We start from the raw sequence: 116,322 nt of genomic DNA on the forward strand, positions 1-116,322 counted from the left end.
CGAAAGGGTCGGTCTCTGGTCCGCTCCTCTGGTGCATTGAACCTTACTAGGATGGGGTTATGGTCCGAGTGCATTCTAGTTTGGACTTCTACAAAGGCTTCAGGGAAAGACAACCGCCACTCACTATCAGCTAAAGCCCGATCCAACTTCTTAGAAATACGAAGGATACCTCTTTCTTTCCGGTGCCACGTAAAGAGGCCCCCTTTGGCTTCAAGGTCTAACAAATCACAATTGTCCAACACGGAGGCAAACCGAAGCGCTCGCCCAGGGAGGAATGCACCCCCTCTAACCTCAGAAGGGTAAAGAATTTCGTTAAAATCACCAACCGCAAGCCAAGGTTTGGTAATCTGAGTACGAAGAATAGAGAGGTGGTCCCAGAGAGAATCCCTATTCACCACTGTTGGGCTCGCATAGACAGCCGAGCAAGTCCAAGCATAGACTCCTACTGCAATATCAAACGTTACAGCTTAAGAGAAAGAGTCAATGAGAGTAACTATAGCCTTGGAACTTTGGTGAATAAGGACCCAAATTCCCCCACTATGACCCACAGCTTCCTCTAGGCAAAAAAGATTGAAACCCTGCCCTCTCCAAAACCTGTCAGTACGCTAAAAATGGCAATGAGTCTCTACCAAGATAATGACATCAGGTCTTCTAACACGAAAAATCCTTCAGAGCTAATTGTGCATTGACATTAATAGCTCCTCTAACATTCCACATGAAAATATTAAAATCTTCAAATCCTATCATTAAAAAATGATATGAATAGGGGACCCACATGCTATGGTTAATTACCCAGGGCATGCACATGTGCACCAATTTTACGTAGTGAATCATTGACATTTAAGTCATCATTAATCATACTTGATTGCTCCCTTAGCAACACCTCTTGAGTGGAAGAATCCTGAATGGCTAAATGTTGAGAATCATCTGGGCCCACCATTCTGGACCTTTTTTATTTTTTAATTGCTTGGACTTTTCCAGCTGCATGGCTGGAGCTACCAGCAACGAAATTGAAGGCATTAGGGGGCCCCACCTTCTTTTTAAAATTAGAGACAGCAACAACATCACTAGAATTTCGTGCTCCATGAGGCGGTTTTGATTTGCCAATCATTACTCCTTGGAATCTGCATGATTCGCCCCCCCCCTTTACGTTCCAGAGTTCTAGGAGACAGTTTTTTCTTTTTCTTAACCACAGTCAACCATTCTCCATGAATTTCGAACCCGGCATCAAGAATCAGACTTGGGATCTCCTTGTTCGCAGCGGCTGCATTAATGTTATCCTTAATTGACGGAATGTTCTCTCCTTGGGCCATGGCAACGTCTTGGGTTGGGCCCTCCATGACTTGTTCCTGACCTGGTTCACCATCCGCCGGCGTCACGACCTCCGCCACCGGGGTTTCTTTCGCCGTAGCCTCGCCTGCTCCTGTCCCTGCGTCTGGAGCCTTTTCCGCCACCGGCGTTGGTGCCGTACATTCTCTACTCCGATGGCCATAACATCCACATTTAGAGCAGATCACATGGAGTCCCTCGTACTCAATCTGGTACCAGTAGCCTTCAATGCAGACCTTACCCACCACTGGCAGTGATAGATCAATCTCCACACAAATTCTGGCAAACCTTCCTCTATCCGCATTCAACGTGTTCATATCCACCTTTATAGGTCTCCCAATCACACGGGCCACAGAGAGGAGATAGCTTTCATCATAGAAAACTACATTCAAGCCTGGGATGCGCACCCAAGCTAGCGTGTTGGTAACACGGGCCACAGGTGAAACGAACTCCCTGCTCCAAGTTGAAACGGCCAAATAGTGGTCAAAAATCATCCACGGGCCACCGTTGATGACCTTCTCTCGATCTTCCTTCATGTCAAATTTCACCATATAGAACCCGTTGTCGACATCTAGGAGGTCAAAGTCACCAGAGAGCCTCCAAGTGTTTGCAAGTTTCACCTTCATGGTTCTATATCCAAGCTTCTTCCCCAAAAGGCAAACAATCAAAGATTCCGCCATGGAGCACACATCTCCTCAATCACTTCCTTATCAGTCGTGACTTGAGGGAGGAGACGATTGCCATTCACAAGATTAACCTTCATTTTCCCTTGATCCACAAGATCCTTGAACACCTTAGGAGCTGGTGCAGTCGCTCCCCCCATTAGCTTGTCACGAAAAGTCATCCTCTTGGTTGCCCGCCGTCTCCGCCGTCAGGTGGCACGTTCTCGCCGTCAATGTCCATCGTATACTTGAAACCCTAGCAGACGATGTTTATGGATTTGTCCCCAAGGTTGTTAATACAACATGCTATTCTCCATTTCTTTTTAGATTTCTGATATGAAGATGCCCCTTTCCTATCCTAAGACACTTTAAAATGATAATTTAAATAGCGTTTTTTTTGTTACAGCGAAAAAATAATTTAAATAGCGTTTGAACTTATAACTCATTATTTTTAATTCTTTTTTTTTTGAAATGATTATTTTTAATTCTGATTTGTTCCTTCTATTTTGAATGAATTTTTCAATCGTCCCCTTTGTTTAGAAAATTATTGTTTTTTCCATAATATTAATTATTTCAAATTTCACTAAAAAAACATATATTGACTTAGAACTAAATATATGAGTATAGGGATAAAACAAACATAGCCTTAGTCGTGGCTGACAAAAGGCAGCATCTTGTCACAACTGAGATTTTCTATCAAAATGATTTGACTTTGTTTACTAGAGATAATACTTGTGTGGCATGTTTCATTACAATCAGGTTGGGGAAATTTTGATTAATTTGTTGAACTAAAAATTCGGTTCATAATATGGTTGAATATAGATGCTCCATACCTGCCTGATTAATAATTGCCATCATTAATAAGTAGAATGACACGACTAATATATTATATGGTTTAGCTAACAATAGTTATTTAGCTGTAGCTTGATGGAGATTGAGGAGTGCTATATGATACGACCATGGAAAGGAACAAGGAAGAATAAGCATTTTCAATTTGTATCCTATATACTAGTAAACTCTTTTGTATTTCTGTTGGACGGCAACATTAAACTACTACAAAGAACCATTCAAGATATCAAAGAATTGAACCCATAAGGGTTGTTGTAGCCTATAGGTGAAAAAAAAAGACAATTAACTACATTTTACCTACCTATAAAAAAAAAAACTACATTTTACCTTATTCATGATTTATGTTTGGATATGTTATTGTTAGCACTAATACAAACTGACGTACATTAGCACTCAACACCCATTTCATTTAAGATGAAATGAATAGGATTTTTTTTTATAGACATAAAAATTCATTCTTATTACACATAACTGAACAAACATTTAATGTGAAGTAAATAAACGTCTCCTTGAAGATGGTAATTCCACTATCATATTTAATATTTTATTGTATGCATGCCAAAATAAGGGCATGTTTTATAAATATTTTGCAAAATAAATATTTATTTAAAAAGAACATCTTCAATATATTTTTAAAAAACTATTCTTAAAAATAATTTTTATTTTCAGTTTTTAAAATTATGTTTAGAGGGAGTATTTTTCAAGTACTAATGCAAGTATTTGAGAGAGATTATTTTTATAAGTTGTTCAAATTAGCTTACGAGTTATGAATAAGAGCTTACATATAACTTTTTTTCAACTTATTTCATCAAGTTTCTCAAATTAACGTATAAATATGCGCTTATCATAAAGCATTTATTATAAGAGTTTTAAATAAGTTGTTTTCCCAGAAGTACCCTAAAATTATCTTTAACTCCGGACAAACTTTATTATAATAAACTTCTCTTCAATTCTAGCACCCAGAAGATTCATTCCAGAATTGATTTAGCCTTCAAAATCAATTACAAAAGAATTCACAAACATGTGTTAGATCGGTTCACATATCCACCAACAAATTACATCTAAATGTTCGTTCATGAGAAATGGAAATTGCAGCAGAGCTGATTGCAATTCGCAGGGAAAATATCATCGCATTTAGGGACATATTATAAACTACTCACAATACTTGCAGAAATAATATTTTCTTCATCTCCGAAACAATTGTTTATCGGTTCATACAAATACAAGGAATCATCTGCATCTCTAAGCCCTTCTTACAGGTCTAAATATTACAAGAAAGCTAGATACATTATTCAGAATCTAGTTACAAACAAAGTAGTTTTAAATTAAACCAAAAAAAGAATCCATTTAATAGTATAGTGAAAAAAGAATCATGGGGGCTATTGCCATGATGACAACAAGCAGACCCCCTCCCCTCCCTTTTTTTTTGAGGACCCCAATGGAAGACAGCACAAATAAGGCTCTTCCAATATCTTACTACCCCACTAGACTTCTATTACCTCCATGTGCTTCGTTCAGATATGATCACCATACATCACGCAAATACCTACCATTCAATTGTAGGTTCTTAACCATACCCTCAGCCTTGGAACTATCGAGAGAACCCTGAAATTTATAAGCACGTGAACTTGGTTAGCTAAAGACCATATTCCAAAATTCAACAGAACAGCTAGCAACACATGGAAGTGTAGTGTTTAAAAATCCTTCTGCAATTTATTCAAAAACCAGAATGAATTCTAGGGAGAAATTTCTATGAGTAGCTTTTGAGTTTCAGAATTGATTCTGATACAAGCATTATAGTAAAGAAAATTCATGGCATGGTGAATATGATGAAATGCACCACATAAAGTAATGACAGAGACTTCAAATAGAAAAAACACTTATTTTTTGCATAAGACACAACACTATCTACAATAAATAGACAGGACGTCCCAATACACAAGGAAGCAATGATATCCTCTTTGGCATTATGTGTAAAGTGTTAACAACCACATATCTCAAATAAAAAATCGCTGTGTTCAGCCAATGATACAAGGAAGCAAAGTAAAAAATGCATAAGTGCATTTGGCTTGACATTCACCCATATATCATCAACCCAAGGTAATTTAAGCTTTTTATTTTAAAAATAAATGTATACCTGCTCTTGCAAAATTGTGTGCAGAGTGCGGTTCACATCCCTAGCCATGCCCTTGGCATCCCACACACATAAATGTAAGCTCCCTGAGATATCATGTTCCAAATATCCGAAGCCTGGCCACATAAATAAAGTGTTAAGTATGAGAAGGTGTAATTGTGAATTGGTAATTAAATGCATCTTAGAAAGTGTGGGTACCTTCTCCACCATCTTATGCTGCACGTATTCCTTGGTAGGTCTCTCCCGTGAGAAGGCAACAATGAGCTCAGAAAGCGCGACCACCGTTAACAAAGTGGTTCAACTCGTCTTCATAGATGTAGTCCTTAAAAAAAATGAGCAAAAAAATGTTGGTAACCCGAACTAACTTTTAAGCCTCCACTCATACACACACCTAAAACAAAGCCTTTTAAAAAGACACAAATCTACAAGGAAGATAGATAACTTACCATTGACGATTCCTGCATCCGAAGAATAAAACGGAGGGGCCAAGTTCAGCTCCATCCTCTTTCAGAGCTAATCTTTCCTGAAGAGCATATTAAAACATTTATAAATAATTGACACGGGAAGTTGGAGAAGAAAGAATTGGGAGATTAAATATCAAATTTATTGATTTGAACCTGCAAGAAACCCCTGAAAGGAGCCAATCCTGTGCCAGGACCTATCATGATTATAGGTACTTTAGTATCAGCAGGGAGCTTAAAATTGGACCGTCTAACAAATATTGGAGCCCAACTGCAGTCCTGACTTTTCTCCAATGGCACAGAATTCTGTACATGAAAAAAAAGGTAAGTTATGTTTCAATGCGGAGGAATAAATAGCTGCCTCTAGTCACTGAAAAAACTCACAAAATAACCAAGTAGTGTCATCAAATGTGGCCAGAAATTATTGAAAGTAACAATAATATTCAACCAGCATGAATTTTCTTTAACAAATTCAAGTTAATACATGTAATTAAAGCCAATCTTCTTAACAAAAATTATACTGTCTATAATAGCTTACCTTCATCCATGTTGAACACACTCCCTTATGAATCCTACCAGTGGGCATTTTATCATTCACTAATGCACAGGTAACGTGAATTCTGGATGGAGCCATCCTGTGAATTTTAGCAAACAGCCAAACTGTTAGTTCTACATACCCACAAAACCGCGTGTCTACCTACAGTGAAGCAAAGAGTACCAAACAGAACTAACCTAGGAGATGATGAGATCGAATAAAATCTTGGCTGCAGGCGAGGAGCAATTGCTGCGAAAAATACACCAATTGGAGGTTTGGCTGATGGAAATTCAGCCATGACCTCAAGGAGACTTCTTTGACTGGCAATCACCCACTCTGAATATTCATCCTGTACAGGCAGACAAAAGTAGCATACAAATGAGAAACATGGGATCAAAAGTTAACATGAAAAATATTAATACCTTTCCAGCAGGTGAAGCAAGATGTCGTAGGCGGTCGGCTTCAGATGGATTAGATGCATGAGCAGCTAAGGCAAGCAAAACAGACTGGCAAAGATGTTCAAAGAATTATTAATTGTTAACATAAAGTGAATCCATTAAGAAGATAAAGAGATAAAGTTTGAAATTTTGGATGCATCAATCAAACTAAAATGAAGCACCTTTTTGGGTGAACTCAGAACATCTGCATATCGGGCAATTGCTGTTCCTAAAGTACATGGTGGGAAAGTAGGGGGCAACGAGCTTCCACTAAGTGGATTCCCATCTTCATCATCAGTATGGAGGGAGAAATAGGTATCTGGTGACAAACCTAGTAATCTTACTGCCTCTTCCACAGTTTCAGATAAATTCTCACAGTAAACACCAACATGGTCCCCCGTTCATATCTGTGAAACAAAACAGCCATATGAAAAAAGAAAAGTGTCAGTACAATATATCAACAATTGTGCTAATACAATTATATTTCCACCAGCAGATACTTACGCAACTCCAGTGCCTGAAATGTCAAATTCTAAATGTGTGCAAGAACGATCTGACACACGAGTATGAAGCTCCCTTCGCACAGCCACATTTGACCTGCACGGTTAGTAAGCATGCATGTCAATTACAGTATGATATAACCCAGTTGCAACTAATAGCATAGCATGTTTGGTTTCACAATTTGCACAGAATCCAAGGCATGTTTACTTATAAGCTAAAATTTTGGCTTCTAAACATATTAGATTCTAGAGCATTTCACCATGGAACCAAATGTGCTATAAATATTCAACTCTGATGTACCTGACTGGATGTTGAGCATCCACAATAGCATGGCCATTAACATTATGCCACTTCTTTTCATCGACAGATGCATCTAATGGATCATTAATAACAACACGATACTCCAACACAGCAGCCGTATAGGGTGTAGACACAGTTGTATCACTATCACCTCTAAGCAATTCATCCAATGCTGGCAACAATTCTTCTTTCCTGTGATAACAGTCAAAGGGAAGGAGAAACAGGTGGATATCAGCATAAAATTTGAGTCCCGCTCCAATAGATTCAAAACAACTTAAACAACTCAGTACCATGCAGTAAAGTCATCTTCTATGCATTTATCAGCATCTCCTAGACCTACTTTGACAAGACGCTTCGCACCTGAAATTGCAGAAGACAGGTCAGATTCGAGTGATGGTGAAATCTATCAATGTGACAATGTGGGAAAGAATAAGTAGTAAAATAAAATTTAAGAATAACTATAATCAGCTTCATGGTATATACAAACTATGTTGCCAACAAAAACTATGTGAACCACGGTTAAATGACAACCGGCAGAAATCAAATTGATTAAAAAGAACACACACATATAAGGCCACTCATACAGAATACTTTAGTTATGACAAAATCTGGAGAACCAAGATGACTTTATAGAAGGTTAGACCCTCGACATTTTAAATGCTGAGTAGAAGACCTTAATTGTTTCATGATAACAATTTTTACGCAGTATAAAGATTTTAGGATTTGAGCCTTGTCACGTGAGAGTCATTTGAAGAGAGATCAACACAATAATTGTGTTAGAAATTGCAGAACCTATACAAAGATTCAAATCATGCATAAACCATTTGTGTGTGAATCTCTCTATAAAACATAACCAGTCATGTGACAACCCCATCGAGGGATCCAGACCAAGAGAATTGAATCAATATTTAACTAGAAGGATAATGTGATCCCAGGGGAGGAGTTTCCAATGCATTTACAGTAAATTGACTAGTAAGAGTTTCAACCCATAGGAAAAAGCATGGAAGTTTCAATCAGTATCCAGCATTAAACACAGTGGTGACAAAAATAACAGGAATGTACGTAAGTGAAAAATACATGTTGGTAACAAATTGTGTAGTTATAGATGGTTTTCTATTCTTCAAAATGCTGATCGGCACCAATGCAATTGAAGCCTGCCAATTCACACACAGCACACAAATTCATGAAGGACACAAAGTGATATAAAGACAAATTACCATAATCAGCAAGCTTTTCATCCATTTCCTTGGCGAACTGCGTCAATTAAAATCGGCATGAGATACAGCACAGGAAGAAGAAACTCCATGATTGGATTCAAAGCTTAAAAAAAGCCAGAAATAAATGTAGGAATCAAATGCAAACCCTGTTAAAATGCTCATATGTCCTGTTCCCCAGACCAAAAACAGCATAGTCAAGATTTCGAAGCCATCCTTTTTCTTTCCCATTTCCCTGAAATCAAAGTCAATGATTCAATATGTATAACACTACTCTGAAATGAATAATGTCAATGCAACAAGGGGCTAATTTCAAAAGTTACCTCCATAAACCATTTGTAAAATCTCGCCGCATTATCAGTTGGCTCACCATCACCATATCTACAATACACTCACCCCACAATTTAGAATTAAATCCTCAGAAAACAGCACACAAAGAAGAAGGGCATGAAAACCAGAAAAACAAAACCTACGAAGCTAAGAAGAAGAGTGTCAGTGTCTCCTTCTTGAACTTTTCGTCATGCTCATAGTCGTCATAAGCATAATCATCCTGGTCAGTAAACCCCCAAAAGCTTAAGCATGAAATCCACACACCAAACGAAAAAAAAAAAAGCAAAAAAGGAGAAAGCAAACACTACCAAATCGATAATTTTGAACTTGGCCTTCTCGTATCGCACTTTTGCCTCTGCCACAAGCGCCTGTTGACAAAGCAAAATTCCAGTGATCAAGCAATACAGATAACTGGGCTGATAACTGTGCTGATAACTGTGCTTCAATGTGTACACAATTTACCTTGGCGAATCCTTCAGCATTACCAGTCTGAGTGCCGAAGAAGAGGGTGACCTTTTTGGTGCCGTCGTCAACCTCAGCCTCGTCGACGACGCGCTTGGGAGGCTCGATGGACTTAGCATTGTTACCGGTGGACCTGCGCCAGATGAGAACGACGACGCAGCCGATGAGGACGGCGATGGAGGTGGTGAGGACCATGACGAACTCATTCTCGAGGATGATGGAGCCGGCGCCGGAGGTGGAGGAGATGTTGGAAGGGTCGAGTGTGCCTTTGATCATGGCGGACATCATATCCAGCGGTGAAATCTTCATGGAGCTTGATTCTTCCATGGAAGTTGAAGAAGAAAGAGTCTCTTTGACGAGAATGTTAGGTGTGTGAAGTAGTTGGGAGTTGAGAGAGGAAAAGAGAGAGACTCTTGAAGATGGAAATGAGAAGAGAATGGAGTTATATAATTGTTGCCTTGCGAGGGAAACAATGTGTCAGTTTGGTTTTCAATTAGAAAGTCCGTTTGAAGTAATAGAATTCAAGATCACGATTTTCAATACACATTTAGCCAACAGAATGCACTTGTTGAGTTGAGTGAATATGCTTGCTTTCACATTCCCCGAACTGAAAACTAAACAGGCTCAATGCTGGTTTCCAAACAATGCTGGTTTTTTATCATCTGTTAATTGTGTTTTTTGTTTCATATTGCAGGATATATGAACTTGCAGGTACATTTGTGAATTAACTCATTGGTGTTTTTTTTTTTCCTGTATGATAGGGACAACTGCTTGGTAAAATTATTTTTTAACTGAAATATTACTGGCCAAGGTGAGTCAAATCTTTACTTTCATCCTTGTCTCTTATTTGTGTCATGTTCCGATCCAGATAAAAAATTTCAAGGCAGTAACACACCGGTGGTGTTTTTTTCATATTTCTGAACATTGCAGAATGTCTAACCAGAAATACAGTTACACTTGAAACTTAAAAGCAATATATGCATCTCTTCTTTTGTGCCTGTTGTGCTTTTATTTTCTTAATTAGATTTAAGGCTGTTTCATTTGGTCACTCTGACAGTATAACCACCTTTCATAATGTCATTTTTTGAATACCATTGTTAAATTTTATTCCATATATATTTCTAGATGCAACAATGTCCTGTACCTTCGTGGAGTACCAGAGGATGAAGAAATTGAAGATGCTCCAGAAGACTAGAATGATAAAAGCTGCTTTGTTATGACATAACTAAAACTCCAAATTTTTCTGTCATTGTATCTTCACTTAAATGCAGCTTTGCATTTTGTAGTTATGTTTAGAGATATGGATCCATGATGCACTCGCAAACAGTGCGCCTATCTTTAGATTGTTCACATTTCTTGGGGTGATTTTAGGGAAATCTGACGCTGCTTGATGCTCTTCATATTTCGGATAGGATTAGATATGAGTAGGTTGGGGCATGGTACGCTTACAATTAAAAAAGTTATTAGTTTTGTGTGCCTGGTTCTGCTTGTGTTACAAGCTGTAGCGTTGTCCTCAATGTGCTTTGGCTTGGTGTGCTAATCTAAACATGCAATTGGCATGGTTCATGGTAGGTGTTACTGTGAAATCAGCTCCAATTGTTACTCTTACAATTGTTCATACCTTTGCAGCAAAAGCAGAAAATTGTTACTCTTGGAATGTATGCACACCCACATCCAACATATGACCAAACATGCACCTTGACACTTTGTGAAATGAGTGATTATTTTATGATCATGTTATGGCTATAAAAGACAAGTGATTATTTTGTGCCCTTAAAAGAAAAATACCCACATAAACATTCTATTTCTTATTTTAATTCTATCTATATTCTGTCTATCAAAACGACTGGGAAAACATGATTATACTAGGTTTTGCAATTATATGATTCCCTAATAGGTCGATTTTGTCATCTAGTCTAAGTATGTGAGATTTACTGCCGATAACTGGCAAAGGCCGAAAATATTTCTTCTCTGATGCCAAGGTGCAGGAAACTCTCCTGCAAGAGAGTTTAAAATTTGCTTAAAGAACAATTTGGATTAAAGATTGGTGGATTGGTGCTTAAACTAGCACCTCCTATTTCTGCTCGTTAACTCTTTCCTTGAAGGCTTGTTGTAATGTTGATTGTGGTTTTGCATTTTAAGTTGAATGATTTCTCGGAGGCCATACTTAGCCTTAAAGGCTTGAAACTGAGTATTGCATTTTGGCACATTCCGGGACAACCCTTTACATCCTCTGTGGCAACCAAAGTAGCATGGCTCTGTCATATAATCACGTGTTGTATAACAACACATGCTCAATAATTCTCTACCGGGTCACACATGTTCTAGACCACAAGAAACCTATCTATGGTGAAACATCCTTTGTTATACAAACAGAAAAACAATAATTATATCTTAACACCTCAAAAAATCCTCATTTTTGAGGTGAAAAGAGGTGGAGGAAGAGAAAGATATGAAGAAAGGAGAGAGAAAGTAAAGATGTGATAGGTGATTAGATTGATAGAGAAAAAATAAATAATAGAAAATAAATGTGGAAAATAAGTGAAGAGGTGTATATATATCATAACTGACCACTTCATTTTTGTCGCAGAAACATTTAGTGGCATGGGGACCAAAGTGGTGTTCCAAAGTTTGGTGGCCTCATACATCAATCACACAATCTAGCAACTTCTAAAGCACATGTCATTATTTTTTGACAACCAAAAAAAAAAAATATATATATAAACTAATAGAAGGAATAAATCATCAGAACATTCATATCATGCTAGACAAAACAAATCATACTCAAAACCAAAGAAACATGGGCAACAAGCAACGCTTGGGAGTGAAGTCTCGTTAAAACCTTACTACAAAAAACTCAGTGAGAAAAAATTCTAATAAAAGAAAAAGAGTACCCCACCCCAAAACACTCAAGTGATTCAGAACAATTTAAACCCAGCAGCCAAATATGTGGTGCGGAGGCTTTAGAGAGAATCGACAGTTGTAAATTTAAAAAAGGTCTATCAATTTAAAAATATTTTTTTTACAATTTCCTTTCTAATTTTATTCTATTTTACACTTAATTTTTTTATTTTCAAAATAAAATGTTCACAATTTTGTTTGGTTAACACTTGGAAACTTCACAAATTGAATCAATTAAATCATTTTAGATATTTTTCCACTCAAAGCTCACCAATCAAAATATTAATATTCAACTTAAATAAAAAATCATAAATTTTCCCTCTTTAAACATTATACAAAATCCTTTGTTTTTTGTCAAAATTTCCCTAAAATTTTCACTTTAAAACTGTAAAAATTGTTTTACATCTTAAATTCATCGTGAACACCCAAATTATTTGAATAGAAAATGGAAATGGAGATTTGAAAATTTAAAATATGTGAAAAATGACACAAAAAGAAAATTTGATTAGTTGGAAAAATTAAAGAAACTAAAATTCCACAGTCTAAATTCGGGATCGAAATTGTAATTGAAGTGATTTCAAAAAAAAATTGTAATTGAAGTTAAAGACAAGTGGGAAAAAAAAGTCTCAGGCATGGATTATTTTTACTTTTAAGTTCTTTTAATACAATTCAATTTCCTTATCCTAAGACACTTTTTTTTGGTACATCGGAAAATTAAAGGACAGGAAGAAGAACTACAAGGCTAACAAGTCCCTAGCCAAGATGGGACAAAGCTCGTGAGGAGGAACCTCAAGATAGGTATAAGAGCATTGAAGACGACTACCCAACCCGGCAAGACAATCCGCAGCGTCATTTGCATCTCGAGAGATATGCCTGAGCTCCACATCCCAATCACGATCCAAGAGCAGCTTTAATTCTAGCAAGTTGGAGGCCTGAACATGGAATTGATAAGTGTTATTAGCTAAAGCCTGGACAATATCAAGGCAGTCCACTTCACAATCAACACATCTCAAATTTGCATCCCATAACATATTCAATCCCAGCTTCAGAGCCTCAATTTCTGCCAGAAGAGGGTTTGCACTAGTCGCACCCGCATAAAACCCGCACACCCAATAACCAGAAGCATCCCTCACGAGGCCCCCCATTCCCGATCTCGTGCCAACATGATCGAATGCTCCATCTGTATTCAGCTTAAGCCTACCAGCAGGGGGAACGCTCCACCGCGCCACAGCCACACTCCCTGTTAAACTCAACAGGTCAGATGACAAATAGGTAATGTGCTCATGGTGATCATGGAGGATCCGCTGAACTGTGCTCATCGCGCTCCAGCTATTGTCACCCAAAAGAGCATTGTTACGCCACCTCCAAATCCCCCAGATTGCTGTGGCGAAAAGGGACGCATGTGTACCGCGCGCTTGACACAAGAACCAAGATAAAATATCCCCAGAAAGAAAACCAGGCCAAGAGAGAGCATCAAGCCTGGACCAAACCTCCCTAGCGAACCTGCAATCTCTCAAACAATGAATACTATCTTCAACATGATGGTTGCAGCGGGTACAAGCTGGGGAAGACACCAAGTGGCAGCGAAACCTGAAATTATTCACTTGGATAACATCGTGCATGAGGAGCCACACAAACACTCTAATTTTCTCCGGGGCCTCAATTTTCCAAATGAACTTCCAAGGCACCAATGGGGGAACCGAAGGCTGAGCAGCCTCCGAGATGAGCCAAGAATAAGCGCTGGCAGCCGTATAAACCCCATTCCGATCATGCTTCCAGGTCCAACAGTCGACCAGCCTAGCATCAAGGCTCGGAACAATAGCATGGAAGGACTGCTGCAGGTCTGGCGGTATGATAGTATAGAGGCCAGAAAAATTCCAACTACCATCTCGAATAACATCACGAAGAGACAAGGATGTGTCAGTTATATGAACAAAGGGGAGCCTGGTGGCAAGCGAACCTTGCCCACTCCAATTATGGTACCAGATTGAGGTTGTTCCATTGCCCAGTTTGAACCGGAAACCCTCCTTGAGGACATCGCGAGCACGCGGGATGCCTTTCCAGAGGCTTGACGTCGACGACGAAGCAACAACATCAAGGATAGATTTCGAGCCCAGGTACTTATGGGAGAGAACACGCGCCCAAAGTTTCTCAGGATCTTGCAGCAAGGTCCACACAAGCTTCCCCAAGAGGGAAGTATTTGCGAAAGAGGTGTCTCGCACACCGATACCACCATCTTGACGAGGCTGGGTGACAACCTCTCATTTAACCCGATGCCATCCGCGATTACCAGAAGCAGACCAGATAAAATTTCGAGCTGCTCTATCAATAGAGTGAACGATCTTCCGAGGGAGCCACACCACCTGCATGTAATAGGTAGGAAGAGCAGTAAGGACCGATCTCGCCAAGCAAATACGACCTGCTGTGTTCAGAAGCCGACACTTCCATCCCGCTAAACGGCGAGAGACCTGATCAAGAATAAAATTAAAATCACCATGGGACACTCTCCCACTCACCATGGGAAATCCCAAGTATTTTCCCAAGCTTCTAACCACACGAATGAGGCAGGCAAGAGCTATCTCATGGCGAGTCGCAGCGGGCACACCTTTAGAACAAAGAGCTTTGGATTTTGCCGCACTGACAATAAGGCCAGGAGCTGAACCAAAATCAGCCAAGATACTCGCAACCACCTCCACTTGGGATGATTTCGCCTTGCAGAAGAGGAGGACATCATCTGCAAAAAGAATATGAGAAAGAGGAGGGCCCCCTCTAGACATAGTAATCGGATGCCAAAGCCCCGCACTCACAGCATTCTGAATACGCACAGAAAGCTTCTCCATACACATAACAAAGAGGTAAGGGGACATAGGGTCACCCTGCCGGAGGCCACGAACCGGGTTGAACCAAGGAAGCTTGGAGCCATTCCACAGAAGATCAAGCTTTGAGGAGGTCACACAATTCATAATCAAGTGGCAAGTAACTTCAGGAAAGCCAAAGTCCTTAATAGTACCTTCCAAAAACTCCCAAGATAGCTTATCATAGGCTTTTTCTAAGTCTATCTTAAAAGCCATGGAACCCTTCTTAGCCATGGAGTGAGCAAGGTAGTGAATAACTTCCTGGGCCAAAATAGCATTGTCGGTTGTACCCCTACCCGGGATGAAACTAGACTGAAGCGGCCCAATGATTTGATCCAGATAAGGACGAATGCGAGACACCAACACCTTGGTAATGATCTTGTACACCACATTACAAAGGCTTATAGGCCTTAAATCCTTCATCTGAGTCGGCACATCCACCTTGGGGATAAGAACGATCAAGGTCTCAGCGAGAGCAGGGTCAATAGAGCCAGTCACAAAGGCATCCCTCACAACCCTCCAAATATCCTCCCCAACAATGTCCCAATATTTTTTGAAGAACACTGGTTGGAAGCCATCGGGGCCTGGGGCCTTGAAGGATTTCATGGACATAAGGGCCCTCTTGACCTCTGCCTTGGAAACCGGCTCCAAAAGATCCTTTGTGCAATCGTGCGGGATTGTTGGGAGATTCTCAACCTGAAAATGAGCATTAGATATATCAGGAGCAGTGCAAAACAAATTTTTGAAAAAAATTTCGGCCTCACTCCTTAGTGTCCCTTCATCAGAGCTCCAAGAACCATCTCCCAATTGCAACCTATGGATTTTATTGCGCTTCCGACGGATAATGGTTTGAGTGTGGAAGAAAGCTGTGTTGCGATCACCAAACCTGACCCATTGTTCCCGGGATTTTTGGAACCATAGAAGCTCCTCATTCCTAAGGATACCCCTGTATTCCAATTGCAGCTGCTCCTCAAGTTGAACCATACTGGAAGTCACCCTAGTGTCAAGATCACGTTGGACACCACGAAGTCTTCCTTCCACGTGCCTTTTCCGTTGAAACACATTACCAAAAGTATGCTTATTGAAGGACATGGAATCAGTCTGCACCCGATGGATTTTCTCATGAAGGTTACCTCCTGATCCACGCCACGCATTAGAAACCACACTCCTATACTCATCATGATTCGACCAAGCAGCAAGATAACGAAAGGGTCGGTCTCTGGTCCGCTCCTCTGGTGCATTGAACCTTACTAGGATGGGGTTATGGTCCGAGTGCATTCTAGTTTGGACTTCTACAAAGGCTTCAGGGAAAGACAACCGCCACTCACTATCAGCTAAAGCCCGATCCAACTTCTTAGAAATACGAAGGATACCTCTTTCTTTCCGGTGCCACGTAAAGAGGCCCCCTTTGGCTTCAAGGTCTAACAAATCACAATTGTCCAACACGGAGGCAAACCGAAGCGCTCGCCCAGGGAGGAATGCACCCCCTCTAACCTCAGAAGGGTAAAGAATTTCGTTAAAATCACCAACCGCAAGCCAAGGTTTGGTAATCTGAGTACGAAGAATAGAGAGGTGGTCCCAGAGAGAATCCCTATTCACCACTGTTGGGCTCGCATAGACAGCCGAGCAAGTCCAAGCATAGACTCCTACTGCAATATCAAACGTTACAGCTTAAGAGAAAGAGTCAATGAGAGTAACTATAGCCTTGGAACTTTGGTGAATAAGGACCCAAATTCCCCCACTATGACCCACAGCTTCCTCTAGGCAAAAAAGATTGAAACCCTGCCCTCTCCAAAACCTGTCAGTACGCTAAAAATGGCAATGAGTCTCTACCAAGATAATGACATCAGGTCTTCTAACACGAATAAAATCCTTCAGAGCTAATTGTGCATTGACATTAATAGCTCCTCTAACATTCCACATGAAAATATTAAAATCTTCAAATCCTATCATTAAAAAATGATATGAATAGGGGACCCACATGCTATGGTTAATTACCCAGGGCATGCACATGTGCACCAATTTTACGTAGTGAATCATTGACATTTAAGTCATCATTAATCATACTTGATTGCTCCCTTAGCAACACCTCTTGAGTGGAAGAATCCTGAATGGCTAAATGTTGAGAATCATCTGGGCCCACCATTCTGGACCTTTTATTATTTTTAATTGCTTGGACTTTTCCAGCTGCATGGCTGGAGCTACCAGCAACGAAATTGAAGGCATTAGGGGGCCCCACCTTCTTTTTAAAATTAGAGACAGCAACAACATCACTAGAATTTCGTGCTCCATGAGGCGGTTTTGATTTGCCAATCATTACTCCCTTGGAATCTGCATGATTCGCCCCCCCCCTTTACGTTCCAGAGTTCTAGGAGACAGTTTTTTCTTTTTCTTAACCACAGTCAACCATTCTCCATGAATTTCGAACCCGGCATCAAGAATCAGACTTGGGATCTCCTTGTTCGCAGCGGCTGCATTAATGTTATCCTTAATTGACGGAATGTTCTCTCCTTGGGCCATGGCAACGTCTTGGGTTGGGCCCTCCATGACTTGTTCCTGACCTGGTTCACCATCCGCCGGCGTCACGACCTCCGCCACCGGGGTTTCTTTCGCCGTAGCCTCGCCTGCTCCTGTCCCTGCGTCTGGAGCCTTTTCCGCCACCGGCGTTGGTGCCGTACATTCTCTACTCCGATGGCCATAACATCCACATTTAGAGCAGATCACATGGAGTCCCTCGTACTCAATCTGGTACCAGTAGCCTTCAATGCAGACCTTACCCACCACTGGCAGTGATAGATCAATCTCCACACAAATTCTGGCAAACCTTCCTCTATCCGCATTCAACGTGTTCATATCCACCTTTATAGGTCTCCCAATCACACGGGCCACAGAGAGGAGATAGCTTTCATCATAGAAAACTACATTCAAGCCTGGGATGCGCACCCAAGCTAGCGTGTTGGTAACACGGGCCACAGGTGAAACGAACTCCCTGCTCCAAGTTGAAACGGCCAAATAGTGGTCAAAAATCATCCACGGGCCACCGTTGATGACCTTCTCTCGATCTTCCTTCATGTCAAATTTCACCATATAGAACCCGTTGTCGACATCTAGGAGGTCAAAGTCACCAGAGAGCCTCCAAGTGTTTGCAAGTTTCACCTTCATGGTTCTATATCCAAGCTTCTTCCCCAAAAGGCAAACAATCAAAGATTCCCGCCATGGAGCACACATCTCCTCAATCACTTCCTTATCAGTCGTGACTTGAGGGAGGAGACGATTGCCATTCACAAGATTAACCTTCATTTTCCCTTGATCCACAAGATCCTTGAACACCTTAGGAGCTGGTGCAGTCGCTCCCCCCATTAGCTTGTCACGAAAAGTCATCCTCTTGGTTGCCCCGCCGTCTCCGCCGTCAGGTGGCACGTTCTCGCCGTCAATGTCCATCGTATACTTGAAACCCTAGCAGACGATGTTTATGGATTTGTCCCCAAGGTTGTTAATACAACATGCTATTCTCCATTTCTTTTTAGATTTCTGATATGAAGATGCCCCTTTCCTATCCTAAGACACTTTAAAATGATAATTTAAATAGCGTTTTTTTTGTTACAGCGAAAAAATAATTTAAATAGCGTTTGAACTTATAACTCATTATTTTTAATTCTTTTTTTTTTGAAATGATTATTTTTAATTCTGATTTGTTCCTTCTATTTTGAATGAATTTTTCAATCGTCCCTTTGTTTAGAAAGTATTATTGTTTTTTCCATAATATTAATTATTTCAAATTTCACTAAAAAAACATATATTGACTTAGAACTAAATATATGAGTATAGGGATAAAACAAACATAGCCTTAGTCGTGGCTGACAAAAGGCAGCATCTTGTCACAACTGAGATTTTCTATCAAAATGATTTGACTTTGTTTACTAGAGATAATACTTGTGTGGCATGTTTCATTACAATCAGGTTGGGGAAATTTTGATTAATTTGTTGAACTAAAAATTCGGTTCATAATATGGTTGAATATAGATGCTCCATACCTGCCTGATTAATAATTGCCATCATTAATAAGTAGAATGACACGACTAATATATTATATGGTTTAGCTAACAATAGTTATTTAGCTGTAGCTTGATGGAGATTGAGGAGTGCTATATGATACGACCATGGAAAGGAACAAGGAAGAATAAGCATTTTCAATTTGTATCCTAATATACTAGTAAACTCTTTTGTATTTCTGTTGGACGGCAACATTAAACTACTACAAAGAACCATTCAAGATATCAAAGAATTGAACCCATAAGGGTTGTTGTAGCCTATAGGTGAAAAAAAAAGACAATTAACTACATTTTACCTACCTATAAAAAAAAAACTACATTTTACCTTATTCATGATTTATGTTTGGATATGTTATTGTTAGCACTAATACAAACTGACGTACATTAGCACTCAACACCCATTTCATTTAAGATGAAATGAATAGGATTTTTTTTTATAGACATAAAAATTCATTCTTATTACACATAACTGAACAAACATTTAATGTGAAGTAAATAAACGTCTCCTTGAAGATGGTAATTCCACTATCATATTTAATATTTTATTGTATGCATGCCAAAATAAGGGCATGTTTTATAAATATTTTGCAAAATAAATATTTATTTAAAAAGAACATCTTCAATATATTTTTAAAAAACTATTCTTAAAAATAATTTTTATTTTCAGTTTTTAAAATTATGTTTAGAGGGAGTATTTTTCAAGTACTAATGCAAGTATTTGAGAGAGATTATTTTTATAAGTTGTTCAAATTAGCTTACGAGTTATGAATAAGAGCTTACATATAACTTTTTTTCAACTTATTTCATCAAGTTTCTCAAATTAACGTATAAATATGCGCTTATCATAAAGCATTTATTATAAGAGTTTAAATAAGTTGTTTTCCCAGAAGTACCCTAAAATTATCTTTAACTCCGGACAAACTTTATTATAATAAACTTCTCTTCAATTCTAGCACCCAGAAGATTCATTCCAGAATTGATTTAGCCTTCAAAATCAATTACAAAAGAATTCACAAACATGTGTTAGATCGGTTCACATATCCACCAACAAATTTACATCTAAATGTTCGTTCATATGAGAAATGGAAATTGCAGCAGAGCTGATTGCAATTCGCAGGGAAAATATCATCGCATTTAGGGACATATTATAAACTACTCACAATACTTGCAGAAATAATATTTTCTTCATCTCCGAACAATTGTTTATCGGTTCATACAAATACAAGGAATCATCTGCATCTCTAAGCCCTTCTTACAGGTCTAAATATTACAAGAAAGCTAGATACATTATTCAGAATCTAGTTACAAACAAAGTAGTTTTAAATTAAACCATAAAAAAAGAATCCATTTAATAGTATAGTGAAAAAAGAATCATGGGGGCTATTGCCATGATGACAACAAGCAGACCCCCTCCCCTCCCTTTTTTTTTGAGGACCCCAATGGAAGACAGCACAAATAAGGCTCTTCCAATATCTTACTACCCCACTAGACTTCTATTACCTCCATGTGCTTCGTTCAGATATGATCACCATACATCACGCAAATACCTACCATTCAATTGTAGGTTCTTAACCATACCCTCAGCCTTGGAACTATCGAGAGAACCCTGAAATTTATAAGCACGTGAACTTGGTTAGCTAAAGACCATATTCCAAAATTCAACAGAACAGCTAGCAACACATGGAAGTGTAGTGTTTAAAAATCCTTCTGCAATTTATTCAAAAACCAGAATGAATTCTAGGGAGAAATTTCTATGAGTAGCTTTTGAGTTTCAGAATTGATTCTGATACAAGCATTATAGTAAAGAAAATTCATGGCATGGTGAATATGATGAAATGCACCACATAAAGTAATGACAGAGACTTCAAATAGAAAAAACACTTATTTTTTGCATAAGACACAACACTATCTACAATAAATAGACAGGACGTCCCTATACACAAGGAAGCAATGATATCCTCTTTGGCATTATGTGTGAAGTGTTAACAACCACATATCTCAAATAAAAAATCGCTGTGTTCAGCCAATGATACAATGAAGCAAAGTAAAAAATGCATAAGTGCATTTGGCTTGACGTTCACCCATATATCATCAACCCAAGGTAATTCAAGCTTTATATTTTAATGAAATGTATACCTGCTCTTGCAAAATTGTGTGCAGAGTACGGTGCACATCCCTAGCCATGCCCTTGGCATCCCCACACACATAAATGTAAGCTCCCTGAGATATCATGTTCCAAATATCCGAAGCCTGGCCACATAAATAAAGTGTTTAGTATGAGAAGCTGTAAATTGTGAATTGGTAATTAAATGCATCTTGAGAAAGTGTAGGTACCTTCTCCATCATTTTATGTTGCACATATTCCTTGGTAGGTCCCTCCCGTGAGAAGGCAACAATGAGCTCAGAAAGCGCACCACTGTTGACAAAGTGGTTCAACTCATCTTCATAGATGTAGTCCTTGATAAAAATAATCAAAAAAATGTTGGTAACCCGAACTAACTTTTAAGCCTCCACTCTCACACACGCCTAGAACAGAGCCATTTTAAAAAGTCACAAATCTACACGGAAGATAGATAACTTACCATTTGACGATTCCTGCATCCGAAGAATAAAACGGAGGGGCCAAGTTCAGCTCCATCCTCTTTCAGAGCTAATCTTTCCTGAAGAGCATATTAAAACATTTATAAACAATTGACACAGGAAGTTGGATTGGAAGAAAGAATTGGGAGATTAAATATCAAGTTTATTGTTTTAAACCTGCAAGAAACCCCTGAAAGGAGCCAATCCTGTGCCAGGACCTATCATGATTATAGGCACTTTATTATCAGCAGGGAGTTTAAAATTGGACTGTCTAACAAATATTGGAGCCCAACTGCAGTCCTGACTTTTCTCCAATGGCACAGAATTCTGTACATCAAAACAAAAGGTAAGTTATGTTTCGATACGGAGGAATAAATAGCTGCCTCTATTCACTGAAAAAAACTCACAAAATAACCAAGTAGTGTCATCAAATGTGGCCAGAAATTATTGATAGTAACAATAATATTCAACCAGCATGGATTTTCTTTAACAAATTCAAGTTAATACTTGTAATTAAAGCCAATCTTTTTAACAAAAATTATACTGTCTATAATAGCTTACCTTCATCCATGTTGAACACACTCCCCTATGAATCCTACCAGTGGGCATTTTATCATTCACTAATGCACAGGTAACGTGAATTCTGGATGGAGCCATCCTGTGAATTTTAACAAACAGCCAAACTGTAAGTTCTACATGCCCACAAAATACCATGTCTACCTACAGTGAAGCAAGAGTACCAAACAGAACTAACCTAGGAGATGATGAGATCGAATAAAATCTTGGCTGCAGGCGAGGAGCAATTGCTGCGAAAAAGACACCAATTGGAGGTTTGGCTGATGGAAATTCAGCCATGACCTCAAGGAGACTTCTTTGACTGGCAATCACCCACTCTGAATATTCATCCTGTACAGGCAGACCAAAGTAGCATACAAATGAGAAACATGGGATCAAAAGTTAATTTAAATACCCATGGTATAGAACATGAAAAATATTACAACCTTTCCAGCAGGTGAAGCAAGATGTCGTAGGCGGTCGGCTTCAGATGGATTAGATGCATGAGCAGCTAAGGCAAGCAAAACAGACTGGCAAAGTTGTTCAAAGAATTATTAATTGTTAATGAATCCATTAAGAAGATTAAGGGATAAAGTTTGAAATTAAGGATGCATCAATCAAACTAAAATGACGCACCTTTTTGGGTGAACTCAAGACATCTGCATATCGGGCAATTGCTGTTCTTAAAGTACATGGTGGGAAAGTAGGTGGCAAGGAGCTTCCACTAAGTGGTTTCCCATCTTCATCATCAGTATGGACGGAGAAATAGGTATCTGGTGACAAACCTAGTAACCTTACTGCTTCTTCCACAGTTTCAGATAAATTCTCACAGTAAACACCAACATGGTCCCCTGTTTCATATCTGTGAAACAAAACAGCCATATGAAAAAAGAAAAGTGTCAGTACAATATATCAACAATTGTGCTTATACAATTATATATCCACCAGCAGATACTTACGCAACTCCAGTGCCTGAAATGTCAAATTCTAAATGTGTGCAAGAACGATCTGACACAGGAGTATGAAGCTCCTTTCGCACAGCCACATTTGACCTGCACGATTAGTAAGCATGCATGTCAATTACAGTATGGTATAACCCAGTTGCATCTAATTGCATGTTTGGTTTCACACTTTGCACAGAATCCAAGGCATGTTTACTTAGAAGCTAAGATTTTGGCTTCTAAACATATTAGATTCTAGAGCATTTCACCGTGGAACCAAATGTGCTATAAATATTCAACTCTGATGTACCTGACTGGATGTTGAGCATCCACAATAGCATGGCCATTAACATTATGCCACTTCTTTTCATCGACAGATGCATCTAATGGATCATGAATAACAACACGATACTCCAACACAGCAGCCGTATAGGGTGTAGACACAGTTGTATCATCATCACCTCTAAGCAATTCATCCAATGCTGGCCACAATTCTTCTTTCCTGTGATAACAGTCAAAGGGAAGGAGAAACAGCTTGGAATATCAGCATAAAATTTGAGTCCCGCTCCAATAGGTTCAAAACAACTTAAGCAACTCATTACCATGCAGTAAAGTCATCTTCTATGCATTGATCATCATCTCCTAGACCTACTTTGACAAGACGCTTCCCACCTGAAAATGCAGAAGACAGGTCAGATTCGAGTGATGGTGAGAATCTATCAATGTGGGAAAGAATAAGTAGTAAAATAAAATTTAACTATAATCAAGCTTCATGCTATACAAACTATGTTGCCAACAAGAATTATGTGAACCACGGTTAAATGACAACCGGCAGAAATCAAATTGATTAAAAAGAACACACACATGTAATGCCACTCATTCAGAATACTTTAGTTATGACAAAATCTGGAGAACCAAGACGACTTCATAGAAGGTAAGACCCTAGACATTTTAAATGCTGAGTAGTAGACCTTTCATTGTTTCATGATAACAATATTTACGCAATATAAAGATTTTGGGATTTGAACCTTGTCACGTGAGAGTCATTTGAAGAGAGATAAACACAAGAATTGTGTTAGAAATTGCAGAACCTATACAAAGATTCAAATCATGCATAAACCATTTGTGTGTGAATCTCTCTATAAAACATAACCAGTCATGTGACAACCCCATCGTGGGAACCAGACCAAGAGAATTGAATCAATATTTAACTAGAAGGATAATGTGATCGCCGGGGAGGAGTTTCCAATGCATTTACAGTAAATTGACTAGTAAGAGTTTCAACCCATAGGAAAAAGCATGGAAGTTTCAATCAGTATCCAGCATTATATACAGTAGTGACGAAAATAACAGGAATGCACGTAAGTGGAAAAATACGTGTTGGTAACAAATTGTGTAATTATAGATGGTTTTCTATTCTTCAAAATGCTGATTGCCTGCGTGTCAAAACAATTATGTATGTTGGCACCAATGAAATTGAAGCCTGCCAATTCACACACGGCACACAATTTCCTGAAGGATAAAAAGTGATGATAAAGACAAATTACCAAAATCAGCAAGCTTATCATCCACTTCAATGGCGACCTGTGTCAATTAAAATCAGTATGAGATACAGCAAAGAAAGAAGCAACTCCATGACAAGATTCAAAGCTCAGAAAAAGCCACAAAAATATAGGAATTCAAATGCAAACCTTATTAAAATGCTCATACTGCCTGTTCCCCAGACCAAAAACAGCATACTCAAGATTTCGAAGCCATCCTTCTTCTTTCTCATCTCCCTGAAATCAAATTCATGCAATTCAATATGTAAAACACTACAATTATTTCACTCTGAATAATGTCAATGCAACCAGGGCTATTTTCAAAACTTACCTCCAGAAACCATTTGTAAAATCTCGCCGCATTATCAGTTGGCTCACCATCACCATATCTACAATACAATCACCCCACAATTCAGAATAAAATCCTCATAAAACAGCACACAGAAGCACACAAAGATGAAGGCAAAAAAAAAATGCAGAAAACAAAACCTACGTAGCTAAGAAGAAAAGTGCCAGTGTCTCTTTCTTGAGCTTTTCCTCATACTCATCATCGTCCTGGGCATAATCATCCTGCTCAGCAAAACCCCAAAAGCGTAAGCATGAAAATTCACACACCAAATGGAAAATGCAAAAAAGGAGAAAGCAAACAGTACCATATCAACAATTTTGAACTTGGCTTTTTCGTATCGCACTTTTGCCTCTTCCGCAATCGCCTATTGACAAAGCAAAATTCCAGTGATCAAGCAATACATATAACTCTGCTTCAATTTGTACACAATTTCAATTCCAATTCCAATTTACCTTGGCGAATCCTTCAGCAGTACCAGTCTGAGTACCGAAGAAGATGGTGACCTTTCTGGTACCGTCGTCAACCTCAGCCTCGTCGCTAAGCTTCTCGACGACGCGCTTGGGAGGCTCGATGGACTTAGCCTTGTTACCGGTGGATCTGCGCCAAATGAAAACGACGACGCATCCGATGAGGACGGCGATGGAGGTGGTAAGCACCATGACGAACTCACGATTCTCGAGGAAGACGGAGCCGGCGCCGGAGGTGGAGGAGACGTTGGAAGGGTCGAGTGTGCCCTTGATCATGGCGGACATCAGATCCAGAGGCGAAATCTTCATGGAGCTTGATTCTTCCATGGAAATTGATCGATTGAAGAACGAAGAATGAAGAATGAAGAATGAAGAAGAAGAAAGAGTCTCTCTCACAAGAATTGTTAGGTGTGAGAAGTAGTTGGGAGCTGAGAGAAACAGAGAGAGACTCTTGAAGAAGGAAATGAGAAGAGAATGGGGTTTTTATTGTTGCGTTGCGAGGGAAACAATGCTGGTTTCTTCACTCAATGAATGAAGAACCAACGCCTACCAACCCAGACCGGTCAAATCCACCTACTACTCCCACCTCCCTTCTTAACCATGGTTAATATTTTGCGCTTCTCGTCACTCGTTCAGGAAAAAGTTACGTACTCTTATCTCTTTCAATAAATTTCTGTTTATCTTATCGGAATCCAAATTTATGCTCTTATCCTTACGACTCCAACCTGCTTATCATCATTGTTTATCACTAATCCAACACATTATTGGTAAAATTATTTATTTATTTATTTATTTTAATAAGTGCTTTTCATCTATTTATTTTATTATTATTACACGTTATTTTGGTATTATTATGACCTTTTCAACACTTTTTGTTTCAATATTTTAGTTGAAATTTGGTCTACCAATCGAAAACGAGCGCAGCTGAACATCCTTCATCCTAGCTAGATAGTAGATACTTGAGTCCAAGCTACTTGTGGTCTTTTCTTTTTCCATTTTCACAGGGGAATCAACAATTTCAGAATTTACAGAGGAGGGATTTCAGCCAATTGAAAGATAGATATCATGATCTTTTATTTCAGCCACTAAAAATTGTGGAGTAATTTATCATGTTTGTTGTATTATAAAACAATATTTTGACGGAGTTTTAAATTTATTTTTTCTATATTTGATATATATTGTAAACTAGTTTATTTTATTATATTTTATCTTTTTATTTACATTTTCTTTTAATTATTTATACGTATCTCTTTTTTTTTGACAGAATTTATACGTATCTCTTGTTTCCATTTCATTATTACAAATTTATCATTTTAAATTATTTATACATGCAATACTATAGATATAACGTATTTAATATATAAGTTCAAAAAAAACGTATTTAATATATACACACATATACTTAATAGAAAACAATACATTTACCTAACATGTGTCGCTAGTAGTGGTAAAAAAAAGGATAATCATTTGTTGACACCTCAAAAATGAGGTGGAATGAGGTGGAGGAGGAGAGAGATAGGAAGAAATGAAAAAAGTAAGAGAGAGAAAGTATAAGATGTGATAAGTGATAAGATGAGAGAAATAGAGATAAAAATAGGTGAAAATGAAGTGTATAAAAAAGGAGGTGTGTATATATCATTGTTGTAAAAAAAATTGATGTTTGACCTTTGATCTTGACCACACTCTTACACCAACAAAAATCAATAAATTCTCTTTTTTTTAAGTCCATTACATTCTCTGTCATGCATCTCTAGGGTTACTAAAAGGTACACCCTCCGGTCACTATTATAAATGAAAAACAACATTTTAGATTCATTGAATAAATGGTGTATCAAGTCATTATAATAGACTAGATACATCATTTATTGAATGCATTTAAAAACTTGTTTTTTCTTATAATAGTGACCGGATGGTGTATTTAAGGAATCAAGCCTATAAAATAAATTTTGTTTCAAAAAAAGGCTATATTATAAAAACAATAATTCTTTAAAAAACCCATTAAATGAAATCAACTAGGTGAGTTGAAAAATGTCACAATATAATGATATATAGTCATGCATCAAAATTTAAATTGATATTTTAAAAAGATAGCATGAAATTATGTGATTATATAATATTATATAGTTTTATTAATTATTTACAATCTTATCAGTTTTTTACGCACTATTAGAAAGAATGATGGGCTAATTAATATTTTATATTTTTTCATATCATAAAATTTTCTATATCATCATTTTTCATAGTTATATTAATAAATAATCAATACTAGTGTTTTTTACCCGCGCGTTGCATGGGGAATACAACTATTATATTTGATAGGTCAATTAATACCTTGATCATTAAAAATATAATAAACAATTGATGAAATAGAAGAGTATGAAATGATGAGCAAAGTGGACAAAAAGTCTTAAATTAAAACCCTTGTTGCATAGATTGAACTTCGTACAATTGAATAACTAATAAAAAAATTGGTTAACCAAATCTCAAATTAAGCAAAACATATTAGGGGATGTGGTTTAATGATGGCTAATAAACAATAGCTGATTTAATCTACAATGAAAAAAAGAAAAAAGATTCTTTATGTACGTGATTATGCGAGTTCATTTTTTACACAATAAAATAAACTAAGTTTGACCCATATCAACATGAAGTCGTTTCACATTCTTCATGAGCCTAAAGACAATAACACAAATTATAGATATGAAGAATCACCAATAAAGCATTCAGAACACATTTTAATCTTAGAAAAAAAAGAATATACCGCGAAATTTGTTATTGTATTTGATACATTAATTAATACTTAATGAACGTACTTTCTTGTTAAAATATATTTCTTCCCGTAGGAGAATTTAACTCCTATAATAATTTGTACAAAAAAATTAAAGTGGACTATATTATTATGTAGTAAAAAATTAACATCAAACTATATTATATTATGTTTTTCTTGTAACAAAAAAAAATTCCGATGAAATCTTATTAACATTTATTTTTATGTAGAAGTATTTTCATGTAAAATATTCTTCCTATATATAAAAGCTTTTAGGCTCTTTCTAATACATTTAGATCCAGCTTCTCCTTACTCTCAGGATGCCTGAAAGTCTTTTCTCAAGTCTATCTGGTGGGTAATATCGATGAAGATGATGACACCCACCATACCTTGCTTGCTTCAAGGTCGATCTCTTGTATCCTTCTCCTGCCGAAGACTTTAAGAGTAAACCTTGCCATTACAACTTTCATCGATCGAGTTTCAGTTGCTTTTTCTGTTGATCCAGATGAGAAAGCTTACTAAGGCAACCTCTGCTTTTGTCTATCTCCCAATATAAGAAGCATGTTGCTTTGCTCTTATAGTAATACTAATGGGCGTACTTTAGAACAAATTTCTAGCGAAGGTCTTGACGGTTTGGAACTGAAAGGTTTGGTTCATTAATAATATCTAGTAGTTTCATCATGCTATTCTGCTTTTGAGCTTGTTGTACTTACCGGAGCATTTCTGCGATAAAAAAATTCAGAATAGTAAAGCATTCGTAGTATGCTCCCTTTACTTGCTCTAGTGCTCAAGTGATAGCTGAGTGCATAATGTTTGCATCTGAATTATATATAAAAGACTCTTAAAAACAACTACTTAATTCTCCATTACAAAGAATATACATTACATCAGAACCTAATTATTATTTGTCAGTGACATAAGTGTCGAAAATAATAGTAATGGAAATTTCGAATGGTGTGGATAAGGGTTAAAAGTCCAATCTCATAAGAAAGAAAAATATCCATTTACATCAAAATCTCTCTCAGATTTCTCTACCTCACTATCACCACCGTTTTTCTTATAAAAAATCCACAAACACACTCACAAATTCCACACAGTACCTAACATCATATGCAAATTTTGTTTTCACTGCAACCAGAGTATGTTCTCTGGCATAAAAAAACACTTCATAAAGTAAGAAGGTATCACATTTTGAATTTAAATCATTAAAATATTTATTTCTAATTAAAAAATCAAATGAAACTTGCTTCCAAATCAGCAGCAATCCTAGATTCTATTTCTTATTGTTGTCCAACTTTAACATGAATTAATATGAACTCATGCTAATTCAAATGAAACTTGCTTCCAAATCAGCAGCTTCCAGCCGTATCTGCATTCTAAGTAATAGAAAATCAAGAACTCATGAAGTGAGATTGATAGACATGTTAGAGTAGGATAGACTAAAGACCACCAAACATAATAGCAATATGTGCAACATCAATCTAGCTATGATAGTGCAAAGATAGCAATCAAATTTGCAGACAGATATGAAAGCCAAAGAATGAATTGAAGCCACTTTTTGGCTATGGCCTTCCAGTGGTTTCCATAACCAATCAGATCTATTTGTAAGGAGAAACTAATCACATGCTACTAAAGAAGATGAATGGAAGAAAACCCCTCTAGAAATTTTAGACCCATTATATTTGTTGAACGGCTAAAACAACTCTTTGCCTTATGTAGCACTGTTGTTGAAAGTACAATAACCAAATCAAAAACATATGCTGATACTAAATCGTAATGTGACAATTACACACTCATGCAAGCAAGACTTCAATTCCAATCACACTAAAGTTTGATTAATTGAACCATAGTAGAACAATGATTAATTATAAAATCTAATATTGTCTTCGAAAAGTGATTTTTAATATATGTAATGATGATAGATAGATGTAGAATTGATGAACTAAGTCAGTAAAACTATATATGCATCACAGTAGTGCAACACCAAACACACATCTTTATCTCTTATCTGGTGAATATATACATATGCATCACAGTAGTGCAACACCAAACACACATCTCTATCTCTTATCTGGTGAATATATACATATAATGGACTGAGAAAAACCTCCATGAGTACTGGTCTCACATGTTTCGTGGCTTACTTGAAATGAGAGCAAGATAAGATCTTGAGTCATCAATCATGTTTCATCTTCAGCTAGCTGAGAATCAGAGAGTGTAGTCAGAAAGAGGTATGCACCTCATTGTCGTTCTGTACATACGGATAAATTCATGTCAAAAATATAAATTAAGATAAAATACAGAAATAAACAACATAAATCCTAATCAAATCTAAAATTTAAAAAATGTACTAAATAAAAATAGATAAAAACTATCAAAATCTAGCAAATCACAATAAAAACTCATAAAATCCGGAATTAATTAAAAATCCGAAAATTCAATAAAAATATCATAAAAATTAATTAATACTCTAAAAATAAATCAAAATAAATTAAGATAAAATCAAGAAATAAAAAACATAAATCCTAATCAAATCTAAAATTTAAAAATGTATTTTTTTATTAAGGAGAAATAAGGTAAGGAAAAATCAGGGCACATGTGGCAAGTGGGGCCAAGGAGAAAGAGCTTACATGTAAAATATTAGGTGAGAATTAATCTGGGAGCGACACGTCACTAACTTGACCTGTGAGAGCGACACGTCATGCTAGAAGTTGTTCTTTTCTAATATATATTGATAATGAAAAAATTAATACATTCTTGATTTATGATGCATGTCTGAGAGGTTATATAACAAATTTCCTTATTATAACAAAAATAATTAAGATTTTTTTTCTCAATTCTAAGATGGTTGTCAGGGCTATGTACCAAGCTTCTTGCCCAATGGAGATTCAGACAATAATGCAGGACTGCTGGAGGATTGCTTCCAGTATATCATCAATTTTGAAGATTTGCCATGTGTGTACCAAGCTTCTTGCCCAATGGAGATTCAGACAATAATGCAGGACTGCTGGAGGATTGCTTCCAGTATATCATCAATTTTGAAGATTTGCCATGTGTGTACCAAGCTTCTTTCCCGATGGAGATTCAGACAAATAGACAATAATGCAGGATTGTTGGAGGATTGCTTAACTTTGGAAATTTGCCATATATGTGAGATGAGTGGCCAATAATGTAGCACATATTTTAACTTCTATTGCTATTAATTTCCCTTCTCATGTGTTTCTTTGTATGGTGGGATGATCTCTCACATAAGGATGTTAAAGCTTTGCTTGTAGATAGAGCTGGGCGAATTGGCCCACGCCCGCGGGCTGGCCCGCTTAACCCGCAGCCCGCGCGTGTTGTGGCCCGGTGATTGGTTGCCCGTTTAAAAGCGGGCCTACGCAGTCTGGCCCGCTCAACCCGCGAGTTCAGGCGGGTTGAACCGCGGTTTTGCGGGTTGGACCGCATTACAAAAGAAAAAAAATATAAGTCTTGAATTGAAGAACTGGCCCAACAGAAAAAGAAAAAAGTTTAAGACACCATTCCTCTCTCTAAAATCTGATTTCATTCCTAAATTAACAAACCCTAAATTACTTTGGTTCCTCTCTCTCTCAAAATCACGTACGCTCCCTCTCTTCCTCAAGTCCTAGCGCCAGCAGCCATTCGCCCACCACGCCACGCCACCACGCCGCCGCGCCACCGCACCTCCCGCCGCATCAACCAGGTTTGCTCCTCCTCTCTTATCTCTTTCCCCTTGTCTACCTAAAGCCTATAATTTCAACGTTATGTATTGTTTGGTACTCTAATAACACAGCACACAATTAGCCTTACTTTCTGCTAGTGTTTTGTATAATTATGATTGTATCTTCAATCGTGTTTTTATTTATTTATTATTTTACCTATTACTGCAATGGAAAAATGAAAATTTGATATCTTGTGTTGCTTACATTCTTTCTGTTTTGCTCTGGTTACTTGTAACTTAGTTTAGAACTCAACTTTTCCATTCAACAAAGTTTGACAACTTTGGAAAAAAATCCATTTATTTTTTAATTTAGTCATTTATAAGGTTTTTAATGAAAAAAAAAATTTTAATTTAGTTTTAAATTCCATTTTTATTATTTTTTAATTTGGCCTGTGGCCCGCGGGCCAGCCCGCTTATCCGCGTGGCGGGTGCGGACCAGCTTAATAGAGGCCCGTTTAAATGCGGGCCTAACCGCATACCCAGCTCTACTTGTAGACAATGCTTTTTCTAAAATATAAGGCGAGTTTTCCATAAAATAAAATAAAATCTAGGTGAGTTGAACAATCTCACAATATATAGTCACGATCGAGTTAAACTTAAATATAAAAATCAAAATTAATAATAATATTTTAGAAAGATAGCAAAAGTTATATGAATTATTATATAAATTAGGCTTAAATAAGCTTTTGGTCCCTAAAATTTTATAGGGAATTAAATTGGGGTCCTAAACTTTTTTCCATCAAATGTTATTCCTGAAATTATTTTTTATCAAATTATGTCCTTTCATCAAATTTTGACCTTTCATCAAATTTTGATTAGTCAACGGTCCAGTTGTGAATCTAATCAGTAGAGGTTGTCCAGTCTTTTTACATCAATTTTAGTCCCTGAAATCTTTTTAAATCATATTTTCAGTCATCATTTCCACCACCACACTCCTTTACCTTTTTCACCAACATCTTTCATTCTCTACCCATAAATTTTTCAAACTGCAACCCTTCTTGGTGACTCTTGCAGCTTGAAGATCTGCAAGGGTTGTGGTCTGGAAAATTTATAGGTACAGGATGAAGGATGTTGGGGAAGAAGGTAGAGGAGTGTGGTGTGGGAAGAAGGATTGAAGATATGATTTAAAAAAAAAATTGGGACTAAAATTGATGCGAAAAAGTCCACGTGGACACCCTTTGCTCACTAGGTTCGCCACTGGACCGTTGACGGGTCAGAATTAATGGAAATGACTTAATTTACTTAAAAAAATTCAGAGATAACATTTGATGCAAAAAAAAAATCGGGACTCCATTTGATTACCTTTACAATTTCAGGGACCAAAAGCTTATTTAAGCTTATAAATTATATAGTTTTATTAATTATTTACAATCCAAAAAGTTTTTTTATTGAAAAGAATGATGGGTTAATATCTTTTATTTCTTTATAACATAATTTTTTATATCATTATTTTTAATATTTTTTTTTTGCTGCATTGGAAAAACCATTATTTTTAATATTGTATTAATAAATAATCAATATATATATAATGAAAAAGATAAATATTAAAAGGGTTATTTTTTTTATAATTCTTGTAAAATATGGGTAACTAGTCCCTTAAAAAAAATCATAGCTTTTAATCTACAAAAATATTAAATGGATGAAATTAGCTTATATATAGTTAGGGTGGAAATAGGTCGGGCCGAGCCAGGCTTTGCGTGGCCCAAGTCTAGCCTGCATTCTCTTTTTGTGGCCTATGTCTGGCTTGTGGCCTATCAATATGCCAAATTTTAAGGCTTGGCCTGACCTTTTATAAGGTCTGACTTGACCTATAAGCCTACTTAAAAACCTATTTAACAGAAAATTTCACCAAAAGAAGACATTAGGCCAGCGGATCACTAATAGGCTAGCGGGCTAATATGCCTTTTTATATATCATTTCATTTTCTTTATTATATTTATATAATATTATTAATAAAAATAATAGATAAGTAGGCCGACCTATCAGGCCAAATATGTTTTTTTAATTGTTTGGGACTGACATTTTTAGTTAAACAAGCGTTTTAAAAAACCTAAGCCTAGCCTTTTTAATAAACGAGTCAGGTCAGGTCGAGTCTTAGACGAGCCGAGCCATAAGCCCCTGACGAACCATCTTACCTATTTCCACCCCTATATATAATATTTTTTATGACGATTTTTGTGTATTAGTAGCGGTCTAAACCGCCACAAATAAATGAAAGACTAATTTTTTATTAATGGATCAACAAACTATGAATTTTTTTTATAAATAATTCACCCCAATTTCACATGAATAAAAACGCATTTAACTCGTATTAAAATATTGTTTAAGCTTTTGTTTCATTTTTTAATGAGCCATGCAAACCATGATGTTACAACTCGTACAAAGAAAGTGGGCGCGCGCCTTTTGGCTTTTAATGTTAAAATAAGAACGAGAGATGAATAATTTCCCACGTGCTTCCATTCTCTTTCTGGTTGTTTATGGGTCGGCGTAGGGTAGCATAGCTCCATGCAATTTCCAAACACCGGTGGCAACGCGACCACGTGTGGTGGTGTTCAACCAATAGCTCAACCGACATTAAAAAATTGAGAACGAGAATTATATATGTGGTGAGTGGTCAATTTGTTTAATCAAATTGTATATGTGGTCATAAAACTACACTAATTAAGATTCAGATCTGAAAACTTACTCCCCGTGTAGAATTGTTGTAGTGTCTTTTGGATATGTCATTGCCCAGAAATTTAAATGAGATTCAACTAGTTGGTTAAGAGGGGGAGAAATTTGTTGGGGAAAATGACAAATAACAACAATTTGCGGAAGGTCTTGGATCGAATTTTTCCCTGCGTGCAATTAAAATAGGCTACAGACAAACAACTCAGACAATAATTAGTAAACACAAAATAGAATAAATAAAATGTAAGAGACACCAGAATTATTTTAACGTGGGGAAAATCCTCAAAGAGGTAAAAACCCCACGGGACCAAGTTAGTAAAATTCTCTACTAATAAATTAATGGAATACATCACAGGTTTTCCTGGAGCCACCAGGGATCAACATAACAATTACAATCTTCACCAATAAAGTGGATAACAACAGAGTAAATTTTACCCCAAGGGTACACTGAAACAGAGAAGGCAAAAACACCAAAAGAAAAATATTAATATTACGAGCTCACTGACATGATTTACCCAATGAAAAATCAGCTAAATCAGAGCACTTCAACAGTGCCACTCTTCTGTCAATGAATCAGTCTTCTTCTCTATTCTCTATGTTGCAACATCCTTTTTTTTTTCTTTCTGTGGAGGATTTCTTTCTCTCGCACAGTACCGTGTCTCTCTCTCACAAGGATTCTTTTTGTCTTGTGTATATGATGATGTGCTTCACCAATTCTCTATTTATTCTCTATTTATAGAGTATAGTCTTCTCTCCAACGGTACTTTTCAACTCAACGGTACCATTCATCAATTCCTTATATTTCCAAGGAATTCTAATTTCTCTTCATCTCTTGCTAACCGTACAGAGGCTGATCAATCTCCAGTAGAGAAATCTGATTTCTCTTCTCAATTTCTTTGACTTCACGTGACAATTGCTAAGGCAAGGAAATAAGGGTATAAACCCTTTTTGTGCCAACATGGGCTACGGCCCACTCTTTCTTTAATTCTCTTTTTTTTTTCTTTTATAATATATGCAAGGCAATGTGGGCTCACTTTATTTGGTGACCCACAGAACAAAATTTAAACCCAGAAACTCTAAAAAAAATTACCCCCAAATTGAAGAATGCTCTGAGCAATAAAAAGCCAGAACAAATTTAAGGAAGAACAGATGAGCACAAGGGAAGGCATGTGTGCTTGTGTTAATATTGTGTTCCATTTGAGTTTTATTTTGAGTTCCTAGGTGGTTGGAGATGAAGATAACATGATTAGGATGATTTTTTTCTTCTTATTTTGGTCTCTCTATATCTACATCTCTAAAAACCTGCATGTTAATTACTATGCTATATAATCAGGCGAATGGCCCGAGGAACAAAAGCTTTACATGCCAAAATGTTATAAGAGGTGCATTTAAGTGATAATTTAATTCAGGGGGCAATATCAATAATAATTCACTAGTATATAGTTTAGAAAAAAAGTATATAATGAGTTGAAAATTATAAAGATATGTGTTACAATAATAGTGAAGTACCTCATCAAGGGTTAATTAATTTAACCCAATTTATACTTAAAGTCATTTAGACGATCCCTAATTCACTGAAGCAAAAAAAAGACGATCCCTAATTATATTAATATACATTAAAGGCTTAAATACTCTTTTTGTCCTTGAAATTGTAAAGAGAATCAAATGTGGTCCCTATAAAATTTTCGGATCAAATTATGTCCCTAAAATTGTTTTTTTAATCTAATTAAGTCATTTTGCTCAATTTTGACTAGTCAATGGTCCAATGACAAGCCTAGTCAGCTAAAGATGGTCACGTGGACTTTTTCACATCAATTTTAGTCCTTTGAAAATTATTTTAATCAATTTTAGTCCTTGTTCTTCCACCTTCTTCCTCTTCATTCATAACTCAAATCCTTAAATCCAGAAATTCAAAACCGCAAAAAAATTATATGTTCATCACATTCACCTTGTTCTTCCTTTTGAATTTATGAGATTTGAGTTATGGAGAAAGAGGAAGAAGGTGGAAGAACATGGACAAAAATTGATTAAAATATTTTTCAAGGGACTAAAATTGATGTGAAAAAGTCCACGTGACCGTCCTTAGCTGACTAGGCTTGTCACTGGACCGTTGACCGGTCAAAATTGAGCAAAATGACTTAATTAGATTAAAAACACAATTTTAGGAACCCAATTTGATGCGAAAAATTTATAAGGACCAGATTTGATTCCCTTTACAATTTTAAGGACCAAAAGGTTATTTAAGCCTACATTAAATGGTTTTATAATTTCAACGGCCATTCATAACTAATAATGTGTTGGCATACACTTAAAAAAAACGCTGGTTTACATAATTGTGCATAACTTGGCTCTATAGTTTATGGAATAATTCAAGACCGGTGTATGTGTATATAGAAGAATTTGTATGAGAGACATATCATTTTAATGTAATTTTCGAATCTCAAGGGGATTGTTGGCTGTGAAGATATATTGAGAAATAAAAAATGCATGTGTTTTTTTTGTGATGAATAAGTGTGAGAACTCGTGACAAATCTATATATAAGTCCTGATAACCTTAAGGGTAAAACAGTAATTCAAAATATTGATACACATGCATGAAATTTTTTGCATGGTTAATTTTGAAATTGTGTTAGTTATTGCATTGGAAATCAATTGTGGCCTTCTATTAGCTTTTATCTTGGTCATGATTTCGTTCCTTTCAAGTCAGGGGTTGCTCTCTATTCTTTGTGTTCCAGACTCTAGTCAGAGTTGCGTTTTGATTTTTTCACTTCCTCTAAAGCCCTCAATTAATTTGATTCGTAATTAAGGTTGCCATGGTTCTCTGTTCTTTTAAAGGTCTCGGTGAGTACTTATTCTAATTCTTCAATTGTTTATGTTTTTCCTTCCTACATCATTTCTCTCTCTTTATTTGTATCATTTTCTCTTTCATCATCATTCAAATTTTCGATACTTGTTGAAGGTTAGTCGATAAGTAAATTTCTTGAATCGGATTTCCCTAACACCACAGAGCAATTGGGAACAACAACAATAGAAATATATATCGGGGGAGAAAGGGAGCTCAACTCTACACAGCGGGGTTGGAGGCTAGCGAGGGTGTCAAATGAGGTTTATCTACCTTGTTGTTCTACGTCACTCTCCAACATCAAATTCGTTTTCTTCCCTCTTTCTTCCGCATTTCTATTGTTCCTCTTTCGCTTACTCCTTTTGTTCAATTGCTTATGCAGCCATGGTTGACGAAATCCATGGTAGAGTTGTTCCATATCCCACAAAAATTGATGTTCAGGTATGCATAATTTCCTTATGTATCTTTCAAAATCAAAACTTTGAGTCGGTGCGATTTATTTAAGGTTCGTCCTGGGAAAGAGTTTTTTTAATGGTGGCGTTAGTGGGGGGAGGGGACTGAGCAATACTTGCTCTTGCAATTCATATGCTCTTCCCTTTCATCTATATATATCCCTCTTGCAATTCATTTTGGTATTGCTAAACAGTTAGCCATCATAAGACTAAAAATTTTGGGACTTAGAGATCAAATTAAGAGAGTAGTTTTCTCATGACCGGAAAATTCTTCTCCACACACTTTATGCAGAAATGGAACCTTTAATACGTCATCCCAAGTGTGTGTGAGACTTTTTTTTTTTTTGAAAGTAAGTGTGTTGAGACTTATTGGTATTGGTATGTTATTACAGATCAGATTATGCTATCTGAGTATAATGCATTCAAAATGTTCGTGCTTAGTTGCGTTACTTTACTATACTTTTTTTATAGTTTTAGACTTTTAGTTTTCCTCTGTTGAATTATCTGGTCAATTTGTTCTCCGTTTAATTAATTAATGTGTGCAAATGACGAAAGGCTGCAAATTAGAATATACTATAAATTATCAAATCTCAAGGCACATGGAATCAACATTTTTTTGTAATGACATATGGACAACATAGGGACTATGGAGTACTAATTTGTAAATGACCTAAAAGTCAATAGCAAGAATCAAACTATACAAGTACAAAAATAATAATCAAACAATTTTTATCGAACCACTATTGTCAAACAATAAATAAGGCAGCAACTATTTTTTTGACCGTAATAAGGCAGCAACTATAATAGTTTCACGATAAATATTTAATTATGCATTTTCATTCGCCGGTTTAGTGTGGATCGAGGAAGTCACTTCTGAAGCGAATTCTTTTGTTTCTGTGGATCTTTTGGCCTATGCGTCAGTCCAAGTTTAATGTTATTCAATCATCTTTCAAAAAAAAATTAATTATGCCTTCTCACACCTGTTCGACTCATTTCACAATTCAATCACTTTAAAAATTAAAATAAGTCATATTTATTACTGGTTAAATTGTTTTATTGATTTTTTAAAATAAATAATCGTCATTAATGTGTGATAATTAGTGCATCTCAAGCCACTAACAAATGCTATACGTTTAAGTAATTAAGTACTCCAAGAATCCACATTAAAATCAACAAAAATCTAAACATGCATTTCTGTAACCTTTAAGTCAATTTTATTGGTTACACATTCAATTTCAACGGCCCTAAGTCTTCATTAATGATTATAGTTGTTAGTAGTTATAATTACAAGTCCAAACATTTGAACTCAAAACATGAAGGCTTGATACTCCCTTCCGTTCCTATTTATAAGAATCAAACTAATATTTTATGTCCTTTAAGAAAGTGGTTGGTAGTATTAAATTTGTTCAAATTTATCTAAACTTTCCAAAACTACCCTAACTTATTTTATTTTATTTCTATTTATCATTAATGAGTTACATAGTGGAAAGAAGGAGAAACCTCTATTAAATGAGGATATTGTTGCCAAAAAATAATTAATGTATCTTGAAATTTGAATTGGTTCTTATAAAAAAGGACCAAGCTACACCCTTTACTTGGTTCTTATAAATAGGAACGGAGGGAGTAGTATTTTTGGTCTCTCACTTATCATAATTTGACTGTTCTGGTTCCTCGGTGAATTTATTAGCCTACAATGTCCCTCATGTTTATTAACAGTTGCGGTTTTAATTTTTTGTTAACTTTCATCTAATATTTAACGGTTTTTAATTAAAAAATAAATTAAAAATAGGGCTTGAAGAACAGGTTTATGTTTTCTAATTAACAAATTTATGATTTTTAGTTTTTTTATTTGATTTTTTAATTAAAAACCGTCAAAAATTGGATAGAAGTTGACAGAAAACCAAAACTGCAATAATTAGTAAATGTGAAAGATGTTGTAGACTAATAAATTTCAAGAGACCAACAAGGTGTAGCACAACTGGTAGATAGTTGTACTCCTTAACCATCTAGTCCAGGGTCCGATTCCTGGGCGGTGCGTATGGAGAAGCATTTGTTGGGAGAGGCCTACCCACTTAACGTAATCTCAGAGCCTCGAGGGATTAGTCTCATGACTGTCGGCGGTGGGGATACCTTAGGAAACCAAAAAAAAAATTTCAAGAAAGACCAAAACTGTCAAATCGTTATAAGTGAGAGATCAAAAGTGCTATTAAGTCAAATATGAAAGACATAAGGGTGGGGAGGGGAAGGTCCAGGGTTCAAACCCTGGAAGAAAAATTTGAAGAGATTTTCTAACTTACTAACAACTAACCACTAACATTTGTCTATAAAAAAAAGGCTTAATACATCAGAAGACCCCTGAATTTATAAATGGAATCAGTTCCAGGGTCTGTAAAATTTTCGCATCAAATTGGGTCCCTAAGAAAATTTTTTTAATTCAATTAAGGTCAAATGCTGTCAGACCTCAATTTTGTCCTAGTCATCAATTACACGTGCCTTTTATAATTATTTTTTAATTAAAAAATTAAAAAAAATAAATAAATCCAAGTCAATTATTTAATCAGAATAATCTAATAATCCCTTAACTAAACAATCTAATAATCTAACTAATAAACTAAACTAATAATCTAACCTAATCTAATTATCCCTCTCACATTTTTCCATTTACCTCTTCATCTTCATCCTCTTTATCTTCTTCCACTTCCTCTTCTTCCATCAAACCCAGCAGTCTACAACCACCACCACCTCATCTCTCTTCCTCCTCCTCCTCCTCTAACCCACCACCACCAACTATACCATCAACCATAACGGCAAAATAAAGTCCCCATTTTTTAACCAAAACACCTCCCCTCTCACAATCTTACAAAGCACCAACAGTGCTTCAAAACAAAGGAACAACAAAATGAAGAAAGAAAGAAACAGAGATATGTCCAGGAGATATAAAAACAAGACTAGCAACCAACCACTGGACAGAACCCGCAAGTCTAAGACTAGGAACCCAACCAAAAGAAAATTGAACAGAGAACACAGGGGAAGGTAGCAGAAACTTTTCTACACTGAACTTTAAACCCACTGCTCAAGAACCAGACACAAAACAACCTTCTAAAACACGGTTGAGAACTTGAATTTCCCACTCACCACCCTGACCATCCATGGTTGTTTTTGCACCTTGGAAATCGCGGCCTGAGCTCTTCTTCCCCTGTGAGTCCAAATCGCGGCCTGAGCACACCGAAACAACATTGGGTCGTTGTCGTTCTGGTTCTTCCTTCCCCTTCTGCTTCGAATTCCTCCTCTTCCTTATACTGGTCCCTGAGAAATGGAAGAGGAAGCGCACCCCAGATCCACGCACCACCACCACCCAAGATCCACGCACCCCATATCCCAGATCCGCCAATCGCACCACCACCGCGCACCCTAGATCCACCCTCTTTCATCTCCTCCGATCGCGCCTCTTCCTTCACTCCCTCCTCCTCCACCCCAACACCAGCACTTTTCTACATTTAGGGTTTTGGGTCCTTAGGGAGTTGATGAATCAGATTAGGAAGAAAATGATTATTTCTGGGTTTGTTCATGATGTTTTTTTAATTAGGGATTAGGGATTAATATTAATATAGATTAGGTTAGGTATTAGATTATGTTAGGTATTAGATCAGGTTTTTATTTAGATTAGGGATTTTATTAAGTTTTTTATTTTTTTTATTTATGCTTTAATGTATGAGTTGGAAATAAAATTTAAAGTTTCATAATTTTTCTATTTTAAAAAAATTAAAAAGCCATGTGGAATTGCTTAGTATGACAAAATTGAGGTTTGACAGCATTTGGCCTTAATTGAATTAAAAAAAAACTTTCTTAGGGACCCAATTTGATGCGAAAATTTTACAGGCCCTGAAACTGATTCACTTTACAATTTTAGGGGCCTTCTGATGTATTAAGCCTAAAAAAAAATATATGAAAGACATAGAAGGAGTACATTTTCTGCGAATAATGAATAAAAAATGGAGCACTACAAGGCCTGAAGGCCATGAATGCAAAATGGTAAAAACCATATTGGGTTTGTTGAAAGTGAGCTTCCTCTTTTTGTTTAACAGGACTTCCGTTTTTTTTTTCCCCAAGATAGAACTTCCTTTATGGTTGTTCGATTGAAGATCGGCCTTCTTACGGGCCCAAAAAACAATCAAGGTCTTGAAGTGGTTCAGGTTTGTACAAAATTAATTCACTTTCAAAATAAAATAAAATTAATTAAGCACTTTTTCTTTTCTTTTAAAAAACGCATATTTATGTCTTTTATTTTCGAAAGACAGTTATATTAAAACCACCAAACTAGGAATCACAATATAACCCGAGCCCGTGGGTCCTAACCCGTCCCAATGTGACGTGGTAAAACCCAATATGATTAGATCTGAGTGTGATATTGGTGAAACTCGTACCCGAACCTGAATAATATATATAAAATTATAAAACTACTCTTATAAATATCATGTCAACTTGGTTTGTTTATAATTCGGTCATATTTGAACAACAAGATACCATATTTTTTGTAAAAAGATATAAAACGATTTTTTTCACAATAAAAGGATATAAGTTGTGTTTTATTTTGCAAAAAAAAAAATCTACGCAACAAGTTGGGTTAGGACTGGGTCTAAGGCTACAACGGGTTTGGATAAACCCAAATCCGATAGATTTGGGTTGGGTATGAGAATTCGGGTTCGGGAAAAGCAATACTCGAACGTGCTTCGTTCTCATCCCTAAACCAAACAATATATACATTATGTAATGAAGGACAAGCCTCATATTGATAGAAATCATTGTTTTAGAAATTGTTGATTTTGATGTGATCTTTTGGTATCATGATGTTTTGGGCTGACATAGCAAAGTAGTGAGATTTGAATTACCTAGGGAGTCATATTTCTCATTCAGGGTGAGTGAAGTTAGGAACCATGTAACCTAATTCCAGCGACGAAGTTAGAAGGTTATTAAGGAATGACTGTTAATGATAATTGATCTTGGTAGATGATACTCATAAAGCTGAAATGAAACTAGAAGAGATTCAGGGAGTGTGTGAACTTCTAAATGTATATCCTAAAGAATTTCCTCGTGGACCACATGATAGGGCGATAGAGTTTTCCATAAACATGGTTTCGACACTAGTTTTGGTTGTGAAGAAGAAAGGTGAAACTATTTAGTTATGTGTTGACTACATGCGGCTGGATAATGAGTAAGTAAATAAAAAAATGATGTTTGCATCACATAAATGAGTTGTTCAATCGGATATAATCAGCTCAGAGAAAAAAAAAATTACAAAATTGTCTTGCAATCTAGGTATCATCAATTAGAGATTAAGAAGGACATTCCGGACATAACTTTCAGAAAAGGTTATGACCACTATCAGTTATTGGCCATGTCATTTGAACTTATTCATACCATTATTGTTTTATGAATTTAATGCCCGAGTCTTTAGGTCATTCTTGGATCACTTTTGATTATATTTTTAGTGATGCTACTCTCGTTTATTCCCTGGATAAGAAGAGCTACTATAGCTTATTCATAGTGTAGTTTAGTTTGGGTTGCCCATCTTAACTCATTGTTGGCTCTTGTCTAAATTTTTTATACCTTGGTTAATGTTAAATAAGCTCAAAGTCTAGATCTGCAAGTGGCGAAGATGGTAGAGGGAAAACAAGTGGCAAGGTTGCACCATTTTTAGTAGACTTTGATGAGGTTTACAATTTGAAAGTGGTTGGTGTGTGTCTGATACATATAGATTGAGAAGAAAAAATATTAGAGGATGTTCGCCATTACTTTTAAACTATATACCCAAGTCCTAACCAAATGTATTAAGATATGAAGAAATTTTATTTATGGGAAAGAATGAAGAAAGGCATAGAATATTTGTTTTTGAATGCTTAGTATGTCAACAGGTGAAGGTTGAGCATAAAATCAAGTATTGTTGCTTCAATTTATTAAGATACTATAGGGGAAGTGAGAAGGTGATGTTATGAACTTGGTGAGATGTTTGCTTTGAAATTTAATGCGTTATGATTTAGCATTGGCGAATTATGGATCAATTGACTTAGTATGGATACTTCTTGCTTGTGAAGAGTATTTAAGTTGTTGCTATGGATACTAAGGCTTACCTTGGATGAGATTGTTGTTTGCATGGTATAAATGTTTCTATGATTTCAGATCAAGGAGCTCAATTAAATGCACAATTTTAGAACACTTTTCAAAACTGTTATGGGTCTCAATAAAAATTTGCGTACAACTTTTTATGATAAACTGATAGGTAATTTGAGAGGACTATTTAGATTTTGGGGAATGAATTTCATGCTTGTGTTTTTTTATTTATTTATAATTTATAAGGATTTTGGATTTGTACTTGTGTTAATGGAGTTTGCTTATAGTAACATTTATCAGTCTAACATTCAAATAGCACCATTTAAGGCCTATTAAGGCAAGAGATGCAGATATCAATGGGTTGGTTTGAAGGCAAAGAAGCTAAGCTTGTATGCTCCGAACTTATCTAGGGTGCGGTAAAGATAGTTAAGCTAGTTCGTGATTGTTTTGTTACAGCTTATAGCAGGTTAATGTCTTATGCTAACAGAAGGCGAGACCCTTTAGAGAATGAGGTTGGTGATCATGTGCTCCTACGCGTCTCTCTAATGAAAGAAGTGTTGCTGTGTGAAAAAAAAAGGAGTCTAAGATTCATTGGATCGTTGAGAATCTTGGAGCTGGTTTGTCCTGTAGCTTATTGATTAGCGCTTTCCTATATCTTTCTGCAGCTCACATAATTCTCAATCATGTTTTTTTTAATATATATATATATATATATATATATATATATATATATATATAAAAGAAAACATGATAATATGTTCACAAAATCAACAGCAAAATCAAGAGTTTTTTTATCAGCAAATTGAATATATATTGAAATACGGGGCACAATGGATAAATGTCTAAAGAGGTAAGAAAGTAGTAACAGTGGCAAACAAAACAGAGCAAGAAAGGAGTAATCTGCATCTGTCCCTAGGGTAACATAGTAGCATGTACATTAGAAAGAACTCAAAGAAGTAACAGAGTAGCATCGTATTTACCTTTGGCAAACAAAATCAACGGATAACAAAACAGAGCAAGATTTGATTTAATAAGGTTTGTTTCAGTTTTAATTAGGTAAGATTTGTTTGAATTTTTATTTTTATTTTTAAGTCAAAAAATAATAAAAAAACAACACAAGTGTCTCGTATATGTGTCCAGCCATAAAGGTGTGTCGGCTCACTGTACAAGCCGTGTCTCAGCCGTGTCCGAGCCAAGAAATAATATTTTAAAATTCAGACACGTTTCAGACATGTCCGACACGTGTCGATGGCGTGTTTGCAACGTGTCCGTGTCGTCCGTGTGTCGGACACGCGGACATGACTCTGTTTTGAAGTGTCAGTGTTTCCCAGTTCTTCATTCATGTTTCTATGCTTCGGAGATACCCATACGATCAAACTCAAATTATTTGTCATGAGGGTGTGCAATTAGATGACCATTGATCTTATGTGGAATGTTTGATGGTCGTAGTTGATAGCAGGGTGAACTATCTGTGTTATAAGATTATTGGTTCATTTAAAGTGTTTTAGCGAGAATGACATGGCGAAGAGATGACTTGGGAACCATGACAATTATGCGCGAGAAATATCCACTCTTGTATGAAATTTAAGCTCAGGTAAAAATATTAAAATTCGAGGACGAATTTTTAAGGGCGGAAGATTGAAACGGTCCGTATAAAAAAACGTGACAAAATAAAAGTAATGAAAATAAATAAATATATGTATATATAAGGGAAAAAAAACAAAACTAGCCTACCAGGCATTTAAAGCCAACGCAGCCCCCCACCCCACCCCATTCTAAAACCAAAACCCACGACCCATCTCATTTTCTCTCCCTTGTTTTGCCTCTGTGACAACGCCCTTCATCTATCCTCTTCTTCAATCTTCTTTCCTTCACTAGAATTACACCAAATTCAATCATGGGAATACACAATCATGAATGGGAAATTCGGAATTTGAGTTGAAGAGTTCTTGACATAAGTTTTGGATTTAGGATTTATGCTCTGAGGAAGGAGAAGAGTACCCACTCTACAAAAATTTCACTTTGGATGCTATTGAAGTATACCTTCAACCCACAAATTTCAATAATAGTATTATAGCACAGTTTATAATTAAGTAGAATTATTTTTAGGGCTTTATTTACACATTTGAGAATTTTATGGTTGCTCATGGGTAATATGTCAAAAGGGTAATAAATGCTGAAGGTTTGAAGTTGGTTCTGTGTTCAGATTCGTCAGCGAGTGGATCGTTCGGTGGTCGTAGGATTGCTGAAAGCAATCGTGGTTATCCTTCATAGTTGTGAGTGGTTTTCCAATCACTGTGGCTTATTTTTAATAATTATATAACTGATGATTTGATTATTTTATCATATGGCTTATTTATTTAAATTGGGGAAACATGCTTTACAGTTCTTGAATTATCTGAAAGTTGGTTTTATGAAGTTGATTTGAGTCTGCTTATGAACTGACATGAGAAAGTAATTTATATTGCTTTGATTTTGGAAATTATGTGAAACTGAGATTGTGAACTTGGAAAGTTGATTTTGAGACTTTTGACGAGACTTGAACTGGTTTCAGAAAACGGTTTTGGGGATCCTTGATAGAACCCCGTAGTCGTTAACGGAGGTAACTACCTAGGTGCACCTAGCTAGTTTGATTCCGGGAGGAGGGGGCTATCCGTTAAATGGAGCCGCTAGTGCACAGAAAGGGATATCAACGAGATGAAGCTTCCCCCGATGAGATTGATGAGATATGACATGATTCCGGGTGGAGAGAGCTATCCGTTAGATGGAGCCGCCTCTTGGGTAAGATAATCCTTATGAGGAAAGGGCTATCAACGAGATGTAGCTTCCCCCGATGGCACGATGTGACTTAAGAAAGGAAAGACTATCCGTTAGATGGAGTCGCCCCTATCGGAGAGGCCATCCCTTAGAAGGAGAGGGCTATCAACGAGATGAAGCCGCCTCATGGTTCTACATGTGTGACCCTATTAAATTTATTTCTGGTTTTATGTTTTAATATCTGAACATGATTTTAACTGTATTGTTTGAAATGATTATTTATGAACTTTATGATTTTTGTCAAGTTCATTGTTGAAATGATTTAAACTGGTATTATTGATGATATAAATTGTTTATACTGAGTTTAGAGCGAAAAACTCGTGCCTATTCTGTTTCCCCTTCCTGTTCATGGTGGTTGTTGACTGCTCACTAAGTCTTTGTGACTTACCCCATTCCTTATTTCCCTCCACAGATTTTCAGGCAACTGAGTAGTACTGTTGTCAGATTCAGATCATTCGACTTATTTCTTTTAGCAGGTTGTCATGTTGGTGTCTTTTATTTAATTCTGGTTATCTGCAGCTATAAGGAGTTATAGGTGGATTTAGATTTGGGATTGTAATTTATTGTTTTATTTTAAGAGTTGGCACTTGAGTGCTCGAATTCATTTTTATATTTTAATTGAAATACTGGTTATGGAAGAGCTTATTGGCAGATGTTGTTATTTTGTAACTATTGAAAATACAAAGAAAATTTTGCTGAAAATTTTATAAATTTTGTGTACATAATTATTTCGAATGAATTGTTTGGAAAATGATCCTATGAGGATGAGGCTTGCCAGGCTAGGGTGGTAGTCTGTGCGCCGGTCACGGCTTGGAATTTTGGGCCGTGACAAAGAGGCTAAAGGGACAATGGAATGTAGAAAGACTCACAAAGCAAACTCAATGAAAAGTGATTTCGCTGTAAACTGAATTTCATATCTCATTCAACTAACAATACAAGTATTTATACAGTACATACACAATACTAATAGAACCAGACTCAACAACTAAATGGGCCTTTGAACAGCCCATACTACCAAACTTAAAGGCCCAAACTCAATACATCTAACACCCTCCCTTAAACTGAAAACACTACAAGTAGTTTTCAATTTACTCAGCAAGACTACACACTCCTAGTTCATTCCTCAACTTCACAAATGTAGCAACTTTCAGGGCCTTGGTCATAATGTCTGAGACCTGCTCTTCACTGCTGCAATGAACCAAATCTATTTTTCCTTCCTTGACAAGATCTCTGAGGAAGTGATATCTCACATCCATGTGTTTGCTTCGTCCATGCAACACAGGATTCTTGGACAACTTAATGGCTGAGCTATTATCACAGAAAATCCTAGAACACTTGCTTTGAGTAAAGCCAAGTTTGTCTAAGATCCTTCTCAACCATATGCATTGACAGGCACATGAGGCAACAACAATAAACTCTGCTTCAGTGGTAGAGAGACTTACCACTGCTTGTTTCTTGGAGGACCAAGCAACAGGACCAGTTCCAAGAAGGAAGACATATCCTGAAGTGCTCCTTCTGTCATCAAGATCCCCTGCATAATCAGAATCAGTGGATGTTATGAGATTCCCTTCACCTCTTCTGTCATAAAGAATTCTCATTTCACTAGTTCCCTTCAAGTATCTCATTATTCTCTGCACAGTAGGTTTCTCCATATACCTGCTCACCAAACTCAGTACAAACATAAGATCTGATCTAGTGGCAGTAAGGTACATTAGGCTTCCCACTACCTGCTTGTATTCAGTAGAATCAACCTCTGTTCCACATCCTTGCTTTGACAATTTGCTCCCAGGCACCACAGGGTTATGAACAGGTGTGCTGTTACTTATGCCAAACCTCTCAAGTACTTCCTTGGCATACTTTCCTTGGCTTATGAATATTCCTCTGGAATTATGCACAACCTCTACCCCTAGAAAGTAGCTCATCTTCCCCAAATCACTCATGGCAAACTCCCTTTCCATAGACTTCTTAAATTCTTCAAACATGTAGACACTATTACCAGTAAAAATCAGATCATCTACATACACACTCACAATTAACAACATATCATCCTTGCCATTCTTAACAAACAGTGTGTGTTCAGAGGGACATTTAGTGAATTCTTCCTTGAGAAAGTAAGACTCAATCTTACTTTACCAAGCTCTTAGAGCTTGTTTCAAGCCATACAACGCTTTCTTGAGCTTGTACACTTTATCCTCCTCACCCTCTTTCTGATATCCTAAAGGCTGATCCATATATACAGTTTCACCAATCTCCCCATGTAGAAAGGCACTTTTCACATCCAGCTGAAAAACACTCCACCCTCTTATGGCAGCAAGAGCTAGAATTGTTCTAATTGTGTCCCATCTTGCTACAGGGGCAAACACTTCAGTAAAATCAATTCCATGTTGTTGTGCATACCTCTTAGCAACTAGTCTTGCTTTGTGCTTCTCAATCTCTCCTTTTTCATTGTACTTAGTCTAGTAGATCCATTTAACACCAATGCTCTTGGAACCAGCTGGTAAAGAGACTAAATCCCAAGTTTTGTTCCTTTCAATAGCCTCAATTTCATTATCCATAGCAGTCCTCCACTTCTCATCTCTCACTGCCTCTTGAAATAAGACAAGATCAACTTAGGAACAAAGAACAGAAAAACTGAATCCTTCTTCCTCACTATCAAGTTCTTCACCACTTACAAATTCCCTCATCCAATTTGGTTGAGTTATATTTCTATTTCCCCTTGAAATTCTTCCTTCCTCAGTGCCTTGCACTTCAGAAGAAACTGTACTGTCAATAACTCTACAGGGAGTTGAGGTAGTTGCTGCTACTTGTTCTGCTTGTGTTGAAGATACTTCCACAGATTGATCCGATTGGTTTGCAATCGGAGCAACTTGACCATTGCTTTTATCCTCCTCTCCAAGGTCCACTAAGTCACTGCTACTCTCTTTATCATCACTCCAATCCCATTTATCCTCCTCATCAAACACCACATCTCTACTTGTGATGATCCTTTGCTGTAGAGGATCAAAAAACCTATATGCCTTAGACTCTTCACTTACCCCAAGTAGAATACATTTGATGCTTCTACTGTCAAGCTTTTTCTTGTGGACTCCAGGAGCATGCACATGAGCAGTGCAACCAAAAATTCTGAAGAAATGCACAGAGGGTTTCACCCCACTCCAACTCTCTTCTGGTGTCATATTTTTCACTGCCACTGTTGGACTTCTATTCTGTATGTATACAGCCCAATTCACAGCTTCTGGCCATAACATTTTTGGAACATTCTTCTCAACTAACATGCTCCTTACCATGTTCATTATAGTACGATTCTTCCATTCAGCTACCCCATTCTGTTGTGGGGTATATGCTGCTGTCAGCTGCCTTTTTATACCATTTTGAATGCAGAACTCAGTAAATTCTGTAGAGGTGAACTCCCCACCTCTATCAGTTCTTAAACACCCTATGACTTCACCACATTCATTCTCAACAATAGCCTTAAATTTCTTAAAGATTTCTAGAGCAGCTGATTTTTCTGACAGAAAATATATCCATACTTTCCTACTGAAATCATCAATAAAGGTGATAAAGTACCTCTTGTTGCTGTTTGATTCAGGTTGAATAGGTCCACATATGTCTGAGTGAACCAATTGCAGCTTCTTATGTGCCCTCCAAGTACTCTGTTGTGGAAAATGGTCTCTATGTTGTTTTCCTTTGCAGCAACTATCACACACTTTGCCTGATGCTTCCAGTTTGGGTAATCCTCTGACCATAGTTTTCTGAGATAAAATCTTGAGTCCACCAAATCCCAAGTGTCCATATCTCATGTGCCAGAGATTAGTAACATCATCTTGAGTCACCTTGTAGCAACTGTGAGTGAGTACACTTGCTAAGATAGCAAACATCCTATTTGAGGACATTTTTGACTGCATAATGAGGCCTTTTGCGGGATGATAAACCCTGCACCATCCTCCTTGAAAGCTAATGCTGAGACCTCTTTGTTGCAATTGTCCCACACTTAGCAAATTATTCTTCAGACCAGGGATGAAGTAAACCTCAGTTATGACATGGTTTGATCCTCCCAATTGCAATTTAACACTTCCTTTCCCTTTCACAAGCATTCTGGAATCATCTCCCAATTTGACAGTTGTGGAAAAATCTTCATCAAGATCATGAAACCATTCCTTAGTTCCACACATATGGTTGCTACATCCAGAATCTAAGAACCATACCTTGCCTTTAGTGGACTCTTCTTCTGCATCTGTATGTGCCATTAGCAGTAGCTCTTCTTCATCATCATTCATTTCTGCATAGTTGGCACTTTCTTCCCAGCTTAGACATTCATACTGAAGATGACCTAGTTTGTGACATCTGTAGCATTCCATATTCTCTTTATTGAAGGAGTTTCTTCTTATCCCTCTACCAGTTCTGCCAGATCTTCCTCTACCCCTTCCTCCTGATCTACCACCAGAACTAGTCACCTCCAAGGCTTGTTCCTCTTCTTTGTAGCCTTTCATCCTCTGCTCATGAACCAAGAGACTACTTTGCAACTGATCAACAGTGACAGTGTCCACATTGTTGGATTCTTCAATATAGCACACAACATAGTTAAATCTTTCGGTCATTGACCTCAAGATTTTCTCTACAATCATGGTCTCTGTCACATATTCACCTTGAATCTTCATCTTATTCACAATTACTAAGGTTCTTGCAAAGTAATATTGACAGACTTACCTTCTTTCATGCCAAGAACTTCAAATTCACGCCTGAGAGCTTGCAGTTGAGCCCTCTTCACCTTGCTAGATCCATGATACTTCATCTTCATCAAACCTCATATGTCTTTTGCTGTATCTTTGCACAAGATTGTCTCCATAATGCTTCTCTCAATGGCCTGAAACAAGTAATTCTTGGCCTTGAGATCCTTCAGCTTCAGATCCTCATGAGCCTTGGTTTGTTCAGGGGTTGGATTCGGTTGCAGAGCCGGCACTCCTCCTTCAATCAGCCCCCAATACTCCTTTGATCTCAGCAAATTCTCCATAAGCATGGCCCAATGATCATAGAAGCCATCGGATTTCAGTACCGAAGGTTGAAGAAAGTTCGATTCCTTTGATTCCGCTATGAACGTTCTTCCTCCTTGTGCACACTCCTTCTCTTCTTACTGATGATGATGAAATTATTCTTCCCTCTCGTTACCACCTTCCTTCTGGACTCACTACACTTAGACGAAAGCTGCAGTTTTCTGGTTCAGGCCCCTTACGGAGCTCTGATACCAATTGTAGAAAGACTCACAAAGCAAACTCAATGAATAGTAATTTCTCTGTAAACTGAATTTCATATCTCATTCAACTAACAATACAAGTATTTATACATTACATACACAATACTAACAGAACCAGACTCAACAACTAAATGGGCCTTTGAACAGCCCATACTACCAAACTTAAAGGCCCAAACTCAATACATCTAACATGGAATGCATGGTAAAAATGTGATAAAAGTTGAAAGAGGGAAAGAAAATGAAACAACCATAGAAGTGTATTTATATTATAATAATTTGATGAGTTATAATGAAATAATTATGTAAAACTTCTTTACACCGTTAGTTAGTATGAATCAATTCGTACACAATAGGCACGGGGTTGCTTGATCTTGGTTAGGATTCATGAATGCTATATCTAGGAGTATAACTAATTATTGCTTTGCTGTTTTTTTGTCCGTATTTTACATGGCAAGCATGTGTCCTAAATCCTGGCATGAGAAGTCTTGAACACATGATCACACATAAAGATCCACGGCATAGGAAATTTTGGACTCCCATGTTTCGGGTATAAGACCAAATTGATCACAAATATCTTACTTTTAAATTATTATTTTAGAGAATTTCTAACTGTGTGGATCACAAAGAATGCAACTAACCGGATGAAAAAAAATGCACTGTGACAATACAACAGAATCCACATTGATTAAGAGATGAGAAGTGCCCTGCAACCAGAAAGATGCAGCATAAAATTTGATAGTGAAAATGAGAGTTGCATCCCAACCAGAAAAATTAGAACCCAGCTTTCCTGCACGTCTAATTCACGGGATATTTGCTTTCACTTCATTTCACCCCTATATCAAAATCTTAAATGTCAACTTCCCATAGTGTTAGTGGTGACAAATCCATTCACAGGCTCTGGAAATACCCTTGCAGTATCTAATTGTGGAAAATATCGATCAAATTAGAAACTAATTAATTTGATGCATAACGAGAGATGGCAAAATATTTTCAATTTGGATGAACATGTAATTTGAGTTTTGACCATTCACTTATTTTATATATAAGCGAGTCAAAAAGAAGATTTTCTAGTTACGCGTGTAAGCTTATGGGACCTGGCTGGCGCCATAATCCAAACCAAAGTGTGGCCCAAACGACTCACAGACCTCCACGTGGAAAAATAATTGAACTAAAGCCAGCTGCACCTCTCCAATTGGAGAGATACAAAAATAAACCCTAGACCCCACCGTAGAGAATTGAGATTCATTTCCCCAACAATAACCCCACCCGTTTCGTTCTTTCATTTTCCCTTTCAAATTTCATCACCGCTTCACACAGATCTAAAATCGTACACAGAACCCAGCGAAGAAGAAGAAGAAGAAGCTCTCTCTGTTAACAATGCCTCCTCCCACTGAAGGAGACTTGGATCTTAGGGTAAAACTTCAACCAACCCTATTCACCTTCTTCTTCTCCTTCTTCTTCATCTAACTATCTCTCTATGTTTTTCTCTACAGCCATCTTCGAACTCTGCGTTCTCAATCGGGTAAGCAAACCCTATCATCTTCAATTTCTCTTCATTCGTTAGGGTTTTCGCTTACATTGTTGTATTGAGCCTTTTTTTCGTCCCATTTTCCTTTCAGAGAGTACTCGTTCGCCGATGTGGGGAATTTGGACCATTGCGCCAAGTATTTGAACCAGTCACTCGTCACATTCGGCTTCCCAGCTTCCCTCGATCTCTTCGCAAACGACCCCGTAAGTGAGAATTGATAATCACATTCTGTTTCATGTCACATTGGACCCCAAAATTGATGTTGTTTTTGAAAAATTGTTTGTTTTCGGTTAGGTTTCCATTGCGCGTACTTGCAATTGCCTGTACTTTTTGCTTCAGCAGAGACAGCGCGACGTTGAATTTAGAGAGTCTGCTAACGATCAAAGGCAACGGTAATTGCTCGGAACAGACATTGTATTATTGTTCTTCAATTTGTGGTTTGTGATGCAAGTGTTGTTTTGTTGCTTTTGATGTTACAGACTATTGTCAGATATATCTAGATTGGAGGCCAAAGTTGAGAGGCTTGAAGGGCAACTACAAGCCAAAGACAGAGAGATAGCAACGATTACTCGAACGGTGAGGAGATGCTTGAATTGGAAACTTGGTTTTGAGAAATGTCATGCATAATATTATCTTACTTGCACGGAACGATTTAAACTTTGTTATCTATTGTGCAAGCATTGGGCAATTTCCTTGGTTAAAAAGTAATGCTGCTAGATCTTCTTGTCTAGGAAGCTAAAAACACTGCAGCTCTCAAGGCTCAGATTGAGAAGCTACAACAGGAGAGAGATGAGTTTCAGAGGATGGTTATTGGTAATCAGGTTAGAAGCTGGATCTATTTTGCTTATTGCTGTGTCTTGTTAAGAAGGCGCTGCTTTGAAATGGATAAGGTCTGACTCTTATCAATCTGACTGCATGAATGGTACCAAAGCAAGTAAAAACTCAGCAAATACATGAGATGAAGAAGAAGGAAAAGGAATACATAAAGTTGCAGGTAGGATATTTTTTATTTCTTATTCAAATTAGAATGGTATTTAGTGATATTGGTGCTGATATATGATAGGAACTTTGCCAATAAATTTATTGCATGAGGCCACAAGTTATTAGATTTGGAAATGAAGGGCCAGTTCATTGTACTTGCAGGAGAGGTTAAACCAAGTGTTGATGGAGAAGAAGAAAGAATCTAGGTCAGGCATGGAGATAATGAATTTGCTTCAGGTATCAACTATCCATGTAGTCTGAACCTTGCTTGGAAGATATTGAATTTCATGATAATTTGGTTTTTATGATGTGTGTACAGAAGGAAGGAAGGCAACGTGGAACGTGGAACGGGAAGAAAACTGACAATGATTTTTATAAGAAGATTGTATGCAGCTTGATAAGCTTCTTCCCTGTTGTTATAAACTTAGTATTTTGGGCACATCATCATTTTTTACAATTTATTTGTAATATTTTAAGGTGGATGCTTATGAGGTGAAAAATCAAGAATTGATAGCAGAAAATGCTGATTTGAGAGCATTATTGAGATCGATGCAGGTATGTCCTCATACTGAATTGTTATTTGCTGAAATTCCTACTTGCAGACAAGTTGTGAATGCAACATGTTTTTCTTTTGCCAGTGTTTCATTAATTTTACCTGGTCTGATTTTGAATCTTCCTTCAACTTTTGCTGTTATTATTCAGTCAATGTAGGCTGCTTTTTTTATCCTTCATATTGCCTTCATTTCTTAAGATCTCCCTCTCTAATTCTATGTCTCCCCATGTGGATATCTGTGTGTCATTTTTCTCATTTGTATGGACCACCTAGGGCCTACTTCCGTCTATATTAAGACCATTGCGCTCCCTCTTAAGCAGCGTCCTTGACCTAGATTATGAGATTTGTGAGTGTACTGATTACAGGTGGATATGCGTGATTTCTTAAATGCTCCTGATGGGCTACCAAAGCAATCTGTCATTGGCAATGAAAGAGTTGAAAATGATCCTTCACAATCTCCATTAGTTGGGAGAACGGTATGAAAGCTTATAAATTTTCCATCCTCTGTTCTCACTGTCAAACTGCCTTATGAAATTAACAAGTTTGTTACTCGCAGGATGTATTTGACCTTCCTTTTCACATGGCCAGAGATCAAATTGAAGAAAGTCTTCGAAACAAGATGGCTTCTATCAAGGTAATCACTAATCACTTATTGTTCTTACTTTCCAGTTTAATTTAAATATTTGCATGTATAAATTCTTTATGTTTGGTTGTTAATGTCTTGAGAGTTGAAATATGAAGGAGCGCATGGGTCAGTTGCAAGATGCTCAGAAAGGGGCAGAAGTTACTTCTGAAGCTACTGAGAGGGAACTTGAGCTTGAAGCTCAACTTGTTGAAGCAAGGAGTATTATACAGGAGCAGGTAATGTTTTTTGCTCTTGCAGCTGCAATCAGAAGTTAGGTTTAGATCCAAGGCATTTAGATCCTGTTTTACTGTTATGTAACTCAACAAAAGCTGCTTTCTAGTTAGAGGAGTTTTTGTTGATGTTCTATGGTTTAAGGCCAATGTACAGAATACTCACAGCAGAAAAATAAAATTGCTGGTAAAGAGAAGCATGAAATTTCTGCTTCTTTTAGGAAGAAAAAGCAAAATTTTCTAAGCAAGGTAAACCTGTCATAGACCCAGGAAAGGGAAGGGAATATATAAAAGAGTGGCTGTTCTATTGTCTTGGGTCAATATATTTATGGACCCATGTTTTTCTTGGGGGTTCAATCCAAACATGTATCTTTTTCAGAGAGTTCTCTCTTCCATCCAATTGATGGTTATTTTTTCTTGATCATTTTACAATAGCCTGGAAGTGGTTTGCCTAGCACTGATTTTTTTTTTTTTTTAATTTGACAATGTAGTTCAAGTTTATGTAATAGAATAATGTGATGATGTGTTGTATTGCAGGCATCAATAATGTCTAAACATCTTGCAAAGTCTGATAGGCCAAGGTACTCATGGTGTACTATAGATTTGTTCAGAACTGTGTAATTATGCATAGATTCAGTAATTTGAATTGCCTTTTGAATTTTACAGGGAATCTATCATCCCAGCTGCTGCTGAGGTATGCATTTATGTATATTTGCCTGTTTCTGTTTCTGTTTTTATAGTGTGAATATGTGGATTCAGAGTAGTTGGTTTATAAGTAGCTTTGGAGAATTATTTGTAGTTAGGTGTATTTTTGTTTGCATGGATATCCAATCTATTAGTCTTTGTTTCTTAAAATTCTAATTTAGATTGTCTTTTTTTTCATATATGAAATAGTATCTGACATTTGAATGCCCTTTCTCTTTTGATTTTGTGTACTGTACGCAGCTGGGAAGTTAGGAATTGTCTAAGGCGTCTTTGTCTTAAATAAAATCTGCATTATTAGGTCTATTTATTGAGATCATAAGACTAAACACTTTTGTTTGTAAGTGCGCAACTTACCAAGGAAGAAGTATGTCAGTAGCTCGTAAGTTCTCAACTAGATAAAATTTGTCTTTAGTTTTTCTCCATTTTGATCTTTAGTTAATTATTGCACTTTGTTCTCATAATCTCATTTCTGTCTATGCGTGTGTATTGAACTCGATGTTTTGTGATTCTGAAATTATTTTAAAAATTGTAAAACACACTGGTCTCCCTATTGTGGGAGTACACTTTAAGCACTGTCTCAGACATCTGATTTTGAAGATTAACCCGGTCCGTTACCTGACATTCTGGAACTAAATTGCTAGTGTCGAGATTATAGAACTGTCAAGGACAGTTGAAAAGGATTCCTATCATACTTATTCTTCTACCAGCAGCAGAAGGTATCAAATATTACTGTTGGCATGGACTGCGTGTCTGATGTTGATAGTGGTATCAAATATTTGTGTAGAAAGGGAGGTTGGGGGTTTGATTTCCAGTTTGGATTAACTTTTTGTGTGGTCTTCTCGTTGCTGATGCAATACTTTCGTTGTCTCCACTTGAAATGTTCATTATATATAGTAAAATTATTGTCATTCTTTCTCATTTAGTTGTAGACTTATTGTTACTTACTTCTTAATTGTTCACATTGATGGTGCCTGCGTTGTGATATTAATCTTTCTTGATTTACAGGCCGTGTGTAACTAACATAGCTGAGGGTACTTGCTGCTAGTCTTTGATTATGGTGGCTCCATAGTGTAACATTCATGGACGGCATGCTTTAGCTTGCATGACTAACCTTGCTTGTCCATCCTGCAATGCTGTAGTTTATGTAACAGGCACCCATGTGGTTGAATGTCATTGTTATTAGTATGATGTTGTAATTAGTATTATGGCACCCTTGGAAGTGCCTCTAGAAGAACAATGATATTTATGTCAAAAAGACTTCGAACTGTACCATTTCAGATTCACAACTAGGAAGATTTTATAATACCATCATTAGCTCTTCTGAGATTCATGAATGGGAAATATACAGGTCATTTAAATTTGTAGAAGACAAGGTGTTAACTTTCAAAACAGAGTAGGGAAGTTTATAAACCAATACGGAAAAATCGACTAATAATCCATAGAAAAAAAAACTATTGGATTGAATTTATTTGATTATTCTTGGCAACCCAAAAGAGGTGGATTTGGGGGCTGTCTTAGAGTGCTAATGGTGTTTGGATTCAGGGGCTTTTTTGGTTTCTTTGGTTACTCCGATAGTCCCCGCATGGAATTAATATTTATTTAACGAGTTATGATATATTATATACACACCTTTTCACTTTTTTTCACCTTCATTTCTATCTATTTCTCTTTTCTCTATCAATCAAATCACATATCACATCTTTACTTTATCTCTCCTTTTTTCCTATCTCTTTCTTCCTCCACCTCTCCACACATAAAAAATAAGGTGTGAAGCTATAATTATTATTTTTCATGGGCTGATGACTCCATCTTAGGTTTCGTTCAATTTATTTTTGTAATATGTAAAAATATATTTAGTAAGTAAAACTATATTTATATAAATAATTATAACATATTTTAGTATACAACAATTTTTTATTTTTAATTTGAGTTGAAATATGAATAGAATTATAATATATATAATCTTTTTATGTATTATAGAATTATTTGATTCTGTGAACGATTTTTCATTATACATTGATAGTATAAGGTGCTTAAATTGGATCAAATCATGTTGTATTTCAAATTTAGAACAAATGGTATTCCAACGGTGAAATAAGAAAAACTAAAAAATAGAATATGTATCATTAGCCGACAAAACCTAGCATCTGTAGTTGATACAGACCCGGTAAGACTATATTCAACCCCTTGCACATCGACTGTAACACCCATAGGAAGATCATACCACATTTGCTAGGCATTCTTTATGTAGAGTACAAGGCTATATAAACGTCTCATTTGGATTTCATATTTCCAATGTGGGACTCAAGTCCTTTACCTAACAATTTAGTCCTATCATATTCTTAATCAGAGTAAGCTAATTTTTTTTACATGCTTTGCGATCAGACACATTCACATCAGTTGAAGAGTTAAAGATAACAGAATGTTTGATTACACCAATTATGCATAGATAATAAATGTTTTACAGTCTACAAAGAATAATGTGAGTGGAAGTGTGTGCGAACATCATCAATCCTAATGCAAAACGTAAAAAACAGAACAGAACTAACTCCACAACATGTCTAATCTTATTTCAATCTCGTCTTGCAATGGAAACCAGAATTCTGCTAAAATGCATGGGGAAGCAACCTAAGTTGTTCATGGACCTTCTTCCATAGATAGAACTCTCTGTCTCTGAGCAAGTTGATTGAAAAGAAGGACGACTCTTCACAAACGACACTGATGAAGAAGAAGATGAAAAACTTGAACCACGCGGCGACACCATGGATTCAGAATCAGAGCTGTAATCTAATCTTGAAAACACATCAAAATCTTCATTGGAACAATCATCTTGGTGGGGCTTCTTGCTTTTTCCAATTTTCACCTTTTTCTTCCAAAACTTCAGCCTTGAAGTCCTTGTTGAAGGTTCAGGATCCAAAACACATGGCTTGGGAAATCCCCTGCTGAGAATTGCAGGTGGAGGAGTGAGTGGAGGAATCACTTCTATGTGTGGTTCTTTTGCAATCCCTGGTTGCATTTCCCATTGAAAAGGAACCCCTTCTCCACTGCTCCTATAATAAGAGATGCGAGAGGAGCATCCAATTGAGGATCTTCTTGAAAGAAGAACCTTGCTCCATGACTTATCACTTTGATTCTCAAAATCCATAACAGAACCAATAATTTTCAACAAGGTATGCAAAATCAAAATCAATCAATTAAGCTGTGAAAGTTGCGTTTATGTGTGTGTTTTTATAGGATTCAATTCAACTATATATCTAGGGTCCTTGGTAATGGTAGATTGATGGAATAGTAGTATGCATTATATAGGTACTGTTTTGACCCTTTAAGAGGTGTTGAAGTTGAAACATATTCTTGTTAGATTGATTGATATTAATGAGTTACTTGTGATTTAATTTGAGTGCTGAGACTTTTTTGCATTGACAAGGAAACAAATTGTAAAGCAAGGTGGGAAGTGTCTTTATTTCTAAGGCTACCCTAAACCTATAATATTGTAACTTGGCCGGCCTCTAAATCATGTGCAATGAATAAACCCGAAAGACTTGCCCTCATCTTTGCATCTGAGGCAACATACATTCATTGTTGCGTTGATTTTTCTTTGGTATGAATGAAGGGTTTGGGATTGAAATGGACCAGATTGGCTTATGCTATGTGAATCAGGGCAATGTTGAATTAACCTACTTGCATAATCACATTATTGATGATCAGCTGGATCATTTGTTAACATTTTTCTGTTAGGAAATGAATGGCTAGTAAGTAGTAACACATTCGTAAAACTTTTTCACATACATCTTGGTCTGGGTTTTTATTAGTCGATTCATGATATAAGAAAAGTGTATTAAAAATATATTGATGAAGTTTCGTTGGACACCTAATTAAAGCCCATCTACTACGTATGTTTGCAAGTTACAACCTACTGGTCACAGCTTTGATTGAAAAGTTGAGAAGTTTCTCAATTGCTAAGAAAGGCTTGCTTTTGATATCACCTAATAATCCATTCATTGAATTTGAATGAATGCAACGTTACTAGCTACTATTTCGTAACTCTATGGATGGAGTGGACTTTTTGATACCTTGTAGCTTATTTATGTGTATGATTTGGGAGCCGTTAACCTAATTGTGGAAAGATTAGGCCTGTTTTGCTCAAGTATTGTATGCATGCCTTAAGTAACACGGTGACTGTTATTGTTCACACCGACTTCAAGAACATATTTTATTAATTATTACTTCAATAAGGTGTATAATATTTTCTTCACACTCTATTTTAGGTGGAAAAGATGTTGAGGAAAGAAAGAGATAATAAGCAAAGAGAAAGTAAAAAAAGAAAAAATATGTGATGTCATAGATTATAGATATGATTAAAAATGAGAAAAGTGAGCATTCTAATATCAAATATAAAATGGGGTAAATAGCCAAGTTGGTCCCTGAATGTGTCCACCGCCTTCAAGTTGATCCTTAAACTTCTAAAATGCCTCCCGTGGTCCCTGAATGTGGCAAAAGAGATTCAAGTTAGTCCCTGGGGTTAAAATCGTTGACGGACGTTAACGAAACTGCTAACATGGATTTATTTTTACATGCTGGAGTGTCCACGTGTAAAATTTGGGGAAAAAAAGATAAACTTCAATTTAGTCCCTCTTTCAATTAAACCCAGAAGATAAAAAATAAAATCAATTTTAGAAAATAAAAAAACTCTGGCCCTAAATTAGTCTTCATCATCTCAGTCTTCATCATCACATCAACACCACACCAGAACCAACATGAATTAGCACCACCATCTTCCTCCGCCGTCGAGCTCGATCATCCCACCATCGCTTCCCCTCCATCCAGATCGCACCAGCACCGTATCTCCCCTCCTCCTGGATTAAACGCGCCGCCACCTTCATCACCACGACCTTAATCGCGCTCAGCCACCTCCTCTTTTCCCAAATCAATCCCCTTCATCACCGATCTGAAGCTTTTCTCTCCAAACACTGAAAACCCAACAGACCGGGCGCGGTGCTCTGATTTCATTACATCTGTTTCCTCTTCCTCTGCGGAGGTGGCTCCGATCCAGTGTTTGCATGTCTCCGATCCATGGTTTCTCATTCCGATTTGGTGAAAAAAGGTGTGCTTGATGACGGTTAGGGGAGGGTTGGGTCCAGATTGGTGAAAAAATGTGAGCTTGGTGGTGGTTGGGGGCGGAAATTGTGGCTTTGGGGGGGGGGTTGGAGGGGTTGGTGGCGGTTGGGGTTTTTTGAGGGGAAGGTTGAGTCCAGAGGAAGAAGAGATGAAGCAGAAGAAAAAGGGAAGAAGAAGATTCGTGGAGAAAGAAAGGGAGAGGAAGAGAGCAGAAGAGAGGAAAAAGAAGAGAAAATTCAGAGCCTTCCTGTGCAATTGGATATCTAACCCGAGAGTTTGCTTGGAATACCGCTGAGGTTCTGGCTGATAATTCTTGTAAAGCAAAGGGTCTGGTTTAATTTTTCTGCTGCAGTCTTCTCTGGTGCGTGTTCAGAAGGCTTTGTTCAGTTGAGGACTTTGTTTTTGTTCCCTCTGATATCCAGTGGCTGCTGTTATTCACAGATATTTCGTGGGATCCTTTTTGTAGTTTTGCTTTTCCTTGTTTTTATTTTAGCCTCTTTTGTTATGCTATTCTTTTGTAAATGGATTGAAACACTAAAACACTCTTAGTGTTTCTTTTAATTAAATTTTGCTTACCAATGAAAATTTTGTTTCAATTTTCCATGTTTTTTTTAAGTCTGGGTTGACATTAAGAAGCAGATCTTTAAATTTCAACCCAGATCTCTAAATTCAGGTACCTGTCTGGCTGTCTCGTTGTAGATCTGGGTTGACATTAAGAGAAGCAGAGAAAGAGAGCGTGAAAAAGAAAGAAAGGGAAGATGGGGTTGAGGTTGGGGGTGGTGGTGGGGTTGGTGTTGGTGTTGTTTCTGGATTTGAGAGTTTAATTTTCCAGGTTTTTGTTCTTGTTCTTGAGTTTGGGAAAACATATTTAATCCAATTGTGAATCTTACATTGAGACTAGTTTGCCACATTCAGGGACTAATTTGACTTCAAGTGTTTTCCCAACATTCCAGTTCCACGTAGACAATCCAACTAGGCAAAAAAATTAAAAAAAAAAGGATTTTGTTAACGTCCGTTTGTTTTTTTAACGTCGAGGACTAATTTGAATGACGTAAGCCACATCCAAGGACCGCGAAATGCATTTTAGAAGTTTAGGGATCAACTTGAAGGCGGTGGACACATTCAGGGACCAACTTGGCTATTTACCCTATAAAATGGTAGGGTTGTATTACATGTGTCATCAAGGAACTTTAAATATGTATCCAAATTAAAAATTAAAGCCCCCGTTTGAGGCGACTACAGTAAGCACTTTAGCGAAGTCACGCTGGGAGTTACAGCGCATTAGCACCTATGCTCGAAGAAAAGCATTTTTAAACACCATAATTTGATTTTTTAAGGGATATTTTTCACTCTTTATTTCACACATCTACCACACTTGGGAGATGACTTAGAGACAACTTTGGAGGCTTGGAGCTCTCTTAGGACTTGGGATTATCTTCCCAATTATGCCCATGAGTACTTTTAATCTTCTTACATTTGGGTAATCATGTGTAACTGAACCTCATGTATTAGGGGGTGATGTTGTTGATTCTATGACTGTGTTATGATTTAGTTCATGTACGAGTTTCCCTTCCATCTTCATAAATCCATTTCCTATCCTTATTTGCACCCAAATGCATGTGAGTTTATCTATCCAATCCATGTTCAATTGAAAAATTGGTCTAGGTTTTGAAAATGGGTTAATTGAGATTTCTACGATATTATGGATAAGAATAATACCTAGTTGTGATTGACTTGAATGTTGAGCTATTAATGCATTGATAGAATACTTAGGGTTAAAAAATTGACTCTAGTAATTAAATTGGTAGTTTCACTTTGCTAAGTGATTGGTAAGTGAATAACTAGACGTCTAGACTTGACACATTGGGTAATCAAAATTAACTCATATGTGATTCGAACGTTCATGAACATAAGATTAGGTCAGCAACATCATTTTCCTAGCATGTGCTTTTTTTCTTTCGTCTTCTCTTTATTCACTTTACATCGTTTACTTTTTACATTTAAAAAACTACAAAAACATTTTCACTCCAACATTTGAATCTCAGTACAAAACTATGAAAAATAGTAATAAAGTGAATGGAAATAACTTCAACTTAGAGAAATAAAAAAGGAAGAAGAACCCCAAGCTAGGTGACGACATCAACAAATCATTCATGAGGTCCTTTATCGAGTGTGGTGAGGTTTTGGATTAACCATCACAATGAGATATAAGCCTCGTGATTATTGCAATCCCACTATTTGGAAAAATGACAGGGGAGATAGGGGATGAAAGTTGAAGAAGCCTTTAGAAAATGATGCAATTGTGGCCGCCGCCGTAGGATCAGGGTTTGTGAAGTGGAAGAATGAGGAAGAAAAATATTGTTGAGACAAAAACTAATGCAAAAAGTCAACTTCATAACCTAGATCTAAGTAGGATTAATACGTGAGATAATGTCCAAGTAAGAAATAAGGCACATATGCTATATGACATCACGAGTTATCATTTCAAATTGAAAAATTACCAAAACTTACTAAAAAACTTAATTTAGCTCTTGATAAGTTTTTAACATGTTCAAGATTAATGATAGTCCTTGCAACAAATGACATTCCAATGGGTGACCTCACCCTAACTTGTCTATCATTAGAAAATTAATTGAGAAATTAGAAATTTTCTAAGTAGTAAATTTAGATTGAGTATTTATCCAAAAATTAATGATAAACACTGCATAAGAAGGACAAGCGCGATGAGAGGAAAAGAATGGCGGGAAACCAATTATCTTCATCCATTTCCTGCTTAACTTCCATCCACCACACCAAATCGTGAAGTTTCAAATTCCGGATCCACAGAAGAAGACGAAGAACCACTAAAATGCATGCCAGCCAGTTCGACGGCAATGCAGCCTTCTCCGGCGGCGGATTCATGCCTTCTCAGGCCACTCAGGGCCATGACCAGCCCTTCTTCCCCTCCAAGGTCTCCCTCTCTCTCTCTCTCTCACTCACTCCACCTATCCTCTCCGCTTATCTCTGTGTTCTCTTCTTCTTCTTCGTAATCGCAACCACAATCACTCACCGGCAACACTAATTTTCGATTCTAGGGTTTAGGGTTTTGAGTTTTCACTTGTTCGCTCACGATTCCTACTGTTTTTGAGAAATTAAGTGTGATTAATTCATGATTATACTCTCTATTTGTTTAATTTTTGCAGAATCGTGATGCTCAGTCCTTGCTTCCTCTCACGATCAAGCAGATAAAATACGCTGTTCAATCAAATGATGATAAAACCAATTTGATTATCGACGGTGTCGACGTTAACAATGTGCGCCTCTTCAATCTTAACCTTGTGAATCGCTCATGGATTGTGTGTCTTTCATATATTGTTCTGACTATTGTTGTTTGAGTTCAGGTTACTCTTGTAGGAAGGGTGTGCAACAAAGCTGGAAGGGTTACTGATGTTACTTTTGTACTTGATGATGGTACTGGAAGGATTGATTGTAACAAATGGTGAGTGTTGTGAAATCTTCCTTATCTTGCCAACAATTTTTAGTTTAATTTGATTTTTCTTCTGAGTGAGTTCAAGCTATTGTTTATGTGCAGGCTTCAGGAAGCTGCAGAATCTAATGAAGTGGAGAGTATTATCATGTATGCTAGTAGCATTGCATTTCTTGCTCTTATTGTTTTCCATTTAATACTATGTTAGTTGATTTCCAATGGGGTTTTGAGCTTTTACCGGTATGTAAAGAGAAGAATGGCATGATATGTTACTCATTTTAGTCATGTTTTAACCTTATTTTATCTGCTTCTGAATCTTAACAATGTTTTTAATGGGTTAATTGAGTGAGGAAATGGCATCTTTCAAGTTGCTTGTTACTGCTTAAACAGACAATTCTTAATAGTAAAAGCATACCAGAATGATATGGTTGGCTTTCTTTCTTGGGTCCAACACTCCCTTTAGAGGGTAAAGTAAGTCATCACAACCATTGATTGGATTGTTTTATTGACTTTTCTAAGTAGTTAATCAATAATAACGGTTGTGATGACTTACTTTACCCTATAAAGTGACTCTCTCAATTTAGAGGAGCCAAATCCGTTTTGCAATGAGGTGCTTTGAAATATTGTTGTTGCCACTTCTGTAGTTTCTTCTTTTCTCAGTCAATTTATTTCATATAGAATGAACTAAAATTATTGTTTCAAAATTAGGGATGGGGTGTATCTGCGGCTACATGGACAGTTGAAGGGTTTTCAGGGTAAAAGGACTTTAAATGTTTTCTCTTTCAGGTAGGATATGAAGTTTACCTTTCAGTTTTTATTTTAACAGTTAAATATTTTAGATTATCATGGGTATCTTTTGTTACCATAGCTATTACCAAAGGATAGTTATTCTGCTGTCTAAGTGAATGTGAAGGAAGACATATTATTTTGCTAACAATTCAATATTTTACTTCCTTTATTTGTTCAGGCCTGTGACTGACTTCAACGAGATTGCCAGCCATTTCATTGATTGCATATATGTTCATCTCTATAATTCCAGATTACGGGTATTAGTTTTAAAATTGCAAGTTTTATGTTGGAGTTTGACATGATATCGTGTGTATATATGATTATGAATTTTGACAAGTTTGTACCATATGAGTCTGTGCTTTCTAATGTTTTATGTGGTAAAACATCTTCAGGCTAGTGTCCCTGTTCAGCAACATGTTTCTAATTCCACACAAATTACTCCCACAAAAGGTTATCAAGCTCAAGCTGTCCCACCAAATCAAGTAAGTGCACGATGTTTTTAGCTTTTGCTTCATTTTTATCCAGACTTCTCACTGGTTTGCTGCTTTTTTGTTGTAGTTCTCTGGTCAACAAAACAATGGTCAGAATAGGAATAGCCTTGAAAATATGGTTTTAGACGTTTTACTTCTTCCCACAAGCAGGTGCTTTTTTTAATTTCTTTTGTTTGTGTTATTTGGTTGGCCCTTATTGAACACTTGGTGCCTGTGTTTTCCCTGAACGTTGGATTATCTATCCTTGTGGGATTATACTTCACACACGCACACATCCATGCATGCCTCTCCATACATACCTTTCTTAGATATTGCCAGAGCTAAGCATCATCTACAGTAAAAGTGGAATAAGGATTATTCTAGTTGTTTGATTTGGTGTAGGTTGTAAACGGATATTTTTTATTGTTCTGCAGAGTTAAGAGTATGAATTCTAGGGGTTTATTGGACATATATGAGAAGTGTCTCATGTTAACAAATGATCCAGCTGATCATCAATAATGTGATTATGCAAGCCGTAACTATAATCTTGGGTAAAGTGCATGAGCAAAGAGTTAGTGAGTGACGTGATTTATCTTGGCATCCATAATTTCCAATGGGGATTGGAGATATGTAATCTCATATCGTTATCAATAGCGCCGTCTCGTAGCATAGCAGACCCCTTCCGTGACGGGATTGCGGCTGTAAAATCCCGCTATTCGCGGCCAATAGCTGCCTTTCCTTGTATGGGATTTCATTTTTGGGGGTCATCCGCGATCCGCGATTGACTAGTTCATATGCTTTTCTTGTTTTGACAAAATCCTGAGAATGTGAGATCTTTAATTTTTAAGCTGTACAGAATCTTGCACAAGTCAAACTAGTAGAATTAAACAGTAAAACAACTAATACCTGTAGAACATTATTACTTGTTGCAACGTTAAAACAATCATCCGAACCCATCACAGAAGCACACAAACTTGCTTACAATAGAGTTTTTTACTTATTTACTTTTTAGATGCATCTGTTTACTTGCAAGATTTTGTCTGGTATTCACGGCTTAAGCTGTATGTTATTGACTTTTCAGGGCAAAGGAGGAGGGAGTCTCTCAAGATCTTATTGCACAGCATCTTGGAATTCCATTGGATAAGCTCATGTCTCTTCTCTCTCTCTCTCTCTCTCTCTATATATATATATATATATATATATATATATATATATCTTTTTATCTAGTTTTTGTTGACTCTGATTTTGGTTTGCAGGCCGGCTATTAAGAGTCTTGGTGATGACGGTGCCATTTATGAAACTATAGCTGAGCACTACAAGTCAATCGTCGATTGTTGAGATCATATGGTGGACAGACAGAGACATCAATCTTGCCAGAGTAAGCTCAACTCTGCGCAACCTTGTACTTGTGAGTATGAACTGGTGACATATTAAGGCTTGATCAACTTGTCTCTCTTTTCCCTACTACTAATGAGTATGAACTGGTGACTACTATATCATGACATGAAATGTATCGCTACTGGTGTCAGCTGAGGCACGCAGTTTTTTTTTTTTTGGTCAATCGCACGCAGTTATCTTGTTAAGGACTAAGAATCCTAGACATCGAGGAGCCCATGGGCTTCATTGCAGTTTCGTTTAGATCCTTTCGGACCAAGTATTGGGCCCTATTAAATACTGCTACTCGTTGCATAATTGTTTTTTTATTTTCCAAAAATATATTTAGTCCTTGACTATATGTTTCAATACAGGATCCACAGCATATGTTGTGACCACGCGATATCTTAAATCGAAGTAGTTTCGACACAAAGAAAATCTAAGAAGCGAAGTGCAATACTAGAAAATATGATAAGTATTTCGCTGAGAATCCATAAAAAGGTAACAAAGGGCTAGTTTAATCTACAAATAGCATGATAGGATTATATGTTATGCTTTTATCAGTTGTTTCGTATGACCTTTTTACTTGTACATGCTTATTCACCAAATCATTCTTATATATTAGATGATTGATAATTAAGTTTAACAAATGGGGTTATGCTTGGTTAAATTTTGATGTCTAAATTCATGTATTTTTTTATTGCATCTTAATTTGAGATATGTAATTTTGTTGTGTGTGATTCTTTTATATTATCAAATTTATAAATTAAATCTGTTTTGAAAATAATACTTAAAAATAAAATTTGCAATTAAAATTGAATTGTAATATTTAGTTATGAATGCACGAATCAATAAAACAATAGTACACATATCAATATTTTAATTACAAAAATAACACGTACAACTATTATTTAGACCACCTATAGGATCTTAAATTTGTCAAAATTTGGTTGAGTAGCATAAAACTAGTGAAATGTCTGTAATCACAAGATTCAACCTAGAATGCAATGTCTGTAATATTGTGCAGGATTTTCTGAGTATGAAAACCAAATTTTCTTTATGTAATTATGCTTGTGCATGTTAAGAGGCAATGCAATGCCGTAGTTGTTTTTCTTGATAGGAAATCGTTTAGTTCTCTCCATGAAATAGGATTGAGAACTACCCATTGGACTTGATTCCGCATTTGGTGTCAAATGTATACCATCTTTTATACCTAATTATTAATGAAGTTGTAGTTTAACGTTAAAAAGAAAAAAGCAAGAATCACACCACAAGGCTAAAATCTAAATACAAATGTAATGCTAAATTCTCAGTTTTTACATGATAAAATGTTATATATGTATTGATGTTATCCTATCATCATATTAAGGTGTCAAAAAAACATGATCAGTGCAAATAGTAATATGTTAGACGCAAATTAGAAGCCTCATCACGTGTTTTTTAACTCAAGCACCACTTCCACCGCCCTCATCCGCTTGTGTCTGAACTGGCACGTGCAAACAGTGCCCAAGTTGCCAAGTCACGTGCAGTGGTTGTGGATAGCCTCTCAAGAAGCCACGTGCGATCTCATTTTCAAACTTTGACCCTCATGTGATGCACCGTTTTCACTCAATCTCCTTAATTATCTTCTAGTTTTATATTTTGATAGGCATGATGATAGAAATTGTCCATATACTCTCACTGAATCTGAGTTAACATACTACATTATTAGTCTATTAGCATATATACTAGTAAAATGCTACAAAAAATGCCAAAAGAAAATTATTTTTGGACTTTAACAATGGGAAGCCAACAACCCTTTGATTCACTTATGAGTGCTCTTCTTTCGTAATAGAATCATAATCAACCACACGTATAGGGAATATAATCCTTAGTTGGACCCACATTTCTATGTCTCAAATCATTAGGATGTAACTAGAATAATATAATTGACTCGACTAAAATAAAGGAGAATTATATGAAACTAGAATACAAAGAGATGAGTATATCTATCAGAGATGATTCATGAAGCAATGACTAATGACATTGATTAGTAAAATACAAATAAAGATATGCAGTGAACGTGAGGAATGATTCGTTTCTCTGACCGCAAACTTCACTCTGCATTGCCTTTCTCAAACAAAGTTTGACCATTTTGGCAAAGTATTTAGCCTTCAATTAAAGAACAAAGCTTTTTAGTGGAAATCTGCCCCCATTGCTTACTTTATATATGTTACAAAATTTTTATGTTAGTTGGAGTGTTTTTAAGTCTCTTAAATTATTTTCTTTACAGCATAGGCATAGGTATCTTTCATAGGCGATAATTTTGTTTGAGATGGTATATATAACATTCACATTAAGCATGTATTCAACTTTCTCAGTAAAAAATTTATACTAAGACTTAAATATGAGACATTGCTTGATGCGAATTAAATATGTATCACTTTACAGAGCATCTGTTGTTTAAGTCCTCAATTATTAGTTTAAGTGCAACTTTTTTTTCTTCCTGTAATTTTCACAGCAGATTTGAAGGGAATCAACCCTCAAATGCGAACACGCTCCCGCCGAACTCTCTGCCAATCCAAAACGCTTTCCCTTTTTCTTTATTCCTTACCATTAACTTCATCAGCATGCAACCTTTTGCCTTTGTTAATTTTTTAACAAATGTCCTTTTATGCATTATTCTCATTGCTTATAGTGTAAAAACATTTTTAACTCTGATCCGGGTTTTGAGGACTTGGCTTTCTGCTGCTTACTTTTTTTAGTAATTCAATTGTTTTGCACTACCTAACCTTTATCTCAATGTTCCCCTCTATCTGTTTTGTCTATCTCTGTATCTCACATGTGGAATGTGAGCTTTGCTTGGCTTTGCAATTTGGTTTGATAATTGGTGTGTTGTGGCTGAGTCATGACTATAAGGAACATTTTTTGTGTGTTAATTAACACTTGTTGAGACAGGTGTCCGTGTGATCCGGGGTCAAAGTGGCCTTTCGAGGGTGAGCCACCATACTTGTTGCCTAATCCTGTTTCACGTACCATTTATATAATTAACTGTGATCAATCCATATCTAACACACTGTTATTTTAATCCTCTCATTGATAAAGCCAGCGACATGACAATATTGACACCACTATCTTAGTCTCTATTTTCCCTCACCCGTTCGCCATATCTAAGTGATGACATTATTATATATTATATATATAGGTGTCCACTAGGGTGGACACTTTCATTATTAGTCCACCGGTGGACCAAGGGTTATATTAGTAATTTACACCTAATAAAAATATGTTGAAAAAAAATTCCCAAAAGAACCCTCTCTGCCTCTCTAGTTCATCACCGACCAATCTCTGACCCTCCCCCACAGATCTAAATCTCTTTGAAAATGAACATACAATGTGCAAGTAAAATTCATGCAAGCTAATTCTTCAGACACAAATCCAAAATCATCAGATCTGATCCTTTTAAATTTCAATATCCAATTTCAACACATCAACTTGCTCTGGCGATTCACACGCAGATGAAACCATCTAAACAGTGCCCATATTTTCAATCAAAATTTCACAATGCAATATTAACAATGCGTTGATTAAACATAGTTGAAAAAAACGAAATTTAATGCAGGAAAGATTGAAGGGGTTATGAACTTTGCTACTTCCCATCAAGCTTGATCCTTACTACCACCTACAAACTTTGCTGCTTCCCATTGCCGCTGATCAAGCACCCATTGCAAAGCACTACAAATGACACTCATGGTTTCCCGGTACCTTTTTCCAACACAATCACCAAACAACCTGTTTACACCAATTTTTGGTAAACAAACAGAATCCAAAAGCAATTTAAGGACCGGATTCGGAGTCCTCTCTGGGTTCTTTAGTGAAGACGTTTTAAATGTCAAGGTCGGGTTTTTGTGAAGAACAGTATGAACAAAAGGGAAAAAATAGTAGAGGATCGAAAGGAAAAAGAGGAACAAAAAGTAAAAGGAAATCAAAATGGCAAAGGAAATGAAATTGCATTGAAAATTAAAGGTGAGAATCACAGCACACTCTTAGTCTCTTTGTAGCCATATGTCACATGAGACTTGGAGGCATCCATTGAGAGTTTTGAGTAATTGTGTGAGTCTGAGTAATTTTACAATCAGATTTGCTACTTATAGAATAAGAAATGAAACTGCCACTAGATCCTACGGTAGAGATTAAATCTTAGAAAATGACTTCCTATACTAGAGCCATACACTTGGCATAAGTACAAATATAATAACTTGCAGCCCCTTCCATTTTCCAAGCCACTCTCTATGTTGCATCTTCAGTAAGTAACTTCCACATTTTCCACTACTCCACTTCAATAGCCACTAATAACTTCCACTAGCTTCCATTTTGCTAACCGCCATCTTCAGATATCTTGGTCTTAATATTTCTTGAGCATTTAATTTCCAACGTGACCATTTTCCACTTGATATCATGCAAGTCTTAATATAACAGTTTCCTTGACTTTGCCAATTCAAAGATTATTCCTAATCATCTTCCAATGACTTCGACCATGGAAAACATGGATGAATGGTCGAATATATATTTTATCTTCTGGTCGAAAAATAGTATCCATAAGGCTTGGTCGAGAAATGACTATGATTGGAAAATGAAACTTGAAACACCACTTCTAACAAATCAATGTTGAGATGCAACTTCCAAATGGCAATACCAGTAACCAATCTTCTTTCTATGATCCTCAAAATTATATTTGATCAATAAATATCATGGATCTCTCAAAGACTGGTCGAAGAACATATTGGTCGTAAAGCTCTCAACCACATTTTCTCTATTGCCTTTCCAATGTGGCATAAGATTTCGACCAATGACAAGTCTTAATATTTCGGCACACATACGTGGTCCATAATAATTTGGCAACATGATAAAAAATCCACTAAATCATACCATGCATCCATGTACACCATATCTTAATTATCAATTTCCAAACTAGGAAATTTTGGTCTTAACACAACCATTTCACAAATTAACAAACAAACATACCAAAATTAAAATCAACAATGAATAATGAAATGGGCAAATAACAAAACGTTGATTTAGTGAAGTGCCGATTGGGCTTTCCAACATGGAGATGCCACCTAGGTTGAGGGATTGATAGAGGGCGTTAATGAAATCGATCTGGATTGAATAGGGTTTGAAAGGGAAGCAGGACCAGGAACGAAGGCGTCAAAGAACATCGCAGGAGGGCCAACCATTAGTAGCGACATCGGCGTCAGAGAGAGAAGTGTAGGCCGGAAGCCACCATCATTTTCCAGAAGATGGAGAAGAATAGGGGGACCAGGGGTTGTTAATTTACATTTGTACCCTTTTACCATTCACTTAATCTTAACCGTTCAAATAAAAAATATTCTAAGATGCATAAATCCAACGGTGTTCAGGCCTGGATCACCGATGGACTAATAATGAAAGTGCCCACCCTAGTGGACACCATATATATAAACATTGTGCTCTTTTGAAAATGAGATTGTTCATTCTCCTTGTTTGTGATAGTAACGTATGGTCATTGACTCATCTTGTGCAATGAAACTGCTTTGAGATGATGGTGAATGTATGTTTAGAAGGCCCTTCGACGTTCAAGTAAAAGAAATAACAAAGAAGAAATATCAAAGTTAAAGAAAACTCAAAAAGTTACATAATAAGTAAAGTGTTCAATAAATTAATATGAACATGCAAGTACACCTGTATTCATAAATTTCGAATCTATTGTTTTTACCGCATGTCTCTAGGAAGTCTTGCCAAAGATCTTCGGCGAGCAAGGTTGTCTTTGGATGGTCTTACTTGCTTTTCATTATATGGATCACCATGTGAATGATCAGCCTTAGCAACGGGACATAATGTTCCTTAATTAAGTCATCTTATTCTCGTATGATGCTCATTTAGATATGAGACATTTGGAGTCGATTATAATGTTATTAGGCGTCTTGACATTTTAGGCCGACTAGAATAAATTGCATGTTTGATCTAACGTTAGGATAAACGTAAACATAACTTCATGTATCTCAATATATTAAAGGAAAAGTTACAATTTAGTACATTAAGTTTACGTGGGAGAAATTGCAATTTGCCACATTAAATTTAATATAGACAGAAAATACATGATTTTACTACGTTGAGTTTAACGCAGATTTATCCAAGAACTCTCACGTTAATTTTCTGATTTTTATGTTTGAATAGTTGCTTTTAGTTAATGAATAATGATTATGTGCTTGGAAGGTGGAACTCATCATGACTCTGATTTACCTAATCAATAAACATTTCAAAATTTTACTCCCTCAATTCCAGAAAATTTGTAGTCTAAGGTCGTGGCACAAAGAGTAAGAAATCAATTATTGATAGTATAATTTGACTAGATTACCCTTATTTAATTTTACTAGTATGATGTGCAACTATTAAATTATATTTTTTTTGAAAACTTATTAAATTATACTTAAATAGAGAAGAATATAATTAATAGAGAAGGGTTGTGATGGGTTAATATAAAAGGTAGTAAGTGAGAGAAAATGTATTAAATAAGGATATATGTGGAAAAAATTAGCAAAAAAGGATCTGGAATTCTGGATCCTCTCCAGCTGGTGGACCCTCCAGCAGCGTATACCATACTTAAAAAAATTTAGTGTTTAAATTATTTTTTTCACTTCAACACATCTCAACCATTAATTATTTTGATCTATGGCTATAAATGAGCCGTAGAGGCGGGAGATGATTTTGAGCTGGAGAGGATCTCAATCCAGCAAAAAATGCATTAGCTTTTTAAAACAATAAATATTTTGAAATATTGAAAGAATGTCCAAAATAACAAACCTTTTGAAACGGAGAGAATATTTAATTAGCACACTTCAATGGAAATCGCTTAAACACCCTACACAATGACTCTAGTAAATGTTGGCATCATTTTAATTTGTTAGTTTTCAGTCCCCTAATCCCCTTATTCATTCTATGACCCGTCACCCACCCATGTATTTGTTTCATGGTGGATTGGGATATGGTTCAATAGGCACTACAATGAAAATGTAATTAAATATATGGAAGAAAAAGTTTGTTAGACCTTTTGGTCTTATATGTATGGTTCTTGAAACCAAAAAAAGTTCCATATAAAAACGCATCTATATTTATTTTTCTGATTTATTAAATAGCAATAAAGAGGGAATTAATTGTCCTAGGTCCATGGCTGTAGTAATGATATATGAATATCACTGGTGGCCATACCTTAGCAATAGCAGGGCAGCCTGGCTGGTTCTGGCATTATCGGGCTGCATCCATCTGATCGATAATGATAATGATATTCATCATATTCATATTATACATCCTTTCTCTTTCTCTTTTTTCTCTGTAATATGAATCTAGCTACTGTCAACTTAATTGTCAATAAACAAATCATTTATAACATGAATCGACTGGCATCCTAAGAACCTCCTCTTGACACTTGTCCTAAATTTATATTTCTAAACATTATAGTGGACGTGTCCTTATCGTTACATGCACGCCCGGAGATGCCGTTCTACTTAGTACGCTTCTCTCCTCTCTGAATTGCAAGAGAAAATAAAATCTAAACCATAAAGAAAATGAGAATCTATAACCATGTACACATATCTCTTTACTGAGACGATGAAACGTACTTAGGGTGTCTTTATCCTTTTTGAATCAATAGTTTATTGAATATCTGAAACTTTTCCCTAACTCAACTTCAGATTTTACTCATCTAAAGTAAGGCCATGATGATAGGGTGATAAGAGGAAGCGGAAGTGGAAAAAGAGGTGAAAGTGAAGAATGATTAAATTAAATAAAAGATTAAAATACGCAAACACTTATAATGATTGGTAAACAATATTTCAAAAATATTTTATATCAATATAAGATCTATTTTCAATCAAACAAATATTTTTAACCTCTAAAAACTATTTAATTATAAGGACAATTTTAGATTATGGTATACAAATCAGAGACCAAAAATATACTTAACGTTGTTTATGTGCGTTCGATTTGACCCAACTTTTAAATTAAAGCTTTAAGAAAAAAGTAAAAGTTGTTAATAAATATTTACTTTTTACCGTTCAAAAGCCACTTTTAATTTAAAGTTTATTGTAAATTTATAAATTCATGACAATGGGTGGTCACACAACACGATGATGAAGGGGTTAGATTATAAAGGAGGTGGAAATCAGTATTATGTACTGGCGGCGACATAAATTTTTTTTTTTATCAGCAAAATGTGTTTGTATAAGTATAAAAAAGGGCATTAGGGATGCCCCAACCCTTGGTGAGGGGGGTGGCGGTGGTTATGGTGGAGGTGGTGGTAACGACAGTGGCGGTGGTGGAATGCAGTGGTAATTATCTTGTGGCATTGATGGTACTTAGCAGCGACATTGACGGTAGGGTGATGGTGTTGCTGGAGGTGATGGTAAAGGGTGCATCAGCAAGTGGAGATAGTGGCAGCGTTGATAGAAAATAAGTTATTTTTAAAAAAAAAATCTTCTCTTGCTACATTTTTCTAAAACTACCCCTTATTAAAATTTCTTCAACTTAATTATTTTTCAAATAACTTTTAATAATTTGTGTTTGGCTTAAGTTCTCCTTTGACGGAGAAAAAAGTGAAAAAAAAAAGTTGTACGTACGTACTGGCAAACACTATCTTAATATTACATGTTTTTTTATATATATATATATATATATATATATATATTTTGATTCACAACTTCAAATTTCTAAGTTCATCATTGTTCACAGGTCTCCATTGAAATAATAAATTTACTTTGTTTTTCACATTTTAAATCCAAATTAGTTGAAATGAATTTTTAGTGAATGTAGAAGCATATTCATCTAACCCAACAAATTCACAAATTTGGAATATGGCAAAGTTTTGATTAGAACCAATATTCCCAGTTGGATATCCCACTATAGAAAGGTGGTAATCAAGGGGGTGGTGTATCATCTTAGAATCATGGAGGAGATGAGGGAACACACCCCTGTTCGGAAGCCGATATTGGATCAGTATAGTCTTGACGATGAAGATGGCGAGGGAGTCCCAGATTGGATGATAAATGAAGGAATCGATGGACTTGATGGGCACTCGGTTGAGTCCATTGATGGTGATGATGTTTTTTCCTTGCCAGAAACCCAGATTCCGGTGACGGGGGAAACGGTAGAAACCCCTGAACTTACTCCGGCTGCATTAAATGTCCCATGGGAAACCTGTAACGGCGGTGTTGGAAGGGTCAATGGCAATAATGATGAGGTAACGTTCTCCAATGATTATGATTGGATACCTCCTTTTAATGATGAGGCAGTTATTGACTTTGGGACGGCGCATGTGGACAATCTGGCGGCGGATTCAAATTCTTTTGTGGCTGACACCCAAGTGGTCCCACCAAGTCAACCAATTTCTACTCTTAGACTAGAGGAGCCCACAAATATTTTGGTTCAGGATAATCAACTTCATCAGGCCAATATTGGGTGTATTGATGGTATTGGTTTGGGCCAAGAGGTACGCCCCACTATGCCAGTGACCCAAGCTGATGCTGGCAACGCATCACAAAATGTTAACTCCGGCCATGCCCAGGTGATTGCTGACCAAAATTCCTCCCCAAACTTGGAATCATAAGATAATAGGGTCAACGATGGTGCTCAAATTGAGCATTGTCCTCTTCAGGGTTCCACTACGTCGGCTGCCAAGGAACATGGTGGTGGTCACTTTAGCCGCGACTTTGATCTCAATCTCCCTAGTCGTGTGGAAGTCGTGGTGGAGGTTCGAAATCAGTTCGAGGCCCTGTGTCGAAGGTCCAAATCTAGGACTTCATCTGAATCGCAGGGGCCAGTGGCAGGTCCCCAAGCTTCGTCCTCTTTGGGTGCTGTTCAGAGGAGAGAGCATCGTCAGAAACTCCGAGAAGTATGTGAAAAATTGAGAATGCTTCCTAGACAATTAGACCCGACTTTGTGGGCGAAGGGAGTACACTCTGAAGCAGAGTTCTTGTGGGAAATTGGCAGAGCTTGTGGTGTGTCCTTTACTGGTACTGTTGAGGAAATAGTTGGCAGGTTGATTGAGCTCCAGCAGCGGGATGCAACAGGTGTTGGGGCTGTGCAAGCTTGCCCCATAGAAGGTTCTACTGGTAACACGTAATGAAGATTCTCACTTATAATATTCGAGGGTTGGGGAATGGGGCAAAACGACGTGTAATCAGGGAGGTTGTTTGCCAAAACCAAGTGGATCTACTTTGTATTCAAGAGACGAAGTCTGCATCAGTTAATCGAAGGGTCTATACACAGCTGTGGGGGGATTCAGAGTTTGATTGGAGGTCTATCTCCGCTGTAAATAGGGGAGGCAGTTTACTGTGCGTCTGGAAGCACTCTACTTTTTCCTTACATGAATGTGTGGAGGGGTCAGGCTATCTTGGGCTTGTGGGCTGCTGGGAGAATTCCCAACAACGTTGTGTAATTGTGAACCTTTATTCCTCTGGTTCCCTTGAGGATAAATTGGTATGCTGGAATGCCTTGAGGTCGTGGAGGGAGAATTGTCAGGAAATGCCTTGGTGCATCACTGGAGACTTCAACGCTGTTCGTTGTGAGGAGGAGCGGCGTGGAATTGCAGGGGTGTCTAGCCCTCAACGACGGGAGATGGTGGAATTTAACTCCTTTATTGATGATCTGAATTTGATTGATTTACCGCTAGGTGGAAAGAAATTCACATGGTTTAGACCTAACAATCAGGCACAAAGTAGGCTTGATAGGTTTCTGATTTCGAGTCAATGGAATGATATATGGCAGCATTGCTCGCAGTTGGTTCTTGATCGTAGTGTTTCTGATCATTGTCCGGTTCTTCTGAGGCAGCAGGATGATAATTGGGGGCCTAAGCCGTTTAGGGTCCTCAATTGTTGGCTGGATGATCATCGTTTGCCTTCGGTAGTTTCAGAATTCTGGGAATCGTATAGGGCTCGTGGTTGGGGACCGGTTGCTCTTAAGGAGAAATTGAAAGGCTTGAGATTGAGACTGAAGGAGTGGAATTCTACTGTATTTGGGAACTTAAAAACAAGGCGAGATTTGTTGGTACAGCAAATAAACTCTCTTGATTCTAAACAAGTTGAGGTTGGTCTCTCGGAGGTGGAAAGGTCGCAGCACTGTGCTTTCACGAATGAACTTTGGCAGGTCCTTCGTCTCCATGAATCATTGTTATGCCAGAAAGCTAGGTCCAAGTGGGTCGCTGAAGGGGACCATAATTCTAAATTCTTTCATTCGACGATCAACTGGAAGCGAAGATCGAATTCCATTGTTGGCTTATTGGTTGATGGTGTGTGGGATGAGAGACCTGATAGTGTTAAGGTGGAGGTGCAGAATTTTTTTGAGCAGCGATTCAAAAACTCTTCCTGGTCTCGACCACGGCTAGATGGAGCTCAGTTTTCATCTCTTTCTGATGAGGATAACCTGACTTTGACGTCCCAATTTTCTGAGGGGGAGATTAAGGTGGCTGTTTGGAGTTGTGGAGGGGATAAAAGCCCGGGGCCCGACGGGTTTAATTTCAAGTTTATACAGAAATTCTGGGACATCTTGAAGACTGATTTTTACAAAGTGGTGCACGATTTTTGGCGGCGGGGGGTGTGGCCTAAGGGGTGTAATGCCTCGTTTATTGCCTTAATCCCCAAGGTTAGTAATCCCCTTAGTCTTAATGAATTCAGACCCATATCTTTAATCGGATGTATCTACAAGGTCATTTCAAAGCTGCTAGCTATTCGCTTGAAGTCAGTTATTGGGAAGCTTATTGATGAGCGGCAATTTGCATTTATTGGAGGGCGATCCATGCTTGATAGTGTTGTGGTGGTTAACGAAATTGTTCATGAGGCTAAGGTTAAGAAGCGGCCGACAATTATCTTTAAAGTAGATTATGAGAAAGCGTACGACTCGGTGGATTGGGGATTTTTACTGTACATGATGGGCCGTATGAATTTTCACTCAAAATGGATTTTTTGGATCAAAAGCTGCCTTGAATCTGCCTCAGTTTCAGTTTTAGTTAATGGAAGCCCAACTAGTGAGTTTAAAATGGAAAGGGGCTTGCGTCAAGGTGACCCGCTGGCCCCTTTTCTCTTTCTAATTGTGGCTGAAGGATTGAATAAATTGCTAATGAATTCTGTTAAGTTAGGGATGTTCAATGGCTATAAGGTTGGTGGAAGTGGTGCTTGTGAGGTGTCCCTATTGCAATTCGCTGATGATACTGTCTTTCTTGGGGAGGCTTCGGTTCAGAATGTTCTGACCATTAAAGCGGTTTTACGGTGTTTTGAGCTTGTTTCAGGACTTAAAGTGAACTTCAACAAAAGTAAACTTGCTTCAGTGGCCCTTGATGAATCCACAACTCTTCGGTTTGCTTCGATTCTGAATTGTCGGATTATGACAATCCCTTTTGTGTATTTGGGAATTCCGGTTGGAGGGCGTCCGGATCGCCGTGAGACTTGGGAACCGGTAATTAAAAAATTCTAGAGCAAGCTGTCGTCATGGCGTAGAAAATCTGTCTCTTTTGGGGGGCGATTATGCTTACTTAATAGTGTTCTTTCGGCCCTCCCCCTTTTCTTCTTGTCCTTTTTCAAGCTACCAGTAAGTGTGTTGAAAGTTTGTAGAGGTGTTATGCGGAACTTTCTGTGGGGTGGGGATGGTGAGACCCAGAAAATTGCTTGGGTCAAGTGGTCCAAGGTCTGTTTGCCAAAGGATGTGGGAGAATTGGGGGTTAAGGATTTGGGTTTTTTCAATCGAGCTCTCCTTGGGAAGTGGGTGTGGCGTTGGCGTATGGAACCCTCTTCCCTTTGGTGTAGGGTGATCCAGGCTAAGTATTTTGATAGTTCTTGTGCCACAATTTCAGCTTGGTGGCGGGATGTTAACAGTGCGTGTCTCTTGGAGGAACTGAACTGGTTTGACTTGGCAGTTAGCAAAGCGGTTCGTGGTGGAGATGCAACAAAGTTTTGGCTTGAGGATTGGTTGGGTAGTGGGTGTTTACGGGATAAATACTATCACCTATATAATCTTTCTAAGCTGAAGTGGTCTAGAGTGTGTGATTGTGGTGTTTGGGAATCAGGGGTGTGGCGATGGAGGTTGCGTTGGCGAAGACCACTAGTGGGGCGCGAGTTGACCTGCGAACAGAGCCTTCTCCGAGAGGTTGAGGTGGTTCGGCTATATGAAGGTTCGAGGGATAAATGGTCTTGGCCAGCTGCACCTGATGGTATCTATTCTGTTAATTCCGCCTACATGCTCCTGCAGGAACATCAATTGCCTGCAACAGATGCGGTCTTTTCTGAGATTTGGCGTTCTTATGCTCCTGCTAGTGTTAAAGGCTTCATTTGGAGGTTGCTCTTGGATCGGATTGCTACCTTGGATAATTTGCATAAGTGTCAGGTATTAGTCTCTATTGATGCAGCAGGTTGTATAATGTGCCAAAATCATTTGGAAACATGTTACCATTTGCTGTTTTCCTGTTCTTTTGCGGTTGGGATTTGGCAACGCTGCTTTTCATGGATGGGCCTCCCTGTTTTTTCCTCTGATTCTCCACGTGCTCACTTGTTGGCTTTCTATACTGGGTTTCCTTCTTCCCAGCAGCGTGCGGCTAGAGCGGTTTGGATGGCAACCGTGTGGTCTGTTTGGCTTGCCAGGAATGGGGTGATTTTTCGACAGGATTTTGCAGACTTGGATATGGTATTTGAGTTGGTTAAACGCAGAGCTTGGCAATGGATCAAGGCTTCCTTGGCTGGGTTCCCGTATTCCTTTGCTGCATGGACACTCTCCCCTCTCAATTGTATCTGTACAATATAGTACATTGGATGGGGTTTGGATGCTAGTTATTCTGTCTTTTAGGGGATCTGGTCCTGTTTGATCAGTTGTGTAGTCCTTGAGGGGGTAGTTATTTTGTTCTAGTTTTCTGTAGGCCTATTATTGTTGGTTTCTTTGGCCTTGCTATATAATTTTTCCTACTCTGTTTTTGTTCTTTAAACTTTTGTATTTGGGTTTGGAGTACCCCTTGTACTCCCCTTAATACATGTTGGCTTATCTAAAAAAAATCTAACCCAACAAGTTTATTTTGTTAGGTAAATATTTATTTAAAATAATGAATCCTAATTTACAAAACCCAATTCAAATGTTGTTTTAATATTTCACTCTAATAAATGAATAGAGGGAGTGGTCAGTGGACCATCTTCAAATTTATTTATACATTGAATTAATGTTTTCAAGAGTCTCGCCCGTTATGTGTGATGGTCACAGTGTTCCCTTTTTTACCTTCTTGCTTCCCAACAATCATACACTACATATTCCTGTTAGCTAATACTACCTCACATACACACGTAGAGTATTTTTTTATAAGCCAAATCCATTCATTAACTAATGACACCCACGTATTTTTTTGATAAGCACGTATGATTCCTTTATGTTTTATGTAATTAATATAGAATTAAGTTGCTAATATCCACAATTAATTGACCTATGTACAAATATACACCCATGCTTGCGTTGCGTATTTGGTTGCCATCGAAATCTATCCCTATCTCTGTCCTAACCAAAGCTTTCTATTTGTGGTTAAAAACAGAGCGTCACCGCCCATTCTTCCTATAAAAAGCTTCCACATTGCCTTCTGTTCCTAAATATCTTCTTTCCCTCCTCTCCTGTTTAACACATTCAAATTAAACCTAATCTAATTTAAAAAACAGTCAATGAATCATACACAATCACATGATTGAGATGTCATACCAATCATAGCAAATAAGTTACATATTAAAAAATGAAATATACTATAAGTACTATTGTTTAATTTTAACTTTTTTTTATTTTTTTTATTATTTTCGTTTCTAATTGTTACTGTATAAGACATTATATATTCAGATAATTATATTTATTAAAACTACATGTTTTTTTATAGGAATAAGAATAGAAGTACAAGGGGTACTTCAACTCAATACAAGGAGAAAGAAGAGAAAAAAAGATAAACTAAGAACTAACATGTACAAAAACAAAGGCCCTAATAATGACGAAACTACCCACCTAATACCTCCTTGAAAATAAACTTAACAAAACTAGTCTCATTAAAACCTTACTAGGATAAAACCCCATTGGGAAAACCTAGTAAGGAAAAAGAGTACCAATTTTGAAAAGTCAAAAGAATATTTTCAAGGAGGTTTACAAAGGAATCTAATAACCCACCCCAAACCCAGCTGCCAATCCGTGCTAAAGTTAATTCGCCAACGAATGAATCCATGTAAATAAAACCAAGTTGTCCACAGATAGTGCAACCACCAATTTGTATCCAATATATGTTTCCTTCAAGGATAGCCGAACTGCCCAACCACCAATATATTTTTTCAGGCTGGTGGTAACGTGCTGATGGCAGAAGCGTAAGCTCTATTACATGGCCTGCAGATAGTTTGGAATCAGGGTTATAAGGAGGTGAACAGGTTGATTATAGGGACCTGGTTCACGCCTTGGCAGATGAAGAAAGCCGACAGTTCATGTCCGTCCTTGGGATATTCGAGACTTGATATCAGTTTCTCTAACCACTATTGGAAGAAAGTGCAACATGCCAGCGGATTAGTTTGATCGGAAAGGGGCATTCTTGTTGTTTGTGCCCTTGTGTCTGATCGACGAACTAGAACTGGAATTAGAGATTCTCTGATGGGGGATCTTTTTACTGTTAGTGTTTCTTGCTTTGTTTTGTAATTTTCTGATGGAAAAAAATAAATTTAATTAATATATAAAACAACTTATATAGAATTTATTTAGGAATGAATTTAAAAAAATTTGATGAATGTAAATAAAAAATATAATTAAATCATAATTTTTTTTAATAAAATAATTAAAATTTATGTGTATATACATTTGACAATAGTTAGATGCCAAAATTGGAATAAAGGGCTAAATGTTTGTCGGTTACAATTTATGCTTATTTTATTGAAAGAATTTGAAAAGATGTATACACATGCAATGAAGGCATGGGCATTCTGCATTCTTATTCATGTGTTCATAACGAATAATCTTATGTTCACACCTCTAAGATGAGGTGGAGAGAGGTGGAGAGGAGAGAGATAGGAAGAAAATAAAAAGTAAGAAAGAGAAAGTATGAGATGTGATAAATGATAAGAGAAGAGAAATAAAAATGAGTGGAAATGAAGTGTTTACAAAATAAGGTGTGTTAGAGCCTCGAAGGATTATTCTCATGATTGTCAACTGTGGAGATATCTTGGTAAACCAAAAAAAGAAAATGAGGTGTGTATATATCATTGTTGGTTAATAATACATAATAATTTGTTCTGAGAGTTAGCTCAAGTGATAATATTTAGATATATAAGAGTTGTGAGAGATTGAATGGTCAAGGGGTCAAGGTTCAAAACTTGACGAAATAACTAATTTACTAACTATTGGGAAATAAGTTGTTGAATTAATTAATAAGTGGTGTTGATATATGTTGGTGTCTTACTCTCGAACCATGGGCTCCCGTGTCTCCCCAACAAGTTGGATCAGAGCCGACAGTTCGTGAGACCATGGTAACAACTACTTGTATCGAAAGTCTTGTTGACGGTGTGGTTGTGTGTCTTCTTGCACATGGTTGGACATGGTGCGAACGACGGTACAAGGATGAATATACTTCCACGAAGGAGACATGATAATGTGGTGGTGACTCGCACTTGAGGGGATCAAAGATTGTTCACATTTCAAGTATGAGTTTTAGTGTCACCCTAATTGATTCTCATGTCATCCATTTTTTTACATTTTACTAAAATGCCCTTAAAAATAATTTTCATCCCGTGCATATCCTCTTTCTATCTTTCACTAACCTCACCACAACCATCATCTTTCTATCTTTCACCATCCACCAACCGGCCGCTTCTTCTTCTTCAGTCTCCACGATTGTCACCACCATCCTTCCTATTCATTTTCTTTATCAATCATATCATTTTATCACCACCACTATCCTCTTCCCACATTAAACCCACCTCACCCACAATTATCTTCTTCGTCTCGCCCACATTCATCACCCACAATCATCTTGTTCATTACCCATCATCATTGGCTCTTGCCATCTTCACCATCAAGGTTGGGCTCGCAATTACTCCTATTTTCTTAGTATTTTTCGATGTTTTTTGCCAAGTACATCGTCTCTATTTCGCACTCATAGTAGGTGATGTACATTTTTCCCTGCACGGTATATTTTCTCAGTTTTAAGTGCGAAAATCAATATCTTAAATCCGCATTTTTAAGTCCGTGCTGCAAGGATCACAAATGCAACATTATATCCTTACTTTTAAGTGTGAAAATCACCATGATTTCTCACTTAAAAGTGTGAAAATCAACTTTAATTCACACTTATAAGTGTGTGCTGCAAGAATCACGAATGCAATATAAAATTCTCATCTAAGTGCGAAAATCACCATGATTACTCACTTATTAGTGCAAATTTTTGTTTTAACAAATGATATTTTGGGTTTATGGAAAAACAAGGATGACATTTCAAAAGAAGGATGACATTAAAACTAAGAGAGGATGACACCAAAACAATTCCCCATAAAAAATATACTCCACATAATAAAATACTTCTTTAAAGAGGAAATCAGATTCAAATAAGAGCAATTTAAACTTATTTGTCTTTTGGATACTGAAGTGAAGAATATTGAGGAATTAGCATCTAACCTAAAGCATTTTATACACTAACAACCACTCTATCTCCCCGTAACCCATTTAGCATCTAAGTGAAGTATAAGAGTGCGAGGTCCAAATTTTACAATCCAAACTTAAGTAATCCATTGTGTTTCACAAGTTATCAAGACATCTATTCTCCAATGTTGAAATGGATTGAGTGTGTCTTTTCGAACTTCATCGGCATACGACTCCTTCGTCCGATCAATTCCACACTTGAATTTCTTTTGTAAATTGGCGTATATAAATTTGGACTCACTTTGGTCGACTTTGCTTATCGTTGTTGCAACTTGAGATCCACAACTATTGGATCATGATCGAACCACTCACATTTAATGAACCAATGTTATAACCTTTCAATCTGGGCCATATACAATCGGATGACTATTAAAATTGACTGTAGTGCATTCAACTAAGAGTAATGATTCATTCATACCTCCCTTTCTTTCTTATCTTATTTTTAGATATTTTTATTTCAATTTATCTCTATATGTCTTGTTACATCACATATTGTATCATCCATTTTTTTTTTCTTATTCATTTAAGGTAGAGGTGAAAAAAACAAAGGGGAACAAAACATTATTTTTCAAGACTTCAACTAAAATAAAACTAGATCCTCGTGTACTTATTATCTTTTTCTATTTTCCAATTAAAGGTAGTAGTAAATACAAAAGGGGACAAATTAAGTTCGAAATTTGAAAATATATACAAAAAAAATATAAATTATATTTGTGTGGGATATTTACACCATCCTAAGAGAAAGAACCTCGTTTTTCGAGCAACCCTAAAGAGCAGCTGTCCATCCAGAGCTCGGTCTCTTTCTCTCTCTCTCTCTTAGACCACAACACCACCTCTATATCTGTGTCATAATCTCCCTCTCTTCCTTCTTCACTTCAACCTCATCATCTCTCTCTATTTCTCTTTCTTTCTCAAACAAATAGATTCTATAACTTCGCAGTTTCCAAAGTCACCAGCTTAACAACAAGTTGTTCATTTCAAACTCTTTTCACGTTCATCGACAACACATAAAACAAACAAAAGCTATGGATCACTCTTCCACTTCTTCACCATCTCCCAACACAAACAACAACACCCTTGCTTTCTCTCTTTCCAATCACTTTCCCAACCCTTCCCCTTCTTCCACCTCTCATCTCTCCCTTTTCCACTCCTTCAACTTCCCCACTTCCACACCATCTCTCTCCCTCTCAGGTTTTACCCCTATCCCTCACTTTCTCTCTATTCAATTTTTTCTTTCTTTTTTACTGTTTTTTTAACCTCTCTGGAATCTCTTGCACCTTCTAGGAACCAACACGTTGGATGCTACACCGGACAGAGGAGCCACCAACCTGTCCATTTTCACCGGTGAACCGAAGCTCGAGGACTTCCTAGGCGGCTCCGTCGCAGCAACCACCACGTGTGGACCCCAACACCTGCACCAATTCTCCACCGACATATACGAGTCGGAGTTAAAGACAACAATAGCCGCTTGCTTCCCTCGCGGTTTCAACTCCGAACCTAACACCGAACCTCAAAAGCCTTCACCCAAGAAAGCCGTCGACACCTTCGGCCAACGCACCTCCATCTACCGCGGCGTCACCAGGTTCATTATTTTTACCATTTTTACTGTTTTCAATATTAAAAAAATTAATTATTTTTTTAATTAATTTTGTATTGTCTCTTATTTTCAGACATAGATGGACTGGGAGATATGAAGCTCATCTATGGGATAATAGTTGTAGAAGGGAAGGACAAAGTAGGAAAGGAAGACAAGGTAAATCACAATATTAATTAATAAAATATGCTAATTAAGTTTACTTTTTAGTTTAATCTTTTTTAGTTAGTATTAATCAATAATCAGTATCTCTAGGGGTTTTAAAATTTAATGAGGTTTTTTGTTCTGAAAAGAGAGTATTGTGTCTAACGTACGCCGGGGATGGATGTGTATGTTTGCAATTAAACCGGGTCCACGAGATCTGTGGGGACTGAACGGTCCACTGAATGTACATTAACATGACCGGAATAAATGGGAGTAAAAGAATGTGGCTCGCTCGTGGTTCAAATCCCAATGTGAAAAACTCCTTATCAAGGGTTCAGATTTCTTTCTCTGAAGCTTGCAGAAGCATTAGATTCCTGTTGATTTATTTTTTGTCGTGTTGCATAATGTCATGTCTATTATAGTGTAACTGTGCGTGCGTTTGTTTATTTATTATATATTCATTTAATAGATATGATGCTTCAAGATTCTGATGACCCTGCTTTGTTTTTTTTCTCTTATCTTGTACCTTGGCGAATGATTGCTCACCCGTGGGATCCTTTGCTTGCTCATTATGTTGTTTCAGTTTATCTGGGTGAGTTTGCTCAAGACTTTGACCTCATCATTATTTTGCCGTATTCCCTCCAATATTCATTAATGATTATGAATTTGAATTGAATGTGCACTTCATAGATTCAGATTCTTTAATTTTCAAGGTTAATCATTTTTTCTCATTAAATGTTTTTTGTTGCTTAGTTAATTTTCCTAAACTGTGTTCCAGGTGGCTATGACAAGGAAGAAAAGGCAGCTAGAGCTTATGATCTTGCAGCTCTCAAGTACTGGGGCCCAACCACCACCACCAACTTCCCAGTGAGTGGTAGAACAAATTAAAGGATCTTTTTTACGCAGTTAAGAAACTCTCATTTCTATATATAGTCATGTGTGTAGATCTTATGTTCTATTCGGCTTTTATTAGATTTGCAACTATGAAAAGGAACTGGAGGAGATGAAGAACATGACCAGACAAGAGTTTGTTGCTTCTCTACGAAGGAAGAGCAGTGGTTTCTCTAGAGGGGCCTCTATTTACAGAGGAGTGACAAGGTATATGTCTATCTTGTACTTTATGTTTGAATACATGCGAGAATAAAAAAAGAAAAATTAAAACACAGTGAAGTTTAAACCATGATAAGTGATAACTAGAAAAGTTAAGAGAAATCCCTTTTGATTATTGTAATTTTGGTTTTTTGTGTTTTTTTATTATGTAGCTAAACATGTGCATGCACTCAACTTTATCCTTATCTTGCCCCATTTCCTTTTATTTTATTTTTTAAACATTATGAATGAATAAAATAATTTTTATTTCTGATGAAAAACCTTTATTCCAGGCATCACCAGCATGGCCGATGGCAGGCAAGGATAGGTAGAGTTGCCGGAAACAAAGACCTCTACCTTGGCACTTTCAGTGAGTACTGATCCATATCTTCCATACATTGACATCAATTATTGTTATTAATGTTACCTTTTCTATTATTCTATTATTCCCTACATACCTTTTTTTTTGAAAAAGAAAATAACTTGCTCATTTTTTATATACAATGCCAAATATCTAAGTCCAGACCCATTTATTTTATTATCTTAATTTTTTTAACATATAGTGTATGATTTGATAATACCGTATTCATCATGTATAGTCATAATAACTCGAGCATCTTTTAGGTACACAAGAAGAAGCTGCAGAAGCATATGACATTGCAGCAATCAAATTCAGAGGACTAAATGCCGTAACAAACTTCGACATGAGCCGCTACGACCTGAAGAGCATCGCAAACAGCAACCTCCCCATCGGTGGTTTATCCTCCAAGAACAACAAAAACTCCACAGCAGATTCACATTCTGATCAGAGCAAAAGCGATGAACGAGATCCATCTTCAGCTTCTTCATCAGGAAACTTCACACCTTCAAGCTCCAACACACTCAGCTTCGCCATTCCCATCAAGCAAGACACCAACACCACCACTTCAGATTACTATAGTACCCTCCTCGGGTTCCACAACAACAACACAGTACCCTTTCACATGGACTACTCAAGTGGTGCACCTTCATCAAATAACAACAATGATAACAGTGCTGCACAGTTTTTGAGTAGTGGCATTTTGATGCAACAACAACAACAACAACATGGAGGAAGTAGCAGTACTGTTTCATCTTCAAGTAGTTCAGTTGTCACGTTGGCCACGCCAGTTTTTTCCTTAAACAGTTATGAGAACGGTTATGGAAACTGGATGGGACCCACCCTGCACAATAGTACATTCCAAAGCCATGCAAAACCAAGTCTGTTTCAAACACCAATATTTGGCATGGAGTGAATGAATGAGATCATGTATCAGGTGGTGGGATGGTTAGAATCTGTGCATATAATGATGAAAATGGAAGAAAGACTGGTCTTACACTCATCATAGATCATGATTCAAGATGAGAGCCAGAGGGTAGTATAGTATAGTATTGTAGGTGCTGACACTGTACTAACTCAAAGTTGCTTTAGCTTTGTTTAATTAGTGTTGTTGGATTTTACTTTGCTTTTGCTTTTTGGAGTTTGGCGCTTTTAATTTGTCCCTGTACAATATACTGACATGATTTATGAGTATAATGGGAAAAAATGCTTTTGCAAACATGTCATTTTGTTACTCTCACCTTGCTGTTTATGTGAAAGTCATTTAATGCATCTGTGCACTCTTGGTTTACCTTTGTTGTGTGTCTCGGGGTAACTAAATTTGAATCAAGTTATAGCTAGCTAGGAGTAAATCGTGTAGTTTATGGGAATGTGACGATTTCCATCTTTATGTGGGGTTTTGACCAGTACTTGTGTTGTGTGTGTGTGTGTGGCTTCAAATTCAATGCTTAATCTATGTGACGCATGCAGGCTACCAAGTACCAACTGTTATGTGCCGCGGAAATTGTTGAAGTTCTTATTTTTATTATCATTTTTATATAGTATATTTTATTAATATAAATACGAGGTATGATGTATATAAATAATAAAATCCCTAATGTCTATAGTCCAATTACTCTTGTCGTCAGCTTGTTCTTAAGAGCTCCCCTACAAGGCAAGCTCTAAGAAATAGATATCCTAGACAATTTAGCTTTAGGTAGCTTATTAAACCTGATTTGGTCAGAGTAAATGCAATTTTTTGCACTAGCCTTTTCTTTTTTCGACACTTTTTGTTATACTTCAATATGTAACATATCAGTTTGTTGCCTAAAACTTACTACTCAACCTTTTTCCCATTTTAGCTATCGAATGGCCAATCTCCAAAATTCGGTGATGTATTTTACTAATAACTCAAACTCATGATATGGTTCAATAATCGGTCATATATGCTTCAGTACTACACCCTCCGGTCACATATATAAGCAAAAAACACATTTTAGATTCATTCATTTAATGAATGTATTTAGTCTTTAAAACAACTAGATACATTCATTAAATAAATGAACCTAAAAAATGTTTTTTTGCTTATATATGTGATCGGAGGGCATATGTGAATTAGAAAGGTAATTAAATCCAGGACCACAAATTATGAGGGATCTAGTTTTGACCAAAAGTTGGATAATCGAAATTCAAAAGCTAGATCATGATCATACACATAGGACAGAAACACAAACCAAATATTGTTAGTGCATGTTGTGAACTTTTTGGGATGGGTCCCTTTCTTTTAGGCTATATATATAGTAATTACAACTGGACTTTAGTTTATAGTCTTTCAAATATTCGAAGAGAAAATGAAATGAGAAAAGGAGGGAATAGAAGGGATCATAATAAAAAAGAGGTGTCCTTTCATGTCTCGTATTAAACCCTCTTAGGATGATGACCGTCCTTTTGTACCTTTCGGCGCTCATTACATCCTTCCCCACTAATGCCCTCATCTTTGACCAGTTTTTCACTAAATTGCATCTTTTTCTACCAATTCATGAGGCCATGAGGCCTGAGGGTGCCCTAATGTGAACCCTTTCCCCCTCTTGGTGAGCTTAAAGCATTAAACACAAGTACACAAATAATCATATGTCTAATTAAATAGAAAAACAATTTTATTTTAACTTTAATGATGCATAGACTATTGAGTTCGTGTGGTCTCAGCTTCTATATATAATTCATCTTTTCTAACTATCATATCACACGCTCACATATTATCACACTTGGGGGTAGGATGCTTATCAAATACCGAGCTGGATTACTCAATCATGTTGGTTTTCAGTTTCACCAAGTAAATTCACATGCACACTTACAATAGATTTTAAGAAAATTCGTGTACAAAAATATTGAAGAGTTTTTTCTTTTACACTATGTTTGAGAGTAGACGAGTAGTGGCTTAGAGTTTCAAATTTATTTCCTTTTTATGTTGATATATAATTATTACAAACCTAAATATATTATACATATAATCAAAAATAGTATATGAAAGTCTCACTCTTGTGAGCCTTAGCATCTATAAATGATAATTAGCTCTTCAATTGTTTACAGTGTGATACACTTAGATAAACGTGGATGTTATCCCTTAATTCGCACCGAACTTTGATTAAAATTATGTGTTTAAACCAAGTTGATCACAGGCACATGCAACATCTTGAAAAGGCTACATACTACTTTGTCCTTGAAATGGAACAAAATGATAGTCAAACGTAAAATTGCAAAAAGTTCTACCATTATTTTTTGTTTGGTTGTTAAATTTGTTTGTAGGGGACCTCTTTTTGGTATTGTCTTCCGTGGTTCAGTTGAAAAATGAACCATGGTGGTGCAGCTCAACCTCCACCGTTAGATATATTTATAAAAAAATAAATGTTATAGATTTATTTACCTTTTCTTTTAAAAAATAAACTTTATTTATAAATTTACGTAAATACCCTCTTTATATGTCCCCAATTTTCTCCTCCAATCTCGTTTCAGCCACCAGAACCTCTGGCGTCGGCGTCATGGAGCACCGCCATTGACAATGGGAAAGAGAGGCGTTGTAGTGGAAGAGAACAACGACTTAGAGGCTTAGGATCAAAACCATGAATTTTGGTGGAGAACGACAAGATCGAACCCATCGCTCGAATGATCTGCATGGTCTGGGTTTAATTTCAGAAAACACATGATCCATATCAGCAACTTGATGATGGAAGGGGAAGAGAAAGGGGTGTCGGCGAGAAGGAGAAACCAGGGGAAGGGAAGAGTCCGATTTGATGCCAAAAATTGAAAAGGGAAGGAAGAGATAGAGGAGGAGGAAGGCAGAGAATGGGAAAGGTGGAGGAAGGAAGCAGAGAAAGGGGAAATGAAAAATCTCATGCCACCAGATCCCCTTCTTGTCGTCCTCGCCGTTCTGTCACAATATCGGTCAAAGAAATATGAAGCGAGACAAATGGAATTTTTTTAAGAATTAGGGGTATTTGTGTCTTCACAATGAAATAATTCAACTGCACCACCGTGGTTCATTTTTTAATTGAACCACGGAAGACTTCGTCCCTCTTTTTCTGTTTTCTTTAATTTGTAATGCTTTTCTTTTGGGTGAGTTAAGTCACAATCTATGTTCCCCATATGTTTTGCGCGCCAAGCAAATCCTGTCGGCCATAGGAAAATACAAGAAAAATTATATTTGGTACTACTAACACACCCACACGGCCACACCAATAAATTTAACAGAATAAAATAGAGAGAATTGAGTGATAATGCGAAAGTAAAAAAGATACAGAGATATTAAATAAATTGAATATTGTCAATGTCAATGAGATGAGAAAAAGTGTAGTGTAAATTATATATCTAACTGGAAAATACAAAACACACACCTTAACTTTAATCATTTATTAATTAGTTACATGTCTTCTTTTTTGTGAGTACCTTTGACTGAAGCCTCAATGAGTATCTTAGCTAGCTAGCAACCAAACCCTCTATTATTTGGTTAATATAATGATGAAAGGATTAAGGGGGACTTTGTTTTGAGATGTGAACAAGAACTCGTGGATCATGGATACCACACCATATTCTGCATAGCTAACCATGTATTCATAAACAGTACTGCTTCTTTTTGTGTTAATTTATGTCATTTGTTAATATTATTATGATAATTATTAATTAGCCATGCGTTGATGAAGCCTCACGTGGTTTTCTGACTAGAGTGCTCCGGCGAAGCATGCGCGCGGTTGGATGTCAGAATTAGATATTGCCTAGCTAGATCTTCTCTTCTTTCTACTCTGTGCTCTAGTCTATATTATCCTATTGTTTACGTGGATTTCTGGTAAACAAATATCCTCTTAGTTCGACTAAAGGAAGTTTAGATTCAGGGTCTTTTTGAGAAAACGCTTTGCCAAAGTATTGTGTGTGTGTGTGTGTTTTTCGACAAAAACGAATTGGTTTAGACAGAACTGAATTTCATTAAACACGGGTCAATTACAAAGGAGTCACATACATAAAATAACGCAAAAACTAACAAGAGATGTAGATCTCGACAAGAAAATGCATAAAGGAACTGGGAATTAAATAAGCTTAAACACGAGAAAACTAAAGCGTTGGTTCTGCAACATACTCCTCCATCATCACGTTGTGCTCCTTGAGTCTCATTGATGCGGACATTTGGAGCTTTTGGTGAATTTTCAGAGTTTGAGTTGGGAACCCCTTTTTCTGCTGCTGCTTCTTCTATTTATAGTGCTGTTCCTGCCCACGTTCTTGGCGGTTTTTCTTAGATTTTTTATAGGAAAAAAATATTATATTGAATAGAAGAAGGTAACATGTACAAAACAAATATCCTAAGATGATGAAACTACCTCACTTAATACCTCAAGGAAAATAGACTAATCAAAACAAGCCTCATTAAAACCTTAATAAGATAAAATTCCATTGAAAAAACCTAGCAAGGAAAAAGAGTACCAATTTTAACCTAAAGCAGCAAATTATTATTCATAAATTTGGTTCCTAAACTCCATTTCCCTCGAAATTTAAATGACTTTATATGAATTTGGCTAGTAGGTGTATGTATAAGGTGGTGTTGAAGATTCTAACTAATAGGCAGTACATGTGCAGCACACATATTTGTGAAATTAGATAAATTTAAGATTTTAGAAAGACTTATGACTCAATTGTTATATATTGCGCGCTCTGCATATCACTCTTGCGCTGATATTGTTGGAGAAATTTCTAGAACTACCTTGTTGAACTAGTTTATTGTCATTCATCATGTCATCCGTGGAGCCAATCTGTGTGCAGACAAACTCAAATGATTGTCAAACGATACTTACAATATGCGAGAATGAATCCCTATGAAAGCTACTACAAAAATTAAGAGCAAGTATAGTGTGGAGACACACTTGCCAAATATGGTCATCCAAGAGACCAAGACGTGGAGTTTGAACAGGAAAATGTTCCTCTGTTTAATGTCCTAAGGAATGATGTAAAGGGAGTCCCCTAGGTTTGCTTAATTCCTGGGCTTGAGCCATCACCATTATAACAAAAAAAAAAGATGTATTTTTAGGATTGTGTCACTGTGTGATATATTTACCCACGACAAAACTTTAAATTTGGCCCATTATCCCAACCGTAAAAATACGGCCCATTATCCCTTGAAACTATTGTTATTGTTGGATATTTATTTTATCAATAAACTATTGCTGGACTTAGTTTATTTTTTTTGTCAACGCGGGACATGGGTTTATGGTTTTGACATTGACATGTTTCTCTAATTGGAAGAGGCTTATATATGATGAGATAACACTTTGTGGACTAGACCTGATCTTGATTGGGCACCTCTTTCCCAATCCCATGACAAAGAAGAAGAAAAAAAACTCAGTATTAAGAAAACAAAGAAAACTCTAACTCATGACTTTGTCAATTTACCTTCTGAGCTTATAAATGTGTATTTGGACTTCTATTAAAATTTAAAGTTGAGGCCCAAATACACATCGAACTCAACGTGTCAAATTCACTTCTCCGTTGTTTATTACCTTAACATACTTGAAATTATGTTGATATTTGCATCAATGCAAAAACAACACTTATGGACACCATATTTCAAACGCGAGCTTTTCATAATTAGAATTCAGAAGAGGAAACTTTCTAAAGTTTTTGTCAAGTCTTCCCGAATGTCAGACAGAAGCTGCAAACACTTTTAGCCATCTTTGTGTTCATGTTAAAGTGAGACTTAAAGAGAGGGGAAAGAAAATAGGCAAATTGATAATGACAATACTTCACGTGATTGAGTTGTTGGCATCAAGAAACTTGACTCAAATATCTTGATCTTATACTTTTTGTTGCTATTCTACTTACCAGCAACAGGTGAATTAGGTGTTCTGGTCATGGTATCTCAAGGTGCACACACTTGAAAATATTCATTTTAGGGCGGTTGCATTTGGACAGTTAATTTGTTCCTCTTATAGTGAGGAATTATTGTAAGAAAATTTTATGAGGATGATGTATATAACAATCGACTTTAATGTGCATCGGATTTCACCGTATTAGCATCGCCGCACTAATTTTCTCTCTGAGTAATTTGCAGTAATCACGTTCAAGGAAACATAAAGCAATTTGGATTAATGCAATGATTTTCATGCCATCATTGGTAACAATTAACAAGAAGGACCACCCAATAACCATGAGTGAAATAAGAAGGACCACATAATTGTTGGTGCACGATGTCCACTAATAGAAAATTCTTCTTGCAAAAGCTAAACCAATAATGGTGATAATTAATTACAATATCACTTATAATGATTCTCATTTCTCATTTCTCAATTGCATATAATATGCGTCGACGTCTATTATATAGCTATATACAAGATATATTCCTTTCATATTTTTAAGTGAATAATGCCCAAATATGATAGTGAGGTTCTTTATATCTAATTTTACCTTTTATGTTCATTTTTTTTTTACCTTTTCACCTTATTTATGAGCATGTCATTATCCACGCTTCAAATTTAAGGAGACTCTTGCGTAAGAGAATATGTTAGAAATATATAAACTTTTAGGATAATTAATTATTGACAATTTATGCATAGAATGTGCAAGCTAGAATAACCTAATTTTCGTTTGAGAGATCCTCTTGAGAAAACCTCTCTTTAGGTACCATTCCAAACATATTCTCTGCTGCTTCATCAATATATAAAATGTGGGAAATTGATGCATAAACATATTTAATGAGCCAAGAATTTACCAAATTGTTGCATCTGTCCTAAGCTTCATACCTGAGATCAAATGAATTTGACATGGTAACCCATGAATGATAATTGTTCTCATTCAGAACATGATTCACTGATGATGTTGTGAGGTTCTCTTCTTCGTGAACAAAATATTAATTGGCTGAGTTTTGAGGACGATCAACTAAAGCTTGTAGAGGTTGTTGTTGCGAGGAACTACCCTGGACTTACTTCGACATTCGACCACCATATTACAAAAGCAAAGACGAATGCTTCTACAAAGTTGTTCTTAAAGATGATGAAAAGCTTCATGGATTGTGCCCATGAATGATAATTAGTCTCATTCATAACAAGATTCATTGATGTTGTTGTGTGATTCTCTCCTAGGTGAGCATAGTATTAACTGGCTGAGCTTTGAGGACGATCAACTCAGGCTTGCAGAGGTTGTTGCTGCGAGGAGCTACCCTGAATTTGCTTTGACATTCCAGTATCATATTGCAGAAGCTAAGATTTTTTTTGTTAAGCTTGCGGAAGTAAGATGAATGAGAGAATAAGAAGATTTTCAATTTTGACTTCAAGGTAGTTCATGATTTAACTACGATCAAATATCCTTTGGCATGTCCTTGGGCGGATCGACCTGATGAAAGAAATTTATATTTTTGCTTGCTTAGACTCTATTGTCTCTTTCCATCTTATCTTTTGTGAAGCTAATAGATGCGCATATCACCTTTTAAGATTGGGTCATAGTTTCTTGAAAGTTAGTTTTAACTGTAATCAGATTCTTCATTTTTAGTTATCTCTTAAGAGATGAAGTCGTGGTTGTCTCTTTCCCTAGATTAGTTCCTTGATCCGTTGTTTTCTAGACGTTAGCACATTTTAATATTAAAAAATCTTTAAAAAAATCTTAATGCCACTTGAATTTACTCATTCACCAATTCAATTTCTTTGTTGAAGCAAGTATGGGTAAAACAAATATCCTAATCACGCACGTCTATATTGATGCTATTCTTTTGTATGTATATGTCAATATGTGATGCTTTGTCACATGAAATGTGGAAGAGTAGGAGAACCTAACCTTGAGGGTTTAGTAAGTCACATTCCAATAAAAAAAACTAGGCTAAAAAGCATTTTTGGCCCCTGATGTTTCAAGTTTGTGTAAATTCTGCCCCTATCTAGTTTTGTCGACCCTCATGTTTTCAAACAGTGCACCGTCTACCCCTGACGAGGGGTAGACGGTGGGGTAGACGGTGCACTGTTTGAAAACATGAGGGGTAGACGATGCACTGTTTGAAAACATGAGGGGTAGAAACATCGACAAAAATAGAGTAGGGGCAGAATTTGCACAAACTTGAAACATCAGGGGCCAAAAGTGCTTTTTTAACAAAAAAAACTATCTATCAGAAGCAAACAAGCCTTCCATGTGTTCCATCCCATCATGACACGCTTTCATGTCCATAATTTTCATTTCGTCGGCGCCCTCTCTATCTACTAGTGCACCTCCTTATCTCTAAGATTGTTTTAGGCAAATGTCATTTTCAGTTCAACTAGAAACGCACTAATTATATATCTTTTCGTTTTCTTTAATTTCCTTTGGACCATTCATAGTTCTCCACGCCCATAAAATATCAATGCTATCTATAGTCTGTTATTCAGTTGGAATCTAGCCTGTTACATTACCATATTAACCTTGTGTTATTTGTTTTATTTAATTCTTTTACATTGGAAAAATATTCATATTGCATTTGCTTTTTATATATGCAAAGTATATGTGTTGCTTGTGTGTGTGTTTATACTTTATTCTGATGATTGTCTTTGCCGTACAACTAAAAATAAATTAAATCAGAAGGAGATCAGTACATGTTGGTAAAAAATAGCTTCCTTTTGGGAACCATATATTTGCTTAAAGCAGTAATTTCTTTAATTAAGTACAAGTGAATACGATATATGGAAGAAAACCAACAACCATAAAACAAGATCATCTTATCTTTACTTTTTAGTTTTTTCTCAAGGGTAGAAGAAAGCAATCATTATTAACACATGTCGGGTGTGTTAAGTTAAACTACTACTATTTCTGTTCTTATTTAATTGTATGAAGATATAAGAAACACTCATAACAATGAGTGAATTTAATTTTTGTTAACTCTTAGAAAAATATTATTTATTTTCCTATTTTACCAATTAAAAATATATTTTTTCTTTCCTCTTTTATTACTTGGAAAAACATAATTTAATGCTTTCTTGAAATATTAAGTGGACAGATATATAAGAATAAAAATATTTTTTTTTAAGTGGACAGTTAATAAGGAATAGAGGTAGTATTATGCAAATTAGGAAATTAATGAGTGGAACAGATCAATCATCATTAATTGAGTCGATTCGATTGAATTACTTGGTCAATGGTTCCTACTCAGATCAATTGACTCAATATATTTTTTAATATATATTAAATATCTACTAATGGCACAACACAACATGTCTAGGTTGTGACTTCATTCTTATCTTTCAAGGTTCGAAACGGATTTGGATCCTCTCCATCCAACTTCTCTCCATCCCCTCTCCATCCAAAATCTGAGCCATTGATTTTAAATTTTAAAGGTGAGGATTAATTCATGTTTTCTCTCTCTTCTTAAATTGATTCAAGCCTTTAAATACAATTCATTTTTTCTCTCTCTTCTTAAATTGATCCAAGCCTTTAAATTTCAAAATCAATGGCTCAGATTTGGATGGAGAGAGGATGGAAGGAGCATGGATGGAGAGGATCCAAACCCGTTTGAAACTTATGAGAATGCATTTTTTTTATCAAATTGATTGAGGGAAAGGCTAGTTTAACCGAAACTAGAACTGATCAAAACTCTTGAAAGGACTCGTCATAGCTAGGTTTGGTTTTGTATGATCAGTCAGTCCAATGAGTTTGGTATGAGTTTTAAAACAATGATCTACACAGATATAATACTACTACTAAAATGTGAATGTGATAAAACCTTTTCTCTTTCTCAAAAGAGAAAAAAAAAACTTAATTTTAAAATAATACTACTACTACAATTTTGTGGGTCTTTAAATATTAATTAAGTTAACATAAAAACTCATTATCACTATTATATAAATAGTTTCTTTTATTTTTATCTCAAAATGAGTCATAATACATTACTCCCTCCGTTCCTAAATATAAGACTTATTCCAATTATTAAGAAAATACTTAATGTGACTAATTAGTGTATTGACTTTTTAAAAATGCATACATTCTTTCCTATTTAGCCTTTGTCATTTTCTCTTACTAATAATCATTGTATTCATTGTTAGTTGGATTAGTAGTAATTAATGGTAGGTGGTAACTTTGAAATTGAAAACATACCATTAATGTGAGGGGTAAATATAGAAGAGTACAAAACATTTTGTTAGATTATTGTAAGAACATCTCCAATGCTAGTTCTTATTTCTTAGTTCTTAGCACTATTCATGTGGGCTTGTACTGTCACATGTGCTTAAGCAACTCTATGCACATTTTGCTCCAACCATGAGTTCTTAGTTCTTAGTTATTAGCACTATTCATTTGGTCCCACAATATCATTATAGTAGTAATATTTTTTACTTTCATATAATTTTGATTTAAATTTAAATGCTAATTCAATATCTAAATTAAAATGAATTGATGAATGAGAGAGAAAAAATTAACTTTTCATGCTAAGAATTCAAAAAGTAAAACATCTTATATAAAAACGTAGTTCTTATTTTTAAGAACTAAGAACTTCATGTCATCTCCTCCAATGGTTAAGAACTCAGTTCTTAATTTTTAACTCAAAAATAAGAACTAAGAACTTTGCATTGGAGATGCTCTAAGATGTCTTATATTTAGTAACATGAAAATTTTGAAACTAAGTCTTATAATTAGGAAGGAGCAATACATGTCGACTCAAAGGTAGTCTACGGCTGTAATTTGTGGGACAGCCAATGTTAATTGACCATGTTGTCCCTCATGCATGCGGATTCTGATTTCACATGAATGCATGCATGATGCATCACTGCAAATCTGCCATACCAGTCCGCATTAGCGCGTGCCCATGGACAAATTTGCCCCTCCTTCTGACCTTGTTGAAAAGTATCTGCCAATACCAAATTAAAGTGTTTATCGTTTCATTAAAATAAAAAATAATTTTAAAAGAGGTCTATTCAAACTATTACTTTCATATCTTATTTCGTCCATTAAAAGTTTTTAAGTAATATGAAATATTATCATATCTTATATTTTTTAAGTGCCTTCATCTAATCTCCTCTTATTTTATTTTATTTCTCTTATTCAACAGAAGAGGAAAATAATAGGTGAAAAGGAAAGGTAATAACTAATAAGAGATAAATATAAAATATTGTTTGTTGAGATGATATAGAAATAATTCTTCAAATAGTTATTCAATAGTGGTATAACTATAAAATGAATTTTGACCAAACATTGATGTTCTTAAATGACATCAGTTTTAAACAAATGCAAAGTCTAAAACAATTTATTTATTTATTTATGCACCTTTCTATCAAGACAAATATTAGCTACTAAAGTGTACATCATGAGTAGTTCACATGTAGTATAGATAATAAAACAAAATTTTACATCAAGAAATGAATAAAGAGAAATCGACAGAATATATGAAATCTTATCAAGTAATGCCACACCACTCTCTCACGATATGGCTCTATTCTGAATTTTCTTCGGATGTATGAATTTATGGCGCATATGGTGTGTGTGGATGGATAATATGCATATCATTAACAACAAACAACCGCAACAAAAATAAATGCAGTGTCGTCAAATAAGTGCATGTTCCGTTTGAAGTTTTTTTTTATTACAAGAGGAAATATAAAGCAGAAAAACAAACTAGAAATTAGTGTCTTAATACAATGACGCATAAATAAACGACGGTGGTTGACCTCAAACCCAACAACCCATCCCCTCTCACGATGCATTTCTAGCAAAATAGTCCACTGTATTATTGCTTTCCCGCGGAATATGGACAACTTTGATGCTCTATTCCTTCCTTAGCCATTGTCGAACGTAAAAATCTCATCTCTAGCCTAGAATATATATGTCCACTGCAATCGGCATCTGCATAACGCGCACCACCTCCATACAATCCGATGCACATATCAATCTCCTAACCCCAAGTGCAGAAAACGTAGAACCTCCTACAGCCCACATATCCTTGTATGTTCTGTTTGAAGTTATGCAAAAGTTAATCCACAGAGAAATTGAAATTTGTCACTTTAAATTTGATATTGATTAAAAAAATTAAAATTTGGCCACCTAAATTTAACGTAAATGCACGTTGAGTTTATAATATTGAGAAGTGTCAAAGAAGAAATGAATATTTTTATAATTTAAGGGGTGGAACTATTTCAATCTCTAACCGACACAAAGCTGAAATGTACTAAAATTGTTGTTGAGGGAGTCACTCACTACCACAATAACCTGCAATAGGTAATAACAACATTAATTTTATTTTTATAACCAAAAGCAATCTCTTTCTCTATATGCATCCGCTTAAGAATGGCAAAGCTCATAACTTGGTTAAAGCTCAAATAGTTTGTAAACAATTCGTCTCCAAACAGACATGCAAAAACAAAGATTTGAAAGCAACATCGTCCATCTACAAGACAAATCTTCCGCAACCACCGGAGAAATCACATGAGCGGGAGCACATGCAACCATACCTAAAACAACACTATCATGATATATATCTAGTAATGCAACCAAAACCAACCAAACCAGAATCCAAAATGGAAGCATCAAAGTTTACCTCGATAACTCCCTCTCGCGAAGAGACTAACTTCGTCTCACAATAGAAGGCAAGTCAAGCTAAGGCTTCAGAGACTCAACCCTATCCAGCACTTGCGAGATCGACCACCTAGCATCACGAAACAAAGAACGACAATGAGCCTCTTACATACAAAACAAGACGGTGGCAAAGTGTCGCGGATGGATAGCAACAATAACAACCGCTACAAAATAAATGTAGTTTAACCGATAAATGTATGTTTGGTTTTGAGTTGATGCTACTACACGCTAGCTTGATTTCACATATAAAGAAATTAGAATTTGTCATCTATAAGTTGATAAAAAAAAAAGCAGGTTTTTGCCACTTATCACGTTGAGTATAAAAAAAATATCAAAGAATGAAGGAGTATCAATAAATGGTTAGTTCAAGTGGTATATATTTAATTCTCGTTAAGTAAGGCTTCTAGTTCGAGTCTAGTGGATGAGAAAGAAACCTCGCGGAGAGAGTTAACTCCATCATGATATGAACATTCCCGGTTCGGACAAGATTATCTTCGAAGGAAGAGAAATATCTTTCACCAAAAAAGAATGAAGGGGTATTTTAGTAATTTAAGGTGTGGAACTATTCCAACCCTTTTGTCCAACAGAAACAAAGCTGAAATATATGCTAAAATTGTTGTTGAGGGAATCAGTGAGAATCACAATATAGCTAGCAATAGACAATAATAGCATTAATGTTTTCTCCATAAACATAAAGCAATCTCTCTCTCTCTCTCTCTCTCTCTCTCTCTCTCTCTCTCTCCACTTAAGAAGCTTTCTCTCTCTCTCTAAAACCAAGGAACTCCACTCCTCCTCGAATCTCCACACATACATCGAGAGAGAGAGAGGGAGAGAGTGTGAGTGTCTGTGAGAGAGTGCGTGCGTGACCAGTTTTGGGTTCATGGATTCGTTCTCTCGTCTATAATTTCCTCGGTAATTTGTTATTCCATTCCCTCAATCTCTATTTCTATTGGATCATATTTTTTCCATCAAATTTGCAGCTCTTCGGTTCATATACTCTGATCCATCATGCAGATTCGGCGGTAATGTGGTGGCGTGAGTCGTGACTGATTCCTTCTCGTTCCATAGCTATGGCTGCAGATTCGTCTCTTGAAGGTAACGCCACTCTATTCACCTGTGATATGCCACTGTTTTGATTGAATTTCATGAAGGATTCGTTATCTGCGTTATGATTCTCTGAGTCCTGGGATTTAACGTAACGATCCATTTGTTGATTGATCTGTATGGACGTATGATATGGTGTTTTTAGCATTTTGACATGTCTGATTTTTTTTCTGGGAATTGATGTAATTTCTTGAGATCTCTTCCTCTAACAACTTTCTCAATGTGGGGTACTGATCAACAGCCTTTGATTTTTCTAAAGTTTTTTCTTTTATTTTTTTCATAGTGGTGTTTTTATTTATTTATTTATTTTTAGTTTTCTGGCTTTTGGTAAAGTCTACGCTAGCTTTTGATGCTTGCTGAGCTGTTACCTGCATTTGAGGCCAAACTGAGCGGTGCAAAATAATATTTATATTCATGAATTATTATAAGGTTAGGCTAGATTTGTATCGTGCTAGGAGATTGCCACCAACTACATTAACAGGTCCATGGGTTCTCTATTAGGAGGGTATGACTATGGAGTCACCTTGTAAAAGTCCAACTAAGTTAAGTTCAACTGCCTAATTGACTGACTTTATAAGTCCATTACAAGAATTCTGAGACCAATTATCCAAAACTTAAAGTTGTTGGGTAAATCACACATTGGATAGTATAGTTTTATATAATATTTCTAACAGGACCCCTCACGTATATATGAGCTTATTGGGTTTGAAGCACCGACAATGCAGAGATTCACCTACATGTACTGAAATTCAATTTTTTTTACTAGAATAATTATTGAGGGCAACAAGGATCGAATTCTAGACCATTTAATCATAGAAGCTATGATTTTATGTCATGAACCAATTGTCCAAAAAGCTTAAGTCGTTAAGTAAATGGCACATGAATTTGTTTTATATTATATTTGTAACAACCTATATTTCTATATTCTACTCTGTTTCAAGTGGTTAGGATGTCCTTGTGATGCAAAGTCAGCTAGTTTCAGCTGTATACGTTTTCTTATGTTTCTTGTTCTTGCTTTCTTGGTTATGTTTGAACTAGTCAATATTATAGACTATATAACATAATGGGGCCCTTAACTTTTCAGATACATAAGCAGAAAGATAGCTGCATTATAGTTGCATGTAAAAAAATGAAGTGTTTCTACTTGTAGTCAACATCTCAATTTATTGATCATGACATGCCTAGCATGAATAGAAGTCGCAGCTGGAGTCTTTGTAGAACTAGTCTTGTATCCTTCACTACATGGAAGTTCTAAAACTGGTGTACAATCATGTATGCAATATACTGATATGTGTTTTCCTTAATTCTAGGTGTTGCTCTTGATCCTTCTAAATGCAGTAACCTGAGTATGGAGGAAAAAAGAGAGCTTGTGTATGAAATATCTAAGTGGTCTCATGGCGCATCCGAGATGCTGCAGTCATGGAGCCGTCAAGAGATTTTGCAAATCTTGTGTGCTGAGATGGGGAAAGAAAGGAAGTATACTGGCCTGACAAAGTTGAAAATTATAGAAAACCTTCTAAAAATTGTTTCTGAAAAGAAATCAGGGGGGCCTGAAATTGCTACTGACCCTGAAACACATTCTTCTCCTGCACAAGGACAGAAACCTACTAAAAGACAGAGGAAAACTGAGACCCCGTCTCGATTACCTGTTCCTGCAAACAATCTTTCAGTTAATAATGGTGGTGACATGGGGAATACCGCATACTGCAAAAACTCAGCATGCAAGGCTACTCTACATCAAGCAGATGTATTCTGCAAAAGATGTTCATGCTGCATTTGTCATCAATATGATGACAACAAAGACCCTAGCCTGTGGTTAATATGTAGCTCTGAAACTCCATTTCCTGGTGTTTCGTGTGGCTTGTCATGCCACCTTGAGTGTGCTTTAAAACATGATGGTTCCGGAATTGGTAATGATTGTGAGCGTCCCAAGCTCGATGGTGGCTTCTACTGTGTCTCTTGTGGGAAAGTAAATGATTTACTCGGGTAATTATACTTTCTGTTTCTTAGATCACAACATGTATCCATTTAATTTCTGCTTCTCTTTTTCCCTCTTTTCCTGTATTAGGGTTGTCTTCTCCACTAGAAGCTTTCTACACTTGCTAATTAGTAATATGTTTCAGGATTCAGCAAGATTATATTTAGTCATTTGTTGTTTACAAGATAAATCAAAAGACTTCCAGAACAGACAATAGGAAATAAATAAGTCAACTGAGTTTTTGTTTTTTTTTTTTTTATATTTTCTTCATGCTAAAGTGCAACTCTTTTCCTTCTTCATGCTAAAAGTCTACCTAGAATTCTCGTGAACGAAAAATTTCTTTGGCTTTTTTTTTGGAAATTGAATGACAATTAGCAGAATATTTGGTTTAACTTCATGAAATGAGTCAATAATATAACTGGAAACCTATCTGTTATTTTTAATACTTTCTCCCCTTTCTTTGGCTGAGTTCAAGAGGCTTTCAGCTTGTGTATAGTAGAAAATAGAATCATGGTACTATTTGCTTTATAATTTGATTTAAACATGCATAGGACTGTCATTTCAAGATGAATATTATCAGCATTGTGAATGAGGGACTGAGAGATTGCTCAACTGTTGAATATTTTTTTGGGACTGTTTAGCTATATGGATTAGTGACTAGTGAGCTATGGGGAAGATATTCTTATTGTTCAATCAAAAGATGATGCTGTTGTTACATTAATATGTGTACTGTGTAGTATGCGTTTGTAATCCTTTTAGGATGAAATTCTGGAAAATGTGTCGGGTAATGATGATTCTCATCTAGGCTTGTTTCTTATAATGTGTATTAGATGCTGGCGAAAACAACTGATGGTAGCAAAGGATACCAGACGCGTGGACATACTATGCTATCGTGTCTCCTTAAGTCAAAGACTTTTACAAGGGACTGAAATGTATCAAGAACTTTATAAAATTGTTGATGAAGCAGTGAAGAAGCTTGAACCTGAAGTGGGTCCACTGACTGGCTCACCGGTAAAGATTGGTAGAGGGATTGTGAACAGGCTTTCATCAGGACCTGAGGTTCAGAAACTCTGTAATTTTGCTCTAGAATCACTCGATTCTCTGCTTTCTAAAAGGACCTTACCTTTGTCCCCCAGCCCAACTATTCAAGGTGATCATTCTTTCTGAAATGATGTTGCCTTTGTCATTGTTTTCTAAAATGACTACTTTACCTCTTATATTGTTTTTGGGGGTATATGTACTTGTATTGGATTTTATTTTTTCAAATTACACAGCTAGGTTATTGCCATGGATAGTATTTATCAGCAGATTAATTTTCACCATTGTGTTTGGCTTCTCGAATAAGGTAAATTATTGACCAGGCTATGATTACATGATGCTTCACACTTTCAGATGCACATTTACTGGCTCCAAATATGTTGAGGTTTGAAGATGTCACTACAACATCCCTCACTGTTATTTTGGGTTTTGAAGATCCTTCTGGTGAAAATATTGCTGGTTACACCTTGTGGCATCGCAAAGCTGATGATGTGGACTATCCAGTGGATCCAACTTGCGCACTGCTCCTACCAAATAGAAGATTGAGTATCAGGGGTCTACTTCCAGGTACGGAATACAGTTTCAAAGTTGTTTCCAATGACTCGGCGGAGTCGGGTATGTGTGAAGTTCAGGTCTCAACAGAGCATGGTGAGGATGAAGTCCCTAATTGCTCAGCCACAGAAAGAAGTCAGAGCCCTGTAACCAACTGCAGCAGCCTTTCCAATCCGTCATCAGTGGAAGATGAAACCAATAACAGTAACCCATATAGTGACCAGACCGATAATCGAGCCGATAATTATCATTCTTATCACAAGGATAGTGAACAGAATGCTTCTGAAAATTTATCCAATGGTGTTATCAACTGTTCCAATAAGGTTGCAGTGGGGATTCCCACTGATTCGGATTCCTTGTCAGACAAGCAGCATGATGTAGTAATGACTGGTTCCCAACCTAGTTCTGATGTTCTAAAGCTTGAGAAGAAGCAGTCACCAGACGAACAAGTCACTGAGGACATGAGCACTGAGGACGGGTTGAATTCCACGGTTCTAACCGGAAGGGAATGCGTGCCTCTAGTAGGTAGATCAGAAGGAGGCCTGCCTAATACTCCATGCAAACTGGAATTACCTAAGGATGGGCCAGGAAGAAATGGGAGATCTAAATCCAGTGGCAAAGATAAAGAAAATGGATCTGGGAAAAGGGAGGGCCCCCAAAATGGAAGCACATCCAAGAAGAGAATTGCGGAAAGGCCAGATGAGGGCTGCGCCGCCGCCAATGGTTCTTCGGATCAGGATTTTGAGTATTATGTAAAGGTGATTAGATGGTTAGAGTGTGAAGGACATATAGAAAAGAACTTCAGGCAGAAATTTCTGACATGGTACAGCTTAAGGGCAACCCTTCAAGAAATGAGAGTTGTGAAAATATACATTGATACATTTCTTGAAGATCCAGCGTCTCTTGCAGAGCAACTTGTTGACACCTTCTCAGAATGTATATCAAGCAAGAGAACATCAACGGTGCCGGCAGGATTCTGCATGAAGCTTTGGCATTGATCATGTTTTGTAGGTCCAGCTACTAAGCCTGAAGATTGAAGCCCCTCCAGGGTTGTTAAAGTAATTCTTTAGATTTATATTATTCATCATTTAGACAAATATCAAATATATTTATTCAACATTATCATTCATAAGATATGATGATGTAAGTAAGAATTTTAGATTTACTTCAATTATACAATTACTACTGCAAATTGATAACTTTTTCAAATTTCAATACATTGAAGGATTTATGCCAAACTAAATCATCTCTGGCTTTGACCAAAGGAGACATTGTTGTCCTTTTGATATTGGGGTTTGTCTGATGGTGGTCGCGTGTCTGATAAAAGTTAGTACAAGAATATTGTGGTTTTGTTGGACAAGACACGTTTGTGATTACTGTAGTCGTAGGTTGGTCAATGAAGCACGGAATTGGATTCATTTGATGTATAATTCCTAGACGGAATGAAATCAATGAATGATGTGCGTGACTGTGAGTCAGGAATTAATGATTGTTTCAATGATGGAATGGACTTCTTGTTTCAAATGCATTTGAATAAGGTACAATGGATTCATCCATGTTGACGACGAGCATGACTTTGAACATGAACTTTTGAGTTCGGTACCTGATTAACTGAAATCGATGCAAAATAGGAATTTTTCTTTCCTTTTTCCTACTTAGGTATCCTTACAAGAAACAAACCTGTTTAGTTATTGAATTAAAATGAAAACTCCCTCTAGTTCACTAGTTGTAAAGTGTCAATTTGGTTCGGTGCACATTTGGTTTTAACCCAATTGAACGTCAACCGAGTCTTAAGTTGCTTTCATGTTTTCTATGTTACAAGGCCTTGTAATGTACATTCTCAAATAAATGCACCGAATGTTACTTTCAACTGAAAACCAAACATGAACACGTTTCAATTTCAAGATCATCCTGAGAGATCAATTTAACTACGTTATTTGCTTGTTGTTCTTGTAACTCATCATGAACTATACAAAGAGTTAAAATCAGGAACTAAAATAAAATACTAATCACTTTACAGGAACTAAAAAGTAAAAACCATATTTTACCCCCAAATTTAACATGCCTCAAACTCATAACTATTATCATTCTATTTTAGTCCATTACTCTTCATTCTATTTTTAGCAAAGATGGCATAGGTATGGAATTAGAGCTCAACACAATGGGTAGTGCTTGGAGTTTCTTAGACATTGAACAATGGTCAAAGTTGACTACAATATTTTTTGACGATAAACCTTGTTCATATAGGCAGAAGAAGCAGTATAAATGTATTAGAAATTCCAGAAATTGCACATGCACTCTGAGACATGTTCAAGAGAAACACAAGCAATTTCACTAGTAAAGAAGGCTGTTTGGGGTGACCAAACTTGTTTTCTGTGCTCCAGAAACGCCAAGAGAAAAAGGGGAGGAATCATCTGTATATTTTATTCAACCGATCAACTAGCTGTCAAAAACTCCTCAACTCAGCACCAGGAATTGGAGGCCCCCACGCCCCACCTACTCCATTAACAAAGTTGTGAAACTGTACCATATTTCTTTTACTATTGATTAACCAAAGCTTTGTACTTGTGCTCACCGTCTACTCATACTACTTAAACATCAAGATCAAGCACTGATCTGGTTCATTCATAGTTCCATAGCCTACTTGAGTAAAATGTCTGCTGGAACTTTCACAGCTCTGGTTGCTGGGGCTGGCTTTGTTGGCTTGAAATCCAACTCGTCAAATCTTTACCCTGTTACAGGGTTCAATGAATGGAAAAGCAAGACTACATCCAATGGTTCTAAAACTCTCTGCATGAAGGTGAAGTAATTTTTTGCAATATCCACAATTGATAAGATCATGATTACATTCATGCTGGTATTTTTCTTCTGTAATATTCTTTGATCTGTGATATGTTTAAACTTCCAAACAGACATGGAATCCCATCAATAATAGGAAGTTTGAAACACTATCCTACCTCCCACCCCTTACAGATGAGTCCATTGCAAAGGAGGTTGACTACATGCTCAAAAAGGGATGGATCCCTTGCCTTGAATTTGATGAGGTTAGTTCAAGTTAAGCTAACTTTTGTTTCTATTGTGGAGTTTGCTTGTATTTTTAAAAATAATAAAATGGGTCACGCTGAATAGACATACACACGCGACTTGACACCTGCAATTTCGTAACGCCTTTTAAATTAATGGTGTTGATTATGTGTCCGGAAATATTTATGTTCAAAGATCATTTTCTGCCTGAGATACATGGAAACTAGCAATTCCCATGCCATCATGATCTAATAAATTGAACGCAATGTTTAGTTATTAGCTTTGCTATTTTGGTTTTTTTTTTCTCTTTCATTTATGGTTCGGTTTTGTAAGCATTTTGTGTACCTTAGTAACATGAAACTCTGTTTTGTTTGAAACATGAATGAAGTTGGGGCATATTCGTAGAGAAAATAGCAGGATGCCAGGGTACTATGATGGTAGGTATTGGACATTGTGGAAGCTACCCATGTTTGGTTGCAATGACTCATCTCAAGTTCTGAACGAGATCCAGGAATGCAAAAGGGCTTATCCAAATGCATATATACGCTGCATTGCATTTGACAACCACCGCCACATGCAATCCATGGCTTTCATCATTCAGAAACCAGCAGCCAATACCACTACCACTTGACTCGTTTTACTCTTGTTTCTCTACAAATCCTTGTTAAAATTCTCAATCTTTTCTTTTTTTCTGAAATATGTAGTGTGGTTCACAGTTTACGAATGAATAAGACGGTTTTGGAATATCACAGTGGTTTGATTGAGATGCTGATTCTAGGAAATATTAGTGGATTAACATCGTCATATGATCTATATCTTATTAAATTGCAACTAGACACACACCTTTAACACTTTTACCATAAGTTTTTTTTTTGACAGAACCATAGTTTAATTTTAAAAAGGACTCTATTTGGTTTACCAAAACCATTATCAATGTCCAATGAATGTAACATGTGAATTGGTCCCACAAACATAGTGGATTCCATGTACAAGGATTGAAGGATTAATAGTTTTTTTTGTTTTGGTCAGTGAAGGAATAATAGTTTAATACCGAAATTCTCAATGCAAAACCAGCCCATAGATTTTTTTTTCAGTAGCCCATAGATATGTAATCCTTGTAGCAAAATTTAACCAGCCCAAAAGTTTCACCTTACATCCCCTGATTCCACCAATATGTGCATATTGTGTGTCAAGGTGTGTGCATGTATGATTTGCACATACAAACCATAATATTTGCAAAAGCTTTAGATTAGTGGGTTAACCTCTAGACCCCTAATTTCCTAAGAATGTGGTCCTTTATGGAGTCGTGTTCACAACAAGAAAATGAGTACATCACCGATAAACAATCAATTTATTCCAAAAATAAAAAGTGCTTGGCATATTTTACAATTTTCGACTTCCCTCCAAGAATTAATTTGTTCAAAGAGCCAATGCTTGGCATACTAGAGTGGATGAAATTCTTGGGTTTTAGCACTTGCAGCTAATAAATCAGAATTAATAAGTACATCCATAATCAAAACTCTTGCATCATGGTATAAGGCTTGTTGCAATGCTGCTAATATCAGTTTGAGCAATTCTTAGGTGCACAAGTTATGTAGTTAAATCCACATACTGCATGAAAAATCAGCATATTCTTTTAATGCTATTTGATAATTAGTTAAAAATGTTGACAAGCCTAACAACACCAATTACACTGGACATTGAGGTGGATAGCACAGGGTATCAATGAGCAACACATAAAAACTAGTTCTTACAATTACAACCTTCCATTTTGGGTTGAACCAAGGGTTTCTCACTCCAAGATTCCATATGATTGAACAGCAACCAACACCCATCTGCAATGAATAATGGCAATACATGATTAAGCAAAGGAAAATGCTTAATAGTACAAAAGACATTTCATGAAGCGCACAAGTATAAGGGAGAAGCCCACAGTGGAAGTGCATTTACGACTTTACGTTCCGTATAAAATTAAAAAAGATGGCCCCTGAACGTTCATAACAATCTCTTAGCAAATAATTAATGTAAAATTACACTAATCTGAAGCAACACAAGCAGCAACATAAACAGACAATCTGCAGACAACATAAAACAAGCTAAAAGACATGCAACCAACATTGTCGCCTTGTTAGGAAATCAAACTTAGCGTAATAAGTTCAAAAATTAGGAACACCAATTACCCAAATGAAGAATATAATAGAATGTTTTTATCTCAAGGGAAGAAAAAACAACACATATTGATACACAGTACACACTAATGTGGAGGGTTTCCTAAAATAAAGATTTCATAGCAGTAATATAGTAAATAATCATTATCCTTATTGGTAACCATGTTATTTCAAAGTTACATTGAGCTTAGCTTATCCATTTTAAAAGTTAACACTAAGAAACAAAATAAATGCACTCCAGCTCTGAGCCCAATTATGTAAAATCTTTCTTATGCGCAAATTTTATAGTTACTATTACTCTTACACTCTATCTGGCCTATCACAATTCACACATTATGTTCCCATAGTCCAACTACTTGTATTTTCTCTTCAGCCCAACATTAAACAAAGCTTCAACAAACATTAAGTTTATTCCACAAAAGGGCTCTTTTGAATGCCCTAAGGTTCACAACACACAAGTTCTGTCCCACAATGCATGTGTATAATGGGGACAAGAAAGTTTTGGCCTTCCCCAAGTATCCTATGGTGTTTGCTTCCATGGTAGTTAAAATCAAGATCAAACTCATGAGATCATATAAGTCTACAATTATTGCCACTCCAGATCACGCCTAAAATCACGATTTGGTGAGATCTTGTAGGATTGCCGTGTTTAGGTGTAAAATTGGTGGAATCAGATGAACCCATTTTCCCGTTTTCAAGAGGAAAAATCAGAACAACAGCTCACTTGACTTTGAGCCCTGTTCTGTTTTCTACCATCATGAAATCACCTCTGTCATGTGATTCAACCGGTGGTTGGGTCCTATGGGTGGTTCAACTTTGCTGATGACTAGGTGAGGACTTGTGGCGGATGGATGATTCAATTTTATTTATTGCTGATGCCAGAGAGTTGTGGTTAGACACTTGTTGGGGCAGGCAACTAGGCAAGGTTTGTTGCTGGTTCGGCATGATTCTTCATGTTGTAATAAATTCTTCATTGCTATAACATGTCTTTAGTTTCTTGCTGGCTGGGTGGTTCATTTGAACTGAATTTTGTTGGGTGTAGCAAACATCTGACGGTAAAGGTTGTAAAAAACCTTTTTTTGGCTGGTGAATCCCACGAATACATCTGTAGATTTTTTTTTACAGGATCTTATGATCCATGAAACGACATGCATTTCACGATTTTACACTCCCCTCCCAGTACCCAATTCTAGTAGCTTTTCCATTTTGACTACCATACTCGCTTCCACACTAAATGAATTAGCAGCATAAAGAGCTTTGAATATAAAACTACAAAAAGAATCTGGTTTCTACAAGAATGAAAATAAAAGGAGGTCTTATGAGCTTCATCATCACCACTAATGTGAACCGGAACATGAAGAATAAAATTAGGGTGGTAATGAATTTGTTATCCCCTCACCTCTCGTATCAAAATATTCCCTTTGCAAGGAACTAAACTATCATCCAGCTTAACGTCTAAAAACTAATCCGTCCCTGAGTGTTTCACGTGAATTTTAAAGGAAATAGAAGACAAGCTGTGAATTTAACACAAAACTAGGGATATTTACCTCCCATAAAAACTTTTCATTCACAATCAATACAAAATCCACCATCATGATATTACTTACATGGTAAAACTGCAAACGCCTAAAATGTGTTGTATTTGCAGAAACATTCAAATAACTACACATATTAAGCATAAATATATTGTATTACTACTCGATACCCTCACAAATCTTTCTCTGAACACATAAACCTAACCTATATGTTGAAATCTAAATTAACCTCATTTAACCAGGTCTGCATGAACTTTCAATATAGAGGGGAGGATATTGAGTTTGTGTAACAAGAGTAAAATGCAGGTGACAATTACTCCAAGGTGTAAGCTTGATTGGAGGATAACAAGTCCTTAATTAAGGGAGTAGAATTCTACTGATTCATGTGTTTGTTCGTATAGGAAAAAAGGGGTAACTTATCATGGACCTTGACACTCCAGTTTGGGATTAATCACAACAATAGTCAGGTAGGTGCAGGGTTACAGAGGAGATAAAAAACAAAGCGATGAAACACAATGACTGGAGAAGGAATGGACAATGGAAGAAGAAGAATGACGACAATCCCATCGTCAACAGTCTAATTAACTGAAACAATAACCATAAAGAGTGGCTGAGTGAATTAAAAAACTTCAAAACATTGTTGGCACTTATCTCCCACGAATGGTTGCAGAGAAAGCACTAATAGCATCGCAAGAGAGTAGTTAACAGCAAAAATATTGAGTTCATCTCATGCTAAGCATGAATTCCAAACTACATCATACAATACCTGACAATAATACCACATACTAAAAACATAAGAACATAGCTATCAGCACAAACCCACAAGGTTACTGCATCAGTTATCACTCAATTGAAAACATTCACTTAATGGCTATCATTAGGAAGAAGCAGATAAGATAATTGATTTTTTCAATCATGTGCTGAAGTAAACTAAACCCTAACCTAATTGCAAGAAAAACCCTAATGTTATCATAATTTGGGAGAAAGGGAAGGAAAAGGAACACACCTAAGGGCGATTCTTCTCAGCAGGCAAAGGGCGATTGAATCCGCCACGACGGTTCATGTACTGTCTCGGTTGGCGTTTGGTGACGGCTCTGACGCCGCTGACGTCAGCACCGGGGACGGGTTTTCCCTTAGTGGAGTCAAAACCAGTAGGAATCCCTAGCATCTTCATCATCTCAGCCTCATCTTCATTAACCTCAACCTCTCCTTCTCCTCCTCCTCCATTCTCTTTGTGCTTCTGCTGCTGCTCCTTCACTATCCCGTCGACGAAGTCCGACACCACTTTCTTCGTGTCCTTGTGGTCGTCCTCCACGGAATCTCGCCGGTGACGCTTCCTGGGTTGGTCAGGGGAAGGCGTCCGGTGGTGACGGCGGCGGTGGGAGCGCTCGGAAGGAGAGCGAGAGCGCGCGTGGCGGGAGCGGCCATGGTCGATTGAACGCGAACGCGAACGGGATCTCTTGCTCCGTGTTCGGTCACGGTCACGGTCTCTGTCACCACGGTCGCGCTCCTCCTTCTCGCGTCTTCGTTCTCTGTCTCTGTCGCGGTCTCGATCGGTCATGGCGAAGCTTTTTGGTGCTGCATTTGGGGGTTAGAGTGAATAGTATGTGGGTTTAGGTCAAGTTTGATGTAACTCCTAGTTTTAAATTTTTTGCATCAACATTCAAGCTTAAGTTTCCATTAAGCATTAAGATTGAGATTTTACATTTTTACTTGACATTAACTTTATTTTTTTGAAAAAGTTATTAGTGAATCGAATTGTAAAATTTCGCTTTTTCAATGGGAAGTAGGCGACTTATGTGTGACGTTTAGAGGTTGTTGTTCGTCCACATGTTCCTGATGGAAGAATGAGTGATTCGTTCCCTCACATATCATGGCCTTAGGCCTTACCACTTGGTCCTCGATGGCCTGCGGGGATTTTTATCAACCGATCTTTGCTCACTTTTTGAATGTGACTATCCTGCATTCGAAATCAGTCACAATTAAGACTATATATTCCTTCTTGATGTATTTTCTGTGAAGATCAAACTTGAAAGTTTTTCCTGCACATTCATCATAAGTTGCTAATTACTCGGGATATTTGAATAATTTTATTTTTTAATGATAGTAATAGTAATGAATTTTGAATTTGGCTTTATTATAGGAATAAATTAACACCAAATTAATCTAATTTTTAGGGCTAGCTTAAATTGTAGGTTATTCAAGCATCACCAGGGAGTATGAAACTCTTAAAGTTGAGCCGCCTTAGATCGAGCATAGCTTACAACTTTTTGGGTTTGGTTTTCATCATGTGATGGTATGTACATGTTTGACTATGGCTCTCTGTCTTCTCAAAGGGAACTCCCCAAGGTTTCATTAATATGCTTCCGTCATCAATCCTATTAAATCATGAGATTTACGGACATTCGTCTGAATCATGCATTTTGTGGTGATTTTAAATTGCCAAAAAAATTGATTTTTTTAAATAAATATAAAATCATGGTTCTAACGGTCTCAAACCACCAATTTGTATGATTTAATACATGAAATTTGTGGTGATTTGAGATTACAAGAATCATGTTTCATATATTTTTTACATTTCGTATTTTGTGGGAATCATAAGCG

General features: G+C 36.6%; 11 protein-coding genes, 1 long non-coding RNA gene and 1 pseudogene across 13 annotated transcripts; 6 read left to right on the forward strand and 7 right to left on the reverse strand.

The window, feature by feature from the left end:
- Window positions 1-1,067: 1,067 nt before the first annotated feature.
- On the reverse strand, window positions 1,068-2,009 carry LOC130713215 (uncharacterized). The gene has a single exon (XM_057563003.1). The coding sequence runs from the start codon at window positions 2,007-2,009 to the stop codon at window positions 1,068-1,070; it is 942 nt and encodes a 313-aa protein (XP_057418986.1).
- Window positions 2,010-3,993: 1,984 nt separating this feature from the next.
- On the reverse strand, window positions 3,994-9,666 carry LOC130711880 (NADPH--cytochrome P450 reductase-like; annotated as a pseudogene).
- Window positions 9,667-12,849: 3,183 nt separating this feature from the next.
- LOC130713216 (uncharacterized) lies at window positions 12,850-17,287 on the reverse strand. Its single transcript, XM_057563004.1, has 3 exons — window positions 16,969-17,287; window positions 14,632-16,619; window positions 12,850-14,361 (listed from the first exon to the last, which is right to left on the reverse strand). The coding sequence occupies exons 1-3, from the start codon at window positions 17,285-17,287 to the stop codon at window positions 12,850-12,852; spliced, it is 3,819 nt and encodes a 1,272-aa protein (XP_057418987.1).
- LOC130713217 (uncharacterized) lies at window positions 17,287-18,411 on the reverse strand. The gene has a single exon (XM_057563005.1). The coding sequence runs from the start codon at window positions 18,409-18,411 to the stop codon at window positions 17,287-17,289; it is 1,125 nt and encodes a 374-aa protein (XP_057418988.1).
- A 1,776-nt stretch (window positions 18,412-20,187) lies between these two features.
- Window positions 20,188-26,093, reverse strand: LOC130710329 (NADPH--cytochrome P450 reductase-like). Its single transcript, XM_057559552.1, has 18 exons — window positions 25,441-26,093; window positions 25,293-25,352; window positions 25,133-25,209; window positions 24,971-25,028; window positions 24,790-24,876; window positions 24,646-24,682; window positions 23,701-23,770; window positions 23,409-23,600; window positions 23,117-23,209; window positions 22,794-23,019; window positions 22,604-22,687; window positions 22,357-22,508; window positions 22,164-22,260; window positions 21,780-21,929; window positions 21,605-21,682; window positions 21,357-21,479; window positions 21,159-21,272; window positions 20,188-20,628 (listed from the first exon to the last, which is right to left on the reverse strand). Exons 1-18 carry the CDS (start codon window positions 25,780-25,782, stop codon window positions 20,548-20,550), a joined length of 2,121 nt encoding a protein of 706 aa, XP_057415535.1. The 5' UTR covers window positions 25,783-26,093; the 3' UTR covers window positions 20,188-20,547.
- A 19,376-nt stretch (window positions 26,094-45,469) lies between these two features.
- LOC130714151 (uncharacterized) lies at window positions 45,470-47,456 on the forward strand. Its single transcript, XR_009011173.1, has 3 exons — window positions 45,470-46,052; window positions 46,222-46,291; window positions 46,570-47,456. It is a non-coding gene; the product is annotated as an uncharacterized LOC130714151 (long non-coding RNA).
- Window positions 47,457-53,339: 5,883 nt separating this feature from the next.
- On the forward strand, window positions 53,340-58,039 carry LOC130714728 (uncharacterized). Of its 2 annotated transcripts, XM_057564665.1 has the most exons (17): window positions 53,340-53,496; window positions 53,577-53,605; window positions 53,703-53,814; window positions 53,906-54,003; window positions 54,091-54,187; window positions 54,343-54,432; window positions 54,543-54,605; window positions 54,755-54,829; window positions 54,912-54,977; window positions 55,070-55,147; window positions 55,511-55,621; window positions 55,702-55,779; window positions 55,887-56,006; window positions 56,538-56,581; window positions 56,667-56,694; window positions 56,946-57,084; window positions 57,711-58,039. In XM_057564665.1, exons 1-16 carry the CDS (start codon window positions 53,461-53,463, stop codon window positions 56,955-56,957), a joined length of 1,137 nt encoding a protein of 378 aa, XP_057420648.1. In that variant the 5' UTR covers window positions 53,340-53,460; the 3' UTR covers window positions 56,958-57,084; window positions 57,711-58,039. The 2 variants fall into 2 exon arrangements, with proteins under 2 accessions (XP_057420648.1, XP_057420647.1); XM_057564664.1 differs by lacking the exon at window positions 56,946-57,084.
- Window positions 58,040-58,805: 766 nt separating this feature from the next.
- LOC130713736 (uncharacterized) lies at window positions 58,806-60,013 on the reverse strand. Its single transcript, XM_057563534.1, has one exon. It carries the CDS (start codon window positions 59,848-59,850, stop codon window positions 59,278-59,280), a length of 573 nt encoding a protein of 190 aa, XP_057419517.1. The 5' UTR covers window positions 59,851-60,013; the 3' UTR covers window positions 58,806-59,277.
- Window positions 60,014-64,519: 4,506 nt separating this feature from the next.
- LOC130715758 (replication protein A 32 kDa subunit B-like) lies at window positions 64,520-68,288 on the forward strand. Its single transcript, XM_057565880.1, has 10 exons — window positions 64,520-64,770; window positions 65,003-65,113; window positions 65,201-65,298; window positions 65,392-65,436; window positions 65,995-66,072; window positions 66,254-66,332; window positions 66,468-66,557; window positions 66,634-66,716; window positions 67,627-67,695; window positions 67,802-68,288. Exons 1-10 carry the CDS (start codon window positions 64,669-64,671, stop codon window positions 67,881-67,883), a joined length of 837 nt encoding a protein of 278 aa, XP_057421863.1. The 5' UTR covers window positions 64,520-64,668; the 3' UTR covers window positions 67,884-68,288.
- Window positions 68,289-86,423: 18,135 nt separating this feature from the next.
- On the forward strand, window positions 86,424-90,008 carry LOC130714016 (AP2-like ethylene-responsive transcription factor AIL5). The gene is made up of 8 exons (XM_057563867.1): window positions 86,424-86,795; window positions 86,889-87,186; window positions 87,275-87,357; window positions 87,926-87,934; window positions 88,121-88,209; window positions 88,316-88,440; window positions 88,725-88,801; window positions 89,056-90,008. Exons 1-8 carry the CDS (start codon window positions 86,630-86,632, stop codon window positions 89,703-89,705), a joined length of 1,497 nt encoding a protein of 498 aa, XP_057419850.1. The 5' UTR covers window positions 86,424-86,629; the 3' UTR covers window positions 89,706-90,008.
- Window positions 90,009-102,960: 12,952 nt separating this feature from the next.
- LOC130710860 (VIN3-like protein 2) lies at window positions 102,961-108,190 on the forward strand. Its single transcript, XM_057560242.1, has 5 exons — window positions 102,961-103,231; window positions 103,334-103,414; window positions 104,734-105,409; window positions 106,232-106,551; window positions 106,794-108,190. Exons 2-5 carry the CDS (start codon window positions 103,390-103,392, stop codon window positions 107,987-107,989), a joined length of 2,217 nt encoding a protein of 738 aa, XP_057416225.1. The 5' UTR covers window positions 102,961-103,231; window positions 103,334-103,389; the 3' UTR covers window positions 107,990-108,190.
- A 1,350-nt stretch (window positions 108,191-109,540) lies between these two features.
- LOC130711478 (ribulose bisphosphate carboxylase small subunit, chloroplastic 3-like) lies at window positions 109,541-110,761 on the forward strand. The gene is made up of 3 exons (XM_057561116.1): window positions 109,541-109,791; window positions 109,904-110,035; window positions 110,404-110,761. Exons 1-3 carry the CDS (start codon window positions 109,645-109,647, stop codon window positions 110,644-110,646), a joined length of 522 nt encoding a protein of 173 aa, XP_057417099.1. The 5' UTR covers window positions 109,541-109,644; the 3' UTR covers window positions 110,647-110,761.
- Window positions 110,762-111,627: 866 nt separating this feature from the next.
- Window positions 111,628-115,363, reverse strand: LOC130711477 (uncharacterized). Its single transcript, XM_057561115.1, has 2 exons — window positions 114,725-115,363; window positions 111,628-111,850 (listed from the first exon to the last, which is right to left on the reverse strand). The coding sequence occupies exon 1, from the start codon at window positions 115,277-115,279 to the stop codon at window positions 114,725-114,727; it is 555 nt and encodes a 184-aa protein (XP_057417098.1). The 5' UTR covers window positions 115,280-115,363; the 3' UTR covers window positions 111,628-111,850.
- Window positions 115,364-116,322: the final 959 nt, after the last annotated feature.

This window comes from Lotus japonicus, chromosome 4 (genome assembly GCF_012489685.1).
Source record: "Lotus japonicus ecotype B-129 chromosome 4, LjGifu_v1.2".
Classification (NCBI taxonomy): Eukaryota; Viridiplantae; Streptophyta; class Magnoliopsida; order Fabales; family Fabaceae; genus Lotus; species Lotus japonicus.

Coding starts and splice junctions, on each gene's coding strand:
- LOC130713215 (XM_057563003.1), bottom strand. CDS start 2,009: ATGGCGGAATCTTTGATTGTTTGCCTTTTGGGGAAGAAGCTTGGATAT.
- LOC130713216 (XM_057563004.1), bottom strand. CDS start 17,287: ATGATTGGCAAATCAAAACCGCCTCATGGAGCACGAAATTCTAGTGAT. Junction 16,620..16,968: donor TGCACATGTGCATGCCCTGG/GTAATTAACCAT, acceptor TTGATATTGCAG/TAGGAGTCTATGCTTGGACT. Junction 14,362..14,631: donor AATACTTGGGATTTCCCATG/GTGAGTGGGAGA, acceptor GTTGTCACCCAG/CCTCGTCAAGATGGTGGTAT.
- LOC130713217 (XM_057563005.1), bottom strand. CDS start 18,411: ATGGACATTGACGGCGAGAACGTGCCACCTGACGGCGGAGACGGCGGG.
- LOC130710329 (XM_057559552.1), bottom strand. CDS start 25,782: ATGGAAGAATCAAGCTCCATGAAGATTTCGCCTCTGGATCTGATGTCC. Junction 23,601..23,700: donor GAAGATGACTTTACTGCATG/GTAATGAGTTGC, acceptor CTGTTATCACAG/GAAAGAAGAATTGTGGCCAG. Junction 23,210..23,408: donor GATGCTCAACATCCAGTCAG/GTACATCAGAGT, acceptor CTAATCGTGCAG/GTCAAATGTGGCTGTGCGAA.
- LOC130714728 (XM_057564664.1), top strand. CDS start 53,461: ATGCCTCCTCCCACTGAAGGAGACTTGGATCTTAGG. Junction 54,830..54,911: donor AGATAATGAATTTGCTTCAG/GTATCAACTATC, acceptor ATGTGTGTACAG/AAGGAAGGAAGGCAACGTGG. Junction 55,622..55,701: donor CTCCATTAGTTGGGAGAACG/GTATGAAAGCTT, acceptor TGTTACTCGCAG/GATGTATTTGACCTTCCTTT.
- LOC130713736 (XM_057563534.1), bottom strand. CDS start 59,850: ATGGATTTTGAGAATCAAAGTGATAAGTCATGGAGCAAGGTTCTTCTT.
- LOC130715758 (XM_057565880.1), top strand. CDS start 64,669: ATGCATGCCAGCCAGTTCGACGGCAATGCAGCCTTCTCCGGCGGCGGA. Junction 65,114..65,200: donor ACGGTGTCGACGTTAACAAT/GTGCGCCTCTTC, acceptor GTTTGAGTTCAG/GTTACTCTTGTAGGAAGGGT. Junction 65,437..65,994: donor GAAGTGGAGAGTATTATCAT/GTATGCTAGTAG, acceptor TTTCAAAATTAG/GGATGGGGTGTATCTGCGGC.
- LOC130714016 (XM_057563867.1), top strand. CDS start 86,630: ATGGATCACTCTTCCACTTCTTCACCATCTCCCAACACAAACAACAAC. Junction 86,796..86,888: donor ACCATCTCTCTCCCTCTCAG/GTTTTACCCCTA, acceptor TGCACCTTCTAG/GAACCAACACGTTGGATGCT. Junction 87,187..87,274: donor ATCTACCGCGGCGTCACCAG/GTTCATTATTTT, acceptor TCTTATTTTCAG/ACATAGATGGACTGGGAGAT.
- LOC130710860 (XM_057560242.1), top strand. CDS start 103,390: ATGGCTGCAGATTCGTCTCTTGAAG. Junction 103,415..104,733: donor TGCAGATTCGTCTCTTGAAG/GTAACGCCACTC, acceptor CCTTAATTCTAG/GTGTTGCTCTTGATCCTTCT. Junction 106,552..106,793: donor CCCCAGCCCAACTATTCAAG/GTGATCATTCTT, acceptor TCACACTTTCAG/ATGCACATTTACTGGCTCCA.
- LOC130711478 (XM_057561116.1), top strand. CDS start 109,645: ATGTCTGCTGGAACTTTCACAGCTCTGGTTGCTGGGGCTGGCTTTGTT. Junction 109,792..109,903: donor CTAAAACTCTCTGCATGAAG/GTGAAGTAATTT, acceptor ACTTCCAAACAG/ACATGGAATCCCATCAATAA. Junction 110,036..110,403: donor CTTGCCTTGAATTTGATGAG/GTTAGTTCAAGT, acceptor ACATGAATGAAG/TTGGGGCATATTCGTAGAGA.
- LOC130711477 (XM_057561115.1), bottom strand. CDS start 115,279: ATGACCGATCGAGACCGCGACAGAGACAGAGAACGAAGACGCGAGAAG.